The 144,179-nt window shown below is 32.4% G+C and overlaps 4 protein-coding genes and 3 long non-coding RNA genes across 8 annotated transcripts in view; 4 read left to right on the forward strand and 3 right to left on the reverse strand.

Annotated features, from left to right (window-relative positions):
• Positions 1–25,810: 25,810 nt before the first annotated feature.
• On the reverse strand, positions 25,811–59,050 carry LOC134686028 (uncharacterized). 2 transcript variants are annotated; one of them, XR_010101507.1, is made up of 3 exons: positions 58,966–59,050; positions 27,024–27,231; positions 25,811–26,012 (listed from the first exon to the last, which is right to left on the reverse strand). It is a non-coding gene; the product is annotated as an uncharacterized LOC134686028 (long non-coding RNA). The 2 variants fall into 2 exon arrangements; XR_010101506.1 differs by lacking the exon at positions 58,966–59,050 and adding an exon at positions 39,034–39,238.
• LOC134686027 (uncharacterized) lies at positions 39,381–57,404 on the forward strand. Its single transcript, XR_010101505.1, has 4 exons — positions 39,381–39,493; positions 51,155–51,241; positions 53,179–53,263; positions 57,351–57,404. It is a non-coding gene; the product is annotated as an uncharacterized LOC134686027 (long non-coding RNA).
• A 2,900-nt stretch (positions 59,051–61,950) lies between the features above and the next one.
• Positions 61,951–69,595, reverse strand: LOC134686839 (sulfotransferase 4A1-like). The gene is made up of 6 exons (XM_063546642.1): positions 69,084–69,595; positions 66,919–67,124; positions 65,895–66,015; positions 63,902–63,996; positions 63,256–63,430; positions 61,951–62,271 (listed from the first exon to the last, which is right to left on the reverse strand). The coding sequence occupies exons 1-6, from the start codon at positions 69,586–69,588 to the stop codon at positions 62,141–62,143; spliced, it is 1,233 nt and encodes a 410-aa protein (XP_063402712.1). The 5' UTR covers positions 69,589–69,595; the 3' UTR covers positions 61,951–62,140.
• An 8,465-nt stretch (positions 69,596–78,060) lies between these two features.
• Positions 78,061–85,301, reverse strand: LOC134686840 (sulfotransferase 4A1-like). The gene is made up of 6 exons (XM_063546644.1): positions 84,733–85,301; positions 83,797–84,002; positions 81,504–81,624; positions 80,828–80,922; positions 79,770–79,959; positions 78,061–78,390 (listed from the first exon to the last, which is right to left on the reverse strand). The coding sequence occupies exons 1-6, from the start codon at positions 85,232–85,234 to the stop codon at positions 78,221–78,223; spliced, it is 1,284 nt and encodes a 427-aa protein (XP_063402714.1). The 5' UTR covers positions 85,235–85,301; the 3' UTR covers positions 78,061–78,220.
• Positions 85,302–93,778: 8,477 nt separating this feature from the next.
• Positions 93,779–98,640, forward strand: LOC134686841 (uncharacterized). Its single transcript, XM_063546645.1, has 2 exons — positions 93,779–93,890; positions 97,493–98,640. Exon 2 carries the CDS (start codon positions 97,517–97,519, stop codon positions 98,231–98,233), a length of 717 nt encoding a protein of 238 aa, XP_063402715.1. The 5' UTR covers positions 93,779–93,890; positions 97,493–97,516; the 3' UTR covers positions 98,234–98,640.
• Positions 98,641–110,895: 12,255 nt separating this feature from the next.
• On the forward strand, positions 110,896–112,454 carry LOC134686842 (uncharacterized). The gene is made up of 2 exons (XR_010101665.1): positions 110,896–111,034; positions 111,969–112,454. It is a non-coding gene; the product is annotated as an uncharacterized LOC134686842 (long non-coding RNA).
• A 29,847-nt stretch (positions 112,455–142,301) lies between these two features.
• LOC134686029 (MAM and LDL-receptor class A domain-containing protein 1-like) overlaps positions 142,302–144,179 on the forward strand; it is an 8,771-nt gene continuing 6,893 nt past the window's right edge. Inside the window, exons 1-2 of the mRNA XM_063545729.1 lie at positions 142,302–142,837; positions 143,560–143,660. Of these exons, the coding sequence (XP_063401799.1) occupies positions 142,378–142,837; positions 143,560–143,660 (561 nt within the window). The 5' untranslated portion in view covers positions 142,302–142,377. The remainder of the gene's footprint in view (positions 142,838–143,559; positions 143,661–144,179) is intronic.

Raw genomic sequence — 144,179 nt, forward strand, 5'->3', positions numbered from 1 at the left:
CAATTAGTACCCATTGGAATACCGACTGTCTGTTAAAAATATCAATCCTCCAAATTCTAAAAAACATATTGTCGAGTAAACAGTGAGATAATCAGCAAGTCAAGAGCAACAAAACAGTATTGAAGTCATGAATTATGTTATAGTCTACAATGCTGGGAATTGCAACAGTTGAATCTGCATATGTAAGTATATAACCGGGTGAACGTCTCCTCATATACTTTAGTTTTAGTAACTGAATTAATTGGTACAAACCAATGGAAGAACATATTGTATCAAGGCGAGAATAAAAAAATTATCTTTTAAGAAAAATTGGTCCATCTTTCCAAATAAAAATAAAATTGAGAAGGAAATGGGAATTGTGTCAAAGAGACAACAACCCGACCACAGAGCAGACAACAACTGAAGGCCATCAATAGGTCTTCAATGCAGCGAGAAACATGCCAGCTCCAGACTTCTATTAAACTGATTGAAACATTATGTCTTTATCATATGAATATCAAGTACACTCTCTCCCGTTAGAAATATATAAATATATGAGAAAAAACATAATCTGTATCATGCCAAAAACTGGTTTTAGAATAAATTTCCGAGGCAAAGACCCTATAAGTGAATCAATATTAAAGCCAAAATATGCAATCTTTGATCGCCTGACAACAGTATCGCAGTGTGTAGAATTTAAGATAGATTTCAACATTTTGATATTATGTATTATGTACGAAAAAAACTACAATAAAGCTCAACACCGTAAAACTAGTTGATGAGGTATTTAAGGTTCCACTAAAGTCAAAATATAGGACACTTCATAAACATCTAAACTTTGCCTGTATTTTTCAACCTATAAGGAATAAAGTCATAAACTATGAGAACATATGTTCATTTAAACATACTTTACATATACACACTGTATAAATTGTAAATAAACTTGAAATTGTTATGTTGTGGCCAAACCGGTTCTTGGGGTGAACAATAAGTTTTCAAAAAAATCTGGAGGTCTGCAAGACGACTTAATTTGCTTAAAATTGGTATGAACGAATACTATTACATGTAATGCAGGGCAGGCGGATGTTGATTTTTTATAAAATGTATTGATTTTCGAGTTTCAGTTAATTTCATGTATCTAAGTGAACGAATATCGAAGGTACAATACAGAAATTGGACAAATATGCCATTAAAACATATGTATGTGACAAATCAGCATCCGCTTGCCCTGCATTACATGTGACAGTATTCATCCATACCAATTTTAAGCAAATTAAGTCGTCTTGCAGGCCTGCAGATTTTTTTGAAAATTAAGTGTTCACCCCAAGAACCGGTTTGGCCACAACATAACAATTTCAAGTTTATTTACAATTTACACAATGTGTATATATAAAGTATGTTTAAATGAACATATGTTCTCATAGTTTATGACTTTATTCCTTATAGGTTGAAAAATACAGGCAAAGTTTAGATGTTTATGAAGTGTCCTATATTTTGACTTTAGTGGAACCTTAACTGTTTAACTATTTCACGGCTATGACCGTTGTACAATAAACTCGGTGTTAATCATGAATTAACGATTTTTACTGACTTATCTTGTTCAAACCGACAAAATAAGCTACCCGCATGATGCCAATCCCTATAATGTTTGGAATGCACTGCAGATGGTGACAGCCAATCAAAAGTACGGATTGTTATGGTATAATAAAGGTGTTTAAAAAAAGAAAATACGTCACTAAACCGGGACAAGATATATAGTGTTGAATAAAATTGAGAATAGAACGCGACTTAATTTTCTGATTAAAAATCCTATCGTAAACTTATATATGTTGCTGTCTTTAGTGGAAGATGTTTTTTTTTATTGAATATCTGACAATTTGATGCTCAGTGTTGTTGAGTTTATTATTTTGTTTTTAATATTTAAAAAAACGTTTGTAAAATTCATATTATTCATATGTCATTTTTACTCTATTCTTTTTGTCGTTTGATTTCTGTCTCATCGACGTGAACTCTACATTTGTATTTTATTCGTATTGAAATGTACGTTACAAGCATGTCCGACGTAGTCTGCAATTACCGTACTCAGGTTATTATCTATAGTTAACGTCTTGTTAAAACAAAACATCGATGGCAGAAGAAATTTAATAAATCTAAAATTCTCACGTATCAACAGGTCATTGTACTTTTACTTACGGTTCTCGTGTTTAAATTTAGACATAATAACGATCAATGTATTATTTATGTTTGTTTGTTTCAGATCCTACTTTGTATATGTCGGGAACGAGTCTATTTTAAAAAAAAAAAACAACAAAAAAACAGTTAAGGATGGGAAAAGTGAAAGACTATTATCGACTGATAGTAAGAGTTTGTCTTTTGGGACAAATTACTAAGTTTCCACTAATTTATTAACTCAAGACATTGCATGTTCATGTGGTCTACGTTTAAATTTGATTGCCATTGTCACATTACATTGTATGTAGTTTGATTATTTAAAAGAAGTATTTTTAAGAATGATATTGATTTTTGTTCGTCCATTGGCAAATATTTCATACATGTTCTAGACGATTAAGAAATTTGATATCATGAGGAATTTGTTAGTATTAGTAGTAATCATAGGTACCAGGATTATAATTTAGTATTTCAGACGCGCGTTTCGTATACACAAGACTCATTAGTGACACTCATATCAAAATATTTATAAAGCCAAAACAAGTACAAATCTACACAATGAGGTCGTTATATTATTACCAAAAAAGTAAGATCACAAATCGGAAAGTCCCGAATCAAATGGCAAAATCTATGCAGAATGATAGTGTTCAATAATTTAGGAGGGACGGCGGTTGTCGGTGCGGACTCGTGGACTCGGAATTATGTGTTCGGTTTATACGATAGATATAGGAAGATGTGGTGTGAGTGCCAATGAGACAACTCTCCATCCAAATAACAATTTAAAAATTAAACCATTATAGGTTAAAGTACGGCCTTCAACACGGAGCCTTGGCTCACACCGAACAACAAGCTATAAAGGGCCCTAAAATTACTAGTGTAAAACCATTCAAACGGGAAAAACCAACGGTCTAATCTATATAAACAAAACGAGAAACGAGAAACACGTATATATTACATAAACAAACGACAACTACTGTACATCAGATTCCTGACTTAGGACATGTAACATGTATTCCTGCACAAAATTTTACCTCTTCTTCGAGTACGTTAAAAATTAATCTGTCTCATCGTATTGGTTAATTGAGCATCAATCGTTGTATTCGTCTCACCATCATCACCATCATCTTCTTCGTCGTCTTGTTTTCGTCATCGTCATGATTAATATCGTTATGATTAACATCATCACCCTTTGTCACTCTTCCGTATGTTTTGAATCAAAGCTTCCCTTTAGCACGCCATAATTTCAGTATTTGTCCATTTAAAATGATGTTTTGATGACTATGTTGGCTTTTTCGGTTTTGTCGTCATGATAGTCAGTCTATGGAATAAGCGAATCGATAAAAACTTTTCTTATATCACATAGCGATATTGTCTAATATCAATTGTAAATATGCAGACATTCCATGCGGAAAATATTGTTTTCGGCAACGAAAAATTAGGAAAATACTAACTTTAAAACTTATTGTTCAAATATTAACAACAATTGAGTCTAAAAAGTAAAATTACAAAAATACTGAACTTAGAGAAAAATCAATTCGAAAAGTCCATAATCACATGGCAAAATCAAATATCAAAACACATTAAAAACGAATGGACAAGAACTGTCATGTTCCTGACTTGGTACAGGCATTTTCAAATGTAGAAAATGGTGGAATAAACCTTGTTTTATAGCGCTAATCCTCTTACTTTGATGACAGTCTCGTCAAATTCCGTTATATTTACAATGATGCGTTAACTAAACAGACACAATCAATAAAATAGTCAAAATATGGGTACAGCAGTCATCATCGTGTAACAATTTTAAATGGAACAATTTAACAGAACAAAACATCTATCTATAAACACATTCATTGATTCGCGTGTCTGACGTCAGAATTTTTTTTACGTCACATATATTTGTCGTTCAATGTACAATTTTTAAATTTCACATAGGCAATGTTAGCTAGCATACAGGGTTAAAAAATCAACAGTATGTAAGAATAAGTTTAAGAAATAAAGCGAGATTAAAAAAGAGTCCAAAAGATATATTGAATTTATAAGAATCCACAAATATACATTCAGAAGTTAGTTAGAAGCAAACGTTTATGTCCGTGTAAAATTTGAAGTGCTGTGTTTTTCTTATATACATAAATATACAAATGCTAAAATGCTATTAGTTCTAATATCAATGCGATACTTTCAAAATATCATAGCGGTTTTTTTGTTATATCAATATTAGTACTTATTAGTATTAATATTTGACTGCTGGGCCCATATTTTGACAATTTTACCTATTATGTCTGTTTTGTTCACGCATCGTTGTAAATATGACAGAATTTGATGAGACTGTCATACAAATTTTATAACGAACGCACCGAAATAATATATATCTGATTTGCTGGCAACGCACGCATGGAAGACTTTCTTTATTGTTAACAATGAAACCAAAGATGAATCATACTGTCCTCGTTCAGATTGATTCGACAAAATATGACCTGCACTTTTGAATCTCCTTTTTTTATACAAATTAGATCGTTGGTTTTCCTTTTTGAATGGTTTAACATTAGTAATTTTTTGGTTCCTATATAGTGTGATGTTCACTGTGAGCCAAGGCTCCGTGTTTTAGGCCCTACTTTGATCTATAATGGTTTACTTGAAACAAATTATTACTTTGATGGAAGGTTGTCTCATTTGAACTCATGCACCATCTTCTCATATCTATATATCTTTTAAATTTCCCCTTATAAATAACTGCTTTCCAGTCTTCCAAAAAAAGTCATTTGGATGCTGAATCTTTAGTAAAGTGAAATATGTACTAGCACACTTCTAACGCTTTAACGGTAACGACAGTTATGATGGTACAAGAACGATTACGTCAATAAAAATACCAAATAAACAGCACTGACCGATCTAAATTTATAGATATAGAAAAGATATATACATATTTCTAACGTCAACAGACATTTACATCTTATGTATTTGTTTTCTAAAATTTATTTTTAGTATTCATTGAAGAAATGAATTTATAACAAGCGATACGGATTGTTATTTTGCACTAAGAAATGTTCGCGTATTTATACGATCGGTTACTAGTCAAAAACGAAAGTCAAATTTCTGTGGGAGCAATACATCGGAATGCCCTCACGGTCATCGCGATGTAAAAGAGCGTCCACGCGGCGAGCTGATTATGTTCATAGACATATCAATTTACCAACTGGAAAAGTCTTTGATATCCAAAAAGAACTATTTTCCTTCGCAATATGTTTTTTTCTATGTTAATAATAAATACATTTTCTGTTTGACAAGGATTTGATTTTTCGTTGTATCTGAAGTTGTTCAATTTATAGTCTGAGGCTACTCAATTTGTATCTTCAAAGTTCGGGACATCAGCATTTGTTTCATTTTAATTTGTTTTGACTATTTATTTTACTATTTGAATATTTATTGTTATTTGGAGCTGTATTGGATTGGATTGTTTGAATGATTTTTTTTTCTTTTAAGTAATGATATTTTTTGTCTATTTCGATATTACCTATGTGGATGGGCTATAACAGTGAACAGTGTGATCTATAGGGCGGATCCAGTCGTTTTCAAAAGGGGGTTCCAAACCCAGGATAAGGGGGGGGGGTCCAAACCCAGGATAAGGGGGGGTTCCAACCATATGTCCCCATTCAAATGCATTGATCGGCCAAAAAAAGGGGTTTCCAACCCCCAGACCCCTCCCCCTGGATCCGCCACTTGACCTATATTAAAATCTAATAGGTCGGTAGACTATTTACAACCGCATTTAAATTCCGCCATTGCATCATCACCTCAATTAGAATTAGTCGGTTAAACCATGTGATTGAAAACAATAGACTGAACAGGTTGTTAAGACTTTCAACTATCAATAGAGTCAAGCAACATTTTCGAAATGATAAGTTCATGTAAGCGTTAATTTTGTTACAGATACGAAATTTTAGTTATATTGATCCCCAAACATTAAGCCGGTCATGAACTAAGTTTGTGAATTATGTTTGCGGTTTTCTTGACATGCATTGTGACGTGTCAATCGTATTCATTTTATATTAGAAAACTATAGCAGTTATATTAGAAAAGTATCGCATTCATAATTTTTTTAATATTAAAAAACCTCGCCATGATATAAGACAAACATCGCATTGATATAATAAAATATAGCAGTATCTTTGACTTCTAAGTGATTTTGGCTTAGCAAACAGTTGAATTCATCTCAATTGCATTCCACTGAATTTGCTACATGATATATATTGAATGTGTACATCTACAAATGACAAATCGTGCATTTATGTTTCATTTATTCAACAATTCAATTTTCTCGTTTAAATACACCTTGCTTGTTATTACATAAACTAATTCATGGAAATTATACAGCAGACATATGTCGTGTTAAATGTCACCCTGTTTTAAGAAAAAAGTCATTACTTTATACCGAGATGAATAGATCTATGTTTCTTGTCCCGAATTTTAAATGGTACAAACATCGATTGCTATATATTTAAAGTTCAAATTAATACTAATACCATCTTTTCGTATAAACTCGTGTCACAAACAACACAAGTCTCCTGCGCGCCCGTGAGTCTCAAGTCCATCTTTAACTATAAGCCGATAAACGTCTTACGTACTTCTTCATGCTTAAACGTTTTGATAGCATTTAAATCAATCCAATATAAGCTAAAACACTGCAGTGCCTTGTTACATACAAACAGCGAAATTATTGACAACGTATTTATGTTGCAGTATTAGGCAAGTATAAAAATCGGTTGATTTACGAGTTATGAAATGAAAGTGGTCTTTTCTGATTTTTCGCTTTAAAGATTTTGTTTTTACCAAGACAGCTATTGCTTGATTAGTTTTTATTAGGAAGTTTAATATCTTTGATCACAAGATGCATTTCCGAATGAGTTTGAAAAGTTTCTATATCCGGGGTACTTTAATATCTAATTTCTTTGATCACGTGATGCAGTTCCGAATGAGTTCGAATGGTTTTTAAATCCTCGTTACTTTAAGTTAATTTCCTTTTTTCATTTGCGATCAGCTGATCATGAATCAAAAGTGTAATTCTGGTGTTTAAGTTTTTTAATTCGACCTTGAAACAGAAACATTTGTAAACAAGAAACTGAGACTCGGAAAGATCACAAAAGTAGCTTCTTCTTACAAAATCACTTGACAAAGCATGATAAAAACACAAAAACCGTTTGAACAAATTCCAAATGAATCATAGATATCAACGCAAAAAAGGTCAATAAATAATATGTATATTCGGGCATCTTTCTAGAATATGATAAAAAAAAATCCGCGCTTATTGAAGGACGACATTTCGTAGTTTCGCCGACAGGACAGCTCTTTTCCGATTTCAAACGTATTTACCATGTTTACCGCAGTCATCTCAGAAATTCCACTCTTTGTGTATAATATCACAAATCGCAGCGTTTTTTCTAAATAAGGTCATGTTCGTGTTGTTTATTCTTTAGTTTTCTATGTTGTGTCATGTGTACTATTGTTTTTCTGTTTGTCTTTTTCATTTTTAGCCATGGCGTTGTCAGTTTGTTTTAGATTTATGAGTTTGACTGTCCCTTTGGGATCTTTCGTCCCTCTTTCATGATCACTATGTGATGTATTTAACAACGATGAAACATCCCCGAGAAGACAATCACAAACAAGAAAAATCTACCCTGGGTTGATAACACCTTAAAATCACGATAAACAAAGTTAAAACACTACATTAAAAGAGAAAAAGCAGTCCAGATCAAATTAATGAAAAGATACAAAAACTTAAAAAGAACATCACAAAAAGAAATAAGTAATGCCTATTGGATTTACATCGAAAAATGATGTTTGACCTACCAGTAGAAGAACCATACGACAACATCAGACACAAACAACCTAAGTACTTGTTTACATATATCAACAGTATGAAAAATGACAATATAGGCCTTGCTGCACTTAGAAAATTGGTAAACTTACTGGTAAAAATTAAAATCACAAAAACACTGAACTCCGAAGAAATTTCAATAGGAAAGTTCCTAATCAAATGGCAAAATCAAATGACAACACCACCATTTCCAAGAAGGGTGTAATAAAATTACTTGACATGATCAATCATAATAAAGCAACTGGTCCAGATCAAATTTGCGGAACATTACTTAAAGAACTAATTAGTAGAGACATTTCAACTACATTCACCTACATCTATCAAAAAATCACTCAACACATGAAAAGTCCCAAAAGAATGGAAACATGCAAATGTCTGTCCTGTATTTAAACTAGAGGCTCTAAAGAGCCTGTGTCGCTCACCTTGGACTATGTGAATATTAAACAAAGGATTCATGACGAAAATGTATTTTGGTGATGGTGATGTGTTTGTAGATCTCACTTTACTGAAAATTCTTGCTGCTTACAATTATCTCTATCTATAATAAACTTGGCCCAGTAGTGTCAGTGGAAAAAGTTAGTAAAAATTTACAAATTTTAAGATAATTGCTAAAAATTGACTATAAAGGGCAATAACTCCTTAGGGGGTCAATTGACCATTTTGGTCATGTTGACTTATTTTTAGGTCGTATTTAGATGTACATTATTGCTGTTTACAGTTTATCTCTATCTATAATAATTCTCTAGATAATAACCAAAAACGGCAAAATTTTAAGAAAATTACCATTTCAGAGGCAGCAACCTAACAACAGGTTGTCCAAATTATCAGAACATTTAAGAGCAGGTATATATTGACCTGTTTAACAATTTTACCAGATGTCAGATTTGCTCTAAATGCTTTGGTTTTTGAGATATAAGCTAAAAACTGCATTTTACCCCTATGTTCTATTTTTAGCCATTGCGGCCATCCTGGTTAGTTGCCAGGGTAACCGGACACTTTTTTAAACTCGATACCTGAATGATGATTGTAGCCATGTTTGGTTTAATTTGGCCCAGTAGTTTCAGAGGAGAAGATTTTGTAAAAGATGACTAAGATTTAGGAAAAATGGTTAAAAATTGACTATCAAGGGCAATAACTCCTTAAGGAGTGAACTGACCGTTTTGGTAATGTTGACTTATTTGTAAAATCTTACTACTTTGCTGAACATTATTGCTGTTTACAGTTTATCTTTATCTATAATAATATTCAAGATAATAACCAAAAACAGCAAAATTTCCTTGAAATTACCTAATTCAGAGGCAGCAACCTAACAACGGGTTGTTTGATTCATCTAAAAATTTCAGGGAAGATAGCTTTAAATGCTTTGGTTTCAAAGTTATAAGCCAAAATCTACATTTTACCCCGATGTTCTATTTTTAGCCATAGCGGCCATCTTGGTTGATTGGCCGGGTCACTGCACACATTTTTTTTTTAAAACTAGATACCCTTATAATGATTGTGGCTAAGTTTGATCAAATTTGGCCCAGTAGTTTCAGAGGAGACGATTTTTGTAGAAGATTACAAAAATTTACGAAAAAATTGGTATAAAATTACTATTAAGGGCAATCACTCCTTAAGGAGTCAACTGACCGTTTTGGTAATGTTGACTTATTTGTAAATCTTACTTTGCTGAACATTATTGCTGTTTACAGTTTATCTTTATCTATAATAATATTCAAGATAATAACCAAAAACAACAAAATTTCCTTAAAATTACCAATTCAGAGGCATCAACCTAACAACGGGTTGTCCGATTCATCTAAAAATTTCAGGGAAGATAGATCTTCACCTGATTAACAATTTAATTTTGTCAGATTTGCTCTAAATGCTTTGGATTTTGCATTTTACCCCTATGTTCTAATTTTAGCCATGGCGGCCATCTTTGTTAGCTAAAAAGATGATAGACACAACGCAAAAAACTATAGTAGTATGATGGACCACCTAGAGAATAAAACAATCATGTACGACCTTCAACACGGATTTCGATCATCCAGATCATGTGGAACCCAACTAGTATCATTCATCTTAGAACTAGCAAAAAATAACAACAATCACATTCAAATTGACATAATTGTGATGGACTTAGCCAAATCAATTGACAAAGTTCCTCAGAAAAGACAAAACGTTAAAATGGATACAAGATTTCCTCACATCCCGCACACACACAGTCATGTTTGATGGTGTCCAGTCAGTCAAACTAAATTTACATCTGATGTTCCCAAGGAACAGTTTTGGCTCTTATCCTGTTCCTTGTGTATATAAATGACTTTAATGAATACATCAAACACAGCACCCTAAGATTACTTGCAGATGACAGTATAATTTATAAAAAAAATACGAAACAAAGAAGACACACAAAAACTGCAAGACGACCGAACATCAGCAGCAAATTTGGAGAAGGACTGGCTCATGTCATTCCATCCAGACAAATGTTCAGTCCTTCAGATTATGACCAAGAAAAATACATTAAAATTTGACTTTACTCTCCACCAACATGTACTGCAAAAAGAAACATCCACAAAATATCTGGGCATAACTATACAAACTGACCTAAAATAGAACAAACATGTAAACAACATCACAGCTGCAGCCACAAAACAGCTAAACTTCATTAAAAGACATTTAAAGATCACTCTGATTCAAACAAAAAATTCTCTGAAACTGATATTATCAAGATGCTTGAGTTCTTGATTGACAACATATTTGTTACGTTCGGAGGACGCGGTTTTTAACAGACTGTCGGCATTCCAATGGGAACAAACTGTGCCCCTCTACTTGCCGACTTGTTTCTTTATTATTATGAGGCTGACTTCATGCAGGAACTTCTTAGGAAGAAAGATAAGAAGTTAGCAAAATCATTTAACTCTACTTTCCGCTATATAGATGATGTTCTTTCAATAAATAATTCAAAATTTGGTGACTATGTGGATCGAACGCATCTATCCCATCGAACTAGAGATAAAGGATACTACAGATACAGTTACGTCGGCCTCATATCTTGACTTACATCTAGAAATTGACAATGAGGGTCGGTTGAAAACAAAACTTTACGACAAAAGAGATGATTTCAGCTTTCCAATTGTGAACTTTCCATTTCTGAGAAGCAACATTCCAGCAACACCTGCATACGGGGTATATATCTCCCAATTGATACGATATTCCCGTGCTTGCATTTCCTATCATGATTTTCTTGATAGAGGATTGCTGCTTACAAGGAAGCTATTAAACCAAGAGTTCCAAATGGTGAAGTTGAAATCATCCCTTCGTAAATTTTACGGACGCCATCACGAGTTGGTTGACCGTTATGGAATAACCGTTTCACAAATGATATCGGATATGTTCCTTACGTCGTAACTTCAATCCCCTTCCCTTTCATGAATGTGACTTACCGAATTATACTATTTACCAGATTTGTTATCACATAAGCAACACGAAGGGTGCCACATGTGGAGCAAGATCTGCTTGCCTTTCCGGAGCACCTGAGATCACCCCTAGTTTTTGGTGGGGTTCGTGTTGTTTATTCTTTGGTTTTCTATGTTGTGTCATGTGCACTATTGTTTGTCTGTTTGTCTTTTTCATTTTTAGCCATGGCGTTGTCAGTTTATTTTAGATTTATGAGTTTGACTGTCCCTTTGGTATCTTTCGTCCCTCTTTTAAAGGTAAATTCAAAAACAGTTAAAGAAAAAGCATACATATTAATCTACGTTTTTTGATTGAGTTAAGCCTGCCAATTGATATTTTATCGTGTGTTTTTCTATGTTGTGATGTTATGCTATTGTTTCGGAAAAAGGGAGAAGGTTTGGATCCATTAAAACGTTTAATCCCGCTGCAAATGTTTGCACCTGTCCTAAGTCAGGAATCTGATGTACAGTAGCTGTCGTTTGTTTATGTTATTTATACGTGTTTCTCGTTTCTCGGTTTTTTTTATATAGATTAAAAAAAACGGTTTTTTTCATAAGTGAACAATGATTGGTTAAATATTTCTCAGTGTGTTTGAATTTGTTTGTTAGCCTTTTGGTCATGAATGTTTGTCTTTAATATTTAATTAACTGTGTATTTGTATTCAGATATCGCAGATCAAATTTATTCGTTCATTGTGTAATCATACGTTTTTTGATTGAGTTAAGTCTGTCAATTGATATTTTATCGTATGTTTTTATATGTTGTGATGTTATGCTATTGTTTCAGAAAAAGGGAGAAGGTGTGGGCCCATTAAAACGTTTAATCCCGCTGCAAATGTTTGCACCTGTCCTAAGTCAGGGATCTGATGTACAGTAGTTGTCGTTTGTTTATGTAATATATACGTGTTTCTCGTTTCTCGTTTTGTTTATATAGATTAGACCGTTGGTTTTCCCGTTTGAATGGTTTTACACTAGTTATTTTGGGGCCCTTTATAGCTTGTTGTTCGGTGTGAGCCAAGGCTCCGTGTTGAAGGCCGTTCTTTAACCTATAATGGTTTAATTTTTGAATTGTTGTTTGGATGGAGAGTTGTCTCATTGGCACTCACACCACATCTTCCTATATCTATAGACCGTTGATTTTCCCTTTTGAATGGTTTTATAGCTTGTTGTTCGGTGTGAGCCAAGGCTCCGTGTTGAAGGCCGTACATTGACCTATAATGGTTTACCTTTTTTTTAAATTGTTATTTGGATGGAGAGTTGTCTCATTGGCACTCACACCACATCTTCCTATCTCTATAGCACTAGTCAGACCAAAGCTAGAATACAGCAGCTGCGTCTGTGACCCCCCTTTACCAACACACCAACTTGAGATGGTCCATCGCAGAGCAGCAAGGTACACACGCATCACTAGATCGGTCACTGATATGCTGCAAATACTAAATAAGACAACTCTTGAGAAAAGGCGAATAGGAACACGCATCATCTTCTCCTACAAAATCATACACCATCTTGAAGCCATATACCCGACAGATCTACTCACACAATCCGATACAAGAACACGACAAAAGTCACATATGTATTCTTTTAGACCCATACAAACCACTAAAGACAGATCACTCATGCAAGTACTCATTCTACCCAAGAACAATCTTACAATGGAACCTTCTTCCAGTAGCTGCAGTTCAATGTACTACTCTTGAAAGTTTCCGAGAACAGATTCCTATAGCTGTTCTCAATATGCATCTAAACATGTAATTAAATTCTATAATGTATACAGTTTTAACCAAAATTTAAAGTACAAAAAACAGAAGAAAAAGAAATTATCTTGAAATTTTTATTTTAATTTTTGTATAATTTTATTGTTCGTATCCAAAAATAAAAATAACATCATGTCATTGGTTGAAGTCCAATTGTTTGGCACGTTGTTTGCTGTACGCTTTTGGAGATATTAACCAGAATACATATGGTGAATGTGAGGATTTTAGTGCTGTATATGTTATGTGGTACATTTACTCTTTTAAGGTCAAACCTGTAAACTCGTCAGTGTGTTTGTTGTGGCGGTCTATATAATAGGGTTGCTATATTATTAAATTAACCTCAAACCTCGTTTTATCCAAAATATCCGAATTTTGGCTTTTTCAGACATCTTAAAAGAATAAAACATTCACAGAAAAAAAAATTAAGAGGTGAATTATAGTACATTTTTGTATAATAATTATTGATATTTGGCAGAGATATTAAAAGTGATGCGATTTTGTTTTGTTAATTTGAAATTGAAGGAAAAAAAATGCCAAAAAAAAAGAAAAGTAAATTATGAATGAACGTTAATGTCGAGACATACATTGAAATATGGTGTTTTGTCAACAAAATACCGTAAATATTTTCAGATGTAGAATAATAGGTGTTCGAACCAGGAATTTAAATTCAATCAAGCATCTTCCATTGGATACGGATTCCTTTTAAGACCAAGTAGAATCTATAATGTCTACTCTACTCATAGAAACACATACTCCTAAAATCAGCAAATGTTTAGAAATAGGAATAAAAAAACATAATGATTTGAATTATTTTAGAAATATTAGCGAACTTTATACTGGCCAGCAGCATCATTTTCTTATAAGCTTTTAATGACCAGGATATATCAAAGAAAGTCAAATAATTCTATTATAATATATAACAAATTGCCTTTGAATGACATATTGCATTCTCATAGATATTTTAGCCTCCATGCAGTTAAATAAACTTCCAATATAGCTTTGCAACAAAATCTTTGCTACAATAGTAGACAAAGATCATTTCCAACGCTATTTCTATTAACAGATTATTGAGAAAGTGAGTATACAGTAGATAATTTATTAAATGACATATGTAGCCTAAATAATATAAACACTATAATAATTATATTAGATAACACCAGGACCTTAAGACCGGTTGGTTTAAGTCACTTTAATCTTAATGTTCATATTTTCAAGGTAAATCCAGAAAAGCGCTTCGGACGCATGAAATTATTTAACGTGTTGTTTTCAATTTTTTTCAATAAGCAATGCAAGATGTAAATTCATTAGACCTCTAATTTTTCATAGAGTGTACTGTAACCTCCAATGCATCGACTTTCAAAATATGTTTATCAGACTGCTTTTGGTGTTACCCCGCGCGAGCACAATGTCTCTAAAGTGGGGTTTGCACACAATGGAACTATGGTCACATTTTTTATAACCTATGGTAAAACTTTTTTGAAATCACAAGATCACACATATGTTCTTGTCTGACTCCATGTGTCTCTCAACTTACAGGTCTAAATCTATGTTTAAACTTCGTGGAGGAATATTTGGCATGCAGCTAAGGGAGCTACCATTTGATTTTTATGGGGGGGGGGGGGGGGCTAGGATGAAAAATTTTGTCCTGCATTTTTTTTTAGTTGTAATCTCTGTCCTGCCTTTTTATTTTTCACTCTATCCTGTCCTGATTTTTTTTTAAAGTTTATCCTGATTTTTTTTACATAAATTGTCATCCTGACTTTTTTTTTTGAAAGTGTCTCATCCTGCCATTTTTTTTAATCAAAACTCCTGTCCTGCCTATTTTTTTCAAATTTCATCCTAGCCCCCCCATAAAAATCAAATGGTAGCTCCCTAACGGTCTACTAAATTATTTTAGAACTTCTATTGACATCTTATTTAAACTGTGGTTTAGATAAGTCAGAAACAACGTTATTCCAAGATGATTTATGAGTTTTCGGATGAAGATTGTCTTGTATGATATTGGTCTTTTGATGATTTGTTTTCAAGCAAGACGCTAACTAGTTTATTACGTTTAAATCCAATGATTACATGATCGAGTTCGACTTATTTCAAATGGTCGTTTAATCCATGTAACTATCAGTTGATTTTGGGTGATTGATGTTTCTTTCTATTTGAATCAAATATTCCATTCGTTTACTTGAAAAGGTGTATAAAAAACCTTGAAACTATCGTAATGGTTTCAAGAGTGAAGTAAACAGTATTTGAAATGAAAAGTCAACTGTGATCGGCTTAGAAAGTTGCAATATTCAAAACGTAAAGCTCAACTTAACTTAATTAATCTTACCAAGAGAGCAAGTGGGAAGGGGGGATATTTTTTTTCTTAGTCAGAATTTTTTTTCACGCGAAAAACAAATTTATTTAGTTTTCGACGCGATCAATCAGATTATTATTTTCACAATTTTACACTACATGTATACAAGGTATGCATAATGGGGATATTTGCATTAAGAATAATTTTTATTTCATCTGCTTGACCAGAATATTTTTTTAGAAATAAACCCAAAACATTTCCCCCTTCCCTTTTGGAAGTTAAATGGTCGTTCCCTTAAGATTAAAACTTGACAGAAAACAACATTCCAACACCTACTAAATATAAAACAAAGATACCTATCGTTACTTACTTTATTTTTTTAGGTTTCATTTTGGCCTTTTTGTGTACTTTAATGACAAAAAAAAATTATCTCCCAAAATCTTGAATTCTTTACTTCTTAAATTAATGGAAAGACGTATCATATCAGCTTAGGCCCGCATAAAATCGTCTGGATTGGGTAAATAGAAAAACAGGTAGAAACATTTTAAAGAAGATTAAAGAATTTAGCCCCGCACTTAAGGTGAGACAGAACAGCACTTGGAACGCGAGACAAGATAAGATTAAATTCAAAACCATTAAAAAGCACAACTAGTACTCGGAAATCAATTTGCCTATCATAACAGTCGGAGATATTGTCCGGTTGACAATCTTGTTTACTAAACTAATTGCTGATCTTTGTACTACAATTGTTGATCATTTTACTGCAATAGCTGCATTGTTTACTACATGTATGTACATTTACCGACCTTTTTTACTACAGCTGCCGACCTGTTTTTACAAAAATTGCCGACAATTTTTACTACAATTGCCGACCTTTTACTACAATTGTCGATCTTTTGCCTACAAATTGCCGACCTTTTACTTTAATTGTCGACCTTTCTTTACTTCAATACAGTCGATCTTTTTAATATCATTGCCCGGATCTAGCTTCCAAAATTCTATCTTAGGGATTTTATGCGTCTTTTATGACTTACTATTGATGTGCATTTTGTATTCACAACCAAGAAAGACAACAGAAAAAGGTAATCAGTTCAGAGCTTTCAAACAATATCAAGTTCTAAATACAATTCGACAATCAATAAAAAAAAAAGAAGACCGTGTACTCTGCTTACCTCTAGATGTTTTTTGGGAATTTCGTGTTGTTTTGGTCTCTCATTGACGTATAAACAACGTCTCTTGTTTCTCATTGACTTAAGAAAAAACATTTTATAATTTGTCTAGCGCATCCTAGTTAACTTATATGCTGACTTCCAGGCAGAAGCAATTTGCTGTAACTACTTTCTGGCGGAGACGTATAGTCGATGTTATTAACAACAATCAAACACAACAAAAGAAAATAAACAACCATGAAATCGAATTGAGGATAAGGTAACCATTCTATTAGACTTCTGTAGAAACTATTTAAAATATATTGCTATGTTCATAACCTTTCAGTCTGTTTTCTTTGTTAAAGTAAACAAGACTTGTTTCCGGCTATACGGAAGACCATTACGGATCCTTTATTTTAGTATATCATATGTTGAAATAAGAGTTGGAAATTAATATGACAGCCCCATAGCAAAATAAGCTATCAGAATACATTTATCACCATCATACACGGGATTTAATTTGGAACCATTATACAGACGACCAATTAATTCCGTCATAGTGTGTCTAACCACAGTTTCCTAAACCGAATTATCTTCCCTAATTATGGCGCGCCCTCTTAAATTTCAGTATTGTCATAAATCAGTCGTCTTATTTCATTGAAGCAATTTTGTTTCTACATTCATTGATTGAACACATATATACGTAAGTTCCTGCCTTTTGCGTTAAATCTGTCTCACTTATTTGTTCTCATGATGCCCTTTATAAAAAGGGAGTATAACTAGAGAAAATCTTCACCTATCTAATTAGATTTAATGAGCCTCCCTGTGGGGTTTTATATTATTTGATTACCTTTCCGTTTTTTAGTGATTATTTGATGAACAAATCAAATATTTCATTATTATTTGATCTTATTTGATACTTTGATAATCTAGGACTGTATTTTTGATTAACTTGTTTATAAAAAGTAATTAATGATTGTGATAATATTGGCAAATAAATGTGATTATGTGATTACTTGGACACCCCATAAGGGGCCTCTGTAATTATAAAAAGAAAAGTAAAAGATCACAGATTATACATTTGCAAAAGTTACATTGAAAACCTTGTCCTAGAATGATATTTTAATTACAGCTCCACAGACATAGCCAGTAGGCAGGTCATTTCAGTCTAGTTCATGTACTTGAAAAATATGACATATATATGCTTTTGATAAATGATATCTCAGTAATTGAGGATAGAAAAATGTCTGCCAGAAGCGAAACATACATTTCGAAAGAACGAAAACGTATCATTTTGACCTAAATTTAAAACTATTCTTAAAGTAAAATCACAAAAATACTGAACTCCGAGGAAAATTCAAAACGGAAATTAAGTTTCTAATCAAATGGCAAAATCAAATGAAAAAACACATCAAACGATGAGGTCTGTAACTTGATCATACAAGTTCACTCAAATTTAATTTTCATTTTATTAGGATTTTGGTTCAGTAACACGTATAGTGTAAGATCATATGAAAGTTTAAAAAGTGCAATAATTTTTTCCAAAGAAACTGGTAAAACACTTTGTACAGAACTATACAAAGGGAGGTTACTCTTTATCTTTATGATATAAAAGCTGTTGTTTAACAGGTCGGGAACTCTACCATATATGGAAATGCATAAATTAGCATACTTATTTCCTCACACATGTAATTGTTTATTTACGTGTGACTTAATTTATGTTTACCTGTGTTATTGACCAATACATTAAACAGGTCGAGAACTCTAGATTTACTGACGTCAGAATATATTTGCATAGTAATTTCCCAAACACAAGGCCAATATGGCATTGAAAAACTGACCAATCGGCTCAATGAACTACAATGCATTGTGGGCTACTACGAGTTTACTACAACTTGAAAACACGTGGAATTAGTTGAAAAACTGTCAACTAATATAGTGTCTGGGACTCCCAAAATGAATGTTTTTGTTATGCGAATAAGTTTATTGTAAAATATATAACATAATCTTCAATTTGCATGCTCAGATTAAAAAGTATTGTTTACGGGCTTCACATTACGACTTTCTTTTTCGCCTTGTAAAAGTAGTTGAATAGGTTGTTTTCCATTGTTATGCATTGTACCTGTGTACATGGTGTAATAATTTCACGCCGTGAAACAGTGAAATTTCAGATTATTTTGAGTCTTACTATCTTTATTTACCAAAGTCATAACACCTATAGGCATACAACATACAAACTACACAAAGTATGATACATTGATAGCAGAAGGTATTAGCACTGGCTGTTATCGACGGCTACATTTACACTTGTAAGTTTGTCGTATGGGTAATTGTGTTTTTCACTGTCGTTTCGTTGCTGTCTGGTGGACGAATACATGAAATCTCCGCGTCAAACATCAAATTACTAATGGCTATATATCGGGTAATTCAAACACTTGTTTCTTCGCATAGAAACAACTCTTCGTTAATCTGAGCATGGAACGAATACTTTATATCACGAACTATAAATGTGGATACATAAAATGAAAGAAATAGCGAAAATGCAAATCCCGCATTGTACGAAAAAATGTGTTGTATGTCAGGAAATAACACGTGTTCTTCGTTGATTGTGAACACGTAGTAGTCCATCACATTTTTTCGTGCAATGCGGGATTTGCATTTCAGACACTATATTAGTTGACAGTTTTTCAACTAATTCCACGTGTTTTCAAGTTGTAGTAAACTCGTAGTAGCCCACAATGCATTGTAGTTCATTGAGCCGATTGGTCAGTTTTTCAATGCCATATTGGCCTTGTGTTTGGGAAATTACTATGCAAATATATTCTGACGTCAGGAAATCTAGAGTTCTCGACCTGTTTAAGAAATAATTGATGCAAGCTATACGTTATTGTAGTTTTAACATGAGTAGGCATAGTTTTGCCCGAGCGATAGTAAAAATAATACGAATATAATGCCTATCCGTGTTAAAACTACAATGAAGTATAGCTTGCATCAATTATTTCGATTCTGATTAGGACGATTAAGGTAATTAATGTCTATGTCCAATGTGTATAAGTGAAAAGGGTTTGTGTAGGCTCTTCCATGAACATCCTTTTATTGTTTGTAATCAAGCTTAGCAAACGACTGGCAATGTGATTTTGCAGAGGGCCGATTTGAACAGACAGCATGACAGTTGTCGCATGCCAATTTGATAAAACTCATTATTCTTCAGTAGTCAATATACGCATGTGCAAACACATTTTATTGGATTAAGGTGGTACCTAACACTACAGGGAGATAACTCTGTAAAATCAGCAGAACGTTTTAATGACGTTGTGTTCATAAGGGAATATTAAGCTTCTCAATGATCAAAATAAGTGTTTGTCAAACTGCTATATAACCAGTGTAATTTTTCTGATTAAACGGTTGGTTCAAATTTTTTGAAATTTTTGTATTTTTGCAAAGGGACAAAGTAAATACTTTGTCAAAATTTTAAGAAAATTAAACGAGCCAAATTAATTTTAGTTAAAGTGTTAGGTACCACCTTAAGAGCATGGGTTTGTTCACAAAGCGAAAGTAGCACATCATATTTGAACCATTCTTTTACATCAACAGTTGGTTGAAACGAAAGATTTGAAAATTGATACGTGTTTCTTTTCCGATAAGGACTAAAAGCAGTAAGCTCTCAGTTCAGAGTCAGAATGCCATTTCCGGAAATAGTGATATGTCTACCTGCAAACCTTTTTAGTGGTGAATTTATAGCACATTAAAAATTTGACTCATACATTGTATGTTACACTCTTACCACACATTGGGGAGTGCTGTACAATTTTTTTATATTTTTTACCTATTATGTCTGTATGTTTTGTTCACACATTGTTGTAAATATAATGGAATTTTTGTGACTGTCATACAAGTGTGAGGTTTAGCTAGATATAAAACCAGGCTTAATCCACTATTTTCTACAGAAGAAAAATCCTGTACATGTAACAAGTCAGGAATATGATAGTTGTTTGTCATTCGTTTGATGTGTTTGAGCTTTTGATTTTGTCATTTAATAAGGGAATTTCAGTTTTGAATATTTCTTATATTTTTGTTATTTTACTTTTTTTTCTAGTACAAAAAAGTAAAATCACAAAAATACTGAACTTAGAGGAAAATCAATTCGGAAAGTCCATAATCACATGGTAAAATCAAATAACAAAACGCATCAAAAACGAATGGACAAGAACTGTCATATTCCAAACTTGGTACAGGCATTTTCAAATGTAGAAAATGGTGGATTAAACCTAGTTTTATAGCGCTAACACTCTCACTTTGATGACAGTCTCATCAAATTCCGTAATATTTACATTGATGCGTTAACTAAACAGACACAATAAATAAAATAGTCAAAATATGGGTACATCAGTCATCATCGTATAACAATTTTAAAAGGAACAATTTAACAGAACACAAAAACATCTACAAATGTACTATCTACAAACACATTCATTGATTTGGGTGTCTGACGTCAGAAAATTGTATACGTCACATAGATTTGTCGTTCAATGTGCATACAAACAATTTTAAAATTTACATAGACAATGTTAGCATACAGGGTTAAAAAATCAAAATATGTAAGAATGAATTTCAGAAATAGACCGGGATTTAAACTAGGTCAAGAGTTATATATAGAATTTATAAGAATCCACAAATAGTTAATTTCACTACGCGATTGAATGATTTTGACTTTTGTGATTCAACGTATATTGTAATTTATAATAGAAATATATCATAATGTCATATAATAGAACAATATCATACTGACGGGATCTTTTAAAGTACAGAGTCACATTATAAGAACCAAAGAAATACAAAAAGTCGCATATATACAGAACACACCACCAAAAAATGAAAGACAATACAAACACATTGACGAGATGTATAAGTACCGAGCCACGTCAAACGGATATCACATAAAACCATTCAACAGTAAAAGTAATATTAATAATAGAACAAAGACAAATGACAGAACTATAAAACACGTTGTTAAGATGATAAACAACATCAGTACGCAGAATCTATACATCAAGACCATCGTGTATTATTTGTGAAGTTGATACGGAATATTTATCAACAACGTCTTGGTACCTTCCGATGAACTTTTTTAGAAAAAGGACGAGACGTTCTTTGACATACCCCTGGTTCATCAACTTTCTACTCAGACACTGATGACATTTTACAAAGTCTGAGTAGGAGCTACACGCTCTTGAATATTGAATAAGTTGGGAAATATATATCCCATATGCAGGTGAAGTTGGTATATTGCTACTAAGCAGAGTTCATACTCAAATCACATTACCAATCTTCTCGTCTGATATGCATTAAATATTTGCCACTGAACATTTAATTAACACTATTCTGTCATCATCATTTTTATTCAGATGCAGCAGTAGTTGATTTCTTCATATCACCGCAACACAAACACTTTTTTACACCTGCCAACTGTTACTATTTGTGGGGGTTCCCCCATGGACTCTCCAAAATTGAAATTTTGAAAGAGCAATTTTGTCTACAATTTAATACAAAAAAAACAATAAATTTTACCATGGTTATAGGATTATTAAAGTATTAAAAAGCAAATACACATCATTAAAATAAATGTGAGGCCCCTTTTAAGGTGGTATGGGAGTCTAAAATAAAAATGATAGAATTTGTTCATACTTTGCCAAAACGTAGTATCTATTGATATATGTTGAAAAATATAATAAAAATGATAGGTCACCGCGCATATTCTCAAGCTGCATGACGTGACAAAATGACACATTTTGTATGGATTATACAGGAAAAAACACCATTTTGGGATTAGAAACTAACCAAAATGATAGAATTGTTATAGCGAACCCTATTGAACCTTTCTATAGATTCACCTGCAAGTTACCTGTCCATTTAAACTTTTGGCAGTTCTATTGTCCCATCTAACAAATACAACAGGTATTGTTCTCTGTATAGTTTATTCACTCAGACCTTTAAATTTCTTCTAAGAGAAATATATCACTCATTGATTAATCTACCTCAGTAGAAAATTTATCTGCTAAATTGATAGAAATTACATGTTTCACATAAAAAAAAATGCCTTTGATTTCGTGTTTATTAAACATTTATAATATTTTTTTCAATATGTTCAAAATAAATAATAACTTAATCATAAACAGTTTGTTTTTAAAATAAAAAGTATTGTTCGTATGAAAATTTGCATTTTTTAGTTTTTGTTCAGTTATAGAATACTTTTATAGCGAACCCTATTGAACCTTTCTATAGATTCACCTGCAAGTTACCTGTCCATTTAAACTTTTGGCAGTTCTATTGTCCCATCTAACAAATACAACAGGTATTGTACTCTGTATAGTTTATTCACTCAGACCTTTAAATTTCTTCTAAGAGAAATATATCACTCATTGATTAATCTACCTCAGTAGAAAATTTATCTGCTTAATTGATAGAAATTACATGTTTCACACAAAAAAAATGCCTGTGATTTCGTGTTTATTAAACATTTATAATATTTTTTTCAATATGTTCAAAATAAATAATAACTTAATCATAAACAGTTTGTTTTTAAAATAAAAAGTATTGTTCGTATCAAAATTTGCATTTTTTAGTTTTTGTTTAGTTATAGAATACTTTTAAGAAGGCCTTAATATGTAAACATCAACATTTTTAGGTTTTTTTATCAATTTTTTTTTGGAAATAGGAATAATGTTATTTTTTTTTAGGAATCAACTTTTATTAATGTTTGAATCAGTGTTTACATTCAACAGATTGAAAATATAATACATTCAAACTCATATACAGTTTTTAATAAATAGTACACATGTTATTTCCATCTAATTTAGCAGATACATTTTTTACTCAGAACAAGGTATTAAATAAAACTGGAAATCAACATCAAGTTTAGAAAACCTCCATTTCTTCTTACCTCTTAATTTCATGGTGTTAGTTCAATTATTTTTTAATTTGATGTAATTACCTTTTTTTCTGTTTAGTTGTTTTTTTTTCATATTCAACCTATTTATTATGTTTTACATACATATTGTGCATTATAACTTACCTTAGGAAATAAATTGCAAAACTTGATAGTAAGGCTTAACCTTTTCATGATTTGTAAACATGAAAATTTAGAAACTAAGCTTACTCCATGCATGCATGGACGAAGGTAACTAACGTTAACTTAGTCCATGCATGCATGGACTAACACAACAGACTTAGTCCATGCATGCATGCACTAAGGCAACTAACCCTAACTTAGTCCATGCTTGCATGGACTAACACAACAGACTTAGTCCATGCATGCATGGACGAAGGCAACCAAGGCTAACTTAGTCCATGCTTGCATGGACGAAGGCAACTAAAATTAACTTTTTTTTATTAAAGTTTGAAAAATTTATAAATGCAAAATATTTCAAAAAAAATCAAATTTTTCAAAATTAAAGAAAAAAAAAAATATTTAAAAAAAAATTTCTTTTTAAATTTAATTCTTATAAAAATAAATGAAAAAAAACATGAAAAATTTACAAAATTATATTTTTCCAAAATGCTGAAAAAAATTTAAATTCCACATTTTTTTTTTCAAAATTAAACAAAAAGAAGAAAAAAATGGTTAGTTATCACCACGAGATATAGGTACCCTTGGATATAGGTATAAATGCCACGTCTGCCAAAAGATTGGAATGTGTTCACATTTCATTTCAATGGTAAAAACTCTTCACTGAACAGATCAGTTGGAGGTGATTTGTTTAACATAACCTGGACAGTAGCTGCAATTAGTTCCTGAAAGTTCCTATTCATTTAGTAGTGGTAAGTGTTATTTTAGTTTGTTGTTATTATATCTGTAATAAACATGTTTTGTTGCACTATGATTTCTGCCTTTGTCTCAATAGCAGCCAACTTTTTGTATATATTGTACATGTACATGCATTTAGTCGTCAAATCATCAACCCAACAATGTAAGATCTGTAAATTTGCTTTCAAAAAATTTTTTTGTTCTTCCCATGCCGGGATTCTAATCCATGCTACTGAGATATTGTGACACCAAATCTGTACAATTTTTAAACACCAGAGAAGAGCAGATGATTTAAACACTTTTGTGTAATCCAGCATTATATAAGATGTTTTTGTATCTAATGTTATTATTGCAGTTTGAGCATTTAAAAACATGTTCATTATGTCCATTGGTTGTGTTTGGTTACTGTCTGCCATATTAAATGGATTTCCTTTTTTTGTTATTTGCTTAAATTTGTCTATTAGCTTTCTCTTTTGAAATTTAATAAAAACAGTTCACAAATTAAGTGTGCTGGGCTTATTTTAATTAACCTTCATCAGAAACATACTAACAAAAATTTGAAAGCAAATGATGTAGATAGCATTATCTTGGGACTTAATAAGCCCATGTATAACGATCTTTAAATTCAGGCTTTTGCTCATTGTTGAAGACTTCAGGTGACCTGTACTTGTTTACATCAATGCCCTACTATGCAGGGCTAGTAGTTGTCTCAATTGCAATCATTCAATGTATCCTTGCTTTTGTATCATTTAAAGACTTCAATTCTTTAAATCATTTCAGTTAACACATTTTAATTTCAAAACATTCAACAGATATTTCCAAATAACAAATTTTGTAAACAACAGATATAATTGGTAACTGGTAATTATTTTACAGTCAATATGTTTTTATATTTATCAAGAGGCATCATAATCATGTTCATTAAATTCTTTCCTTGTCAGACTGTTACTGATCTCAAAACCAGTGAAAATTGCAAGTAGCTTTTAGTTTCTAGTAGTACTATTTTGATAAGATGTGTAATTTTTCGTCATTTCTTTTGATGTTCTGTCATATCCAGTCAGACTATTTCACATGTTGAACTTTACTCACAATTATATTTCATCTGTAAATGCTAAATTATGCAACTTCTAATGCAGGGAGACATGAGGGTTACTAATTTTTTAAATGTATAACTAGTATTTATCTAATACAGTATATTTCTTAATATCAAAATAAAAATAACTAAAACTGAGTATTTAATAACAATATTTATTTGCCATTTTTTTTCGTTTTCCGTTATCTAACTTTAGTTTGCCTCAACTAAATGTTATGAAACTTATAAATCTAGGAAATGTGTAGAACATATTGTTGTTAATTGACCATGTTGATTTGCCATAATTTATCACATTCACACATATTCATTGCAAAAACATCTTCTTTTTCATAAGTGTCTACAGGAGCTTGTGTTTCTGTATCTTTTCTTTAAAGAATCATCATGATAGCTTCTGTTCCCTTCACATTCGAGACATAAATGAGATCTTCAGGAAAATATCTACTCTTTATATCTTAATCTGAAAAAACAAAACAAAAAATATGCTTTGACATAGTTTGACATATTTTTACAAGATTGTACATACTGAAATGTCTTGCCTGCTTCATGGTTATGATTGAACTTTCTGTTGCATGTTTCAATCTGAAGAATATACCACAATTAGTTCCTAAAACATATACACATGCATGACTAAATTTTTCTTCCAACATGATTTTTATTTATTTACTAATCAAGGTGAGAGTAGACAATGAAAAATAGATAAACATTTATAGATTACCGTAGGGCGTAGCTTCTCAACTTTAATTTGATATCAACAAAATGTATTGTGGCAATTTCTCAAATATCAGTGGTGGATCCAAGGGGAGGGTTCCGGTGGTTGGAACCCCCCTTTTTTTGAGACGATCAATGCACTTGAATGGAGACATTTAGTTTGAACCCCCCCTTTAGGAATGTCTGAATTCACCCCTGAATATAATACAGGTTACCCAATCATCACAGTTGGTTGACCATTATGGATAAACCATTTCACAGATGATATCGGATGTTTCTTACTTCGTACCTACAATCCCCTTTCCTTTTCATGAATGTGACCTACCGAAATAGACTATATATATATACCAAGTTTGTAATAACATGTGCAACACAAAGGGTGCCACATGTGGAGCAGGATCTGCTTACCCTTCTGGAGACCCTGAGATCACCCCCAGTTTTGGTGGGGTTTGTGTGGCTCAGTTTTTAGTTTTTAATGTTGTTTCTAGTGTACTATTAATTGTCTGTTTGTCTTTTTCATTTTTAGCCATGGCGTTGTCAGTTTATTTTCGATTTATGAGTTTGGATGTTGCTATGGTATATTTCACCCCTCTTTTTTTTAAAAGGAGGTTCATAAGCTGTTATTAGCAATGGATGTTAGTAGTCATTTAATTCTTTTAAATTAAAACTAGTCTTAAGTACTGAACCATGTTTGATTGAAATATTTGTAGATGCTATAATGACACACTTCTTCAAACATCAATAACAGTTATAATCATACCTTTGCTGACTTCAGCATTTGGTTATGTCTTCAGTTTCTTTTCTCATCTGTCATAGTATCAATATTATATATGTAGCATACCACCATCTTGATGCATTCTGTACTACAAATAGATACTCAACAGTTTTATCATAGCAATCTTTTGGTGTTTTTTTTTATCAGGAACTACATGTTCTATATTCTGGAAATCTTACAATGCATGGAAAAGCTGAAATTATAAATTAGGTAAATAAATTTTAATTAATATGAAACGACACAATCAGCTTTTTTAATGATAAATGTGTACTAAGTTTTAAATTGATTGGACTTTAACTTCATCAAAAACTACCTTGACTTAAAAAACTTTAACCTGAAACTGAGGGAACACTTTTAATTTCTATGTTCAGTGAACCATAAAAATGGGGTCAAAAGTCTTTAATTTTGTTTTAAAATAAGAAAGATCATATCATAAGGAACATTTGCACTAAGTTTCAAAATGATTGGACATCAGCTTCATCAAAAACTATCTTGACCAAAAACATTAAACTGAAGTGGGAAGAATGGATGGACAGACAAACAAACAGACGAAAGGACGCACAGACTAGAAAACATAATGCTTCTCTACTATTGAAGGTAGAGCATAAAAATTCATAAAAGAACTAGCAAAAAAAGGCACCAACAAAAAGAAACAAATCTAAAGTAATTGTCCATTAACCAGGAAACCCTTTTTTTCCCCTTTTGTTGCTCCTAATTCATAAACAGATTGAGTCATAACTCCAATATTCCAACCCTTACTATCCTTTGTGGTGTGGAAACTTCAGGCAATTCTATAAACTGTACTACAAATTATTGTCTGGACAATAGAAAATTGATTATTTGGGCCCCTTTTATACCCCTTTTTCCTACACCAAAGGGACCATAAATTAACCCCCAAATCAATCCAAACCTTCCTTTTTGTGGTTTCAAACTTCAAAGATTTATATTTACTTATGCTAAAACTATTGGCATTTTTTTTAATTAAACTTAAGTTATCATATATAACTTCAAATAACTGATTTTTACTGAAGTTATATATGTTGGTAAATTTCAAAATCACATCTTTAAGGTGGTACCGAACTAAAATTAATTTGGCTCGTTTAATTTTCTTAAAATTTTGACAAAGTATTAACTTTGACTTTTTGACAAAAATATATATTTTTTTTTTTTTTTTGAACCAACCGTTTTATCAGAAAAAATTACACTGGTTATATAGCAGTTTGACAAACACTCATTTTGATCATTGAAAAGCTTAATATCCCTTTAACAACACAACGTAATTACAACGTTTAGCTGACTTTACAGAGTTATCTCCCTGTGGTGTTAGGTACCACCTTAAAAGTTGTGTGAAATAATTCAAATATAACTTTTGGATTACCTCCCTTACACAGCTTTCAAATTGTCTTGACTATCCTTTAACCAGAAAAATGATTGTTTTTCATCTTTTTTGCCCCTTATTCATAAATAGTTTTATCTATACCCTCAGCCAATCCTAACCATCCCATAGTAGTATAGAGCATTGGGGTATAATTTTAGAAAGATCATACATGTACACTTTTACACAAGTCATTAACTTAAAACTACAAAAATGCTTGTGTTTGGCCCATCATTCATGACTGTTTGCCCCATAACCCTAAAAATAAATTCCAACCTTCTTCTTATAATATTTAACATTGTGGTACAATTTCAGAGGAATTGAAATACTTATACACAACTTATTGTCCTGAAACTAGATAAATGCTTGTTTTGGTCCCCTTATCCTAAACCTTAGGGACCATAACCCCCAATATCAATCCCAAGCTTCCTTTTGTTGTTTTAAACATTGTGTTAAAATTCTATTCATTTCTATTAACATGATTAACTTATACTAAAGTTATTATCTGGAAACCATCCGTCTTCTAAAGATGCTCAGCTGACCACAAAGATGATGTGATACAAATATAATTATATGATTGCAAAAATTTTATGGTTGTATAAAAAGGTATTCTAGACTTTAAACTAGAGGCTCTAAAGAACCTGTGTCGCTCACCTTGGTCTACATGTATGTGAATATTAAACAAAGGAAGCAGATGGATTCATGACAAAATTGTGTTTTGGTGATGGTGATGTGTTTGTACATCTTACTTTACTGAACATTCTTGCTGCTTAAAATTATCTCTATAAATAATGAACTTGACCCAGTAGTTTTAGAGGAAAATGTTAGTAAAAATTTACAAATTTTATGAAAATTGTTAAAAATTGACTATAAAGGACAATAACTCCATAGGGGATTAATTGACCTTGTTGACCATTTCGGTCATGTTGACTTATTTGTAAATCTTTCTTTGCTGAACATTATTGCTGTTTACAGTTTATCTCTATCTATAATAATATTAAAGATAAAAACCAAAAACAGCAAAATTTCCTTAAAATTACTAAATCAGGAGCAGCAACCCAACAATGGGTTGTATGATTCATCTGAAAATTTCAGGTCAGATAGATCTTCACCTGTTAAACAATTATACCAATTATACCCTTGTCAGATATATGCTCTAAATGCTTTGGTTTTTGAGTTATAAGCCAAAAACTGTATTTTACCCCTATGTTCTATTTTTAGCCATGGTGGCCATCTTGGCTGGTTGGCCGGGTCATCTGACATATTTTTATAACAAAATACCACAATGATGATTGTGGCCAAGTTTGGTTTAATTTGGCCAAGTAGTTTCAGAGTTCTAGAAGATTTTTGTAAAAGTAACAACGCCGGATGCAAAGTGATGGGAAAAGCTCAGTAGGCCCTTTGGGCTAGGTGAGCTAAACATTACTTTTTTTCTAGTTTATAACTGAGTGAAGGCAATATCATATATATATACCCAATAAATCATCAAATTCTAAACATATTTCTATGTTGATTAAAATGAAGCTTTTTATTATTTGATGCAAATTTTATGTTCAGAGAGCATTCTACAGCTATTTTCCAGTATTCATTTAGTAATTACTTGATCATCAAAAAAGCGGTGTTTAAAATATAATACAGGGGACTCATATTCATTTTAACTTTATTTCGTGCTGCTACTTTTGATTTTACACAGTTAAGATGGCTCAGACTTATTCAAAGTCTCTATCAGAATGCCGTATTATTTTAATCTTTACAAAGGGTACCTCAAATTTGTCGAAAAAAATAGGGGTTCCAGACCATTTAAGCTCAAAATTTTACTTTAAATAGGTACAAGCATGTTAAAGGGACCATTTTCAATGAAATGATAGTAGTCCATCAGCTGGTAGGGCAAAATTTCAATTCTGTGTTACACCCCAGGGTACCGCAATTTTTTGGTATAAATTTAAAGAGTAATGTATGAAGAATATTTTAAGAGGTGTTAGACTTTTGAAAAAGTGTCCAAAAGTGGTTAAAAGTGAACTTATTTAAGGGTATATCAAAAATTTTGTTTTGCACATATTAACAGAAAAATGTAAAAATAACCAATAATCAATTACTATTCTTTTTATTAAATGGAACAAATCGTATCTTATTAAAACACAGGCTAATTTACAATTAATTTTTAAATCGTAGAGGACCAAGAAAAAAGGGGGAGGGTAATTTCCAAAATTCATGATTTTGAATGAAAAGAAGCAAAAGTACTAATTTTCTTGACAAAAATGGTATATTTTTTTATATTGAAACATAGAGCATAATGTAACTACAATTTAAAGGCTGTTGAAAAAAACCGTTTAAAGGTAAGAAACAAAAACATAGACTCAACGGCAGACACAAACATAGGCAACTAGAAATGCACGATTCTATCATAAATTTTTACATCATATTCATGAACTAACTTACATATTAAAACACACAAAACTGTAAGGATTTCTAGATCTCTATCTTTTTATTTTTTTTAACAACCGAATCACTACATTTTAAGGTCACGCAGAAGGCCAATCCATAGAATCATCATCTACCGAATTATCATTATATTCATTTCCATCATATTCGTCGTCATCGTTAGCAATATCAACGTTTTGATAGTCCTAATATCTACAAGCTTTCGAGCATTTACATACAGGTATCTGTTCAGGATAAACATTGTTGAACACATTAACATCTGTTGTTGGCACAACCAGCTTTAAATGAACAGCACTTCAGAATTATTAATGCATCTAACGCTGGTGGTTGGTCTATCCAATTGATACTGATCAAATCGTTCTAAACAATCCAACTGTAGTTGTTTAGCAACAGACCAGTGTTGTGTTTAAGTGCAGATTTCCAAATCTTCGTCTAAAAGTTGGATGGTTTAATGTGCATCTTTTGTTGGGGGCAGTAGATGACAATAAATTTTTTTTTAGTTGCATTTCAAAACGTTCTGATCTTTATTCATCGATATTTTTAATTTAGTAGCCATATATAGAACACGAAAACCTCTCGAGTGTTTTGCCAACTCTTCGTCAACCTCTTCAAAGTTTTAACCACGATGGAATAGACCTTCCGAAAACACATAACGTGTCAAAAAGTCGAATACTTTGCTTTTTTTCCTTTACCAGACAAAACACTTACTGAATCACAACCTGTACTGCTGTGAAATCCTGGCAGTTTTCTACAAATATTCTCACCAATCTAACGATGTTAGAATTGATATGCAACTGGGAAAATAGTAAGCCAATACTTCCACATCAATGTCAGAAGGTTTTGTAACAATGGAGTCGTAACTTTTGTCAGCTGCATATTTTTTGCATTAAGAAACATTTTGTAATCGGCTTCTTCATGTTTGATTATAAGATAAAACCATTCTACGCTGTTTCATTTCCAACATTTATTTTGTGGCACATACTTCCATGTGATACAAATGAATTAATACATTTAAGTGTAAATCTACAGGATTATTTACTCTTTTTCGAAACAAAGAATTCAACAAGAGCAACTTTGTTTTCCTCAACTAACAAACATTTCTTCCATTGATTGTGATGGTCTAAAACTTATCGTAATGCTTTGCCCTCCCAAGGACCTGCTGTTTTAATTTTTTTATGGATATTGTGGGATACTAATCAGTGACAAAATTAATGCGGGACCTCTTTTCTAAACTAAAACTAAAATAACAATTGCCAAATAAAAAAGTTCTTGGTATCCTAGTAATGGGTTGAATAACTGCCATGTCATCAAATATCTATGGCACGCCTGAACCACTTTTATAGATAATCCTAAATTATCTCAGATAAACCAGGATTTTCTCAGATAAACTAGGATTATCTCAATTTTTTACATTAAGCTCAGATAAACCGGGATTATCTCGATTTTTCCAGATAATGCCGGTTTATCTCAGAATTTTCAGATAAACCGGGATTTTCTCCAGATAATGAATTTTCTATATTTTCTCAGATAAACTAGATTTTTTTCGAATTTGAATTAAGCTGAGATAATCTTAGTTTATCTGAGATAAACCGGGATTATCTGAGAAAATCCGGGATTATCTGAATATTCTGAGAAAATTGATTATCTGAAAAAAGGAGCCAATAGAAAGTCACGACACATTAATTGGAAGAAAATTTCATGGTCATAAGGGATAAGATATAGAGACCATGGAGCATCTATACAGACAGAATAATGAAAGATAAGGCTCTTACGGGAAAAGTTTTAGAACGTTTATTTTTTTTCTAAATTTTATAAAAAAACAACAATTGATTTATTCAGGATGTACATGTATTACAAGTATTTCGATATTAATGAAGATCAGAGGGAAGTTGTCTTGAACGTTTCTTTTAAGAGAATTTGAACGTAATATCCGTATTTTTCCTTATAAAGATAAAGAAATGTGTTACATAAATCTGACATCCGCACAATTAACTAGGACAAATAACTTTAATGATGAAATAAGTTAAGCACAGTTGAAATACACCATTTAGAAGTCCTAAAGAGTTTCCTTTTAGAAAGTTTTAATCTTAATTAAAAAAGATACCACGCTCCATTTTCTTTACGTAATTTTCTCTATTAAAACAGTGAAATATGGTATCATACATTTTATTGCTTAAATATACATTTTAGTACTTATATTTTGTGTTTAGTAAATTGAAATTTAAAATTTTAAGTGTTTTTGACAATTAGATAATCTAATCATGATGATGGCAAATGCCCAATACCTGAAATATTTATTACCTTACAACTTTATTATATTGTTTATTGGCTTGTTATTTACGACACGTGCGACTGCCCAGTGCAATGTTAACCATTAAACAAACGCTGTTTATCTGTTTATACGGGTGTTTGATCGGTTCATTCTCATTTATCCAACTTTTTAAAAAATATATGTAGTACAGGTAAAAAAAAGTTGGATAGATGAGATCAAAGGTAATCAAGAACAAAGTTTTTTTTAATTAGAATTTGGGTTGAAAAATAAGAGTGAAAATTATACCCGGATTAAATTTTCTGTAGTTAGCTGGCGTTTTACGTTCCCGCAAATTGGCAAAAATTGACGTTGCGCACGATATTGGTGTCACTTTCGAAATACGGGTTTGAAGGCGGGTTATTCAAATTTAAGCACTTATCCTATACAATAAATATCCCTGTTATGCATATCATTCGAAAGGAAATGTACCATAGAAATCAATAACATAGATTATTTGATTTGTCTATTTTTTAATGAAAAACTTTGCTCATTTCGATGCCTATAACGTCATTTCAAGGGTGTCCATTGTTACAAATTTGTTTTATGTGCGTCTTTGAAATCCCAGTGCGGATTCATAAGTAAGAAGAATGGTTTAAAATTTTACAACTGTATTGTATACATTTAAAGTTAAACGAAGTAGCAGACGTTTTTAACTGTAATGGTAGGAATATCATCAGAAGTGTTTTAATAAAAAAGAGAAAAAATGTCCCAATTAGCTGCTCAACCCGCAAAATAACATTCTGCCTTCATTTTCATAGGATATAACGGACGAAAATGGATTTTAATAATACCAGATAAAATATACATGTTCTAAAGAAACTATCTGCAATCACCATTATCTTACTGCGGTCTGAATTTAAAAACATCGTCATTTTTCCGTGTCCAATAAAATGTCTCGAAGGACAAAATAACACAAAGAATAATTCAGAGGCTTTTTATCAGTTCTGGTAGAATATTTGTAACCAAAACGTCGTACAAAGCCCACAGTAGTACATTCACCGTTTACAAGTTTTGTATTTTGTTCAAGAAGAAGTCCATCTTCTCCTTTTCATATTTCCGAAGGGGTACTTTTACAGTTAGAGTTCACATCTTAATGCAAGATGTTGTTTGCATTTCCGATAACTGACTCATAACTCATCGACACAAACACAAATGATAGGATGGCTTGAGTCACTCTGCTCTTTCGGGTGGGCATAAAAAGACTCGGCACCATTCGTTGTTCTCTTTTGGTCGGGGTCAGGAGGTGATGCCCAAATGGTTTGTGGAAATCTCGAAATGATATCTGTATAAAACTCCAAGATGTAATCCGCAAACTTTATGCATGATCCATCTACCGTCAGATGGAAAATCGGCTATCAATTCAACAAATCATGCTTTAATCATGTCACTGGCAAGTAAGCCAAACCAAAGAAATGTGATAGCCATTTACGAAAATCCTTACCAGGCCTTGAAGGCATAAAACTTTGCTCAGTGCTCGGAGCACAAAAAATCATGCTCGAAACATAAAATCCAGCAATTTGATTGGTTGATTTTCGAGTCCGCATATCCGCATGCTCTCCTTAGGAATGACCATTTTTATAAAATACCATCCAGGACAGATTTTAATTTTCATTACATGTGTGCCATCAAAGTTTGCAAGATACATTGGAAGAGGACCTAATTCAAACTGGAGAGCCTTTTGCGCAACCAACTATCTTGTCTGGGCTATGACAAGCAGGCGACATTTTTTTTATCTGCTCTCAATGTTTTGTTGTTCTTATCAGCCATTAACTGCTTGTCTTTTATTTCCTTTTTTAAAAATGTAAGCAATGATAATCTTTTAATTGTTTTGAAGATATCGGTTGACTTTTGTATAAGCCGTTCATTAATGAAAATTTTTGAAGCAAACTTTCCCTTTTCATACGAGTTTAGAAGGTTGCACATTAATTCCGAAGAAGCAACAGAACCGAGAACAAGCCATATAACTGCTCAGATGTTTCAAATGGATTTGGCCAGCTTTGCAGTGTCTGAAACAATTTCATAACATCAGTTTTGTCTCGCTTCATTCGATTTTTTTTATAGTTCTTTTTGTGCGGATGTTTCAGGGTTACCCATTCCTAACAAATCTCGAATTTTAAGGATATTGAAGCTCTTTCCACTGCTGGTGGACGTTTCGTCCCCGAGGGTATCACCAGCCCAGTAGTCAACAATCTGTGTTGACATGAATATCGATAATGTGGTCATTTATATAAATTTCCTGTTTATAAAACTTTGATTTATTCGAAAAACTAAGGATGTTCTTATCTCAGAAAAAGACTACCTAAGCCGTATTTGGCACAACTGTTTTGGAATTTTGGATTCTCAATGCTCTTCAACTTTGGACTTGTTTGGCTTTACAAATATTTTCATATGAGCGTCACTGATGAGTCTTATGTAGACGAAACGCGCGTCTGGCACACTAAATTATAATGTTGGTACCTTTGATAACAATTTCATGTACATTTAACAACCAACGCTTAACAGAATCTTTATTTAAACTGAAAACAACAAAGCCAATTTTTTTGTTTCTCTTAGAAACCTAAGAACGTAAAAAGTATGGCCAATTCTCATAACTCACTATTTGACGTTCATTCAAAGCGATGTTTGTCGATTGAATGACTTAATAATCTTAAGTCAATCACTACATAGCCAAAACACAAAATGTAATCAAGCACACTTTTATTGAGTGCACCTTTTCTGAACGCAAAAAAAACAACCCTTATTTGTACTTTTTCAGTAATATTTTGTTACACATTCACTTTATAAAATAATTTGTCTCACCAAAACATCATAAATCGACATTTACATGTGTGTTTTTAGTTGCAAATTGATAATGCTTATGTGTGAATGCATTGTGCATGTTGTATACTGAATCAAAGACGGTAATATGATGATTTCCGTAATTTAACTAGTATTTGCACGTACATATATTTTATCAAATATCTCATATTTTAGACGATATATAAATACTGCAAATGGTTGAAACATTGTATATTGATTAATTCTAAAGTTTAATTAACTAAAACGGGTAAATTTATAACGAGTTTCTTTATGAAAGGAAAAAATATGCCTTAGTTTTAACCCAAAAAATCGGATTGTTTGTAATGTAAAAAAACTTTTTTTCAAAACAAAAAATCTTCAGACTAACATTAAATATGATAGTTTTGTATCTGTTTTAGTTGTTTTACACCTTTACTTTATTTTTTTTTGTCGCTTTATATCAAAAAATTTAATTAAAAATTACTTAGTCGTGATTGCTAAATGAGGGGACCATTGAAAGGGACGTTTTTAAACCTCTTTTGGACACTTTTTTGTTAGTCTAACACCTTGTATTTTATCAATAAGATAATGAAATTGAATTCTATCAAAAAAAATCGCGGTACCCTGGGGTGTAACACAAACTCCTTAACTAGAGCGCTTTTGAGAACTAGCTGATGGACTATAGGGAAAATAGAGGTGCTGACATATTTTTATGGGATATCAAATAAAAACTGTCTGTGATACCTCAGGTGTGACCTGGTCCAAATCTGTAATGTACAAAGCTGAAATATAGCTTCAAATATTAAGCAAATACAAGGACTTATATATACATGTATGCGTCCCTGGCAAATACAAGGGTCACCAATAAGGAAAAATAAAAATTTTGCCTTAAAACCCAAATTTTGGAGGGAAAATGGTGAAATTGGGTGAAATGTCAATTTGAGCCTTTAGCAGACCTGTACAGAAATTGCTAACAAAACCACATAGAAGCACATTTCAGAGATGCAAGTAAGAATTGTATAGCTTAAAATTTATAAAAAAAACATAAATATTTAAAAGTTTTTAGGAAAGTTAATTGTTCAATAACATGTAAATTATTCTCACTGATTTTTGTGATAATTGTCTTTTCATGGATCAATAATAAAAAAAAAAAACTTTTTGTTTTGATTTATAAGCTAGTAGTCAGCTTGGAATTAATAAAAACAATGATGTCATGGATGTATGAACTGTAAATCACGAAAACAGGAATTTAATACAAGGATTTACAAGTTCGTTTAAAATTACATTTTGTATATATTCTGAGACTTGTATTAAAAAACAAATTATTTTGTTAAAAAATAGCAATGAAGATAAATTAATACATTGTACTCCAGTGTTCTACTATCATGACAGTGACTAAGCAAATAGGGGAAATAATAAATTGGTTGTGGCAATACAAAAATTCAGCAAATTTTTCAACAAACTTTAACATGTAATGTTCAAATAATAAACATTATGCCACTGGAGTATAAAAAAAAATCAGAGCAAATTGATCCAGGGCGAACAAGTACAAGTGTGAGTGATAAATTTGTCCTGGTAAAATATGTCAGGGCGGACAAATATTACTATATAGTATAAAAAGTCCATGTTTACAAAATTTACTAGTATATATTTAGTCCGATATTAGTTATATAATGTCCCCAACCAAATTTTCCTAGGTAATCATGTCCTATAAAATCCTATAAAAGATTCAATTACTTGCATTTGCAAATTTAAATCTTATGTTTTAGTAATTTTTAAGAGTCACATAGTTAAATTTTTGATAAAATTTATGTCTCCAGACTATTAATTTTCCCACAAAGTCATGTCCATGTCATTAGAAGTCCTAGGTTTAAATGTCTTTGCCTTTAATTTTTAAAAGTGAATATGAATGTAATATGTTTTAACATTGTTATAGACAAAACGAAAGAGTTGTGTATCAATCTGTTACAGCTAATTTCCTAAAGCATGTAGAGCAAGACTTAAGTTAGCTTGCTTGCTTTGTATTCAAATTGTACACTCATTAGGATAATATCCAATTAAATTCAAATATTAAATATACAGGTTAAACTATGCCTATATATATATATTATATAAAGATGACCATCATGTCAATCATATTAACAAAGCTTGTACAATGTATAAACAATTATACAAACAAAGAAGGCAAGCCAACCAAAGTTTTGCATTACATGCATTAGGAAATTAGCTGTAAATAAAATTTGTCTCCAGACTAATTTTCCTAGGAAATCATGTCCATGTCATATTTTCCTAGAAAATCATGTCCATGTCATTAGTATTGAATTCCTAGGTAAAAATGTCCTAGTCCAAATAATTATGACAGCTTGAAAGGCTATTATATTTTTTTTCTTTGACGCCTTACTTCGACGAACTAATTTAGGCGTCAAAGAAAAAAAATATAAAAGCCTTTCAACTTACAAGACGTCATAATTTGACAAAGTAAGGCGTCAAAGAAAAAAAATATAATAGCCTATCAAGACGTCATAATTATTTGGACTAAAAATGTCCATGTCTTTTATTATAAAAAATGTTATAAGCAAAGGAAACTGAATATTTATGTTTTTAATAATTAGGTTATTAAGGAAATATTCTTCATTTTTAATGGAAAAAAATTTCTTCTTTTATCCAATCTTTAATATCTATAAAAAAAAATCTTCTATTTTAAATATATTTATGATACAAAAAAACTATTAGAAAAACAAGTCTTGTGACATATTTTCCTAGGAAAACAAGTTACAAACATAAATTACTAGCTATGGACTGATTTTCTAAGGGAGACAGGGAGAAAGGAGGTAGGAGAAAGGGGTGGGAGAAAGGGGGTAGGAGAAAGGAGAGGAAGGTTGGGAAAAAGAAGAAGTTGGAGAAAAAAATAAAATATGAAGAAATAAAATATCTCTCTTTTTTCCGGTAAATTAAAAAAAAAATAAGGAGAAGAGGGGTAGGAGAAAGGAGAAAAGAGGTGAGAGAAGGAAAAAGGGTACCCCCCTGTCCTCCCCCTCATATAACTGCATTTTCAGATCCTTTTTTCGCTTGTTCTATTAAAATCTTACCACGTAAATTCCTTAACTCTCTTTTTTATTTAATTGAATGTTGATTTTGTTTGCCTCAAAACAAACTGTTTTTCCTGTGAATAATTTTCAATCTCCTTGCTTCTAGTATGAAAAATTTGCAAATCATCTTTGACAGACGACGCGAGCACGAATCGCAATCTGTCAACAAAGTTCTAAATGCACATAAAAATAGTCCGCTGTCGAGTTTTAATTTGATTTAGAATGACAAGACATTTCATCGTTCTTTGTAGAACAAACCATGATATCATTACACATTTGTATTTTATTGATCTTTCTAGGGATGTTGCGACTTTAATAATAAGTATTCGTGTAGTAATATGCCTTAACTTTTCTGTACGAAAGGAGACCGTAAAGGCAGAGCAAACGAAACTTGAGGATGAAGATGAAGATGTGTTGATAAGATCTGAAACGTAAAATGCATAAAACTTAAATTTTCTCGGTAACAAGTCACTTACTATTATTTCTCTTTCAAAACTGCCATTAAGGAAACACGCATTAAAATACCCGTTTGGATAAAGAGGGGGGGGGGGGGGGGGGGGGGGTCTCAACGGAAGATTCCGGGAACGTTCGGCCTGATATAAAATATTTAGCCGTCATGTTAAGAATGTAAATTATTTGAATTAATATGGTTTGTTGAAATGTTCGCCGATTATGGCCAGATCATTTTTTTCCATTGATTTGTGACTAGGCCTAATAAACTTTTGAGCTGCAAAAACAAACAGTTTCTTTTAACGGAGCTATCCATGTGATTTTAGGGGGGGGGGGGGGGGGGGTTGGGGCTAGGATAAAATTTGAAAAAATAGGCAGGGCAGGAGTTTTGAGTAAAAAAAAAGCAGGATGACACACTTGCAAAAAAAAATAAGACAATTTTGGTAAAAAAGTCAGGATAAACTAAAAAAAAAAAAAAGGCAGGACCAGAGACATATAATACAATGTATTATATGTCTCTGGCAGGACCGAACACAGTGAAAAAAAAAAAGGCAGGACAAAATTTACATCCTAGCATACCCCCCCCCCCCCATAAAAATCAAATGGTAGCTAAATGGAGCTACCATTTGATTTTTATGGGGAGGCTAGGATGAAAAATTTTGTCCTGCCTTTTTTTTTTCAAATTTCATCCTAGTAATAATGATACAACTGATACAAATCAAAATATAGAGAACAAAAATCACAACTTTTCTAATACATCCCTTAATGTCCCTATTACACGTAAAGAAATCAAAGACTGTATTAAGAAGTTAAAAAAGGGAAAATCTGGAGGTCCTGATTTGATAATTAATGAATTTCTAAAGGTGTGGTCAAACACTCTAGTTTTACTTTTGACCAAACTTTTTAATAAGATACTTAACTCAGAAAAATTCCCCAAAATTTGGAACATTTCTCTATTGACATCAATTTATAAATCTGGTGACCCATGATGGCATCTGATTGTGGGAACAATAGAGGTATAAATCAAAATCAAATATATTTTATTGTCAATTAAAGACGCCCATTACAGGCAGAATAATCACAAGTTAAATTTGGTACAATGATTACATAATGATTACAATTATTTGAATACATAAATTTAAATCAATGATTACAATGAAAAGACAAGAAAGACACACTAATGATCACTAATGTGCATTCATAAAATGTATCATGTTTCAACTTGACAAATACAGTGATCCTAAAAAAAAAATAAATATAGGAAACTAAATTTAGATATTCTGGGTTTTCCCCTGGTGTTTTTATGATCCTACATTTAAAATGAGAAGCTTTATAAATATCTAAATTTCTAAATTATGCCTCTGTCTTTTTACAGTAAAATATATAAGTACACTAAGTTTCTAATAGTTGTTTTCGAACAACATTTAACTTATTAATTAAATTGCTTACTTGATTAAAAATGTGACTATCTTCATTTGACATTAGCCAAATAAATTGTGATTGATAGTCTAAATTGCGAAAGTTTTTGTAACTTTTAACTATGTTGGAAATAATGGAAACTCTCTCATTTTCCAAAGATGAACATTTAAGTAAAAAATGGAGTTCATCTTCCACTTCTTTTTAACAAAGATTACAAATTCTATCCATTGCCTGAAGTCCCCTGTATCTGCCTCTCTCTATTTATAAATCATGATTACTAATTCTGAATTTTGTCATCTGAATTCTCAGATTCCTATTACCTATAGCCAAATAAGGTTCAAAATATATATTTCTCTTAAAAAGTCTGTATGTTCTAAGTTTATTTCCAAATGACATATTTTTTCTGTCATCGTTTAAAGATGAATACCACAACTTATTATACTTTGATTTAAGTTTGTTTAAAATAAATCTTTTCAAGTTTGATTTCATATTAAAAACTTGTGATAAATCTATGTCTTAATATTTTGCTAATGAATTTATAGAATTAAACCAACTTTTCTTACTATGGTTTGATAAGGATTTTGATACAAGGAGAGCTTCAGACAATAATTGGTCCTCTGTACAAGTTTGTTAAACGTTATACATTGTAAGTACGAAAAGGATATCTCCCAAGCTCACCTATCACTGCCATATTTGTGCTTCTCTTTCCTACTCCCAGTGAAAATTTACATATTTTAGAATGAATTGATTCAATATGCAGTTCTTTACATAATTTTTCAAAATAACAATCTCCTTTTTCAGTTAACTTTTTTGAATCTAAAGCATCCCAAATTTCACTTCCATAAGTTAAAATTGGTTTAACTGTGTGGTCAAATATATGAAGTAAAGTTTTAATTTGGGGTTTATGACCTTTAAATATTTTATAAATTTTAAAAAGAGCTTTTAGTCCTCTTTTATATAGATCATGTTTAGCCTCTGTAAAGCTTCCAGAGGCACTAAATTAGTGCCTCTGGAATTAAAGTTTATTCCTAAATATGTATACTGTCTAGCTTTGTCAATAGGACAATTATTTAATTTAAAAGATGAATGATTTATTTTTCCTGTACAGTTGAAAACCAAACTTTTTGTTTTTTTAAGGTTAATTTCTAATCCCCGTTTATTACAGTACAGACACAACTTATCTAAACTATTTTGTAAGCCTTCTGCAGTTTCAGACAGCAAAACTACATCATCAGCATATAATAAGCAGTTCAACTGAATTGAATCAAGTTGAACTGGGTCACAAGTTTTATCAAATATTTCAGGGAGGTCATTAATGAATAATTTAAAAAGATTAGGGCTGAGATTATCCCCTTGGCGAACCCCTATATTAGATGAGAAGGAGTCTGTCATGTGAGATTTGCTCATTCTCACATTCAACTCAGTCTTTTTATACATGCTTTTAATAACATTATAATATAAATCACTGATGCCATATTGTCTTAGTTTATAGAAGAGACCCATATATGCCAAACTGTATCAAATGCCTTTTTGAAATCGACAAAACAAGAAAAGAGAAGTTTAGGGCCCATTTGAGTATATTTTTCTATTAATGTTTTGAGAACAAACATATGGTCACTTGTTCTTTTTTTCTTGCAAAAACCAATCTGTTCTTTACATATTATATTTCTCTTTGATAAAAAATTCTCTAGCCTTATGTTTAATATTTTTGCAAATAGTTTTCCTAGTGCACTTCCAATGGTTATACCCCTATAATTTGAGGGGTCATCAGTAGAACCACTTTTGAATATTGGCACTATAAATCCTTTTGCCCACATAGTAGGGAAGGAGCCAGTTAAAAGAATATGATTAAATAATTTTTTAAAACTTGTTAATAGAAATGACTGGCTACATTTTAGCATTTCATTTAGGATCATGTCAAAGCCACTTGACTTCTTATTTTTTAATGTGTATATAGCTGTAATTATTTCTTTATCACTAATTTGGAAGTCAAGTTCTGAGAATATTTTTTCCTTTTCCAATTGCTTAAATCGATTAATAAAATTGTTATCGGTTGCATTAATTTTGCTTTTATTTAGCTCTTTAAAATAGTCAAACCATGTATTACATGGAATGTCTGGAGATGTAGATTTGTTTGTATCTTTTGATAAATCCTTTAGTAAACTCCAGTATTTATTAGGATTATTTTCATGAAGGTTGTCAAGTTCATCCATTATACTTCGTCTAAATTCCTTTAATTTCTGTTTTCTAGTTTTTCTGTACAATTTTAATAGTGAAAAATAAGATGTCCTAACAATTGGATCTTTGCTAAACTTTTTAAGGAGTTTTTCCTTACTATCTAATAAGCATAACAAGCTGTCTTGGTAAAGTCTTTACATCCATTTTACAAAAACGACTTAGTGATTTTCTTGAAACACATAATTTATTTTTTTCAAATCAAGGTGGTTTTAGAAAAAAATTACAGAACTGTAGATCATGTCTTTATTTTAAAAACAAAAATAAACAAATATTTGTTTAAATGTAAAAAGAAACTATATGTGTGTTTTGTAGATTAAGGGCTTTTGACAGTGTCTGGAGATCAGCTCTGTTCTTAAAATTACAAAATAAAGAAATACAAGGCAAATTTTATAATATATACTGCATGACATGTACTCTAATACCTTATATTCATGTAAATATCAAAATATGTTTACCAATTAGCCTTTTCTTGATAATCAGGGTGTCAAACAAGGTGACAGTTTAAGTCAATAATAAATGCATGCAATAATTTCTGAATTTACAGTAATATATTTGTTGATGACATAGAAAAATACTTAGTTACAAACTTAACTAGTGCAGTAAATTTAAATGGTCAAAAAGTGAACCATTTATTGTATGATGATTTATTATTGATATCGGAATATGCAGATGGTCTCCAGAACTCTCTTGATTCTTTACAAAAACATAGTACTGAATGGAAACTGGACTTGAACCTTTTGAAGCATTTATAGACAACAGTACATTAGACAAAACACAAAACTCCATATTTAAAAACATACTTGTGGTTCATGGAAAGTCTTCCAATCTAGCAGTGCGGTGTGAATTAGGCACTTTACCCATTCGCATTAAATGTTATCAACTTATGTGTAAATATTTTGAGCGTCTCAATAATATTGGTGAACAGTCTGGTGGTCCGCATGAAATTTTCAAGGCTGCTTAAGCCTTTTGAAGTGGACAAAACTCTCACAAATAGAGAAAATTCATGGTCTTATAAACTATCTGAATTAATGAAATATATTGCAATACCCTTTAAAAAGCATCGTAATAGTAATTTCAAACAGAAACTAGAAGATTTCTACAAAAATAAAATTATATTTTAACTTTCTAAAATAAAAGATGGACACTGTGGTAAACTTTTATATTTTAGTAAAATTTAAACAACAAGAATATTTAAATTTTAATATTCCTAAATACCTTTAACCCTTTCCTCCATAATGACGCCTTTTGACGCCACCCCCCTTACTCAATAATGACGCCTTTTGACGCCTTTGTAGTACCTCAGTTGAAACACTTTGACTACAAAGTGTCTGCAGTTGACTTAATAAAATTGGTATCCATTATGAAAAGGAATATCATAGGAATATATATATATCCGACTCAAATTTATTTGATGAAATAGTTGTTTTTCGCAATGCCTTAATACTTTAAAGCATATGTTCAGCATTTTATCAAAAAAATCCTATGCGAATCAAGTATGCAAAAAAAAAAATTCAATGGAGGAAAGGGTTAATTGAAAAAAACTCACTTAATTAATAATAAGAATAATGCACACTCATTAGCAATAGAAACTGGGAGGTATGCAAGACCAAAAATACCATCTAATGAGAGATTTTGTAAATTTTGCACAGGAAAAATTGAAAATGAGATTCATTTCTTGATTGAATGTCTGCAATATAACAAAATTAGATCTAAATATAAAATTAATGATATAAATTTAAATAATTTGGAAGAAAATTTTACCAAAATGTTAAATCCTATGTCGGAAAAGGAATTAAAATCTATTTGTATGTATATTGAAGAAGCTCTTGATTTGAGAGACCACCATACCGTTTCATCAGATAATAATCCTTGACAGTAGTTTGTCTATATACATATATACATATATATATAAATATCTTATATTGTGTGTTTTAAGTAAATATATGAAAATCTAGAATAATACTGAAATATAAGTCTATGGTATCAATATCAGTTTATAATGTATTTGTATACATAGAATTGGCTTGACTTGTTCCATGAATCTTTATTTCATTTGTGTGTTGTTTTAATATTATTAATTATCTGTATTTGGATCACGCCTCTATTGAGCTCTTTCCAATAAAATATTGAATTGAATTGAATAAACAGGAATCTCGGGAGGGGGCACTTCATATACATATAAGGTGTCAGCTGGGAACAGTATATTTAATACATGTACTCATGTTCCCAATGCATAGTCAGATCCTTGGCCCCCCCCTTTCGTGGGAAAAATTGGTTTATCAGGGGCGGATTTATCATTAAGGAGGGGGCCTTCCCCCTTTTTAGCTCACCTGGGCCGAAGGGCCAAGTGAGCTTTTCTCATCACTTGGCGTCCGGCGTCGTTAACTTTTACAAAAATCTTCTCCTCTGAAACTGCTGGGCCAAATTAATCCAAACTTGGCCACAATCATCGTTGGGGTATCTAGTTAAAAAAAATTGTGTCCGGTGACCCGCCCAACCAACCAAGATGGCCGCCATGGCTAATAATAGAACATAGGGGTAAAATGCAGTTTTTGGCTTATAACTCAAAAACCAAAGCATTTAGAGCAAATCTGACATGGTGTAAAATTGTTAATCAGGTCAAGATCTATCTGCCTTGAAATTTTCAGATGAATCAGACAACCCATTGTTGGGTTGCTGCCCCTGATTTAGTAATTTTAAGGAAATTTTGCTGTTTTTTGGTTATTATCTTGAATATTATTATAGATAGAGATAAACTGTAAACAGCAATAATGTTCAGCAAAGTAAGATTTACAAATAAGTCAACATGACTGAAATGGTCAGTTGACCCATTTAGGAGTTATTGCCCTTTATAGTCAATTTTTAACCATTTTTCGTAAAACTTAGTAATGTTTTACAAAAATCTTCTCCTCTGAAACTACTGGGCCAAGTCAATTATAGATAGAGATAATTGTAAGCAGCTAGAATGTTCAGTAAATTAAGATGTTCAAACACATCAGCATCACCAAAACACAATTTTGTCATGAATCAATCTGCGTCCTTTGTTTAATATTCACATAGACCAAGGTGAGCGACACAGCCTCTAGTTTTTGGAAAAAATTGGTTGCTTATACAGGAAATCACTGAAGCGTGACTGGAGCGGCCCCCTCTTAGGTCAGTCAGTGGGCCCCACTTATGAAAATTTTTGGATCCGCCACTGTTTATATATATAGGGAATCATTGAAGCATGACTGTAGCTTAAATTTCACATTATTATACAGTTTTCTATCAGAAGCTTTATTTTGGCTAGCATACCAATTTCTAATATATTTAGTGTGAATTAATTTGCTAGATATGTTCAAAAATTTATATTGTCCAAAATGTTTTACTTCTTGTTTAATTTCAAAAACTTTTTCTACTAGCAAATGAGAACTGGCAGAAGAAGTTATGTTAGATTTGTGAAGCTCTTGGCTGCATTTATAAGCATCTTTCAATAGACTGAATTCAGTTGTAAGATTTTTAAATCTATACCAGTATTTTACAATTGACTTTACAATATCATAATGTTAGGGGAAAAGACTGAAGTGGGGACCCCCTCTTAGGCAGTCTTTGGGCCCCCTCTTATGAAAATTTCTAGATCCGCCATTGTTTTCTAGTTTAAAAATATGTGAATAGGTGTTGAAAATATTAAGTCAACAAATTAAAAAGAAAATGTGGTACACTGTATGATTGCCAATGAGACAACTCACTATTATGTTTCAAGATAGGCAGAATCAGGGGGCCCGGTCTGACAACACCTTTTGTTAGAAAAATTTAGTTGATTGTATAGGGAATGACTCGAGTAGGGACTCCCTCTTAGGCAGTAAAAGGGCCCCCTCTTATGAAAATTTCTAGATCCACCATTGATTTCTAGTTTAAAAATATGTGAATAGGTGTTTAAATATTCAGAATATTAAGTCAACAAATTAAAAAGAAAATATGGTACACTGTATGATTGCCAATGAGACAAATCTAGTCTCTAGATAAGATAAGATAGTTTATTCTCATAAAACCATGCAAGTACAAAGGTTACAGAGAAGTTTAAAAATAATATACATATAAAACAATTTATGCATTTAAAATGCACACAATAGACACAATTACATTAGAAATTAACAACTTTAGGTCACTGTATGGCCTTCAACAATGATAAAACCAGAAACTACTATAAGTTACAATAAGGAGGCTCGAGGGTACATGTATAAAAATTTAAGAGAAAAATAAACATTTATTTTTTCATTACAAAGGAGTAGATTCAGTAAGACCCCTTTTTGGCCCCAAAATATAGCAGTTTTACAAAATTGTGAAAATGTAATCCTTAAGCTATTTATTGGAAAGTAGCATGCTTCTGCTAAATAAATATAGGATGTTTTTGACAATACAATGCATATATCAGGTACTAGCATCATTAAGTTATGCTAAATTACTGCAATCTTCAAAATTTTAGATTTTTTGGTAAATTTTAGACGGTTTCTGTCTTAAATGAAAGTGTAAATTTTCCCCTTACATTATGATATTGTAATTATTCGTGTTCATTTATAATATTGAAATGTTAATTATACCCCATGCAATGAGTTGCGGAGGGTATAATGTTTTTGACCTGTTCGTCCGTCCGTCAGTCCTGTTTCTTGTCATCACAACTCCTTTCAAACCATGCATCAGAATTTCATGAAACCTTTTCAGATAATAAGGACATACTATGTAGTTGTGCATATTGACGGGAAATTGCGATTCAATTTTTTTTCTAGGAGTTACGCCCCTTTGAACTTATTTACTTTAATGTACTACTGCAACAGTTTGTCATCGCAACTCCTCTCAAACCACACAACAGAATTTCACGAAACCTTTTCAGATAATAAGGACATACTATGTAGTTGTGCATATCGACGGGAAATTGCGATTCAATTTATTTTCTAGGAGTTACGCCCCTTTGAACTTATTTACTTTAATGTACTACTACAACAGTTTGTCATCTCATCTACTCTCAAACCCCACAACAAAATTTCATGAAACCTTTTCAGAAAATAAGGACATACTATGTAGTTGTGCATATCAACGGGAAATTGCGATTCATTTTTTTTCCTAGGAGTTACGCCCCTTTGGACTTATTTACTTCAATGTTCTACTGCAACAGTTTGTTATGGCAACTCCTCTCAGACCACACAACAGAATTTCACGAAACCTTTTCAGATAATAAGGACATACGATGTAGTTCTGCATATCGACGGGAAATTGTGATTTAATTTTTTTTCTAGGAGTTACGCCCCTTTGTACTTATTTGCTTCAATGTACTTCTGCAACAGTTTGTCATCTCAACTCCTCTGAAACCACACAACAGAATTTCATGAAATTTTGTAGATAATAAGGACATACTATTTAGATGTGCATATTGGCAGGAAATTAATTTTTCTTATACAATTTTTTTTTCTTACACTAATTTAATTTCTCCAATGACAATGTGGGGACGTTGGGTATGTGAGTGTGCTCACTACGGTTCTTTAATTGTATTTAATGATAATACATAATATATATATACATGTAAAGGTTGAGGATGAACACAGATGCGGCCACTTTCATTTTTTGACAAAAACCATCAGAAAAGTTACATTTTTTGGCAATTCAATAGATTTTTCATACGAAAGCTTGAATCTGAGCGTTTTTAATAACTAAGTCAGTCAAAATCTTTCACATTAACTAATTGAATCAATTGAAATAGACAGTTAAGAGTTTAAAAAGTGTCCAAAATCTTTCGTTAGATGAATTTGAAATTTGAGGCCAAAATTGGAACCTTACCTATACTCCTTTTATTTGTTACCTTAAGTAGTTGTTACTTTATCATATGGTACAAAAATAATTTAAAAAAATCAATTTTTTATGGCCTCAGATGAATTGTAAAATGTAGATCATCATTAAAATTGCTCAAAATTATCTCCCTTTGGTATAAAAATGCCATTTTTTGGAACTCATCTGTGACCTTTATTTTTTATTATTATTTTCAATTAAGCTGTTCTTAAACTTAACTATTGTAAAATTTGAGTGATTTCTGTAATTAAGTTCTCTTATTTCTGTATTTAATACCTTTATTTCTGCTATTAGTTCAACAGAAAAAAGGTACCTTTACAAAAATGTATGCTTCTTTCGAAGGCAGGTTGTGAACGGTGACCCCATTTTTAGCTCACCTGGCCCAAAGGGCCAAGTGAGCTTTTCTCATCACTTTGCGTCCGGCGTCCGTTGTCCGGCGTTAGCTTTTACAAAAATCTTCTCCTCTGAAACTAGTGGGCTAAATCAAACCAAACTTGGCCACAATCATCATTGGGGTATCTAGTTTAAAAAATGTGTGGCGTGACCCGGTCAACCAAGATGGCCGCCACGGCTAAAAATAGAACATAGGGGTAAAATGCAGTTTTTGGCTTATAACTCAAAAACCAAAGCATTTAGAGCAAATCTGACATGGGGGGTAAAAATGTTTATCAGGTCAAGATCTATCTGCCCTGAAATTTTCAGATGAATCGGTCAATCGGTTGTTGGGTTGCTGCCCCTGAATTGGTAATTTTGAAGAAATTTTGCTGTTTTTGGTTGTTATCTTGAATATTATTATAGTTAGAGATAAACTGTAAACAGCAATAATGTTCAGCAAAGTAAGATCTACAAATAAGTCAACATGACCAAAATGGTCAGTTGACCCGTTTAGGAGTTATTGCCCTTTATAGTCAATTTTTAACCATTTTTCGTTAATTAAAGTAATCTTTTACAAAAATCTTCTCCTCTGAAACTACTTGGCCAATTTAATCCAAACTTGGCCACAATTATCTTTGGGGTATCTAGTTTAAAAAATGTGTGGCGTGACCTGGTCAACCAACCAAGATGGCCGCCACGGCTAAAAATAGAACATAGGGGTAAAATGCAGTTTTTGGCTTAAAACTCAAAAACCAAAGCATTTTGAGGAAATCTGACATGGAATAAAAATGTTTATCAGATCAAGATCTATCTGCCCTGAAATTTTCAGATGAATCGGTCAATCGGTTGTTGGGTTGCTGCCCCTGAATTGGTAATTTTGAGGAAATTTTGCTGTTTTTGGTTATTATCTTGAATATTATTATAGATAGAGATAAATTGTAAACAGCAATAATGTTCAGCAAAGTAAGATCTACAAATAAGTCAACATGACCAAAATGGTCAGTTGACCCCTTTAGGAGTTATTGCCCTTTATAGTCAATCTTTAACCATTTTTCATAAATCTAAGTAATCTTTTACAAAATCTCCACTGAAACTACTAGGCCACAATCATCTTTGGGGTATCTAGTTTGAAAAATGTGTCCGATGACCTGGCCATTCAACCAAGATGGCCGCCACGGCTAAAAATAGAACATAGGGGTAAAATGCAGTTTTTTGTTTATAACTATGAAACCAAAGCATCTAGAGCAAATCTGACAAGAAGTTAAATTGTTAATCAAGTCAATATCTATCTGACCTGAATTTTTCAGATGAATTGGACAACTGGTTGTTGGGTTGCTGCCCTCCAATTGGTAATTTTTAAAGAAATTTTGCCGTTTTTATTTATCTTGAATACTATTATAGATAGCGATAAACTGTAAACAGCAAAAATGTTCAGCAAAGTAAGATCTACAAATAAGTCAAATGACCTAAATGGTCAATTGACCCCTTAAGGAGTTGTTGCCCTTTATAGTCATTTTTTATCAATTTTCATTAATTTGGTAAATTTATGTAAATTTTTACCAAATATAGTTCTCTGTTACTAATGGGCAAAGTTCATTATAAATATAATTGTAAGAAGCAGAATCGTTCAGTAAAGTAAGAACTTCAAACACATCACCATCACCAAAATACAATTTTGTCATGAATCCATTTGTGTCCTTTGTTTCATATGCACATAGACCAAGGTGAGCGACACAGGCTCTTTAGAGCCTCTTGTTTTTTATTACGTACAAGATTTAAGTACGTTTATCATTTTTACAGAAACAATTTTTCCTTGTAGATGTTGCAGATACATTCATACAAATGATGTTGAAGAAACAAAGAGAAAAGGAACTTGGACTGTACCAGTTTGTTTGCAGCTTCTAAGGTGAAGTATACTTATTTAAATGTTTTGTAAAAATAAGAAGATGTGGTATGATTGTAAATGAAACAACTCTCCATGAGAGACCAGTGAGATAAAAATTAACATCCATAGGTAACTGTACATCCTTCAACAATGAGCTATACAACGTCAAGGACTTGAAATTACCAATGAACAACTTAGGGCCTGATTTATTAACAAAACATTGAACGATAAACTGTTATGATATACAGCAACAAACTACTGAATTACAAGCTCCTGAATTGAGACAGACACATGGAGTTTGTAAAACATTAAAAATGGTTGCTGGCACGAAACCCTCCTTCTAACCTATGACAGTGGTGCAACATCTCAACTAGCAAACTATAAAAATCATTTGAAAAGGGCTTAATTCTAAGATCAATACAAAGTCAAAGCACAATAAAAAATCCTAAAACAAAAACACATGAAATACACATCTGAGATTTATAGCAGTTACTGAAAGCATGTTCTAATAATCAATATTTTATCCTTGTCCTTACACAATGGCCTGAATTTCTCTTAATGGCATACCGTACAGTTTTGATCCTGTATTTACAAGTTCGTGAAAATTTGCATATAGGCTATTTTTAACCTGATTAAATCAAATATGAAGATATACCTTCATGTGCTACTTTTTGAGAAAAATGAGGTCGAAATTTTGTATATTTGCTCAAAATTCAGATATGTGGCCGTATTTTCTTCTTTCTAAAAAAAGACATTTTTTTTGTTATAAAAGATAAACACAAATTGTTTTTTGTTAAAGTCATATGAAACGAGTGAGTGGTGAAAAATAATGTTTGTCCAATTCTTGAACCAATGGATGTATACATTCATAAACTTAGTCCTATGTGCAGGATTTTATCATTATTTTCGCAAATATATCATAGAATCGCCAATTTTTTTCTCTCTCTGTTTGTTATGATTGAACAAATATGGCTGCTCATTAAATGCCGTGATTTGAAGCCGAGTTTAAACAAATCACAAAAAGCATGGGTATTGAGCATGTGTTTAACATGTATAATCAGATATTTGTTTATTTCAATGACAGATCCATGCGTATTGTGGTCACCGGATTTTTACGAGGAGGGTTACACTCGGGTCACTATGCATACTGAAAATATGTCGGCAAATTGCTTGCTGGCAGCAAGCAATTAAAAAAAAGTACTCTTCTTCTAAATGTGGACAAATTAAAGAATTTTCATCAGAAAAAAGTATATGTACATAAGTTGTTTAATGAAAACTAACCATTTAGTTATAAAAAACATATGCATATTTTTTTTTAATTTGAGGTTTCTTATGACTTTAAATAATCGGTAATTTCTGTATTTTATAAGTATCCTAAAAAATTATGCATTTTTTATTCCGAAATAACTCGTATTTGTCAAATGTTCATGAATTGAGGAAAAATATGTCAATTTTGGCTTTATGTTTATCAAAATTAAAAAAAATCCTTTATTTACAGTTTTATAAAATTTGGGTCACATAATCTCCCTGCAAATTGAAAGTCAAACAAATTGCTGTTTTGAAAAATGGGGTTCCATGAACTCGTTTTCAAATAAATTCAGTTTGAATGATAAAAATCAGTCGAAAAATGCATTTTTCTCTGGTATGTTAAAGTTTGATGTCGCGAAAATAACATTTTGCATTAGCAACGTCATTACCTCCTCTGTAACTGTATTGTATGCCCTTAAAAGCTAACCTAGACCTATAAATGAATGATTATAACCATCACTTGATGTCATCTAAACAAATAACATATAGATGGAGAGAAATTTTAGTTTAAGTCGCAAAAATGATCAACAAGAAAAGATCATCAAATAAGTATCATGAATGGTTGAAATTGTCAGTCAACTCCTAATTATTTAATAAATTAGCCACAGAGTTTTTTGTAAGGTCTAGTTTTAATTAGGATTTTATTGTAGATAAAGGAGGTAAATTTCCTCTGTTGACAAAAACATGGTTGAGGAGTCGGAAAGTTTGACTGAAGATTAAGGATATCAAATGAAGGTAAACATAAATTTAAAGTAATGTTTATATTTGTATTAATACATGTACCTCGAGTATGCATCAACGATGTATTGGGTAAGATGGTAATAACTGTATGTGAAACAATAAAATTTGTTTAAAGTGGGCAGTACATGTATATTAAAACATACCATCAACATTAGCACAACTAAAAATGCAATCATAAAAGCATCTGCAAAGTTTCATAGAAATCTGTGAAAGTATGACACAGTATCCATGGTATCAGTTATTTGATGTCCATGTCATTCAAGGTGGATATTGTGTCATTGGCAATAGACAAATTTCCTATTTACATGTACCCACTTTAATCGGAACAAATTTGAGGGAAGTCAACTGTTTAATGCATATGCCATTATGTTTTCTATACATGACTAAATCATCAGAAAACAGTAAACCTTCCGCCATAACTGCACCATTTATATTTTTGAATTTATTTCTTTCGGGTGTTTGTAGTGACAGAGTACCAAGATGTCTTACCACAGAGAAGGTATTAAAACCTGTTGAAAAAACATAGAATCCGAGTCAAAAGTTGATAATGTGAAAATAGACTATTATACCACATCATCTTATTGTCGAGCCTGCAACTTTTGTTGCAGAAAGCTCGACATATATATAATGTTCTGGGGGCCAGCAGCGGAGTTAGCTGAATTCTTAAAAGCTTTATATTTTAGAAGGATGAAGACCTGGATGCTTCATACTTTGAATATATACCAAAATGCCTCAGGTTACCAAGTTTCTCTCCGTCACATGTCTAATGTCCTTGACCTAATTTTCATGGTTGAGTGTCTACTTGAAAAAAAGTTAAGATTTTTATACGACTGCAAAAATTCAAAATTTTGGTCGTATATTGGTATGAGGTTGGTGTCGTTGTTGTTGTCATCCGAAGACATTTGGTTTTCACACTATAACTAGTAGAAGTAAATAGAAACCTATGAAATTTAAACACAAGGTTAAAGACTAGAAAAGGAAGTTTCAAATTGATTTTGGGAGTTTTGGTCCCAACAGATTAGGAGTTAGGGGCCAAAAAGGGCCCAAATAAGCATTTTTCTTGGTTTTTGCACAATAACTTTAATAGTATAAGTGAATAGAAATCTATGAAATTTTAACACAAAGTTTATGACCACAAAAGGAAGGTTGTTATTGATTTTGGGAGTTTTGGTCCCAAACAGTTAAGGAATGAGGGTCCAAAGCCAAAGGGTCCAAAATTAAATTTTGTTTGATTTCATCAAAAAATGAATTATTTGGGTTCTTGTATATATGTCAAATCTAACCGTGTATTTAGGGTGCAATCAACAGTTTTTTTCTATGACGTCATATTTTGAGGGACCATCTATAATTGACCCTTAGTGGTGTTAATGTTAATGAAGATACTTGTATAAAATTAGATATCATTAGAATCATATGTATAAGTTTGTGATAAGGTCAGTTCTAGGGGAACCAATAGTGGTAGGCCAATGTTAATTGGTGTTCAGTTTTATAAACATTAGCACATCTCATTTCCATGGAATATTTGGCCCTGCCCCCTCAGTCATGGTCTATTGACTTTAAAACTTTTGCTTAGTTTACATGTATTAGTGTGTGATAATATCAGTTTAAGATGAACTGCTAATGTTAAGTCAATAATATTTGGTATGCAAATTTATTGTCATTTGAAAGTGTTGTTTTCATGGAGATTATATAGCCCCACCCCTGATCATGGTTCATTGACTTTGAAACTTTTACATAGTTTAAAAGTTAATGTTTGTGTTTAGGTTCGTTTAAAGGGAGCTACTTATTATGAGTCAATGGTAATTGGTATGCAGTTGTATTATATTTATCATTGGCACATCTCATTCCATGAAGATTGTTTAGCCATGTACCTTCAGTCATTGTTCATAGACTTTTAATATTTGCATAACTTATATGTTAAAATATTGCTATTTAATTTCAACATTGCATTATCAAAATTACATGAATATTTGCATAACTTACATGTTAAAATATTGCTATTTAATTTCAAATTTGCATAATCAAAATTACATGAATATTTGCATAACTTACATGTTAAAATATTGCTATTTAATTTCAACATTGCATAATCAAAATTACAAAAAAGGGATACATATCTCTGTGATAACAGTTTATTAAGTGTAAGTCCTTAGACCACATTCATTCTGTGTCAGAAACCTATCTTGTGTCAACTATTTAATCACAATCCAAATTCAGAGCTGTATCAAGCTTAAATGTTGTGTCCATACTTGCCCCAACTGTTCAGGGTTCAACCTCTGTGGTTTTATAAAGCTGTGCCCTGCGGAGCATCTGGTTTGTAAAGTGAAATTCTCTCTTATTATAAGTAATAGGATAACTATATTTGGTATGTGAGTACCTTGCAAGGTCCTCATGGCTGTCATATAGTTTTCACTTGACCTCGACCTCCTTTCATGGATCAGTGAACAAGGTTAAGTTTTGGTGGTCAACTTGACCGTCAAGTCCATATCTCAGATACTAAAAGCAATATGTCTAGTATATTTGGTGTATGGAGGACTGTAAGGTGTACATGTCCAACTGGCAGGTGTCGTTTTTGTGGGTTTTTTTCTGTTTTTCATATACTATTTGCAATAGGTCTAATATATTTGGTGTATGGAAATAATAACAGAATGATTGTTAGGTGTACATTTCTAGCTGGTATGTGTCATCTGCCCTTGACCTCATTTTCATGGTCAGTGCACGTGGTCAAAGTTAAGTTTTTGAGTTTTTGTCTTTTTATCTAATACTATATGCAATAAGTCTACTGCTATAATAACTATATTAGGTGTATGGAAATATATAAGTTGTATGGAAGAATTATTAGCTGTATAGATGTGTGCCTAGTATGGTTCATCTCACCTTGCCTGTCCTTGGCCTCATTTTCATGGTTTAGTGGTCAATTTTTAGTTTTTTTGGTTAATGTTAAGGTTATGTTTCAATTGTAATAAAGCTTTATTTTAAGGACTACAAAAGAAGGCGAGACATTTCAGCGTGTGCACTCTTGGTTTTATATTAAACCCTAGAAAGAAGCTACAGATTAATGTTAACTGCAAAAATACTAAAATCCTTTATTAATTAGATCATGTAGATACAGGAAATGAAAATATTTTGAATTTTTTTATCATAAAAATGGTTATGCTTATATATTCAAGTTTCACTAAATTCCAAGAAGGGTTTCCACAAATAACAATGACTGATTTTCAAAATGATCATCATGTAAAAATGAAGAGATGTGCTAAGATTGGCCATGAAAACTATCTTTATGAACAATGACAGTTCAGTGGTTTGCTTTCAGCCTTTAGCAAAAATAATTACCATATATATTGTAATAAGCTATAAATAAAAGCCCCCCATTGTAAAATGTTAAACAATTAAAAAGTAATTAACAGCGTCCTGATCTTTATAAGTTCGAAGAATAAAATTGAGTCATATTATGGTATGATGTTGTTGTTAGCGATGTATGTTGACACATATGGTTTCCGGATAATTATATAGTTTAAGGGAATGGATATCCATGAAATTTTACACAAGGTTTAATACCAAAAAGGAAGGTTGGGTTGATTTTTGGGGTGATGATACCAACAGTTTAGAAATTAGGGGCAAAAAAGAAGCATTTTTGTAGTTTCCAGACATTAACTTGTGTGCCAGTGTACTAATCTCTCTGAAATTGTTTAAAGGGGTAATTGCCTCAAACGTTCAGGAAATAGGGGGTCAAAAACAATCATTTTTCTAATTTCCAGACAATATTTTGTGTTTAAGTGTATGGATTTCTTTAAAATTGTACTGCAAAGTACCATACCACAAAGGCTGGGATTAAGTTTTGGGGTAATTACTGAAAGGGGGTTGAAAAAAATTGGGGGAGGGGGATTTTTTTTTCTCATGATTCTGATCAAAATCCAAATACAGACAGTCTATCATGCTTGAATATTGTGTCCAAACATGTACCAACTGGTCAGTCAAATAACGCGGCTGCGCTGCACATCATTTTCTTAATCATATTAATCTGACATGTTAAAGTTTGTACATTATGAAGTTACTAACCTGTTGATTTTGTGTATTTCAGATTATTATTGAAAAAAGAGCACTTTGAAGTACTAGCCTAGGAGAATTTGAAAACATTTTGGTGAAATAAGTCTGACTGATTATGACAGAACATCAAAAGAAATGACGAAAAATTACACATCTTATCAAAATAGCACTACTAAAAACTAAAAGCTACTTGCAATTTTCACTGGTTTTGAGATCAGTAACAGTCTGACAAGGAAAGAATTTAATGAACATGATTATGATGCCTCTTGATAAATATAAAAACATATTGACTGTAAAATAATTACCAGTTACCAATTATATCTGTTGTTTACAAAATTTGTTATTTGAAAATATCTGTTGAATGTTTTGAAATTAAAATGTGTTAACTTAAATGATTTAAGAATTGAAGTCTTTAAATGATACAAAAGCAAGGATACATGGAATGATTGCAATTGAGACAACTACTAGCCCTGCATATAGGGCACTGATGTAAACAAGTACAGGTCACCTGAAGTCTTCAACAATAAGCAAAAGCCTTAATTTAAAGATCGTTATACATGGGCTTATTAAGTCCCAAGATAATGGTATCTACATCATTTGCTGTCAAATTTTTGTTTGTATGTTTCTGATGAAGGTTAATTAAAATAAGCCCAGCACACCTAATTTGTGAACTGTTTTCTTTTAATTTCAAAAGAGAAAGCTAATAGACAAATTTAAGCAAAAAACAAAAAAAAGGAAATCCATTTAATATGGCGGACAGCAACCAAACACAACCAGTTGACATAATGAACATGTTTTTGAGTGCTCAAACTGCACTATAACATTAGACACAAAAACATCTTATATAATGCTGGATTACACAAAAGTGTTTAAATCATCTGCTCTTCTCTGGTGTTTAAAAATTGTACAGATTTGGTGTCACAATATCTCAGTAACATGGGTTAGAATCCCGGCATGGGAAGAACAAAAAAATTGCGAAAGCAAACTTACAGATCTTACATTTTTGGGTTGATGTTTTGACGACTTGCATGTACATGTACAATATATATAAAAAGTTAGCTGCTATTGAGACAAAGGCAAAAATCATAGTGCAACAAATAAAATTGAGAAAGGAAATGGTGAATATGTCAAAGCGACAACCACCCGACCATAGAGCAAACAACAGCCGAAAGCAACCAATGGGTCTTCAATGTAGCGAGAATTCCCGCATCCGTAGGTGTCCTTCAGCTGGCCCCTAAAATATGCATAATAGTACAGTAATAATGGATATCATACTAAACTCCGAATTATACACAAGAAACTAAAATTTAAAATCATACAAGACTAACAAAGGCCAGAGGCTCCTGACTTGGGACAGGCGCAAAATTGCGGCGGGGTTAAACATGTTTATGAGATCTCAACCCTCCCCCTATACCTCTAGCCAATGTAGAAAAGTAAAAGAATAACAATATGCACATTAAAATTCAGTTCAAGAGAAGTCCGAGTCCGATGTCAAAAGATGTAACAAAAGAAAATAAATAAAATAACAATAATACATAAATAACAACAGACTACTAGCAGTTAACTGACATGCCAGCTCCAGACCTCAATTAAACTGATTAAACATGTTTATTACAGATATAATAACAATAAACTAAAATAACACTTACCACTACTAAATGATTAGGAACTTTCAGGAACTAATTGCAGCTACTGTCCAGGTTATGTTAAACAAATTTTCAGCTCCAACTGATCTGTTCAGTGAAGAGTTTTTATCATTTAAAAAAAATGTGAACAAATTCTAATCTTTTGGCAGACATGAATATTTCATGTGGCATTTATACCTATATGCAAGGGTACCTATATCTGGTGGTGATGATACACAGTGATAATTAACCATTTTTTTCTTCTTTTTGTGTAATTTTGAAAAAAAATGGAATTTAAACTTTTTTCAGCATTATGGAAAAAAATAATTTTGTAAATTTTTCATTTATATATTTATAAAAATTAAATTTTAAAACAATTTTTTTTTAAATATTTTTTTTTTTTTAATTTTTGAAAAATTTGATTTTTTTGAAATATTTTGCATTTATAAATTTTCTAAACTTTAAAAAAGTTAATTTTAGTTGCCTTCGTTCATGCAAGCATGGACTAAGTTAGCCTTGGTTGCCTTCGTCCATGTATGCATGGACTAAGTCTGTTGTGTTAGTCCATGCAAGCATGGACTAAGTTAGGGTTAGTTGCCTTAGTGCATGCATGCATGGACTAAGTCTGTAGTGTTAGTCCATGCATGCATGGACTAAGTTAACGTTAGTTACCTTCGTCCATGCATGCATGGAGTAAGCTTAGTTTCTAAGTTTTCATGTTTACAAATCATGAAAAGGTTTAGCCATACTATCAAGTTTTGCAATTTATTTCCTAAGGTAAGTTATAATGCACAATATGCATGTAAAACATAATTAATAGGTTGAATATGAAAAAAATCAACTAAACAGAAAAAAAGGTTATTACATCAAATTAAAAAATAATTGAACTAACACCATGAAATAAAGTGGTAAGAAGAAATGGAGGTTTTCTAAACTTGATGTTGATTTCCAGTTTTATTTAATACCTTGTTTCAGGTAAATTAATCAATGAGTGATATATTTCTCTTAGAAGAAATTTAAAGGTCCTGGTGAAGGTGAATAATAGAACTGCCAAAAGTTTAAATGGACAGGTAACTTGCAGGTGAATCTATAGAAAGGTTCAATAGGGTTCGCTATAAGAAGGCCTTAATATGTAAACATCAACATTTTTAGGGTTTTTTTATCAATTTTTTTTTGGAAATAGGAATAATGTTAATTTTTTTTAGGAATCAACTTTTATTAATGTTTGAATCAGTGTTTACATTCAACAGATTGAAAATATAATACATTCAAACTCATATACAGTTTTTTTATAAATAGTACACATGTTATTTCCATCTAATTTAGCAGATAAATTTTTTACTCAGGTAAATTAATCAATGAGTGATATATTTCTCTTAGAAGAAATTTAAAGGTCCTGGTGAATAAACTATACAGAGAACAATACCTGTTGTATTTGTTAGATGGGACAATAGAACTGCCAAAAGTTTAAATGGACAGGTAACTTGCAGGTGAATCTATAGAAAGGTTCAATAGCGTTCGCTATAAATACTTAAGGAAAAGATAGCTTTCAGACAATGCTTTGAGAATATCAAAAGAAAAGATAGGGTCAACGAACGTTTTCCCCGTCTAAAATACAGAATAGGAAAATTCCATGTAGATTCCTTCAGAAAATGCACTGTTTTAGAGTTACCTCCCCTTAAAATGCAAATTTAAAAAAAAAAAAAAATAAAAACAACCAAAATTAATCAACATTTGCAAAAATGTTAATATTTATAAGTTATATTCTTATAAATTAGTTCTTTTAAATGAAAATTCACATTAAATAATTGCATTCCTGCATCAAATTTTTTGACTTGATAGAAAATCTGGACCTTTGGTTCTCTGTTTTTTACAATCCAAGATGGAGGAAGACACCCATACCACCTTAAGGTTTCTGTGTTACATATTTGTTTTTCGTTAATTTTTTTAAATAAATAAGGCCGTTAGTTTTCTCGTTTGAATTGTTTTACATTGTCTAATCGGGGCCTTTTATAGATGACTATGCGGTATGGGCTTTGCTCATCGTTGAAGGCCGTACGGTGACCTAAAGTTGTTAATGTCTGTGTCATTTTAGTCTTTTGCGGATAGCTGTCTCATTGGCAATCATACCATATCTTAATTTTTTTTAGGACTATGACAGCCATCTTGCACTTTTAAAACTCCCATGGGCATTTGGAAGGGTTGGCACGTATGCTTATTGAGGTAATTTTGACAAACAATAGTCTCATCTTGGTTAGAAAGATGCAAGTGTTATGATCTGCAATACATTTGTCTAAATAGGGTTTACAACTATTAAAATTAACAAGAGCCAAAAGAATCTAAGTTTTGTCTTTTAAAGTGATTTTACATGTTAGACATGTTAGATAAACTAATTTAGAAAATGATGTAATAAAAGTAATATAATTTTTATGGTGTTTATATTCATGATTAGAAATCACATGACTAATTTCAAGCAGAGAAAAAGTAAAGTCCTTTTATAACTTTTACAGAAAAGCACAAACAAGGACAATAAGGGTGTATAGTGAACTACATAAATGTCATTTAGTCTCTGGTAGATAGTTATCTGATGGGCAAGACTGTAAAAAATATTGAAAAAGAGGGGGAAAAGAAACTTAACATAAAAAAAGAAGATGTGGTATGATTGCCAATGAGACATCTGTCTACAAGAGACCAAACGACACAGAAATCAACAACTATGATCACCGTATGGCCTTCAACAATTAGCAAGGCCCATACCGCAAAGTCAGCTATTAAAGGCCCCAAAATGACAAATGTTAAACAATTCAAACCAGAAAACAAGCGGCCTAATTTATGTTAGGCTCCTGACTCGGGACATACAATGTACACAAAAGTTGTCTTATCAGCAATCAGACCACATCGTGTTATATTATTTCTATATTGAAAAATCCTAAAAAAGGGGAAAAAAATGACATAATTATGAAATACTAAAGACTTAGCAAAACAAACCAAATTAATACAAATCTGATATAAAGCAAATAGATTTATTTCTGAAACCAAATTTGGTGGAACCTTGGTCTTCTTTATCATTACATAACTTGACCACACAGCACACAACTTCAATCCTGGATAATTCTATTGGCCTCATTCTGGGACTATCTGTCTGTTGATGTAGCATCCCCAGAATCTCTGATCTGTAACCATTTATTACATAATGACTTCATCTGTCATTTTTATCTTCCTTGTCATATTTAAAGGTAAGTCCACTATTGGCCAGTTTATGTGCAACAAGTTTATTTATTTGATAGTTTGGTTCATCATCAAAATATTTTCTCCATTCACCAATTCCATCTGAAATTAAATAAAAACAACATGAAAGGATAATTATCATACAACATTTTATTATTTTCAATCTGATTGGAATAAAGATACCATTGATACTGTGCCCATGCTTATGTACAAGTATCTGACAGCAATACTTTCTTCTGTTTGTTTAAGCAAATATATACCTTTCGAGATCCTCTAAAATCATCATAATAATACACACCTTTAAAAATTTGAAGGCTGAAGTTTCATTGGCTGCTGCAAAGAACCAGAACAAAAAGTAAAATGGACTGTTGCCAGATACTTGTTTTAAGCAAAGTAATGACACCAGATCTGTATTTTGATAAAATTGTCTTATTTTTGTAATTTTGTAAAAAATATTTAACTATGTCCTTACAACTACTGGGTACAATTTAACAGTTTTAAAGAATAACTTGAATTTAAAGAATAGCTTGAAAGAATGACTGTATAGAAATTAACATTTTCACTGCCACAAAATTGAGACATAATTTTTTTAATTTCTATAATCATCATGAAAATTATATCATAGCAGCCAACACCAAAACAAATTTAGTGATGTCAGAATATAATTTATTTGCTTTATTCACATTTTTTTGTAAATTTAATTTACCTAGAACAGTTCTATTTTCTGTTCAATTCAAACATTTCAGTTCTCAGACTATGCATCTTAGTCCAGCAAAATTAACCCTGGACTTTTTTGTGTGTTTAGATACGCTGTTTGTTTTTGTATACTCTTAACCATTTTATAATTTAGACTAATCAAATTATTTACATAAATAACCTTTTTCCAGGTAAACATAAGCATGGTTCACAAATGAGCATAAACATTTGAACAATTCATATGTAGATAAAGATATTGGTTAGTTTTCTTGTAACTGTGACACTTTTTCTGACACTCTTGAATGTCATAAGTATTATTCAATGTACCAGTAGGTGGACAATTTTTTTTTATTAACTCCTAATACTGCTTTTTAAAAACTAACTTTTTACCTTTCATGATATCAGATTGTTCATTATCTTCTTCTCCTAGATGCCATTTATAGCTGACTTGTTTATTGTTTCTCATGTTTTCTGGACTACAATAACTTAACAATGTGTCAAGATCCCTATTGGTCAATTCTTTGTTAAGGAACTGTGATATCTTCCTTATACTCCCTTCCATGTCCTAAAAAAAACAGTAATATTTGTATTTATCTTAGAATAGATATAGTAAGATGTGGTATGAGTTCCAATGACACAACTCTCCTTCCAAGTAACAAATTATACATGTAATAATAGTAAACCATTATAGGTCAAACATAATTTAAGACATGATAAAATTGCAGGGCCTGTATGGGCAACTTTCAACTGATTTCTATTCTATTTTAACTTTAGGGTGGACAGCAAAGATGTCAGTCTGCTCAATATAATTATGAATAATGATTGATCATTTTGTGTTTGTTGATTATGGCATTGAGTTGTTGATAAAAGTATTTGTTACCTACATGTACATGTATAGATATTACATTTGGAATAAATATATGCTTGGTGTCATAGGTTCAATGTAAAAGTACTATAATTTGTTCACTCTTCTTAGCTTACACATTTAATTTTTAAACAAACCATTTGGTTTATCTGTGCCCTTATACATAATTACCTCACATAAGTCTTCATAGGTTATAAACAGAACATTTGGATCATCTCTGATTTTCCAGAATTCCAGTACATGCTGCCACCATGGGGCATATCCAACTTAAATGAAAAAATCCATTAATACGATATATTTTTTCTCTTAATAAATAAAAAATATTTAATATGAAAATTTATTAATCTTTTGAGTAAAATTATAAAACTCTTTTAAGAAATAATTGATGCAAGCTATACTTCATTGGTTGTTTTAACATGGGTAGGCATTATATTCGTGATTATTTTTGCCCGAGCAACTGAGGGCTAAAATAACACGAATATAATGCCTACCCATGTTAAAACAATAAATAAAGTATAGCTTGCATCAATTATTTCGATTCTGATTAGGACAATTAAGGTAATTTCTATGTCCGATGTGTATATAAAGGGTAAAGTGATTGTGTAGGCTCTTCCATGAACCTCCCTTTTTGTTTGTAAAAAAGCAAACAGTTGGCACTGTGATTTTTAAGAGGGAGGAGTTTTTGAACAGCCAGCATGAGCGGTTGTCGTATCTAGGTCAAATATGTCAATTTCGGAATGCAACATATTGTTGTCATTGCTAAAGTATAAGTAACAAAATGTGTGTATCAATTTAGTGTTTGAAAGTGTTTTAATTTAATGAAATACATTAAATACATACGAATTTGATAAAATTCACTTTTTCTGCCGTAGTCAATATACGCATGTGCAAACTAAGTTTATTGGATAATAGAGCATGGGTTTGTTTACAAAGCTAAAGAAGCACGTCATATTAGAATTACTGATAAATATGATAAATATGATAGAGGTATAAAATAATTTTAGCAAATCAGTGTTTTCCTGGAAATATTTTTAATGGATGTGTGATACACTGGTAGGGTTGTGGTCTTACAATTTTAGGATTAGGGGAAGTTTATACAAGAGTAACGCAAATCTCATATTGTAAAGGATAGAATAGTTGATGCCAAAAATTCTGGGGAAAAAACTTGAAAGCATATTTATTGGTTGCTCAAATTGGAAGTACCTGTGTTTATACAAAAAATGTACTACAAAACTTCTGTGATCCAGAGAGCTCTAATATGCAATGGAATATATGCTAGAGTGGCAAAGGTCAGAATAACAGTCAGAGCTCACACATAAATGTGGGTCTCATTGGGGTCTAAGCCTGACGTGGGATTGCCAATATTTTGTAAGCGTGACACGTGAAAGAAAAATTATTGTGTAGTGAAAACGGGAAATGAGGTCTATCGGAACCCGGGAAATGACAAAAAATTGAGAATTGCTTACGTACATAGTGTAAGGGGGATACAGGAATCTGACAAAAAAGTAAGCAGGATCTGGGATCAGAACCCCCCAATGAGACCCCCATAAATAGTCATGATAATTCTAAATCTGCTTTTGACTCATCATGCTCATAGAGGTCTAATTAATTTGTAGATTCAAAGATTTTTCCCTCTTTAATTAAGGCCCATTTACGACTTCAATAAGTCAATTAGTGTTAACCAAGAAATATTTGACCTAAATTAAAAAGTTGCAAATATTGACTCCAACAAGTAGATAAGTTAAAGTAAAAAAAAAAAAACACTTGTTTATGTCTGAGCTCTGACTGAATAATGTGGTAGTTTTGACATGAAACAAAGCCAATTTATTTGAAAGAAAGAAAAAAATGCAGAATTTAACATATATTGCAGGCTAGGAATTAGTGGTTTTATTTATGTACATGATGTATGGCTTTCTTTAAAGGGGGAGGGTATGAGGGGTCCTGATCAGGAAATCATGGGCTTCAAAACATGTAATCCTGATGAGGTCCTGAATTTAAAAAAAAAAATCCTGAAAATCAAAAAAAGTATTCCCGGATCCCGAAAGGGTCAATCCCAAAATCTTGAGCTTAAAAACGCCCTATCCAGGAGTCCAGATAAAGGTCTTATCCCCCTCTATAAAACATGTTTAGTGAATTCTATTTTTTTAAGTTTAACTAACCATACCTTTATTCCTAATAAAAGCTTTCACAAATGAGTTAAAGTTCTTGTCAAAGGTCTTCAGCTGCTTACAGAAATGATAATTAGAAACCACGGTGTCTTTAGGATTCCTGGCAACATATATCACCTAAAATTGATATAAAAAAATATAAAAATTTTCAGCATTTTCGGTTCATAATAATATATAGTGAACAGAATATAAATTTTTTCAGCATTTTCGGTTCATAATAATATATAGTGAACAGACAGCAGAGGTAAACAGGATACATATTGTAGTTCTGAAGACAATGAACTTTCGATGTTACTTTTAAACATGGTGTAAAAATCAGGATAACCTTGACACTGTAAAATATGTGAAGATAACCATTTTGCCTTCTATGCCATCAAAATAAATTCAAAGATTTAACTAGGAGTCCCTTCATACAACCAACATGTAAGCATGCATAATGAACAAAACAATGAAGAAACATTTAAATATAGATTCTTACGTATACATTACAATTTAGTACTAGTGGAATCTAGGTTTTATTGAGATAGTTAAAATTCAATAATTCAACTATCAAGACTGTATAAATCTGATAATCCATGAATAACTTTGTAAGAATTTGTTTCACTAATGATTATCCAATAAATTTTCATTTTGATCAAGGAAAATCCTTTTTGAGTGCATGCTTTCCACATTTCTTCTTTATCAGTTGAGTTATACAGATGTTGAAATGTCAATTTCTCTAACACCTATTGGCACATTTAGATAAATCCTAATATCTTACCCATGCAATCAAATTCCTTTAAACAATGGGCCCAAAAAAAAGAATTAGAGAAACATGTACCAATGTGTACTTCAGGAGTCCATTTCACAAAAAAACTTACGACGAAGATTGATCGCAATTATACTGAATTGTTCATGACTTATGATCAATCTTAATTTAGCTTAGTCTTAAGAAATTTTGGGAAATAGACTCCTATACTTTCAGTTTAAACATCTTCATATTAAAAAATGAAAAAATATTACGTATGTAAATATGTTAACCTTTGATTTCCTAATTTCCTCTGGTAATAATTTTAATGGTAAGTGTGTCTTGATCATTCTGGGGGATGGAATAGTAGCTATAGCATCAAGTCCTGGGCTGGGATATTCAAGGTACGGAAATCTGTCATCAATAGAAACAGTTTTGGCTTTTTCTAAATCCATGTTTGAATTTATCAAAAATACTATTTCCTGTATCCATTCTGTTTCTGAAAAATGCAAAATTAATAACTTGATCTCAATTATTCATATACCAGTTGTATACTAATACATCTATTTACGTACATTGTGATGAAATGGATTTTATTCAACTGAAATACAATCATGGCAAATTGTCGTCATGATTGTATTTCAGTTCAAAAAAAGCATTTACATGCACTTGCATACATGGAGGTCCATTTCTATGGGACTCTTTTCAATTTTTAAAATCTACATGTGTGTATACCTTCTAGGCTCAGTTTGTACATGTTATGTTTAATTTTGTAAATAAAATTGTGTCATCTACTGTACACACTGTATTTTAGCATGCTGAATGACAGGCAGTCAGATTTTAAATGTGCAACTTCACAATGAGGGTGGTAAAGGGGGGTGATTACATGAAAAAAACGTGAAGTAAGACATAATTTCACGTTGAACGTAAAATAAATTCAGTAATGAACTTTGCAAGAAAAATAAATACTTTTATGTGAACCTTTTGTGACTGAGCCACTGTCTTTTTGTATATATTTGTTTTACTTGATATTCCAGATTTAGTACATGTAGTACAAATGTAGTATACACATTCATGATATAATTGGTTTACGGCTTTTAAAAAAGTATTTCTTGATGATCCCTGCCAAGTGTTTGAATTTTATTTGAAAAATACAGAGCACGCAAAATAAGACTTTGAAAATCACAATGCTCGTAAAATTAAATAAGCAGAATATGTTGAACGAGGCACCTGTCTTGCACGACTGAACGTCAAATAAAAAAGTAAAAACATGTTGAATGTGAAATAAGAAACGGCGATTACGTTGCACGAAAATAACCCTTTACCACCCTTCATAATCTACAGAGAAAAAAAACATGACACCATAAAGTTTACATTAATTGACAGGGAGTTACATGTAATTGCGATCATTGAGCTACAACAATGTACGACAAGGGTTATTCACTTGGGAATATTTTAAATATATATGTAAGGTTGTTAGATTGAAGCTTCAATTTTCCAGGTCATTTACCACTCCTGCAAAATCATATAGTTTATATATAAATGTGCTATAAAATGGTTTCATTTTCATGCTGCAAGTAATGGGATGTAATCAACAGATGGTAAACATATTTACACTTTTGGTATTTAGTTGAATTTTGTCTCTGAATGACCTAAGAACTGCTCCAAATAACTGTATGCCATCAAACAACAATCACTTTTTAATTGTGAAGTCATTTTTTTAATAGGGCTCTTCACGGTAAGTTCAGCCATATTGGATAAGTGGCATTTTGGAATGAGGTTGAAATAGTATGAAAGTATGGGAAATCCTATGCATGTTTCCAAGTAACTGCTCTGTTTTAATTATGTTTTCTTGTAATTTTCACACCATTTTTTCCTCCATTATGAAAATCTGCCCCTATCCAATCACTATTGTGATGTCAAAGTTTACCATGATGTATGAGGGTGGAAATGCCCTTTAACCTCAGGCGTCAAACAGTAATTTTTTTGGCTACCATTAGCGACAAATCGTTAAATTTTTACTGTGATTCATCAAAATATCCTTCTTGTGATTTGACAGGTGTCTCAAATAATTATCGTTACTTTTATTTTTGGGAAAAATAGCATACTTTGTAAATTTCAGCTGATTTTAATTTTATAACCATGATAACATCTAAGAAAGTGTACATTGACATTTTATTGTCATGCACTAAAAATTACCGTTAATGTCATTCGGCAAGAATTTGTTCTGTTTTAAAACGTCATGAAGGTACCCCATTTTCACCCTCATGTATAGTCCAAATAATTATGACGTCTTGAAAGGCTATTATAATTTTTTTCTTTGACGCCTTACTTCGTCGAAGTAAAGCGTCAAAGAAAAAATTATAATAGCCTTTCAAGACGTCATAATTATTTGGACTACCTCATGTATACATCCACAAGCCATGTTTACCTGAAAATTACACCCTTTTCACAGTACCTGATCTTGGAAATGAAATAACCCAAACATCATCTGGTCTAACTTCAAAATTCTCAAATTTGTGAGCATTGTTTTCAGTAAACTGTGGAAGAACAACTCCTTTAAACTGTATGTAGTGTTTGATAGGATTCCAAGCACTGTCTTCAACGTTCTCAATACCCGCAAGACGTCTCTTAATTTTGGAAGACGCTAATAGTCCCACTATAACAGTGCCAAGACAAAATGTACCAACAAAAGCCTTTAGAACCCTCATAAATCGTCCATGGGAAGGATTACTGCTGCAGGTCCTTACACTAGTAACACTTCCCGTCTGTGACTTAAATTTAAACAAACAAAACTTGTGATGAATGAAAGTTCGCCTAGAATGTGTCAATCTTATATGTAACATAAAAACAGGATGCTTAATATTCAGTCTTAAAACAGTTTTTAACGAATTTTCAATCATATTTGATTTGGAAGAACAAACCCAGATTGTAAGGACCCTGACACGAACGGGGAAAGACATGAACACATTTACAACTGTTCGTGTATCCTGTACTTATATAAATGCTCCATCTAAAAGGCGCACCACCATTGTTTTGTCTTGTCTTGTATGCATATCCTGCCGTTGAAAGGCACACCTCGGGTTTCAGAGTAGAATAAATGAGTACTGGTAACACGTAAACATGGAATAATTGCAGGCATGCTACGGGATTAAGACCATTCTTGCCATGTATGCCTGTTCCCATCAAGCTGTACATTGTTCTCCTTGCTTTGCTGATGTTTTCCTGGATATGGAATGGTTTGCCGCGGGTAACTTCTATGGGTAATTTCTTAGTACAGCTGTTTCAACATTTTGTATGGGTGTATCATTTAATATGACATTAAAATTATCCTCTATTTTTGGTTTCCCAGTTTTAATAATTTTACATTTCGTAGGGTGTAATGAATACTTCTCCTGTTGACTGTAATTCTCCACAGTCGATAAAAGGGTTTGTATATTGGTAGCGTCATAATGACATTCACTACCAGAGTGACATCATCTGCACAGGTTGGTATATATAGGACAGTGAATGTGTCCAATAACGGATCCCAGTGCACTGTATTCTACTTGGTTAAGAACATCATCTATAAAGTTTATATAATTCTGCACTTCGTATTCCTGCCTACCTAACTCCCTGCTTGATATCGAAGGGTTCAGAGACCAGATTTTCCCATCAAACTGATGTCTGAGCACCAACACTTGCAAGATCATGCAAAACGGTAGCCATAATGAGCCGGAAATCCCTGCTTGATATAACTTCCTATATAAACTACTATGGTTTACAACGTCAAAAGCAGATTTTGCATCGAGCAGTGCTACATATAAAGGTTTTTTTTCTGTATAGTGCATCGATAATCACTTCATTAAGTAGAAGAGCGCAAAATAATAGTGATATTTTAGACATGACTCCTCTGTGAAATTTGTTTTAGATGGCAGCGATTATTCGCCACAGTGGTCCTTAAGAAGTATCTCTAGAATTTTACCAATAACAAGAAGAACTGTAATTCCGCTGTAGTCTTTTTGATCAGTTGGCAAACCTTTCTTTTTGAAAATTGGTGATAAAATTCCCATCTTGATGTAATCTGGGATAACGCATGATATACAGATGTTGTTTATTATCTTTGTAAATGCACCAGTCAGGTCTGGTCCACCATAGATGAAATGTTCTGCAGTTATTCCATAAATGTCCGGAGATTTGTTTTTATTTAATTTGTTAATAGCATTCTGGACCTCTAAAACTGAAAAGGAAATTGGGATTGAGTCGTCAAGACAGGATTCCATGATGCCATCAATGTCTGCTTCCCTGTTGGTATGGTCAGCCTCAGGAGTAGCAGCAGAAGTAGCCAATTTAGCAAAATGTTCATTCCAACCCTTTATTATTTCTTCTGTTGTATTGTCATATACTTTCCCTTGTACTATAATTTCAGCTATAGAGGTCTGTCCTTGCTTGCACTGATTTTAACTTATAAAATGATTTGGTGTCTCCGGACCGTGTATTCACAATTTCGCAATACTTCTCATCCCTCTGTCTAGCTATCTCATGCCGTCTTGCCTACGAAGTTCAGATCTACAGTTTTTTCGAAGAGTTGCACTTTTACCAGATTTTGGTTTACCATCCACTTTCGAATCAAATAAGGCTTTTTTGTTGTTTAACAGTGCAAGAGCTATCTCATCGTTCCAGATGTGAGTATTTTTTGTTTATGAGGTTTGGACTTTTTTGAGAAAAAAAATCTTGGACTACAGTTAAAGCATGGATGAGATCTTTGACGTCAATATTTTTTTCTTTGGCTTCCAGCTCATTAATTTTATTTGTAATTTCTGTTTGATACTATTCCAAGTCTATTTTAGACCAACTTACTTTTGATGGATACTGATTTTTCTCAACTTTCTTATTTTTTATTCAAGTGGCATTGTATAGAAGTATGAATGGGGTGGTGATTTGAGTTATTTGAAGGCAGCATATCTAGGCGTTTTCTGAGATTAAGATCTGGATCTATTTCACTGCTCCTGAAGATATAGTCAATTGTGGAGACTCTTGGCCATTCGGATGTATAAAGGTAACATCAGTTTCATTGAAGATAAGATTTGTCTCTTGGAGAAAATTCTTCAGGGCAGCTTGCCATTCTGACATTTTTATATTTTGGGATCTACTAGTTCCAGTCACCGCACAAGACAAATTGATATTTTGGGTAGTACTTATTAACTACTTCTCTTAATTGGTCAAGTACTAATATATCATCATGATCATTGAACTTGGAGTTAACATACTTCGAACCCCTGCATTGCATGTATACACACATTAGGATGTACGGTTTAGGTCACACGTTTACTTTGACACAGACGAATCTCTCGTGGTCGCTGATTTGGGTGATTGCGGTTGAGCTCATCTACTGATTTAGCTGTTCAAATACACTCTGGAAACAATTCATCATGAGGCTATTTTTCTCAAAATTAAAAAGCCAGTGTTCTTGTAAACAAACGATTTTGGAATTTTCTTTAAATAAAATATGGCAGTGTCTGCGCGTACCCGCATGCGGGTACGAATAGTCAAATTGCCGTTCTAGACTGCGCGTACCTACATCCGGTTTTCTAATATAATGCCATCGAATCGGGAATGAAACGTGAAATATATATACGAAAATAATTTATTATCGATAATATGGGAATTTCGTGTAGAACGATTGAAGAATATGAAAAAATAATATTTTCTAATTGTATTTATTAAATAATGATACATAATAAACATTGCAAAATTAAATGCACAATGATGGAACTGTACAGTCCCTGAAAAGAAATAAAGTAAATAAAAATAAAGATTGAGTTTATAAAAATTAAAGAAGCAAGTAATAATATCAATTTAAAGCAATTATAAAAGATTCATGCAACTAATTAAGATTTGGAACAAATTTTACATATCAAATATGATTGTTTTGGCACAGATTTCAATCCGGCTGCACATTTCAAATGTTGCCAACCTACGTTCACGTTTCATGATTCATTATTACTTGCTTCTTTAAATTTAAATTTTTATAAACTCAAGCTTTAATCATAGTCGTTTTATATATTTTAAAATTTTAGTTTCTGTTTTACATTTTACTAAAAGATTATTTTAGAATATCATAAGGGTATATTTTTGATTTATAAAACACATATTCTTTAAATTTGCATTAAAATTTTATAATAGTATTAATTTCTATCATGTTTTTCTTTTACAGGGACTGTGCAGTTTCATTTTCCATCATTGTGCATTTAATTTTGCAATGTTTATTATGTATCATTTTTTAATAAATACAATTTGAAAATATCATTTTCATACTCTTCACTCGTTCTACGCGATATCCCCATATTATTGATAATTTCCGTAGATATTCACGTTTTATGCCCGATCCGATGGCATTTTATTAGAAAACCGGATGTGGGTACGCGCAGCCTAGAACGGCAATTTGACTATTCGTACCCGCATGCGGGTACGCGCAGACACTGCCATAACAAGGGGTACAATCAAAATCACGTGATGGATATACACACACCGGAAGTAACAGTCGAACAGACCGCTTGAAAGGTAAGTAGTCGTATTTACTTGTTTATATCAATAAAAATTAATAAATAAGGTAGTGCACCGAATGTCGGATACTATCTTGTTTTGAAATACACAATTATCCTTGCTGGAAAGCGTGTAGTTAATGCTAAAACTTCGACACAGTTCCAAAATTTCACCAGATAACTGTGTCGAAGTGTTTGCAATAACTGCACGCTTTCTAGCAAAACCAATTGTGTATTTTAAACCTACATACTATCCGACATTCGGTGTGCCAACTTATTAATCAAAATTTAATTGATATAAACAAGAAAATGCAACTACTAACCTTTCAAGCGGTGAGTGCGACTGTAACTTCCGGTGTGTGTATATCCATCACATGATTTTGATTGTACCCCTTGCATAAAATATCTTTAATACAGTCCATGCTATTACGGACATTTTTACAGTTGAAAGGAACAATGTCAAATTTATTATTCTTGTAGTGGTTCAGGGTCTATCCTAGGTCCTTCTGAGGCTTTGTTACCCCTAAAAATTTCTCCTCCTGGTCATCATTTCCTGTGACTAACAAAGGTTCTATGTCAGCAGCATCGGTCATAGGAAGGGGGTGGTATCGGTATTGTTCGCCCTAATGACATGTTCGCCCTGGGTACGTTCGTCCTGAGTTCGTTCGCCCAGAGAGTCCGTTCGCCCTACTAAAAAATATTGATATTTAGGGCATTGAAGTTGAAAAAACTTATTCAGATATTTCTATGGTATATATTCTTGAAATTTATCGAAACAGGGAAATATTTAAAAGTTTATGGCTTGTTTAGGATCGTTAACTGTTCAATGACAAAATAATTCGGATCACTGATTATTGTGATACTTGTCTTTTGATGGATTATTAATAAAAATCAAACGTTTTGTTTTGATAAAATATTCAGCTTGAAATTGATAAACACAATGATGTACGAACTGTAAATCATGAAACGGATTTACAAGTTCATTATTATACTCGGAGACAGTGCTCGTCTCAGTTATACTGCATACATTCATGATTGACAGCTGAATACAATCATTTTGTTAACAAATATCAATAAAGAAAAATACATTGTATACCAATATCCTACTCTGTAAATCAAAGAGAAAATGATAAAATGATTGCGGCAATATAAATATTCTGTCAACTTGTTAACAAACTTTATAATTAACATATTTTGTTCAAATACTTAAAATTATGCGACTGGACAACAAACAGGTTTGATCTGACACTGATTTCAAACCCTAGCTAGTTTCTGAATCTTCTGAAGTGATTTGATCATGATGTATGATTTGGCTTCAATTTCAACCGTTGTATAATCCAAATCTTGTGTAACCACACTAGAATGTCCAGCATCATTTGGAGGTTGTGGATCAATTGGAGAGTTGTTAGACAGGATAGATAGAGCTTAGTTGAAGACGAAAGCCTGTTACCAGATTTTTTATTGAGCTTTTGTTAAATTCCATCGTTGGTGTTTTCTGTCAGTCGTGCCTTGTTTCCAGATCAGACTGTGTGGCAGACTTTGGTTTCATTTTCATGTAACAGGATGGTGGTTAATTCCATGGATAGGTTTTACTGTTGTGGTTATGCATATCAACTATATCAACATGCAGATTTCTTATACGTACAGGTAAATTCGCGTCCAATATTTTATGGTAATAGTCTTTACAAAGCAAAAAAATGTCGACATTCGCCTCAAAAGCTAACCAAACCTTTAAATAGACTTATTTGGAAAGGATAAAGTTAATTACGGTACTGTTGTCAGGTCATCAAGAGTTGCATACTTTTTGTATTGCTATTAATTCACTCATAGGGTCTTTGCATCGGAAATACCTTGTAACATTTATTCTAAAACCAGTTGTTGGCATTATTACAGGTTATGTTCTCGTATAATTTTTTTTATACCCATTCTGACATCGGACTCGGATTTATTTTAAACTGAGTTTTACTTGCGTATCAAGTGATATGTGCTTCTTATGCAAAATTGGCTAGAGGCATATGTTGCATTTTTGTAAATATAGACAATGCAATTTCCCATTAGAACACCCTTTGAAGCTAAAACGGTGACACTTTTGACTATGAAGTTTCGAGGAAAATTATATCCTAGAATGAAAAGTTGATATGCACTAGTATTTCATTCAAAGGTCAAAATACAGGGCTGAGCTGCATTTTTTCAACAATTATATACCCTGAACTTGTTAGAGTTTAAATGTATACTATAACTTACTATCCCTACCTTTACTTGTTGCCTTTTTCAGAATTCATTTTTCACCGCAAAAGTATGTTTTTTTTATACTGATAAATGACATGTCTCTATGAAATGATCCTTTCTGGGAAAAAGTATTTTCGGCCAAAAAACTTTACTCAGAAGTACACTGAACTGCATGCTCTAAACACCTACATCCAGTACAAATGTACTTTGATTGGCTGATTTCCAAATCAGAGTACCAAAAACATGAAAAATAATATGTGATTCAGACTGCAACCTCATACTTGTTGGATATGGTCATATTAGGGTTAAAAACAAGTGCAAAGTTTCTTTACTGTAAAACGAGCTTGGAGTAAATAACTTAATCATGAATATGTTAATATGGACCTCCTAGCTATAGTTAGTGAATGAAATATGCCTTTTTACTCAATATCCTATAGTCATGCCACGTAAAATTGGTACCATGTTTTTGGTTGAAACATTTCAAACTAACAACTGCATTCATTCAAAATAACGTTTTTCAATTAACTGATTCAAAAATCATTCCAAAAATCACCTGCTTTCCTACCCTTTATTGACAATGTGTTTGCACTGTATAATCCTGACCTTCACATAATCCAAGATTATTTTTGTGGAGAAACGCCATTGTTATTAAGGAAAGTGTTGCTGTGAAGTTTTACGTGCTGTCTTTTTAAGTTTAAGTGTGGGAAATTGTATCCCATCAATGACAAAGATATAACCGGCGAATAACGAATGTTATGTAAAATAAGGGATCCTCTTAGAAACCAAGATGGCGGTTTTACAAGGGAAATAATGTTGAAAAATGTGAAGGTCAGGATTATACAGTGCAGACACAATAAAAGGTATGACAGTAATGGATTTTTGGAAAGAATTTTTCTTCCGCTAATGGAAAAACATTATCTCGGATGAATTCGGCTGATAAAAAAATCACTGTACCAATTTTACATGACAGCGACTATAATACCTCTGTATCCGGTTATGGAAACAGTCACATCAATGTAGGAAAGTTCTGTATCTTTCTTTCCAACATTTTTATTTCAGATTTCAAACAAGAATGTGTCCAAAGTACACGGATGCCCCACTCACACTATCATTTTCCATGTTCAATGGACCATGAAATTGGATAAAAAATATAATTAGGCATTAAAATTAGAAAGATACTATCATAGGGAACATGTGTACTAAGTTTCAAGTTGATTGGACTTCAACTTGATCAAAAACTACCTTGACCAAAAACTTTAACCTGAAACCTGCACTTTCATTTTCTATGTTCACTGGACCGTGAAATTGGGGTCAAAAGTTTAAATTGGCTTTAAAATTAGAAAGATCATATCATAACGAACCTGTGTACTAAGTTTCAAGTTGATTGGACTTCACCTTCATCAAAACTACCTTGACCAAAAACTTTAACCTGAAGCGGGACAGACGGACAAACAGACAGACGAACAAACAGACAGACGAACAAACAGACAAACAAACAGACAGACGGATGAACGGACGCACAGACCAGAAAACATAATGCCCCTCTTCTATCGTAGGTGGGGCATAATAACAAGGAACAATCAGTTGCCTTGCTCAATTTGAAGTTGGCAGTCCATTGTTTTGTGTCCTATTGTTTATGTTTTCTCTGTTAGTAATGGTGTTGTATGTCTTTTTGTATAAAAATTAAAAAAAAGATGTAGTATGGATTGCCAATGATAACTCTCCACCAGAGACTAGACATTGAAGTTTACAATTACAAAACTCATACTGCATTGTAAGCTATAGAAAGCCTGAAATGTAAATCCAGTCAAACAAAGTGACTTGTGTATGATTTGCCATAGTAGTGATTGCCCCATGACATTTTACTCCGCCTTTTCAAGACTTTAAATCATTTAGATCATGATTACAAATGTTCAATGAATGTTTTCATACCACAAAGATGTAAATCTATTTTGTATAATTTGTGGTGACAAAAACATGAAAAAGATGGTTACGTAATGGTACCCAAATTGCACCTATTTAGCAAAAATAGCAGCAGAGAACTGGAAATCTAACAAGATTTCCTAGAGAATACACAGTTTGTATTTTTATGATTTGATACTATGCATATCTTTTAACATATGTAAACTTATTTAGATATAAACAAAACGTTCACAGTATTTACCAACAGATGAAGTGTTTGCTGAAAAAGCAAAATGTACGGAAACATTGTCATGCAACGTCATCAAAACGTCATCTTTTTAGAATTTGCAAATACAATATAAAAAAAATAAAGGGCAAGCATGGACTTCTATCCAATTGTTCAAAATATTTGAAGAAATTAAACAAAAACCTCTGTTATTCCACTTTTGACAAAATTTGTGAATTTAAGCATGGATACAATTTAGGTACTCCTCATTACAGAAACAATCATGCTGGTTTGAGGTCAGTTTAGACCAATTTTTCTATAATTTCATATGGATTGGAAATTAAATTGGTGAAACCATATAGTAAAAACAATGAAATAATGATACATCTACAAAATAATAACATAATGAAAACTTTTGTCTGAAGCATAAATAAACATAGGTAAAAAAACTGTCAAAATAGATGCAATTTGGGTACCCTCACTTTATGCACAACAAATAAAATCAAATAAAGCAAGGCTTATTATGGGAAATACATACAAATATACTCAAAAAATAAAACAAATAATTTATTCTATAAAAGTTGCTGGAAATGGCCCTTTTGTCTAACTTTTCTAAATTCCACTTCACCAAACACCTGTTGAACTCTTCTTGGCCGGACCAGCCATGTCTACCGGTAATTGACTGACCCAAATTCATCTATGCTGACCCTGATGTCAAGTTGAATCTTTGGCAGTTTGTTTCTCATCTCCCTGATCAGTTGGTTCTGCTCCATCTTTATCATACTTGAAGGTGAGTCCACTAGCATTGAGTTTATGAGCCACCATTCTGTTGATCTGATAGTTTGTTTCTTTGTTAAAGTAAAGCCTCCATTCACCTATCTTTCCTGAAGTAAAGAAAAATAATTTGAATATTTCAAGCTTTTAATAGTCAAATATAGTCCCCTAAAAAATCTTCAAGCAATGCTTACAATTACTAATCCAGTAGATGTTCTAATGCTCCTAATATACCAATCTGGGCTGCGAGTTGTTTGTTAAATTCTTTATTTGTCATGTGCTTTCAGAGTTGGGTACAGATGCAGATCTAGGATTTTGAAAACATGGATGTACCGAAACTTTAATAAGCCATTAGTTTTCTCATTTTAGCTGTATTGCATGTAATTTCGCAACCTTTTATAGTTGACTATGCTGTATGGACTTTGCTCATTGTTGAAGACTATAAGGCGACCTTTAGTTGTTAATTTCTATGTCATTTGATATCTTGTGGAGAGTTGTTTTTTATAAGCAGATTTATTAGGTTGACATATTAAAAGCATATGCATGTACAACATGTATAATATGTAAAGCTTCGTAAAAGAGGGGGAGGCAAAATCAACTTTTTGTCTTTGATGTTGTACTGTCTGCCATAAATCTTTACTCTTTACTGGGAGTACAGAAATTGTGCTAAAAACACAAAATCAAATAATGTGATTGGTTGATTTCTTAGTTGATTTTCTCAGGCTGAGTGCAATAACCTTGCACGATACTTTTATGACATCAGGGCTTTTTTTTCTTTTTGTGTATCATTGTCGAGTCAATTAGATGTAGTGTGAAGGTTATCATTTCACATACTAGGAAATGGCATTTGATCTTTACATGAAAGGATTTGTAGATACTTTTACTTATTTTATGAATAATTTAAATTTAATAAATATATATCTCAATGATATTTATTACAATACTCTGATTCCTTGTACAGTTTGGCTTCTGACTTGATCCCTTTTCTTTAAGTAGAAGCCAGATATATGTTTTGGTATTTCAAATATTTTGCCCTCAAACATCACTGAAAAAACATTTATTGTCCAAATGTGCATCTGGTGCAGTAAAATTTGTACTTTCAATGCCAGCACACAGGATAAAACTTACTAAATCAAATATGACCAACTTCACATGCAGACTCACTTTTACTTGTAGACAATAAGATATGCATCTGGTATATAGGCTAGTAAATGTATAGTTACCTCAAGTAATTTTTTTTAAGCAAACAAGGGGAGAGTAAATAATTATCAAAGGTTCCAGGCTTATAATTTGATATGCAAGACATGTGTTTTGTCTACATAAGACTCCGAGTCATCAGTGACACTAAGATCAAAATAGAAAGAAAGCCAAAATTAGTACATAGTTGAAGAGCATTGAGGAACCTAAATTGCAAAAATATTGCTGAGGTATTCTATGCCTGGGACAAGAAAATCCTTAGTTTTTAGAATAATTAACAATTATTCCTTACCTTTTCTTATATGTGAGTTATCTTTATCCTTGTTATCCCAGACACCTAGATGTCTCATCCATTCATAGTTCACTTGTGCGTTATTCTTCATGTTATCAAAGCTACAATGATGTTCTATATACTTGACATCTTTGTCTGAGAGGGTCTTGCCCAAAAAATCAGCAATCTTTCTAATGTTGCCTTCCATATCCTAAAAATATAAAAACAAATGTAAATTAAAAAGTGGACTCTTAATTTATCTGTGTTTATTTGTCAAATTATCATCTTGTAAACAATGCATACTATATTTGATAATTTAACAAGAATGTGTCCCCAGTACATGGATGACTGGGGGGAAAACTCTAATTTGACATTAAAATTAGAAAGATCATATCATATTTGTACTAAGTTAAGAAGTTGATTGGACTTCAACTCCATCAAAAACAACCTCGACCAAAAACTTTAACCTGAAGGGGGACAGACTGAAGGAACAATGAACAGAAGGATGCACAGACCAGAAAACATAATGCCCATAAATGGAGCATAAAAAAAACCCAGACATTTCATATTGATGCACAACATACATTCTATATTTGCTTGTGTTCTGCTTGAAATCCAAGTGGTGGTGCTAAAATTGAAATGTTGAAGGAGCACCGCAATTAAGTGTAATATACTATAAAAAACTTACTGATTAAGAAAAATTATAAATATTTTTTTTCGTAAAAACTCAAAGTTTGAAATTTATGAAGAAAAAATCAAGATTATGAGTGCTCCTCTAAATCCAATGGTAGTGTTTAAAATGCAATGGTTAAGGAGCACCACAATTATGTGGTGTTTGCTGGTAATGATGAACATAGGAATGAGTCTTGTACAGAAGCTCTGTATCTTCATAAATACATTTCAACATCTCACATGATAACTATCATAAAATAAAATCATTCCTGTGCTGAGAATACAAGAAAACATATTGTGTCTGTAAAAGTTCAGACGACCAGCTTTTTATAGGAAATAAAAATCATGAAAAGTAATCTCTGGATCATAAACAGAACATTTGCACCAACTTTCACCTTTGACCTTACCTCACACATGTCTTCATAAGTTATAAACAAGACATTTGGATCATCTTTGATATTCCAAAAATCCAGCACATGCTGCCACCATGGAGCATATCCCACTGAAATGAAGAAAAGCATAATTCAAAATATGCAAGAGTTATGTCTCTTAGGAAACTGTGTAAATATGATTCAATTTAAATCATTTTATTGGAAAAAATCAAAATATTATTTAACAACTTATTCATACTGATCTTTGTTAAAGTACTAAAGATGGATATGATGATACAATGTTGTGTATACCTAAAGCCAAGACACTACACTTGTTTATAATGGTATACAGGTATTATACATGGTATATTGTGTACATGTAGTCATTGTAGTACTTTTTTCATTTACTATGAAGAAATTTTACAATCAATATATCAGAAATTTACACATGCTTGTCAAAAGTGTTCAAAATATTTTTTGTTTACTGTTTTTGAAATGAAAGCAAATACAAATAAATAAAACCTTGCACAGAAAAAAAATGTATTTTTTGTAATGATGTATATTCATGATATTATAGGTGGTGTTGTGTGTCATCTGTATAAATAAACTAGTATTTTTCCAAAATTCAACATTTCACAAACTTTAATTCCCCATTGCATGGGCCCTTGGGCCCTTCCTGTAATTACTAGTTAAATCACTGATTATATCATACCTTTATGATTGACAAATAACTTGAGGAAGAAATCAAATTCTCCTGTGAATGTCTTCAGTAGCTTACAGAAGTGGTAGTATGATACGGCTGTATCTTTTGGATTTCTGGCTACGTATATCACCTACAAATTATAAACATTCATGGCATTTATACATGATATACATATTCATATTTATTCCATATTGGTATTATCTTATATGTATTGAATTCTTAATAAAACAGCATTTTCACCTTGGTAAATGTCATATAATTTAACGTGTACAGTTGTGGTAAAACATTTGATACACAATTGATTTTGATAAATGATTTTAATCAAAAGCATTGTCTTCACCGATAATATAGGATAAGGTAATAAGGATAAGGACAATAATAACTGTGTTGACTATACGGTATATATGGGGTTAGTAAATTCCTTATGCAATGAGAGCTAAGCTCGAATCCCCATATGAAATTTACTGACCCCATATGAATCTTATTATGCCACTAGCACACTATGTAACAAATTTATCTTACCGACTATCTTAACATGTGAAATTTAGACTAGTGACCTATCAAAATGAGCAAGTCTTCAATACAGTTAGTATTAACATGATTAACACGATTAAGAAATTACTCCATTGATCCTACAAAAACAGATGTCAACAGTGACAACTTGTTAGATTTAAATGTGTTTGATGAATTTATTTCAATCTTAATCATCAATTTCTGTGTCTGTTAAAACCTTTAAGATTTGTTCTAAGTACTGTTTTGTTTATCAAAAGGGACGTTACACAACTACTAACTGTGTATGATTTAAGGCCTGTCTCCATACTACCTTACATGAAATATAAAGGGACGTAACTCCACTACTAACTGTGTATGAAATAAGTCCCACCTCCCTACTAACCTAATATCAAATATACACGGTTTCAACGAGGTCACTTTTAACCAATCACATTCCTAGAAATGTATAGGAGGTAAGAAAAAATGTGTATGACCTCTTAAATGTAATACATGTAGTTCATCTTTGTTAGTTAGATGCAGATATTCATACCAGGTAACTCCCCTAAGTCTTTAGGTTTAGAATTAAGGTTGAGTTGATTTTTTTTAAAACTGATTTACTTCGTCTTTTAAATGCCTCAATGAATTGAATATCAGTTTTCCATAAGTCAATAATACCACATATTCAACCTCCTCAAAAAACAGTCATCATACAATATGACATATATGGTTTCATGTTTCTTGTTTTCAGTAGTTTATTTGGTAAGGTTTCCATATATATATATTAAATATTGTATTATTACTATTTTGACATATTGACCAATCATGACCATGTGTTTAATCCTTATAATTCTTTAAAATTGGAGATAAGGAATATATTTTTTCCACTCATAGCCTCTATCACACGTAAATTGTATACTTGTGTCATTGAATAGGCCTGGCGCATGGATTTGTTTGTTGGTTAAGGCAAAAATATGTACTCCATGAAATTTGCTTTCTGATAAAAAAATAAACTACAAAAACTCCTGTAATACATGTAATCATACATATAGATATAGGAAGATGTGGTGTGAGTGCCAATGAGACAACTCTCCATCCAAGTAACAATTTAAAAAGTAAACCATTATAGGTTAAAGTACGGCCTTCAACACGGAGCCTTGGCTCACACCGAACAACAAGCTATAAAGGGCCCCAAAATTACAAGTGTAAAAACAATCAAACAGGAAAACCAACAGTCTAATCTATATAAACAAAACGAGAAACGAGAAACACGTATATATTACATAAACAAACGACAACTACTGTAAATCAGATTCCTGACTTAGGACAGGTGCAAACATTTGCAGCGGGATTAAACGTTTTAATGGATCCAATCCTTCTCCCTTTTTCTGAAACAATAGCATAACATCACAACATAGAAAAACACACAATAAAATATCAATTGGCAGACTTAACTCAATCAAAAAATTATGATTACACAATGAACGAATAAATTTGATCTGCGATATCTGAATACAAATGCACAGTTGTTTTTTTTTTTTATTTAACGATAAACGTGCAGTGAACATGGTGAAAATAAATGTTGTAAACATCTGTGTTATTGTCACCGCCATCTTGTTTACATTGGTAACGAAAAGGAGTTCGGTCAAGCTTGTCTATTGAGAAATAAACATCGTCAAGATCAACTACCGGAAGTCCTCTCGACCAATCATATCCACTTATTACCTTATAAGCAAATCATATAAAAATCATGAAGTCTTTAAAAGGATCCTTTAGCACATTTAGAGACAGGTTTTAAAGTACATTTATTTACCTTAGCTTTCTTGATATTTTTAGGTAACAATTTCAATGGTAAATGTGTCTTGATCAATCTTGGTGATGGTAAATTAGATATAGCATCAAGTCCTGGTGTCAGGTATTCCAAATATGGAAATCTGTCGTCAATAGAAACCGTTTTGGCTTTTTCAATATCCATGTTTGAATTTATTAAATATACTATTTCTTGTGTCCATGTCGTTCCTAAGAGAAAGAAAAATATTTTGTAATGGTCACTTCACATGCTTCAGTTTGTAAAATTTTAAATTTTAAATTCAAAGGATGAATACAATAATCATGATCATAATAGTTGACTGAAATTGCTTTGTGTGTACATTTTGTACATCATGTTTTACATTGTGTACTAAATTTTTACCTTTCAGTACTTACAATGTACATTGTATCATGCTCATTGCTATTCAACTTCTCATTTCTTTTAACTCAAATTTCAAAAATTGAACACTTCCACAGAAATTTTCTAGGTGTAGACTTAGAAACACATTACATCATTTTGTCAATATGGAATTTATACATTTGTAGTTATTTAACTTACATGCATATTTTGTTTTAACACATAATGCATGTAATGTATATAATTATAATAGCATTGAATAGTAAAACTAACAAAGCAAACGTATGTTTCATCGAACATGTTGAAATTCAAATATAAAATGTTAGATGCAGAACCATAGCTCTTAGTTAGATCCTTGGATATTTTTTTATACTTTTTGCAAACCATAAGGACCGAAGAGCTACGGTTTTGCAGCTAGAATGTAATGATGCAAAACATTTATTTTTTTGTGTTTCATGAATGATTGAGTGATGAAAATTATGTTTTGCAGACAAAATTGACCAGTTCCGTTTAAATAGTTATTATGCAGAGGGTCATGAAAAGACTGGGTTAGTCAACAGAAAACCACACTGAATTTAGTACCTGATCTTGGAAATGAGACGACCCATACATCATCAGGTCGGACCTCGAAATTTTCAAATTTATGTACAATATTTTCTGTAAACTGTGGCAGAACAACTCCTTTGTATCGGAAAAAATGTTTCATTTTCCTAGTATTTTCATCTGTCACATTTTCAATTCCTTTTAGTCTTCTCTTCACCTTTGAATATCCAACGGTGGACAGCATACATGTGCCAACAATAAATGTGCTTATAACTAGATACCATAGATATTTCTTTGAACCCTGGTCAAGCTTGTTTTGACCAGCTGTTTTATTCAAGCACCTTGAAGGCTGGAACGGAATGAGATAACATTTTACATTCTGTTTCTGTCCATTTGACCTTGCACACAGATTCACATAAAGTATATTCGATCTCAGATGAATAGAGCTGCGGCAAGAATTTATAAGTCTAATGCTAGATAAATGAAGAGGGGACTGGGATTTGGAAACACTTAATAAGTTCTTGAACGCAATTTTAAACATGTTTTACGTAAGAAACATTCCAGGCAAAAGCATGTCACAAGGGTAAATCTGTACTAGGGAAAGAAACGTAAATTAGTTTGTTGGTTTATGAACGTTTTTTAATGTATTTACCGCCTCTAAAGGAGTACCACCAGGTAAGACACATAATGTATATAACACCATGTGTTTGTTTATTTTGTCGATAAAAATGAGAAATGTATTGTTCCACCTTTGTAGTAAATTAAACGAAAAAAAAAAATAACAAATGAACTTTTTTTTAGAGTTAAATAGAATTGAAAATGGAAATGGGATATGCGTCAAAGTAGTCCGAGATTACTTTGACGTCCAACGGCTGTTTTGCCAGACAAGCTGGGGCCGTGGGACTATTGTCAAAGAGACGACAACACGAACAACATTGAGAGCAGACAACAGTTGAATGCCACCAATGGGTCTTCACTGAATGCAACGAGAAACTCCCCGGCGCACCCGGAGGCGTGCTTCACCTGGCCCTAAACAAAATGTATATATAAACACTAGTTCAGTTATAACAGTATAATGGACGTACGTCATACTAAACTAATCGTGCATTCTGAGCGTTTCTCGGACTTTTTCTGAAATCGAAACGCAATTAATTTTTAGCTTTATTTTCCGGCGACAATATTCTGGTTTCAAAGCAAAATCATAGACTCATATTGTAATTTAGGTTTTATGGACAACATTAAAAGACCGATATGTAGGATAAAGCAAAAATCGTAATTCTCATAATCATTAATACCGGATCCGTCTGCCTGTTCTTGTCTTGTGTTGTGCTTAGACTTTGGTGATTTGTTTATGACTAGATTTCAAAATAGTGACAGTGCAGTATCTTACTTTTTAAGTATTAGTACTGCTTAAGAGGACACTTTGGACGGGCGTATTGCATTTCCGCTAATTTTTCAAAGTCCCAATACTACGTTTCCGCAAATTTAAAGTATACGTTTCCGCAATTTGTATTTATTACTTTTCCGCAAATTTACCTGGTAAATTATAAAGATTTGAATGTACATATATGATTTTTTTTTTTTAATAAAGAAAATGTTCTGATCTCAGTAGAGCTAAAATTTACTAGATATAACTAGTTGACTCGGGTAAGGGTGAGTTAAACTTCATTTAAAAATCTTTGGTTTGGCTTACTTGCCAACTAATATGATTAAAGAATGCTTTGTTGAATTAGTTGCCGATGCTCCATCTGACGATAAATGCATGAGGTCTGCCGATTATATGCTGGAATTTTATATAGATGGCAATTGAGATTTAGACCAACATTTTGGGCATCAACTCCTGACCCCGAGAAAAGAGAAAAAAGAATGATGTCGAGTTGTTTTTTCGTGCCAACCTAAACGAGCAGTTTTACGCTAGCCATCCTACCATAGTTGTCGTTGTCGATGTGTTATTGAAACTGAAGACAACATCTTACATAAAGATGAGAACTCTTACTGTAAATATGAAAAGGAGAAGATTCGACTTCCTTCCTGAACAAAATACAAAACTTGTAAACGGTGAATGTGCTACTATGGACTTTGTACGACGTGTTGGCTACAAATATTCTGCCAGAACTGACTTATGAACTCATATCAAGATATTTTTTTAACATACGTTTTCATATATTTTAATGATGTATTTTACTCACATGTTATGATTACCTTTAACTTATACATATTAACTTTTTTATTATAGCTTTGCTTTCGAACAATAGGTATTCCTTAATTATTTGCGGAAAAGTAATAATTTATTTTTTCCGGAATAGTGACTTTTTTTCCGGAATAGTAAGATATTTTTTTGCGGAAACGTAAACTTTTTTTTCCGGAAACGTCATATTTTTTCCGCGGAAAAGTAATGCCAATTTGCGGAAACGTAAAACGCCGCTTTGGACCATCTTGACCCTGTTTTACGGTATTAATGATTCTTTTATTTTTGAAGACCCTCCAGCAACTTTGACCATTGATCATTAGTATTTTTCTATGCATTGACTTTGTGTGCGATTAGGTTTCATGCACATTTACTCCATATTTCTTTATTTTCTGTTAAAGGGTCTGTGCATGACTTAATGCAAGTTAAACCCTTCAATGGAAAAGGTCATATGGCAATACATTATTGTTTTTTTCTTCAAATTATTTGATACCGGGAAATTGGTGACCTTACTTTAATTTAAACCATGCTAGCTATCTAGTTTTATCTACCTAAAAAAGCCAGTTTTGTATTCTTTGATATCAAGTTCAATTCTCCATGCAGAAACGACATTTTTTTTCTGTGTCTTGTAGCATCGTATATTCTTAAAATATTTTCTCGCACAATATCTGGACATCGGTGGGCATGCAACATTGCAAAACCACACGTTTACAAATGAAAATCAACACTCAGACTATAGTCACAAAGTTAGTAGGACAATAAATGAACAAAAGACAAACCCGGGACACAGAATTACAAACAATAGACCATCAACCCTGAAAACTAAAAGTAAAATAGAAACATGGATCACGAAAAATATGCAGGGGCGACACCAGAGAGTGAAGATAACTTGCTTCTTGCTAGACACTTCCATGAAAAACAATTTAATATTTAAAGGCAATCTTTTGTTCCAGTTTTTTTTTTGAAATTTTTCTAACATGAGGCATTTGCCTCATTTGCCTCAATGTAGTTACGGCCCTGGTCAGTAGGTTTTTATGTAAATGAAATCAAATAACTAATAATTTTACTTGAGATCAGATGTCAAGTTATTTTTAAACACAAAAAAAAAATATAAAAAATCGGTTATTAATAACATGCAGTCAACAGGATATGATAAACACATGAAGTTATTAGATAGTACAACCGGAGACAACCGGTTTTAAAACTAGGTATGATCATGTATACATTTCTTGTTCAACTCAAGTTCAACAGTTGAAAAACAAAATTTGCATGAAAGCATGTAAAAGAGTGACCAAAATGACACAGATATTAACAACTATTATAGGTCTTGGTACGGTCTTCAACATGAACATAGCTTATATCGCATTATGTAAGTCAGCTATAGGCCTCAATATGACAAATGTAAAACAAACGAGAAAAGTAACGGCCTATTTATGGACAGTTTATAAAATCTTAAATATGTTTATAATTATTTAAAATGATAATGTATTTGCATATATATCATGGAATGCTATCGAAGGGTATATTGAAGAATAATGGCCAAAATTAATAAGATCAATAAGGATTAGAACAAAACAACGGAAATGCTGGTTGAAAATTTGATTTGATTTTCGGTGTTTTAACGCCACTTTTAAGCACCGCATTTAGGCTATTTCGTGGCGGCCTGTTTTATTGGTGGAGGAAGCCCTAGTGTTTGGAGAAAACCAACGACCTTCGATAGGAAAACTTGACAATCCAAGTCAATTAAGATTGGAGTCGAGTGCACCCGCACGAGCGGGTTTCGAACTCACCTCAGTGTTGACGGGCTAGTAATTACAGTACAGGCGGAAACCCGGTTGAAATAGAACAAAAGAATCAAATCTCTTTGTTTACAGAGAAGGCGATAAATGCTTAGGGGACGACCATTTGATATTCTGGGGGGGGGGGGGGGGGGGGGCAGGAGGATTTGTTTTTGATCGGTTATTTATTTTTGTAAACTGAGAGGACAGATTATTCATTTTCTGCACTATTGAAGCAAGATTTTTCATTTTCATTAAAGCAAGGGACTGATTATTCATTTTCACAACTATATTTATGTTATTCGAAAACATACATTTTTTTAAATATTTGTTCATTATGAATAATACATGTATAGTCAAGTCATTATGTACCATTTAATCAGAAAAGATCATAATTCCCTGCAGAAATTTTAAGATTCAAGATTGCATTCATAACCTCAGACACATACTTGTGTACAAGAGGACAATATAATATACAACATTTTAAGATAATACATAGCGATACAGGACAAACGAAACACAAATACATAGTAATAACTATATTATAAAAGACAATTGGTATAATTAAATGAAGTATTTTATAATTTTGTTCACGAAATGAATCGTTTATATATATTCCCAAGCAATAAACCTGTATTGCATACATATATAGTATTAAAGTTAATTTAGTTCACTTAGCTTCTTTGAAAGGTGAATCAAATGTAGTGTCAAACATGATTTGCCGAGCGGAGCGAGGCAAAAAAAATTTTGAAAGGTTTTGGAACCGCTGAAGGCCCAAGAAGCTATAGACCTGCTAAGTTATTTATTTTCAATACATTGCAAATCAGGTTATTTATTTTCAAACTACCACAGAACAAACCATTTATTTTTGTGATTATCAAGGCTGAGTTATTTATTTTCAAAATCCTCACAGTACTAAAAGATGAAATATATGGGTCGAGTGAAATACCTATCTAATGAATGACAAAAACAGAGTAGGTGTGTTCGAATAGCTATTTTTTTACTAAAAGTACTTGACGACAGCCTTTCAAGTTGGGTGATGAAAATGCATATCCTCGAAAAATAATAATTTTGTGTGTGTGATAACTAGGGTTTATAGTCTTCAACCACTAAAAAAATCTAGTCTGCCCTTCCACGAAATTTTTAATTAGAATTTTTTTTTTAATGTTTATGAATTTTCGAAAATTCCAACTGACAACCGATCAGACAAGTTTAATCAATGCAGACAAGATCATTAACTGATGCTCATTAGCGAGTTGATACATTTGTCTTTTAAAATGCAACTGACATATAAGGATATAATAAATTTATCGGTTTCCAAGAGAAAAATTGGTAGCGCGTCATCCCTACAATGGCTTCCATTTCTACGATTGTGAAAATGAACTGGCGCAATGGGGAGATAATTTTGACGAAGTAGGATCCTGACTGATTTTAAAAAGTAAAATCATGCGCATAAAAACTTTTTAAAGATAAGGAAAAATACACTTTGAAATTAAGGAACTTCCATTCAGACACAGATATTAGAAAAAACTTAATAAAGACCGAATAGCAATTTCGTATATCTTATAAAGGTTCTTTTTCCCAGTCTGTATCACCTACCCTGTAGCGCATACTCTCGGGACTGATATTGTTTTTGTGTGGTGATACAGTATGCGATACGGATTTTGCCATGTATTATTCTATATAGAATAGTTACAAAGCATGCATGCCTCTAGCCTTTGTTAGTCTTGTATGATTTTTAACTTTAGTTTCTTTAATATATTTCGGAGTTTAGTTTGACGTCCATTAACACTGAATTAGTATACATTTTTGCTAGGGGCCAGCTGAAGCACACCTCCGGGTGCGGGATTTTCTCGCTGCATTGAAGACCCATTGGCGACCTTCAGTTGTGATCTGCTCTTTGATCGGGTTGTTGTCTCTTTGACACATTTCCCATTTCTATACTTAGTTTTTTTATATATAAAAATATTTAATAAGTATAAAAGCTGATATGTGATGATGTGAATGGTTGTACAGAATATACACTTTAGTGTGCTATATTACTTAGTACACAATTAGAAATCTCTTTCACTCTTTATCAAATTCATATTAATTCTTTATACTTCTTTTATTTTCATCATTAATGACGAATCACCGTAGGTTGAGGTGTTCAAATTATGTGGCGTCTTTTCTGGTTACCAGTTCAGATTTTTAGATCCTAGTAGTTTGATTCCGTTATTTTCCCATAATTAGGACATACAAAAAAGAAGTGATATGAATTTTCATCGTTATCACCACATCTCATGACGGGTCTGAAAGGAAATTGACATGGTTAAGATCACATTATTTAAAGAAAGAAAGAAAGAAAGAAAGAAAGAAAGAAAGAAAAAAAAAGAAGAACAAGAAGAAGAAGCTGAGCATTGACGTTGAGTCAAAATAACGTTTTATTAGTTTTCGACAGCCAAAATCGTGATGTTTAGCTACTTGGGTTTTTAAATTCAAATTAATTATTAATTTGGATATAAAACTTTCCAAAACCGAATACAAAAACATGCGAATACAGCATGTATCAAGTGTATGTCTATTTTCTGGAAGATAGATGTTAATAGTTTGTGTGGTCTTAATTTGTACTACCAATGCTTTTAGTAATTCCTTCTTTTATTTTAATTATGCAAGAGAGATTGTTTTGAAATTGTGACAATACAGAATCCTCACAGAATGAGTTCACTCTGGCTCATTTGACTCTCCTTTGAAGCTCACCTGGCCTAAAAGGCCAAGTGAACTTTTCTCATCACTTGGCGTCCGTCGTCTGTCGTCGTCCGTCGTCCGTCGTCTGTCGTCGTCCGTCGTCTTCCGTCGTCCGTCGTCATTAACTTTTACAAAAATCTTCTCCTCTGAAACTACTGGGCCAAATTTAAACAAACTTTGCCACAATCATCATTGGGGTATCTAGTTTAAAAAATGTGTCCGGTGACCCGGCCAACCAACCAACCAAGGCCATGGCTAAAAATATAACATAGGGGTAAAATGTAGATTTTGGCTCATAACTCTGAAACCGAAGCATTTAGAGCAAATCTAACAGAAATTCAATTGTTTATCATGTCAACATCTATCTGCCCTGAAATTTTCAGACGAATCGGACAACCGGTTGTTGGGTTGCTGCCACTGAATTGGCAATTTTAGGGAAATTTTGTTGTTTTTTGGTTATTATCTTTAAAATTATTATAGATCGAGATAAACTGTAAACAGCAATAATGTTCAGAAAAGTAAGATCTACAAATAGATTAACATGACCAAAAGGGTCCGTTGAACCCTTGCAGAGTTATTGCCCTTTATAGTCATTGTTTTCCAATTTTTCGTAAATTTTTGTAATCTTTTTACAAAAATCTTCTCGTCTGAAACTACTGGGCCAAATTCAACCATACTTAGCGACAATCATCATTGAGGTACATTGTTTAAAAATGTGTGCGGTGACCCGGCCATCCAACCAAGATGGCTGCCATGGCTAAAAATAGAACATAGGGGTAAAATGTAGATTTTGGCTTATAACTCTGAAACCGAAGCATTTAGAGCTAATCAGACAAGTGATTAAATTGTTTATCAAATTAAGATCTATCTGCCCTGAAATTTTCAGATGAATCAGGCAACTGGTTGTTGGGTTGCTGCCCCTGAATTGGTATTTTTTAAGGAAATTTTGCCGTTTTTGGTTATTATCTTGGATATTATTATAGATAACGATAAACTGTAAAAAGCAATAATGTTAAGCAATGTAAGATCTACAAATAAGTCTACATGACCAAAATGGTCAGTTGACCCCTTAAGGAGTTATCGCCTTTACAGTCAATTTTTAACAATTTTCATAAATTTTGTAAATTTTTGTAAATTTTATCAAAATATTTTCCTCTGTAACTAATGGGCCAAGTTCATTATAGATAGAGATAATTGTAAGTAGCAAGAATGTTCAGTAAAGTAAGATCTACAAACGCATCACCATCACCAAAACACAATTTTGTCATTAATCCATGCATCTGTGTCTTTTGTTTAATATGCACATAGACCAAGGTGAGCGACACAGGCTCTTAAGAGCCTTTAGTTTATAATAATTATTCTAATTTCAGAGTTGTTCAGGGTTAGTTTAAAGCAGGGGCGAAAGATACCATAGGGGCAGTCAAAAGAGACAGATAAAGACTCATACTAACTGGTAGCCACTCAATGTAGTGGTTCACTTTGGGTGTAATGAGAGTAGGTCTTGATTTTATATGGGAAGACGGGAAGGGAAGGGGAGGATTTTTTTTTGGCGGAATATTCATTTCACTTGATGAGAGATCAGATTATATATTTTATAATTTGTTATGAAAAAGATAATGTGGTATGATTGCCAATGAGAAAACTCTCCGCAAGGGACAAAATGACACAGAAATTAACAACTATAGGTCACCATACGGCCTTCAACAATGAGCATGCAAAAATGAATTTTGAAACGAATTTTGTCTAAACGAATTTTGTCTATTGTCTACTGAAATGAATTTGGTCTATTGTCTACTAAAATGAATTTTGTCTATTGTCTACTGAAATGAATTTGGTCTATTGTCTACTAAAATGAATTTTGTCTATTGTCTACTTAAATGAATTTGGTCTATTGTCTACTAAAACGAATTTTGTCTATTGTCTACTTAAATGAATTTTGTCTATTGTCTACTAAAATGAATTTTGTCTACAAAAAATGAAGCTGGTCTACAAAAAATGAAGTTTGTCTAAATAAATAACTTTTGACATTATAATATTGAAGTTCTCATAAAACAAGCCTGTATCACGTAGTTTTTTAAGACAAAAATGATTTTGTTATGACAGAATTGAATTTTGTGTACACAAAATTGAATTTGATTAAAAAAGTGCATTTGGCTCCCCGTACAAGGACGACGTGTTATAGTTATTACCCTCTTTTTTTCGCGGTCAATGAAATTCTTTTAAAGGGATCTGAAATATGAAAATATTTAAAATTATAAAAAAAAATGCATTTGTAAACAAATTAAGATTTAATATTGTGGAAAATAACATTCATTGTACCAAAACTAGTATAAACTGATCATAACGGCTTCTTAATCGGAAATTCAACTACGTCCCGGTCGGAAAAGAATATGTCAGTGGTCAATTTTAAACACGCAAATATGTAATAACGCCCTTGAACAGTACTATAAATTCGTCTGCTTAGTAAACACTTTTTGTGAATTGTCAGATCTCCAGCTTTGACGGTAAGTGTCTTTTATTTGATCATTGATTCATTAAGCGTTATAATTAGAGTTTCTGATATATAGCTCATCTTTTGTTTCGGTACTTGATTTTTAAAATTCCAATTGACCAGTTCCACGGGTGTAATTCGGTTTAACGAGAGAAATGATCGTGAAAGAATATCTAACGGCGGTCAAGAATTGAGAGACGATCGTGAAAGTTCTGGTAACGGATCGTGAAAGACATTTAATCGATAAGACATATAAAAGGTCAATACATATTCTAATTTAATTAATTACACAGACAAATTTACGACAAAATAAAACTATCGGTCAAAATGGTTCAACATTATGATCAGTATGTGAGAATATCCAGTTTTTAAAAGTACAAAGTTATTACAAAACAACAAAAGGCAGATTGCTTCTCGACATTTCAATGACATAAAAAATGTAAACAAACATGATTTTTTCGCAAATTCGACTAGAAAAATTACTTTAATACGAATAAGGGCATTCTATTTGAATTAATCAAATGGTTCTCATAGTTATTTTGTATAAACATAATCTGAAACTTGGTAAATAAAGAACTATTTACACAAAAATTGATTTTTCGGATCGTGAAAGATCACGTACCGCATTTTTGAAGATCGTGAAAAGGATCGTGAAAGATATGATGCTACGAAGACGTTCAAATTATTCTTCAATTATATCAAAATTAATATTTGTTATTGGTATTGAGAAAAGCTATATATATACATAGGTTAACATCCTCAATAGGTTTAAGCTTTTCAAAGTATAAAATATTTAGAAAATGAAATGTAAATAGTTGGATGATTGTAGGATGAAGCTTTTTATTGTCATGTGAAGTACTCACTTATCACGAGTTATAGGATACCCACATTTTGTAAATTGGATCCTATAAACTACATGTCCGTCAGACAGGATTCACCTGACCCCGAATTTGCCTTATTTCATGGATGAAGATTCATTTTTGTGGTCAAGTCCGTATCGCGGATTCGTTAAGCTTTAGGATAACTGTCTGTTGTTATGATTGTGAGGTGTACATTTTCGATTTCTGCAAGGTTTCAAATAACATCGAACTCATTATCATGCATCATTCGGCAATGCTCGTTTTATGTTGTCTAGCCTTTTGGATATATACCTGTATGCTATAGCGTCATGGTATTTCGTGGATGGTGTACATGTCTGTCTGCATGTTTCATATATGACCATGATGACGTCAATTGCATTTGATATATTGAATGATAGTAAGATGTCTATATCTGGCTGTCGGTCAGGGTTCATATACTTTTGACCTTATGTTTCGAATTAATTGGCCAAGCATAACTTTTACATTTGTCAGTTTCTAAGGCACTGTAAGGATCGGAACACATTTATTTGGTCTACGGGATATTTGTAGAGATCTGTATGTCATGGTTCATCTGACCTTGCACTCTTTTTATGAACCATTGACAATCATAATTTAAAAAAGAAGATGTGGTATGATTGCCAAAGAGACAACTATCCACAAGAGACCAAAATGACACAGACATTAACAACTATAGGTCACCGTACGGCCTTCAACAATGAACAAAGCCCATACTGCATAGTCAGCAATTAAAGGCTAGGATATGACAATGTAAAACAATTCAAACGAGAAAACTAACGGCCTTATTTGTATAAAAAAAAAAATGAACGAAAAACAAATATGTAACACATAAACATACGACAACCACTGAATTACAGGCTCCTGACTTTGGACAGGCACACACATAAATAATGTGGCGGGGTTAGACATGTTAGCGGGATCCCAACCCTCCCCCTAACCTGAGACAGTGGTATAACACTACAACATAAGAACGAACTATAAAAATCAATTGAAAAGGCTTAACTTATCAGATGGACACAAAATACATTAAACGCATTAAGCGCATTTGCCACTTCTAGTAAAACCCTTGATATTATAGACGTTCCAAAAATTAACTATCATAAGTAAAGCAGACGAGACATTACAGCATTTGCGCTCTGGTATTCTATAGTCTGTAGTATATAGTTAAATGAATCCACATCTGCGTTGTATATACAGAACTTAAGAAAGTACTGTTGCACACAATGTTGGTTATCATTCAATCTCAAATTACTCATGAAAGATGCTGTTTTGCTGTAATTTTTTGTTTGATGGATATCATTTTGGTTTAAACGTTGCATATCCATATTATTGGCTAAACAGTGCCTGAATTGCACTTGACCGATTCTCAGAGCTGAATCTTTCAAACTTATTTAGAGACGTTTTTAGTTGTTTTTTTTTTTTTTTAACTTTCGAGGTAAAGTGTTGAATAAAAAAAAAGAATAGCTTTAATGTTCATCCTTATCAAATAGTTACAGGCTTCAACCAGTTGTAGGTTTATCAATTGGTAAAAGAAATACTAATTTCTGATTACTAGTAATAAGTCTGGTCACGCATTATCTTTCACGATCAAAATAATGCGTTGCCTTATCTTTCACGATCAAGTTTGATGGATATTCAACAAATTCAAGGTTTTCATATACAAATTAATGCTTTTAATAGAAGAACATACCTTAATTTTACTGTACTATCAGATACACCAAAGATTTAATTTCAAATATATCACGATAAACTGAAATATGACCATTATAGGTACTAAAAGCGTGTTATTTGTAATTAATTTGATAGACATGCATTGCGCCTTTTGTGTTTTTTCATAAAGTACTGCGTATTTTCTTTATTTCATTTCACAGGTATGTTGAGGAAGTTAAACCATTTTGACAGACATTATTTTTTTGTTTGGATTTGTTCCGCGTTTTGAAAATTAAGCGATTTTTTTCAAAGATTCTGACGTAGAATTTTCCTTAAATGTCTTTCACGATCCGTTACCAGAGCTTTCACGATCGTCTCTCAATACTTGACCGCCGTTAGATATTCTTTCACGACCATTTCTCTCGTTTAACCGAATGATACCCGTGAGTTCACTCTTGATAAAAGTTGGTCAAGTAAAGGGCTACAGACGCAAACAATCTATAATGGTTTTTCTTATTCATTTTAACAAGCACAAATATTGAAAACATGAAAACAATGGACGTGTGTGTTATCTTACATAGCTTATTAAATATAATTACAATTTATTGCATTCTACATTCTATCATAACCATTTTTTCATTGGTGTTAATTTAAACTGCATGTGTACTTATTCTGGCTTGTATTATATATTTTGGAATGTGCGTCTTGTACATAACTTGAAGGGAAAAAAAACATGCTAGAGATGCAGAAGTTCGGGATTGAACCGTTTAATTCGCGGGAATTCGGGATCAGCCAGTAAAATGTCCGTGAATTCAGGAATTTGTGAGTACATTGTATCATTTAGAGAGCTAGGACACATTATTTGCTGGGGAACCTGTCCTTCTATTGTTTTAAGAACATTCACAAGTTTGTGAAGATGATCTTATACATGTATAATCGAACCGTATGAAGATGATCAAATTATATTTTGTAAAAAAAATTATGCGATATTAGTAAAAATATAATCTAAATAATAAAATACCTATACTAAGTTAATAAACAGTTATTGTAAGATTCTAGTTTCAACAGAATATATTTTTCATTTCAGAAACTTGACAATTTGGTATTAAAGATGTCTGTTCTAAAGATGATGTTGCTTGTCTCAGCTTTTCTTGTAATACGGGCTGATGAGGACAGTAAAGGGCATATACACAAGCAAATGGAAAGGAATTCTGATCCTGACACTGAAGCCTCGGATAAGCTTCTTCGACGTAAACGTGACTACTACGGACACTGCACTTCCGTGAGTACACCATTTACCAACGATGGAGGCGGCGATACTGTCTATTTGGACCGTCAAAGCCCCAACTGTGGGCTTGCCGCTATGAGATCATTTCATTTGGTACGGAACGGAGCCAGAAACCAGGTCAGATATGATTTAAGTTGTTGCAGTTTACCTCGTGATTTCAGCTGTACAACCGAATCACGACACACGATGTTCAATTTTGATGGGAATGGTCAAGTGATATATTTGGATCGTCATCAAGTAACCTGTCCCTATAACGGATTTTTAAAGCAGTTTCACCTGAACCGCAATGGAGGTCACGACATGTACAGGTATACTTATTCGTGCTGTACACCAAATGGGTCGGAGCGGGCAAACATGAGATGCACGTCCCACAGTACACCAGCTAATTCTGATGGTGGTGGAAAGAATTTTGTATATCTTGATAGACATCAAGTTACCTGTCACCTTGGATACTTCCTGAATAGCTTTAGACTTGCCCGTCCAAGTCCTGGTAACATACGCTACGATTACAGATGTTGTGCGTATATTCGGAACCAATGAAATCCTCATGCATCCACAAGACCATATGATCTCAACAACCCGAAGTGAAATGCTGATGCTGCTGAACTTTGAAAATATAACTGCTTGATTTAGAATATTGATACTGTGTTATATTTGATAGGGTAATTAGGAATCTAGGGAGGTATTTAAAAAACAATTTTCCTTTTATTTTAAAATGAAGGTTACCGTGAAAATATTATATTTTTAAAGAAAAATATTTAAACCTTGAACTTAACTGATAATAATAAAATATTTACCTAGATAAAGATTCAATCTATTCAAAATGCCTATTATGAATGCTTGCTTATATTGAAGTTCTTCTGGTAAAAATGTTTATGTTTGAAAAAATGCTTTCATATAGTAATACACAATACAATAAATGCTTCATTACATTGAGTTCTTTGTAATTGATGTGATAATATGTCTTTATTGCCATTAAGAATATGATAGAAATATCCGGATGTTGCTTCAACATGCAGACCGTAACATTTTGCAAGCACAGTAGAATCTGCCGGTTTTAAATAATATAGATATACCAACATTTATTGAATGTGAATAAATATGAGCCTATTTCTAAAACTATTTTTACCATTTCGGTGGTCTCGACATCGTGAGCTCGCCTCGAATGGTGAAAGGTTTTTGTTAGAACCTCCATTACGTCAAATAAAACTTTGGATGTATACTTTGTCATAAATCAGGACACTTGTTTTTGAAGTTTACATTAGTCTTACGTTGTTTAACATTTGTCTTGCTAGGGCCTCGTATGGCTAACTGTATGGTATAATGTTTGCTAATGATTGTTGAAACCGTACGATGACATGTATATAGCTGCACGCGCTTTAGTCTCTTGTTGATAGTTGTATCATTGGTAATCAGAATACATTTCTTTATTTTGATATTTAATTATCACCTGAATCAAGCATGCCGCAGTTGGACTCTTTAGTAAACCTATATATACTTTCGAGAGATCTCCAAGCGTGACTTCGACAATCGATATAATATGAAGTTGCTGAAAGTAAAGTTTGATCTACATATATATTTCTATGTAAAGTTTCTGCTTCAAGATGTGGCAGCGAAAACATTTGACATGTATGTATTAATCAATTAAACCAATAAAAAACGACAGATTTACCCAATATTTCCTTAGAATGGTGGATTTTCGAGAAAATCGACAAAACCATCACGTAACATCGATTTGAAAAACATACAAAAACCAATATAACAGTTGCTTAAAGAATTTTAACATATAATCCTTTTCTAATATATATCATCTATTCAGTATAGTTTTACGTTTCCGAACGTTCACACTTAGCACCACTGCTACAAGATGGGTGTGAAATTATATTGACTCTGTTAAGATCATACATTTATTTTTTTAAAGAAATTAAGCATCTAAGTTGATTCAAACTGTTGTTGAGTGTACGATTTCCAAATTCGTAATGTTTAGGTACTTGGGTTTTTGAATTAAATTTAATACTTTTAATTATATTTTTTTTAATAAAACCGATATCAGAAACATACGCAAACAACATGTACTAAGTGTGCGTCTATTTTCTCGAAGTTGGATATTAATTAAGGGTTGAGGGGTTGGTGCGGTCTTAATTTGTAAAGTCTGTTATTCTGTAAACATTTAATTTTCACCCCTTTTTTCTCTAATCTTCAAAAAATTAACCCCTTTTTTCTCTTATCTTCAAAAAATTAGCCCCTTTTTTCTCTAATCTTCATTTTTTAAGGGCATTATTCTGTAATCATTTAAACCCACCAAACCCTCTGATATGTACAATATCCAAAATGTAAACATCAACCGAAGGACGACGTGCTATAACTATTTCCATTAGGTATTAAGATCATTTTTTTGCACGGTCGATGAAATTCTGTTATAAGTGATATGAAATATGAAATTATTTGTAATCATTGAAAAAATAAATGCATTGTTGAAAAAATAAGATTTAATACTGTGGAAAATTACATAACGAATGTCAAAATTAGTACGAACGGATCATATCGGCTTCCTAATCGGAAAATTAGTACGAACGGATCATATCGGCTTACTAATCGGAAAATAAGCTACGTCCAGGTCAGGAAATAAGATTGTAGTTTATGATGTCAAGGACGAACATTAGAATGAAAAAAGCAAAAACAAACAACAACAACAACAAAAGTGCATAATAATATTGCAAATGAATATGTATAACTATAAGTAATCCTAGTTTTTTTTATCAAACAATCGAATTTAACTCGCTTGAAAAACTTAATGTTCTTCATAACTATTTCAATAGCTAGACTATATTTTCATCGGCGGGAATTTAATTTGCGTGTGTACTTGTTTTTGCTTGTATTATATTTTTTTTAAAGAGAGTCTGGAACGAAACTTGAAGAAAACATGCTAGAGGGGCGAAAGGATTTTTCGGTAATTCGGGATAAAACCGTTTAATTAGGGGGAATTCGGGAACTCGTAATGTTATGTGATATAATTTAGCGAGCTAGGACACAATTTGCTAGGGAACTCTATTGTTTTAAGAACATTCCCAAGTTTGTTACACTAAACAATAAAAGCTTCATAATACTGTTATCATTCTACGTCTTGTTTTTTCAACATGAAGATGGTAAATCGGATTTACTGCTCGCAAAATGTTACTGTCTTCGTGTGTTATCGACTGTTGGGATTAATTGAGATATTCTTGCCTTTTACGGGGACTAAATAACTGGACAAGACATCATTACAAAAACACGTCTTTATTCTCCTTAAGCACGTTCATACTAAAAACATCAAAAACAGCACTACGGGTCTGACCTTACACCCTTACCTGGAATAGCCCCGACCTCGAACAGAATTCAACCCTAATACATAACATCCCCCCGCTTAGCAAACATTTGGATATTTTTTTCCCACAGGTTGAATTCAGTTCAAACCATAATACTATGTAAATATCAATTTATAAAAAACAATCTCCAGTACAATACGACTCCATATGCAAAAATCTTATTGCAATACGTTTCAACTCTTTGCTCTACAATCTCACATCTTACTCCATATGCTCTGGTAAAATTTGATAACGTTATGAAATCACAATACAATTATTTGTAAAATAGCATATATATATAAGTGAAACAATGTTGTCATGACTGTAGCTGTTTATTATACATCGATAAGGAACCAACAGAGACCGCTACCTCTTATTGAAAATGAGCTTTCCACAATAGGTTTCATCCACCATAACTGTTTCTCTCACACTCTCATACCCCCACCCCCTCCCCCCTACTCTCTCTCACATACTCGTGGATCCGTATTAATTTATAGTTAATGAAACTTGTTTCAGAAAAGCAACACCTCTTGAAACGGTAATTTATGATATCTATCACACCGCTACTGACAATATTCCACATGAACATTCATTCTACTGTATCAAATGTACACGCTATTAAATGATTTCCGTTATCATGAACAAATTTGATGAAAATCAGTTATGTGCAAATAGTGAAAACTGATATGCAAATCTTGAGTGAATTTATGCACACTTATTAAAAAAATGGGCTATTCCAAGTCAACCAAAAATACAATGAAATGCAATAAATTTGAACAAACGATTAACATTAATAAAGTGCTTCAATTAACAGTTCAAAGTTTATCAAATTGTTGGACATCTATACAAGAATACGAATGACGGCGAGATAAACCTCACACAAATATCAGGTGCAACAGAGATGATGCTTGTGATTCTTTTCTTTTCTTTTTCTTACATTACTTTGTTAAGCAAACTTTATCTCTGGATACTTATGAATTAGCGGCGATGAAAATCCCACACGCTTATGCAGTTAGGAGCAGACGCTACTTTGATAATTTATTTCATTGTAAGCGGCGGAATAATTTCCACACGCCCAAGCTATAATACACTTAATTTATTATAGGCGGGGGCCTTTTACTAATAATCTCTTTGGCTTTAACGTTGAGATCAGAAATATCCATCCAACGTGCGTTCTGTGCAGGTTAGCCACAAAGATGAACTAAATATTTATGTGTTCCGTTCACTATTTTACAAGCAAGTATAGTAATACGTTTGATTTAAACATTGTCTTTGATATGACTATCTGTGGACGATTCAGGTGTCGTAAAATTAGTGTTATGGAAACGCATGGGTTTTCTATGTGTCCTTTTAGAACGTCGCACGGGTAAATTATTTTCTGATGTGCTTACATCCGGGACATTGGATAATTCATTTTCGGATGAAACAAGATCAATGCATGGACTATCGTTCTCACTGTGTTCCGAATGTTCATCTGATAGTAAATTGTGTTCTACTGTGAACAGATTGACATTTGTAATAACTGGATCCATGAAATAGTTACACTGATTAGGTTTGCGAACATATGCCGGCTTTAGTCTGTTAATATGGATTGACGGGAAAATTTTAGATGTAGTCTGGTCTTTTACTGTATATAAGTGTGGACTTTCACAATTTTCAACAACATATGGTCCTGCAAATTTGAATTTAAATTTATGTCCTGGACCTGTCGGGTCTTTACTCATGTATACACAGTCGCCAAGTCTTAATGTTAAGTTATGAACTTTTTGATTAGCGCGTTCCATCATTGCTGTTTGCGACTTTAGTGCGTGATCCTTTACTTCATTCCGAATAATATCTGATCTTTCGGAAAATTGTTTAAGATAGTCATGATAATCTTTTGGGATTGACGCTAAATTCAAATCACGAACGTGTCCCGACAAAGGAAATTTAGGACGACTGCCGTAAAGAATTTCAAAAGGTGAATATTTTACACTGTCATTGGCAGTTGAATTTAATGAAAATAAAATAGATGGTACCATATCCTCCCAATGTTTTCCCTGTTGAATGTAAGGCGTCATGAGTTCTGCAAACGTTCTATGCGTTCTTTCACACAAACCAACAGTGGTGAGTAAAACTCGGTGTGTATTGCTGATTTATCTCCAGTAATCGACACACTTCCTTAATTGCACGAGCGGTGGCTTCCGAACCACGGTCACTGATCATAGTATCGCAAACTCCATATTGAGATACAAGTTTAAACAAGACTTCCGCAACTGCCAACTCATCTTTGTTCGGTATAGGCTCTGCAACTAAAAATTTTGTGAACGCATCGACGGCTGTAAATATATAAAAGTTTCCTTTTGCTGACACTGGTACAGGTCCGTATAGGTCCATTTGCCAAACCTGAAAAGGCGCTTTAGGTGTCTTAAAAGCGACGATACCTGCTTTTGTTTTAACATGTTTAACTTGAGTAACTTTTCGGCTCTGACAATCGTGACAACTTCTAACATAATCCGTCACACTCTGTAATAATTTCGGGAAATAATAATGTTCTTTTAACATGTCCGCTGTATGTTGAATGCCACCGTGTCCACCTAACGGTGAGTCATGGTACAATCGAAGAACGGTTTTAATAGCGACCTCTGGTAACGCTAGTTGATACGAAGTGAAAAGTTTTGTCCGTTTACACTTTGCTGTACGAGTATGAAAAAGCAATCCATCCACCATGTCATAGTTTTGAGTTTCGAGTAGAAGTTTTCTAGCAGCTTTCTGTGAAGAGGGTAATTTATTCTGTTCAAAATATGATATAAAAGGTCAAAAGTATGGGTCCCGCACTTGCAGTTTTTGAAAAGTGTCCTTACTAAAATCACCATGTCTAAAAATTGCAATTGAACCAGTGAATTTAACTTGCGTATTGTTCTCACTTGTAGCCGTTTCTGTACTAAGATTAGTTTGGGTTTCGTCACCATCGGTATTTAATGTTGTAAAATTTGAATGATCTTCCTTTTCCGTAGAAATTTCTGTATCCTGATTTTAAGCACTTGTTTGTGATCGACTGATTCTGACTGATTTTCAGTGTCAATATTTTCCGGTATATCACGGTGTCCTGTATCTGCTGTTATATTACGGTCTTCATAGTCACATTTGTCCGTGAATTGTTGATATTTTATGTAATCTGGTAACTGACTTTTTATTTTGTAAATTGTTTGATCTGCTACATCGTAATCTTCTGTATCAGCGTCATATCCAAAATCGAATTGTTTGTTTTGAAATTGTTTACTGCGCTTAAAATGTTTTAATTCCTAATGGAGTCGTGACTTTGCATAACGTTGTTAACTTCCGGAAGATTGTGTTCTTGAAAATCAGTACGAAGTCTTTCAGAATCCATAAAATTCGGAAATTTAACACGCTTTCCTTCAAATTGTATATCCCCAACATGTTCGGGAACGTACGGAAAAAATGGTTCCTCTTGATCAGGACTATCAATACCTTCACAACTAGTCAATCGAGATGACCGAGATAAAGCTTCTGCAACCTGCATATCTTTTGCCGGTTTATATCGTAGTTCAAAATTGAACTGTTGCTATATTGCTACCCAGCGTTCATATATGGCCCCTTTAAGTTGTTTTTGAAATGTAGGCCGAAGGGCCTGGTGGTCGCACTCGATAATAAATTTACGACCCCTCAAATACATTGCACAATCTAAAATAGCTGTTACCATCCCTAGTAATTCTAATTTTGTAGGTCCGTACGATCTTTGCCATTTTCTCAATGACTTAGAACCAAAACGAATTACACTGACCTCCTTACTATCGCTAGCTGTCTCCTGATACTGGTACAACATGTATCCTATACCTTTAGAACTGGTATCCACTGCTAACTAAAACTCAGTATGAAAATTTGGAAATGCTAAGATAGGAGAATTTGTCAATAAAGATTTCAACTTGGTAAATGCATTTTCTTGTTCTGATGTCCAACGAAATTTGGCGTTTTTCCGAAGAAGTTTGGTTAGAGGTTCTATTTCAGCGCTAAAATTTGGAATAAATTTCTTGAACCAGTTCAACAGACCTAGTGCACGGCGAAGTTCACGTACTGATCGGGGTGACGGATATTCTTGAACTGCTGTAATTCGATCAGGCGTAGGTTGTATACCGTCTTTAGAAATAAGGTGGCCAAGAAACAAACAAGATTTATGTGCAAAATGACATTTCGTAGGGCCCAATTTTAGGCCAGCGGCTTGTAAACGATTAAATACCTCATGTAAATCACTAAGGTGTTGCTCAAAGGTTTCTGATGTTATTAAAACGTCATCTAAATAAAACAGACAAGAATTGAATGTTAACCCATGGAGCACTTTGTCCATTAAAAGTTGAAATGATCCTGGCGATGAACTTAAACCCATTGGTAGGCGGAGAAATTTATATGTACCGTAACAAGTGTTGAATGCGGTATATCGTTTGATGTCTGGAGATATAGGCATCTGAAAAAATCCTGAACTTAAATCGATATGAGTTATGAAATTCGGGGTCCTGTTTGAGAAAGACTCTGTTAAATCCTGTAATTCTGGTAGTCCATAAAAAACTGCTGAGACTAAGAATTTAAATAACGGAAATCGCAACAAAATCTGAACTGAGAGAGACTGTTTGAAGACTGATTGAAATCGCTATTTTGGCTATTTCGGGACTCCTTGGCTCTTTTTGAGACTAACACTATGGGACTTGTGATGGGTATATCTTCGGTTTCACCAACCGGGGAAATTATTCCTTGTTTTAGCAAATGATCGAGATGATCCCGAAGTACTTGTTTTTTATCTGGGGTAAGGCGATACGATCGCTGATATTTTGGCTTGAAATCCGGTTTTAGTATAATCTTGTGTTGCACTACGTCCGTGAAACCTAAAGCAGGATTTTCGTCTGTTACAAATATGTTGTAATGCGATTTTAAAAACCCTTTCAATTGTCCATGTTCAGACTCAGATAAATGTTTTGGAATATCAAAATAGGAGAAAAATTTTGTCCCCATCTTCACACTTTTCGGTCGAAAACTGTACATTATTAACCTCAGGATTTTCTCTATTTCCTATACATGTAGCTATTAAATCAGAGTCATTGTCAAGTATCTCAAATTTCGCAACAATCTGACCCCTTGGACTATCAACTATTTCATTTGTAGAATTAAACAGTTTGACAGGCACCAGTTTATCTTTATTTACAGAAACTACCGATTTCGCTGTCAAAAAACCTAATTTAAACAAATAATTATGGTTCGTGCATATTCCTTGCATACCATGTAAAATATCATTATGAACTTTGCCCCATACTATCATCTCAGAATTTGGCAAAACTGACAAACGCTTTTGATTTTTCACTTTACAGAAACGGGAATATACGGTCAACTTTGAAAAATCTAGCATTATTTTCTTCGAGACCAAATAGTCTGTGCCTAATAATAACGGATGTGATGTTTGTGAAAATACATGTACTAAAATCCAATGTTTTCCTTGTGGAATTTGTATTTTAATTCGTGAAAGACAAATAATGTTAACAGATTGGTTATTAGCTAAAACAATTTTCTCACTAGTTGAATTTACCCATGAATTGTGAGTTTCAGGTATTGATTTAATTGTTGTGAAATTACATTTATTGAGCTTCCCGTATCTACTAGGGCTGCAATTTTCAAATTCAAAATCTGTACAGGCAAATAAATAAACTTATTCCGGCTTTCCATATTTGATGTAGAACACTGCATTTCATCATCGGAAGTTTGAAAATGTTCAGATTGAACAGTGTTAATAAAGGACCTAGAAGGCGAACGACTACGACATCTGGCACCTATATCAGTCCTCCCGAAAGACCGTGCCTGGTGTCCCCCGGGACTGTTCAGTTTCCCGAAAGTCTCTTACAATTAACCGCTGAATGACCACTTTGGTCACACAACTGACATGTGATATCGGAACTGCTAACTCCTTGTCCGTTCCAGTTGCAATAACGTTTAATATGATTTGGCGAATTACAATTGAAACAAAGATTGTTTGTTGCCTGAGGGAGGTAGGTTGCCTGCTGACGACTGTTGGTTGCCTGAGGGGGTTGGTTGCCTGCCGACGACTGTTTGTTGCCTGAGGGGGGTAAGTTGCCTGCTGACGACTATAAGCAAATCTGTTTTGTTTTGTACTTTCATCAGTTTTAGATGCAGTTAAATTTTGGACTGCCTTAGTGAGTGTCCATTTGTGACTGTAAGGAGGCGAACTCGGAGTCACGTTTATCACTAGGTTTTGCCTGTTCACTTGCCGCAGCTACTTGTAGCTCAGCCTTCCTATACCCATAAGCTTCGCCCATTTTAGCGGCTGCTAATGCCGATGGACTGTCTCTTTGATGACCGGCTCTTACAAAAAATCCTAGTTGTTCGGGTAACCCTTTAATGAATTTAACTAAAATTTCGTGATCAGGTTTTTTCAATGTATTTGCTTTTTCCATAAGTTGGCAATAAAAATCATCAATTGACTGGCCTGACGATAAAGACATGTTTTCAAAGATTTCACTATCAAACATAGCTGTAGGATTTTGCCAGTCTAAATCAACATATTCATCTGTGAACAAATGTACTATAGCTTCCCATGATGCCTTATTTTCAGACGATAGTGAATTAAACCAGGTTAATGCTGGACCAGTCAAATGTAAATGAAGCGCCGCTATTATGAGGTTGTCGTCCAGTGGTGAAATGTTATGTAGGGTTGCATATGATTCAAACTCAGCAATAAATAATGCAGCATTTTCATGGGGATAGCCGCCAAATTTCCGACAGTTTGCTAGTTTTTCCATCGTGTCTGAAATGGCAAGATTTGAATTACATGTTGAAAAGTTCAAAGGTAGTTTTGGGGACGGAGTAAGTAAATAATTAATATCTGGCTCCCGAAGCTGATTTAGCGACAAAAAATCGTCTGATAGAACAGAGTTTGGTTGTTCAAGTTCAAATTCTAGGGAATCGTCAGAGTACTAGGACAATGGTGATATAGAAACGGGTAAAGGCAGTAGTGGGGTTTCAGGCGACTTAATTGATATCAATCCAAATTCGACCTCAGTGGCGTTATCGTCATCAGAAAAAATTGCCGAGAGTTAATTTGAAGTCATTTACAAAATTATGTTACCAATGATCAGGATTACCCTATACATGTAGCGAGTAAATTCTCACATACACATTCATAAGATGCCATTTTAATATAAAGAGCAAAAATTAACAGTTGTGGGTCTAGCGAGCTAGAATGATATTACGCTTTTATATGTATACTTCAGTCTAAATGTATTACGCTTTGTTTAATGCCTTGTGTAGCGAGTTAATTTTCCCATACACTGAACCACTATACATACAACAATGTTCATGTATCAATACAAAGAGCAGCGAGATAAATTCTCACATACAAAACTGAAAATCTGTGAAAAACATACCAATCAGTTAGGTAAATGTTTTAATTACAATCTTTATTAAGCCTTAAACAAAGTCTGAGAAGCCAAAGCTTCGCTAGTGTAGGTGACGGATGAATCCCATCCAAGTACAGAGCGAACGATGTACTATAACTCGTTTGCAGATCGTAGTGCCGCTTTCTGGATGCCAAAATGTCCAAATTGAAATCCGGCGAGTTTTGTCCTAAAAATTCGTTTAAAGTGATGATGTACTTATTCACTTCTAATAACTGCTCATGTAGAATATCGTCCTTCTTTAAGAACTGGTCGGGATCAGGGTGGTTATGAAACTTGTTCCACCAGTAAATAGAATGAAACGGAACTTGAAGAAAAATAAGTCGCACTGTTGGGAACTTGTGCATTAAGGTGTAGATATCCCGTAAATCCTGGCAAAGATCTGTTACCACTTGAAAATCAGATGATTTCAAAAAAATATATTTACCAGTCTTGAATGTTAAGTCACAGGTGCCCAACCATATAAAAAGAGTAATGTGTATCTGCCCTAAGTCCTGAAATGTCTTCACAGCTTTTTCTTTCAACCATTATAAATTCTGTTGTACTGTCGTGCCGGGATGTATCCACCATACAATTTTCCGTTCAGGGTGTTTATCTACAGTCTGATCCGTTAAATACCTTCCCTTACTGTTAGATAAACGACAGGTATATTTTTCAAAGTTCCCACAATTTCTTACCTCGGACTTAAGTTGGTGAGATTTTTCTCGGCCTTAGAAATAAGACTCATTCGGGTACAAAAGTTTCAACAACCAAAGTAAATAAAAATTGTCTCTGTGTAAAAAACATGTGCTTGCCACCTACATGTAGTGTCACGCTTCAGTGCACTCAAATCGATCCTCGTGGTAATTCACAAAAATATTTCAGTTACACAGTATAAAATTGAAAGAAATTGTCAAAAGCGGTTTACAAAACAAAGGAGTAGGTCCGGTAAGGACTCATTTTAGCCTCAAATTTCAGTTTCAACTGACGAAAGATTTTGACCACTTTTTAAACACTTAAGTGTCTATTTCACTTGATTCAATTAGTAAAAGAGAAAGATTTTAACTGATTAAGTCATTAAAAATTATCCGATTCAAGCTCAAAATATAAAAAATCTCTCAAATATGCCAAAAAACGTCATTTTTCAGATGTTTTTTTGTTAAAAATGAAAGTGGCCGCATCCGTGTTCATCCACAACCTTTATATATATGTTATGTATTATCATAAAATACAACTTACATTTCAATATTAAGGATAAACACGAATGCGGCCACTTTCGTTTTACAGGGAACCCGTCTAAAATTTTACTAAAATGATAGAATTTTGAAGATTTCAGTAATTTAGCATGACTTAATGGTGCTACAACAATATATGTGCATTGTATTGCCAAAAACAGCCCATATTGTTGTAGCAGAATCATTCAACTGTCCAATAAATAACTAAAAGTTTACATTTAACAATTTTGTAAAACTGTTATATTTTGGGGCCAAAAAGGGGTCTTACCGGACCTACTCCTTTATCCATTTGAAGTCCTCCACCATGAGATGTTCTTGCCTTTTACGGGGACTAAATAACTGGACAAGACATCATTACAAAAACACGTCTTTACAATGTTTATTCTCCATAAGCACGTTCATACTAAAAACATCAAAAACAGCATTACGGGTCAGACCTTACACCCTTACCTGGAATAGCCCCGACCTCGAACTGAATTCAACCCTAATACATAACATAATACATGTATACCAACATATATTGAATTGTGTTATCGTTTCGTTGTTCTCGTTGTTGTGAGCTTGCCTAAAATAATGAAGGTATTTCGTATAAACCATCATCGAGTAATTCAAACATAAATTCGCACAAGTCAGGTCATAATTTGACGTTTACGATGTTTGTCTTTTGTTCCTGGCAGCGCCCTGTATAGATAACAGTCGATATGGGATTTGATTGTCTATAATAAGGTTGGGCCTGAAGTAACTTAACTTTTTGATGTTCCGTTTTCAGTTAGTTTTGGACGTTTAACGTAACTTACAAAATCATTCCTTATTCAATTGATATCTTTTAATTATATGAATAAAGGGAAATGTAGGGATAACCCAAAATACATACAGAAATATTATTATTATTCATAGGAAATAGAACGTTTCCACGATATAATTAAGCCCTCTTCCTCTTCATTTTTGTAGTCCGATCGATGCATTTTAAAATAGTATGAGTTTTGATTTCGCATGCCTTACGTAAGTCTTGAAATAAAAAATAAACAAATAAAAAATGATACGGCATTATTTACCAAATTCAATGGTTTTGAAATTTGTAATTTTTTTAAATCTGCGAATAACGTTATATAATGCCACATAAACACGTAGAACGAACAATATATTTCGTGTCGGAAAATGTGATATTTGAAGAAAGGAAATTACACTCTTTTTTAATACGCTTTTGTTGTAAACGTTTAAACGTAGATTTTTTTCTAGGGTGATGCGCAAATGTATGTCCTTGAGTTGCAATATAAATCAGCTAACAAGAAAAAACCTTGTGTGAATTTCATTTTCGTCTATGTAATGGTAAGTAACGTTTAGTCAAATTAAATCATTCTTTTTATACTATTTACTTTGTATTTGAAATTTTACTTGTCAGTTGTTACCATTAAGTTTGAGAGATGTTGAAGATAAAAAGTAAAAGACCAAACAAATAAATTGAAAACAAACTAACAACAGCGTGTAAAAAAACCACCGAAAAGACAAACAACAGTGCAAAATGTAAAATATACTAATTATAGAGCAACATGAACCCCACTACAAATCGGGGTTGACTTCATGTGCTACTCTAGGTTAAGCGTATTCTGATCTACAGATTAATCATTTTTAATTCATGCTGGTTATGGATCCGTGAACTTTTTTGCTTTATTGGTAATATATGTGTATCTGTATTACCAGAATGCGAAGTAATTGTATTACAAAAATCGATTGACATGTAGCAATTCATTTTCAGTTTCCATCTACAAAATATATAATGCTCTTACAACACGAGTCTATCAAACCATGAAATTGTTTAACAGCAAATCTATGCCGTATACTTCTACACGGCAAATAGCATTACATGAAAATACTTTATAAATTCAGTGTTTCCGAAGCGAATTTCTGGATTTACTTTCAAGAACACTCAAACATAAAGAGATATAAGACACAAATATTTAACTTTTCTTTTCTGAATATTAAAATTGGTTTTAAATTACAGTTTGCAATATCTCATAATTGAAATTGGCCTTGTGCATGTATAACGATATGCTACATATTTTTATCATAAATTAATTTATTATACTTGAGATTGCAGCTCCTTTGGGCAAACTTCAGGAACAAGAGTTACTTTGACTTTTATTATCTGGCCGTTAAAGCTTTTTTATGCGGTATTTTCTTACATTTTTTTTTTCGAACTTTTTAAACCAAACAAAGTACAACTTAGGCACGACGAACTAAACCATACATTTCATTTTTTTAGATACATGCCTGCAATTACTAGGACAAAAATGGTCACTCTTAGAATTCTGTTGATTGGGGTCATAGTCATTCTTACAAATGCGCAATTGGACAACGTCAAAAAGATCGACAAACCAAAACAAGCACTTCTTGTAAAATTTAATCACGATTCTGCAAGATTAAACCGGAAAAAGCGCAATTATTATGGGAGCTGCCACGAAATCAAAACATGGAACACTATAGATGGGAACGGGAACACAGTTTATCTCGATCGTCAAAGTCCCGATTGTGGATTAACAGCTATGAGGTCATTCCACTTGGTTCGGAATGATGCAGGCAGTCATGTGAGATATGATGTAAGCTGTTGCAATCTTCCTCGGAATTTTAGATGTAATTCGGAAACACTGAACACTCCTTGGGACGTCGATGGAAATGGTAAAGTTGTTTATCTAGATCGTCAGTTCGTATCATGTCCACATAATGGATTCATTAAACACTTCCATTTAAATCGTCAGATACCCAGCAAGTATCGATACACATATTCGTGCTGCACTCCTGAGTCTTCACAACGACATAAGATGAATTGTTACGATAGTAATACACCAAGTGGTCCTGATGGTAGTGGGAATATGGTGTATCTTGAAAAACTGAGACCAACATGTCGACTCGGTTATTTCCTGAGTAACTTTAAACTTGTTCGCCCGACTCTTTCAACGATAAGGTACAATTACAGATGTTGTGCATTTCTTCCACAATAATCATCGCGAAAAGAATTGCACTTCACAGACAACGAAGTGTCAGTTGTAAATTGTCACACAAACCCCTAAACCGGTATATGGTTTTGCTAATTATAGCGTCTATCAAAAAAAGTTTGTTTTCAATACTAGTATTCAATCTTTTTAATCAATATATTTATAATATATTCATTTGGTGTATAAATATGTTGTTGATATATCTGCTGATTATGTTTTATTCTGCTTTGAACACATTGATTTTATACTTGTATGTGCATTTTGGATTATTAGTTCATTGTCTTTGCATTTACCCATTCAGTACTTGTTAATTAATGCTCGTCAGTGCAGATCAAACTTTACTCGGAAATTTCGAAAACAAACAATAACGCGTCCACAGTACAAGAATACCACACTCTCACTATCATTTTCTATGTTAATTGAACTGTGAAATTTGGGCTAAACTCTAATTTAGAAAATTAGAAAGATCATATCATAGGGAACATGTGTACTTAATTTCAAGTTGATTGAACTTTATAAAAAAAAAACTTTAACCTGAAGTGGGACAGACGGACGGACGAAAGAACGCAAATATTGTAAATATTTACAAACTCTAAGAAATAAATAACTAGTATTTATGTAGATGTTTTTATTAAAGTACAATCATTGAAGCACTTAGCAGATGAAAATAACCTTTATTATATGATGCTTTCTGTTTATCTTAATAGCTTTAGCGCAAACTGTATATTTTCATGATTCTCATATGTAGAAAATATAGCCCATACAAATAAATTAGACATAAATAAAATACAGGATATAAACTATAAACAAGAGAAGAGTTTATTCTCCCAAAATTTCAAAAACGATTTTTCTTTTTATGTGCTTAATCATGCAAATGTCTTAGATAACAAGATTAATGTTCCAACACTTATGTTATCATTCCACAAACATATAAAGTAATGTCCAGGGCAAGGGAGAGAAAACTAAGATAAAATTTAAAAAAAAGAAACAGTCGTTCAAAGATTAATTGAAGGTCTTTCCATTTCTTACGATTTGTTTTGATATGAAAATATTGAAATTTGATTTAAAATGTCGTTTTCAGTGTCAAATAATAGCTCATTGTTTGCTGATTCCAAAATTATATGGTTTCAATACAATTTTGTTACAAATCAGGGAGGTAATTGTTTACTTCATGTCTAAAAAATGTTTATTCCGGTGTTCTTGATGGATCATTTGACACTGATTTCCAAACTATATTATTCTATATACTTTTACATGAAATAAGCACAAAAATAGCGACTGCCGGTTTGGTTTTTCAAAGTCATATTGCTTGTAAAGTTTCGGTCCAATTAGTCATCATAATTCTTAAGATGTAACAAGAAATTTTGTTAAATAAATTGTCGTAATCCTTTACGGTTGCGTAGGGGTAGTAAACTCGAAAAAACTCTTCAAACGTAAAGTGTTTGGTTAAATGGTGTCAGTTTTAAAAGCATATAAACTGTTCGATATCATATACCAAATATCTATACGACATCTAGCAGAACAACAATACTGCGCAAGAACAAAAATTAGGCGGAAGAAAAAATATATATTTAGAACAAAATCAAAAGGTCTTTTCACGGAAAAATAGAAAGACCTAATAAATACAACAGTAGTGTACCGAGGTTCAAATCGCAATAATTGATAAGGAAGAGTAAAAAATATGGTTACAAACATAAATAAATGGAATCTCAGTTCCAAAAGGAGCGATACTTTGTGCGTCGACAGGGTAAACGTCTCCTACAAAGACCCAACATGAATCCAGTCCTTTATTACAAAATAAAAATTTAAAGAGAAAATCACTTAAACAAAAATCAATTACAATTACAGCTTGTAAATCATCTATTTTACAACAAAAAGATAGGGAACAAAATTGACGAAAAAATAGGGTCATGCACATTCAGTATACGGCATGATTACTAGTAAATATAAAATTGAAATTGCATTTCTTCATTTGATTTTTTGTTCAGCGTAAGTGGTCGAGAAGTCTAGAGCGCTACTCACGCTGCAGGCGGTGTTGTCACGATATCCAAATAACAGAGTTCAACTTCGAATCCCGGCGAGGGAAGATCAAATATTTGTCTCCGCAAGTTTGAGTTGTACTTCGATTGAGCAGTGTTTTTGTAAGGAGCACACCCTTATTTCTAAATAGTTGCAATATGCTCAAGGGTAATGTATTAAATGAGATTTGCAAAATCAATGCGATCGCGAAGAGGGTATGTTACAGCTGAGAAATGGTAATTGGTAATCTAAAGTTGAAATCGAGATATTTATCATAGTTTTAAGTTCAAAGTCGTCTATCATTTTATTAGGTTCTAGCGATAAATTTTCATATCATTCGACTCCGCTGAGAAAGGAAATTATCAGTCAGCAAGATCAAAGGAAAATTTCGTAAAAAAGCGATAATAATAAACATCACTTATTTTGTTAGTTTGTCAAAGCTGTAGCATTAATACATTGTCGTGTTTGAATTGATTTACGATTCAGAATCACTATCATTTATACCCATCATCTTCAGCAACAAAAAAACTATTGCTACAAAATTGATAATGTACTCATCATTGGAGCCGATAAAAGTCCCTCTAATGCAAAGAACAACAAACGCCTTAAAACATGATTTTCCGTTAGTTAGTTATAAATTTTAAAGTATACCCAACATTTGAGAGGAAATACGTTAAAACGAATTAATGAAAATGAAACAATAACACAACTGTACCAATAATTGATATAAGTGTGTATGAATATCATAAATTTTGTCAACAAGAAAAAGAATTGTCATACAAGTTTGATGTATACGTAGCTATAACATAAGTTTTAGCCAATGATTATTTTTGTAAAATGCCTGTGAAAAATCGAAGTATGACATGTAATTTCAAGTAGGTTTTTTGTTATTAGGTTTTTATCAAACATAGATCTGTCGTATGTATGTATACCTATTAAAAGTATGAATATATATGTATTGATTTCATTTTGCTTCTTTAACACTAGCTTTTACTAACTACTGGTACTCTCAGGTCCAAATTTTCTTTTTTGTTTGTGTCTGAAGATGTTGTAATAGATTGTTTATGTTTCGGTTATTTTATTAGATGGTTGTGTATAAGGCGACACACATTACAGAAAACGCTCATGGGAATAGTTAACATGATTTTATTGAAATGTGTCGTAAAGAAACGAAAATCGATTTATTCCGCCGTGTCAAAAATTTGATCACGTTGAGTGTATAGTTATCGATCAAGTTCGTTAGAACCTTCATGTTACCAAATGTGTTCAGTTGCCAAACACAACACACATAACCAAAAATAATGTTGCAAAGGAGTCAAACCAACTATGCGCACACAGCCGGCACGAAGGTTTTTCTAAGGGTTATCCTGAAACAAAAGTAAACTGTTATATAACTGTTGATTTATAATGACATATATTTTATGTTTTATTCCTAAATATTATCTACCACTTTCTAACGATTGCTTACATGACAAATGTTATCCAAGTTGTGATTAAAAAGTAAAATCACAAAAATAATGAACTTAGAGGAAAATCAATTCGGAAAATCCATAATGACATGGCAAAATTAAAATACTAAACGCATCAAAAACGAATGGAAAAGAACTGTCATATTCCTGACTTGGTACTGGCATTTTCAAATGTAGAAAATGGTGGATTAAACCTGGTTCTATAGCGCTAACCCTCTCACTTTGATGACAGTCTCATCAAATTCAGTTATATTTACAATGACAGACACAATATATGAAATAGTCAAAATATGGGAAAAGCAGTCATAATCGTGTAACAATTTTAAAAGGAACAATTTAACAGAACACAAAAACATCAATCTACAAACACATTCATTGATTTGCGTGTCTGACGTCAGAAAATTTTACACGTCACATATATTTGTCGTTCAATGTACATACAAACAATTTAAAAATTTCACATGGGCAATGTTAGCATACAGGGTTAAAAAATCAAAAGTATGTAAGAATAAATTTCAGAAATAGACCGAGATTTAAAATAGTCCAAAAGTTATATATAGAATTTATAAAAATCCACAAATAGCTAATTCCACTACGCGATTGAATGATTTTGACGTTTATGGTTCAACGCATTTTGTAATTCATAATAGAAATATATCATAATGACATGAAATAGAACAATATCATACTGACGGGATCTTATAAAGTACAGAGTCACGTTATAAGAACCAAAGAAACACAAAAAGTTGCTTATACAAAACACACCATCAAAAAATGAAAGACAATACAAACACATCGACGGGATGTATAAGTACAGAGCCACGTCAAATATTACATAAAACAATCCAACAGAAAAAGTAATATTATTAATAGAACAAATACAAATGAAAGAACAATAATACACGTTGTTAAGATGATAAAAAACCAAAGTACGCAGAATCTATACATCAAGACCATCATGTATTATTTGTGAAGTCGATACGGAATATTTATCAACAAGGTCTTGATACCTTCCGATGAACTTTTTTTTAGAAAAAGGACGAGACGTTCTTTGACATACCCCTGGTTCATCAACTTTCTACTCAGACACTGATGACGTTTTACAAAGTCTGAGTAGGAGCTGCAAGCTCTTGAATATCGAATAAATTGGGAAATATATATCCCATATGCAGGTGATGTTGGTATATTGCTACTCAGGTGGGGGAAATTTATAATTTCAAAATTAAAATCGTCTCGTTTGTCTTAGAATCTGGTACTGAGATTACTGTTTAAGTCAAATTCGAGATATAAGTCTAAAAATGAAGCGAAGGAAGCCGTGTCTGTTGTTTCTTTAATTCCTAGATGGAACCCAATCCGAAAAGTTCGAATTGTTTAAAGAACATCATCAATATATCTGAAATTGAAATTAAATAATCTGGCTTCTTTGATCCTCTTGTTTTTGACAAGTGTCTGGAGGAACTCCGATTCATATGAAAATAAGAAGAGGTCGGCAAAAAGAGGCCAACAGTTTGTTCCCATAGAAATGCCGACAATTTGTTGGAAAAGTCTACCTCCAAACTCAACAAATATGTTGTCGATAAGAAACTCAAGCATACTGACTATTTGTTCTTCTGTGTAGCATGTTTTACCTTTTTGTTTGTCACTATTAACGAAATATGCAATTAACGAAAAATAAACAAGCAAAGTCTGCAGCTGGTTCAATAAGAATGATAATTAAATTCTATAATAAGAGAGAGGTTAAAAACACAAAAAGAACGTCCAAACTCGTAAGTCGAGCATAATCTGACAACGCTTTGTCAAAATCCCCCCCCCCCCCAAAGATAAACAAAAGAACACTAAACAAAACATAAAAAATGCATAAAATAAAAACTTTGAATCGATAGAAAAATTGCTTATGTAAATAAAAAAAAAACGGTGGCATTTCAAATTTGGTAGCTCACATTCAAGGAAAAAGGACTGAATATAACATGTAGTAGTTAAGACAGTTGGAACATTTCGTATTCATATACTACCCTTCTGAAAAACATGAGATCATTCCCATTGTTTTGGTTGGTTTCATGTGCTCAGTCTTTAGTTTTTTATTTTGTGTGTTTGTATAATATTGTTTGGTGGTTTTATTTTGGCGGGGGGTCTTTCGTGACGTTTTTATTTTATTTTTATCCTATGGGTTTGAATGTTCCTTTTGTATCTCCCGCCTCTCATTCAAAACCCCCATTAAAGGGATTTGATCGTTATTATTGAACATTATGGCTATTAACTACTTGAAGTTGTTTTCACATCGAACAAGGCGGTTATTGTTTGTTCACTTATACACACGAAACTTTATTTTGTTCATTTTTGGGATTCGCTCTTTTCCTTAATTCCTTCGTGATTGTGTCGTACAATATATACTATTATAAAATAAATGCAGTGTAATACAGAAAATATCTCTTTATGCAAGAAAAACATAGCATACAACAATCATAGGAGAAATTGTGATAACATATTTTAATTTAAAAATGTTAAAACATGTAAATGTTAAAAAAGTAAACATTTTGTTTATTTATCATATTCATTATAAATGTTTTGTACCAATTTCTTTTTTAATATAAAGCAATATTTTTTTGTCTTCCTTTTGTGTTTTCCAATAATCAATACAACACATATTTCTATACAATATATAGAGCATTGTTGTGTTATATTTTTTGTATTATTATTTGTTATCAGTTTAAAAATAGTTTTAACCTGATTGTAATTGATTTTTACTTTTTTTAAATAAATTTATTTTTTTAGCTATAATGGATTACTTAGTATGGGGGTTTCTTTTTTTTTTTATTCAGCAGGCGACCTTTTGAACTTGTTTTCTTATCAATATTGTTTATTTGCACACATTTATGTAATAATACTTACATTTTGTTCATTACATGTTTCTAAAAAAAGATAACAATACTTATTATACCAACAACAATAAAACCAACGAGTTAATCTCTATAAGCCAATCACATACATTTTGTATAAATGTTAAGGTTCACGTGGACCCTTTGCCTAAAATGGCTGATTTTCACTTCAACGTTTACTCTGAGAAAAGACAAACCTATGCATTTGGAAAAGATTTTAAGGCAAAGCATGTCCTAGATAAATAAATTTCAAATATATTTAATGTCGTAGAAAAAATAAAACTTAACTGGATTTTACGTTGCACTTTTTTTTAATCCTCCAGAAGGTGCAAAAATAAACTAAGTTTGGAAAGAGGTTTGAGAACATCCCCACAGGTAATAATTGAAGTGAGCTGTACTAACTGACATGGACAATAGATACCTGACAATAATTGGTGATTTAAACTGTGTACCTGGGTGGACTATATCAAGTGAAAATCAACTATTTGTTAATTTTATCATCTTCTTCAGGGACGAAAAAAGTGCTCTGCAAAATCCAGTTCAGTTTTTAGTTTTCTTAATCATACAATGCATTTGAATTTTATTATCTAGGGCATGCTATGCCTTAAATCTTTTCCAGATTCACAGGTTTGTCTGTACTCAGAGTAAATGTTGAGATGAAAACACAGCTTATTTTACCAATAGGGTTCACATGAACCTTAACATATTATTGTTGTTAAACATCAATCATACATCTTATCATCTCAAATATCCCAGTAAAGTGACATCAAGAAAACATTAACAAGAGTCCATTTCGAATTGATTGGTCGGTATGGCACTACTTTTTCGAAGATGACGACGGATATGTTCGAATTATCGTTATCACTATTTGTCCTATTTTCTTTGAAAATGTACTAAGAAAATAATACTTATCCCCAAGCTTGTACTTACACTAACAAAACCACGGGTGCAACATTAAAGTTTAATAAACGTTATGAACATGCAACTGTCCTTGTTCTTATTGGCTTTTTCTTATTACATTAGAGCGTGGGAATTTGACCTTAATATTGGGAACAAAGGGACAAGCTATGTGGCGATCAATGAGATTGCTACTTACTCTTTAACACGCAAATGAAGACATTTCAAGAGCGTACATATCAACAATGGGTCTACATAATTTATCGCGTCGTCTGAAACAAAAATCACTCATTCATACAATTCATTTTAATTTGATTGTTACAACTTATGGTCTGTATATACTCATTTTTTATCTTATTATTTCGATTAATTATCATCTTACCATATGGTGTTAGTGTGAGCAAAACTCCTGAGGTCACTGTAAAAGATGGATACAATGGAGTTGTGTCGGATGGTTTAGATGTTGAACTCTGACCTTCATGACACATTCTCACTCTCTGCGAAGCCGTGACATTAGTTCCATCATATTCAACAATCTAAATATACATAGAAGTATTTTAAATGTAATATGAACTGCTGAATATTTAACGATCAAATGACGAAGTCTTCATAAACTGACTGTGTACTTCATATCCGATCCAAAACAGAAGATCAGAAGTTTGAATCGTTTTTGTATGCTGGCTAGGTGTGAATGCAATCACATACATTTTGTATAAATGTTAAGGTTCACGTGGACCCTTTGCCTAAAATGGCTGATTTTCATTTCAAAGTTTACTCTGAGAAAAGACAAACCTATGCATTTGGAAAAGATTTTAAGGCAAAGCATGTCCTAGATAAATAAATTTCAAATATATTTAATGTCGTAGAAAAAATACAACTTAACTGGATTTTATGTTGCACTTTTTTTTAATCCTCCAGAAGGTGCAAAAATAAACTAAGTTTGGAAAGAGGTTTGAGAACATCCCCATAGGTAATAATTGAAGTGAGCTGTACTAATTGACATGGCCAATAGATACCTGACAATAATTGGCGATTTAAACTGTGTACCTGGGTGGACTATATCAAGTGAAAATCAACTATTTGTTAATTTTATCATCTTCTTCAGGGACGAAAAAAGTGCTCTGCAAAATCCAGTTCAGTTTTTAGTTTTCTTAATCATACAATGCATTTGAATTTTATTATCTAGGGCATGCTATGCCTTAAATCTTTTCCAGATTCACAGGTTTGTCTGTACTCAGAGTAAATGTTGAGATGAAAACACAGCTTATTTTACCAATAGGGTTCACATGAACCTTAACATATTATTGTTGTTAAACATCAATCATACATCTTATCATCTCAAATATCCCAGTAAAGTGACATCAAGAATACATTAACAAGAGTCCATTTCGAATTGATTGGTCGGTATGGAACTACTTTTTCGAAGATGACGACGGATATGTTCGAATTATCGTTATCACTATTTGTCCTATTTTCTTTGAAAATGTACTAAGAAAATAATACTTATCCCCAAGCTTGTACTTACACTAACAAAACTACGGGTGCAACATTAAAGTTTAATAAACGTTATGAACATGCAACTGTCCTTGTTCTTATTGGCTTTTTCTTATTACATTAGAGCGTGGGAATTTGACCTTAATATTGGGAACAAAGGGACAAGCTTTGTGGCGATCAATGAGATTGCTACTTATTCTTTAACACGCAAATGAAGACATTTCAAGAGCGTACATATCAACAATGGGTCTACATAATTTATCGCGACGTCTAACAAAATTCACTTATCATACGTTTTTTTTTCAATTTAATTGTTAAAACTTATGGTCTGTATATACTTATAGATCATCGTTGTTCATCTAAACGAGATTGATTATCTCGCTTGAGCCGGTACGGCGTAAGTAAGAAAAGCAATCGAGTTGAGATGACCAATGATTATCTGTTTATCGCTATTTTATCTATGACGTTGTCAATTTCATTTCAACTTCATTGACAACGCCACGTGCCCCCTTAGTTTCTAGCGATAATTTTTCATATCACTCGTCTCCCCTGAGAAAGGATATTATCAGTCAGCAAGGAAAATTTCGTAAAATAGCGATAATCATTTTCTTTAATTTATTTCGATTTTTTATCATCTTTACTTACCATATGGTGTCAATGTGAGTAACCCCCCTGAGGTGACCGTAGAAGATGGATACATTCGAGTTGTGTCAGATGGTGTAGATGTTAAACTCTGGCCTTCATGACACATTCTCACTCTCTGCGAAGCCGAGACATTAGTTCCATCATATGTAACAATCTAAATATATATAGAAGTATTTTAAATGTTATATGATTTGTTGAATATTTCACGATCAAATGACGAAATCTTCATAATCAGACTGCGTACTTCCTATCCGATCATAAAACATAAGATCAGAAGTTTGAGTCGTTCTTTTTTTATGGTAAGATGTGAATGCAGTGACAGGTATTTACTTTTATAGGAAATATAATTATTTGAGATGAAACACTATATAGCAATGAATGCAATCCTCATTTGAGATAAGTTAATTTTAAAAATTAATTAAGTATTAATTTTTAGATAGCAATGTTTGCACGAAAATGGTTATTTAGTTATCATCATTTTCACTAATTCAATACAAATTAATATAAAAACAACGATGGGCATTTCCTCATAAACCTGTATTCATTGCTGGCACTAGACTTATTTTTTTCTGCTTTTTTGTTGTTAACATTTATAATTCAATCATTCGATTAAAGTCATTTGCTTAACTTTTATAAATGATTTAACGTAAGGTCACGCTGTGAAATTAGTAAAACACTTCATAGCCAAAGATAAGAGGAAATGAAAACTAGAAAACTGTCAGTATAAAAATAACCAAATTATTGTGCAATGAGTTGTTATCAGTGAGGAAAAACTCACCTTCGACCTAGAACCCTATTCCAGAATAGCTTGTAAAAAGTAAAATCACAAAAATACTGAACTCCGAGGAAAATTCAATCGGAAAGTCTCTAATCAAATTGCAAAATCAAATGACAAAACACATCAAACGAATGGACAACAACTGTCATATTCCTGACTTGGAATAGGCATTTTCAAATGTAAAAAATGGTGGATTGAACCTAGTTTTATAGCGCTTTGCATCTCACTTGTATGACAGTCACAACAAATTCCGTTCTATTTACAACGATGCGTGAACAAAACAGACTGATAGGTAAAATAGTCAAAATATGGGTACAGCAGTCATCACTGTGTTACAATCTCATCAATCAATCAAAACAAACAATCATTTACAAAAAAGCACAAAAAGCACCTATCAAATTAAAAAACACATCCATTGCTTCGAGTGTCTGACGTCAGAAAATGTAAATGTCACATAGGAAGAAATTTTGTAGTTCAATGTTTATTCAAAAAAATAAACTGAAATCAACATAACTTTTTAATGTCCTATCTAAAACAAAAATGTGAGGGTTGATATACGTATTACCTGATAGTGCTAAAGAATGGGTTTAAACAAAAAGAATATTTTTAAATTCTACAAATATATCCGAATAACATAGAATTCATCGTTAAATATATTGACAAATCATTGTTCAATTGCTGTTACGTAATATAAGTCTTTACCAAGCATATAAATCTAGGGTTAACGTCTAACGACGTTGAGCTGTCAAAGTTGTACCAGCTTGTGTAGTATTGTGATCCTTTCCTTATGTTTGCCATGCATCCGATGTATCCACCATCTACAAAACGATAGACATTTGGTTATTATTGAAGAGGAATAATTAACAATTAAATGAAACAGTATTTTTAGTTAATAAAATTGGTCAAGACAACATTCCAAAACGTTTGATCAAATATTTAGAGACAAAAAGTATTCGCTTACAATGGCGTCGTGTTTACGTTCTTACAGGTGAGGGACTTTTAAATGGCCTTGCCCAACGTCATTCACTTCACAGAGTATTACTGTAGTTTTTTTTAGCGTTGTGCATCACATGGGCTACCGTCATGTGACGTTTGTTGTCGTCTACCATTGTAGTTAAAACAAGTAAAATAACAAGATGGGTAGTAAAGGTAAGGAACTGTAAACGGATGTCAAAAACAAGATTGTGGAAATGTTCCAGAAGGGTTTTTTCGTCGAAGAATTAGTGACATACTTATAATTCAACAGTTGACAATGTTCATAAGGTTTAAGATACAGGTTCTGTGAGGAATAACCTGAGAAGGGGCCGACCATTGTTTGAAAAATCACGGGACTACCGCAAGCTAGAACGCTTGGTAGAGACAAATCAGAGGAGTTCTTTGTATGACATAAAAAGAAGTTTAAATGAGAAAAATGTGTTCCCTTGTCTAAACGTACCATTCAGCACCATTTACATAAACATCGGTATCACGAGGTGGGGGGTTATGATTGGTCATGATGTGGGTTGAAGACCAGACCTTGTCCAACCGTGGACATCACAAACAAAATATCAAGTCATGATTTGCTGGAATGGCATCGATACACTTATTCCTGTAGAGGGCAATATTAATGTGTTAAATATAAAGAAATTCTTGATGAACATGTGTGGCCAGCGATAGCTCTGCATTGTCCGGGAGGAAAACATCCCTGTGCATCGTGCACAGTCCTTCCAAGATTGTGTATCTGGGAACGTAAAAATTAGCATGAGGTGGTCTGCACAGTCCCCAGATTGGAATATAATAGAAAGCGTTTGGTTATATTTAAAAAGAATACTTAAATCACGTACTGTGAAGATTAAAATTAAAAATAAATTGTTCCAAAAAATCCACCGTATTTGGATCAGTATTACCCTTCAATATAGTCAGTGCTTATACAAGACGATTCCGAAAAGGATATAAAATGTTATCAAGCTAAAAGGACACTTATGAAAGTTTCCTCGTGAGTTTTTATTTTTGTTGTATTCATTGGTTGATTTATTCACAGAGCAAGCATAAACTTTGCAACTTTTTGAAACGTTTTGAAACGTAATACACCGTCATTGTGACCGGATACGTTTTGTATGTCTCTGTATGTGTTCACGTTTATTGATAATCAATTAGTATCGAACCAAAATATACTTGATTAACTCGTGGGCCGGACATGTGAATAAAGGCAACAACAAAAAAACATTATTTCATCGATGAATCATCCAACAAAATAGGAATAAGACTCCTAGCTCTGTATGGAAATATTTTCAGTTTGTCACTTTAAATAAGTCTACTTAAATAACTTTTTTCATCACATCAGACAATTGCTTTTTGACAAATTTGTTTGGTTGATTTGAAACGATATTCGTTTTGAGATTCATTCCACTTTTCATAAAGTGTTAAACAAAAAAAAGGACAAACTAATAAGATATTTAGCAAACAATACATTGTAAGCCCTCAACAACACACATAATTCCATGTAACAAAATATTAACTTGCTTTACGTGAGAAAATCTAAAATCATTTTCAGTTACCTGAAAATCCTACTTTGAGAGTGTTGCTCGATCCTGTAAAGTACGTTATGTTTATTGTTGTTTTAGCGTCAGTGCAGGAATACATATTACCAGTACTTTCAGTACTCAAGGTATCGTAAAAGACAAAAGAAAAGTTGGCAAGAAACGGTTCTGAACATAGTTGAAGCGCATCTTTTTCGAAACCTAGAAATGAAAAATATAGATCTTTAATTATCCCTCGCCATAGTCAATATATTTAGAGATTTTTTACTGACAAGTGCTTTTTTTTTTGTCATGCAACAAAACTTTAAATATGCTCCCCTATTCAAAATTTGATTAAGAACAAACATACATAATTGATATACAGATATTTTAAAAATATGATACAGTATAAAAAAAAAAGACATATGCATATGGCAAAGTTCTGTTGTTATAATAGTTATGAAGAAATTCTGCTTAAATTGGTGTTTTATTATGAAAAAATATCACCTGTATTATTTTGTTTTAATAAACTGTATATGATAGTTATTGAAAACCTTCGATGAAGTAATAATACAAAATGTTCCTTGATGCTCCATGATCTTTAAAAGCACCAAGATATTTTGTGTGCATATATGTCTTATATGATTTATGAGTTTTGAACAGCGGTATACTACTGTTGCCTTTATTTATATGTGTATACAAAAGAGCACTAGCTTGTGATACAGCAAAAGAGGCTGTTATTATTCGATAGTAACAGAAGAAAAAAACACCATTCAATGTCATTCTCATTCTTTAACAGATGCGTTGTTTTATATTTCAAAACATTCTCACATAGAAAACATTAATATGGTGCCTGGTCACCGCGGTATCACCAGCTCAGTAGTCAGCACTTCGTTGTTGACATAAATATCAATTTTGCGGTAATTTTTATAAATTTCTTGTTTAAAAAACTATGAATTTTTCGGAAAACTAAAGATTTTCTTATCATCCCAGAAATAAATTACTTATGCCGTATTTGGCACACTTTTTAGGAAATTTGGGTCCTCAATGTTCTACAACTTTGTATTTGTTTGGCTTTATTATATTTTGATATGAGCGTCACTGGTGAGTCTTATGTAGACGAAAAGCGCGTCTGGAGGACTAAATTATAATCCTGGTACCTTTGTTAACTTTTTATCATACAGAGGATCGATTTGTTGTCGCGATTTTTTTTCCATTATATCAGTGTTACATCACATACTACAGAGCACTTTCCTCTTTCGAACAAACATTTTAGTTCGTAACATATTTGTCAACTTTTTCATGACAAAATATGAGTTTAGGGCACAACTGATCCATGTTCTTCTGTTTCACTTTAAATTCATATTTCTGTATTATTTCCAGACCGTTACTTGACTTGATAACCAAATTAAGAAAGAATGTCTTTTTATGCCGTTTACTTTGACTTAATTCCCTTTTACTGCTTTTATCCAATAACAAATAATACATAAATCGTATTCATAAAAAGACGTTATCAAATAATTCCATCTTCATGCATAACATACCATTTATAGTGTGACAACTCTAGAACTACTGACGAGGTGGCAAAGTGATCACGAGCGATGAGCACAGTGCAGACGATGTTGTCGCGATCCCGGCGAGGGATTAATAAAAAAAAACTGTGTTAGTGACCTTAAACGATAAAAATGGGGTCAGTTAATTCCATTTGTTTTATATATCTTGTAAATCACAAGTAATTCAATCACAACAAACAAAAATCCATTTATAAAGTATGGAAGAACTTATTTTTATTAGTTCATCCGAATTAAGTTCTCATACACAATCTCCAATGCTTGTCAATTTATCGTTCCACTTTTGACCATCATTTCATCTGCTTTGGTTTAGAATTAAACAAAAAATGAAGTGCCAAAATTAAATTGTAGTGAAATATTGACAAAATGCAAAGGATAGAGATATGATGTTAAAATATAAAATAAAGATCAAATGGAAAAAAAAATGAAAATAGACATGCCCGATAAAATCAAAAAACATATTTACCAGAACGAACCATGATCTGGAAAATTTCGACTGGTGTTGTAGTTACGCAGATGTCGGAGACGCTGTTCGCATCTTCTGAATCAATGATTGCGACAGTTCTTTCATTATTGTAATCCTCGTCTAAAAACATATAATTTATTCTAGACACTATCTAGTTAACAACCGAGAGGGCCTCTGTAGACTGCTGACGGTCATATTACCCAATATAGCATAAACATATACATGTATATATATTTAATTATTTTTTCATAAATCTTTTTGATTTAAAGATTAATTAATTATCGTTTTTACCTGTAAAAGATTTCTTTTTTTGTTTCTAATAGGTCAAAGAAATAGTCCACCTTTGTTTCACTTTCAATGTTGACATTTGTTTCTTTTTATTGACTCAACACGAATAATAGATTCACAACCAATCTCTAGCTAATTAGTTGAATTGAAGGTCACATACAGATTAAATGAGTTTAAATTATTCACTTGTTTCTCTGCTTATTGTTGGCTAATTAATCAAATTGGCTGTTGAAAGCGTGCTCTTATTGCATTATTACTTTTTCTGATTATCTAAACAAACAAAATCATATTTATTAATATTTTTCATATGTCGTCGCTAATTCCCCTTTAATTTATACGGAATTTTGTTCGAAATAGTTTGATTTAGAGCTTGTCTAATTATAAATACACATGTTTATTACTCAAAGCAGTAGGTTGACATCCAGATGTCTTTAGTGTTTTGTGTCGAAAAGTTGGTGTCTCTTTCAAATAATCAAAATGTGAAAGCTTGCTTTTTTATTTTTTTTATTATATGACCTAAATTTTACAGACGCCATCACGAGTTGGTTTATCGTTATGGAATTACCGTTTTACAAATAATATCAGATATGTTTCTTACGTCGTTACTGCAATCCCCTTCCTTTTCATAAAAGTGACCTACCGAATTAGATCATTTACCGGATTTTTGTGTCGAAAAGTTGGTGTCTCTTTCAAATAATCAAAATGTGAAAGCTTGCTTTTTTATTTTTTTTATTATATGACCTAAATTTTACAGACGCCATCACGAGTTGGTTTATCGTTATGGAATTACCGTTTTACAAATAATATCAGATATGTTTCTTACGTCGTTACTGCAATCCCCTTCCTTTTCATAAAAGTGACCTACCGAATTAGATCATTTACCGGATTTGTTATAACATGAGCAACACGACAGGTGCCACATGTGGAGCAGGATCTGCTTACCCTTCCACCCCTAGCTTTTGGTAGGATTCGTCCCCCATTTTCTACATTAGAAAATGCCTGTACCATGTCAGGAATATGACAGTTGTTATCCACTCGTTTGATGTGTTTGGACTTTTGATTTTCCTTTTTGAATTTTCCTCGGAGTTCAGTATTTTTGTGTTTTTCTTATTCTTTAGTTTTCTACGTTGTGTCATGCGTACGATTGTTTATTTGTCTTTTTAATTTTTAGCCATGTCGTTGTCAATTTAGTTTCAATTTAATAGTTTGCCTGTCCCTCTGGTATCTTTTGTCCCTCTTTTAGATCTTTTATTTATTGTAAATAACTCACCCGACTGCATGTAATGATAAAACGAATACTCTGTAATCTTAGTAACTTCCATACACAGGTAGTAGTAGAAATTTCCAGTCACACCAGAAATAGTAGCCAATATTGTGTCAGACGTTCTAAAGTAAATGCATATCCTCTATATTTACCAATCGAAAAGAAATTTTCCGGGCATAATTTCTGTACCTTTTAGTTTTTAAATATACTGTCAAAGTAAAAAATATACAGCATTCAATAGAAAATAAAATTGAGAATGGAAATGGGGAATGTGTCAAAGAGAAAACAACCCGACCATAAAAAAATACAACAGCCGAAAGCAACAACAGGTCTTCAGGGTAGCGAGAAATTCCCGTACCCGGAGGCGTCCCTCAGCTGGTCCCTTAACAAACATATACTTATATATATATGAGAAGAACATAACCCGTGTCATGCCAACGACTGATTTTAATAAAAGTGTTTAGTTCCGATGCAAAGACCTTATAAGTGAATCAATATTAACTCTTAAATATCTTCAATGACCTGACAACAATATCGTAACTATATCCCTTCTTAATAAGTCTATTTAAAGGTTTTGTTAGTTCCTGGTATGAATACTGACATTTTTGTGCTTTAAAAGAATGTATCCATAAAAAAAACTGGATGTGAAATACCTGAACGTGCATGTTGAGCTATATATACGAATGATGTCCTTATACCGATGATAAACTTTAGTAAATGTTTGGCTAGTTTGTGATATCGAAAACCCTATTGTAATAATTTTTCAGTAATACATAAATTTCTCTCGTTAAAATCTAAACCATTGTTACATACACGAGCGAATCGTACATGTTGAGATATATAAACACCGTAAGATGGTCACAAGGGAACGTCACCATCTAAAAATGGATAATTAACGATAGAAATATTCCTGACTTGGTATAGACGTTTTCAAATGTAGAATATGGTGGATTGGCCTGGTTTTATAGCGCTAAACCTCTTCTCTTATATTACAGTCGCATCAAATTCCATTATATTTAAAACGATAGCGTGAACAAAACAGACATAATAATTAAAAAGTCAAAATATGGATAGAGCAGTCATCGCTGCGTCCCAATCTAAAAAAAAAAACAAGTATTTAACAAAATACACTAAAAGCATCTGTCAACCTTAAACCACATGTATTGCTTTTCGTGTTTGACGTCATAAAATGTAAACTTCACATAGAAAGAAATATAAAATAATTTTGCCGTAAACTATTTAAACTAAAAGACAAATTGGAAGAATTAGAATTGCTTTGACCATAAAAGAAAATACCAACGTATACATAGATACAAACATTTTGTCTTAGGGAGGGATGAATCCTTCTTTGTAAAGAACCAACCTGATTCAAACAACAAATTCTCGGAAACTGACATCATCAAGATGCCCTTTTTTATTGGCAACATATTTGTTACGTTTTGAGGGCGTGTATTTCAACAGACTGTCGACATTCCCATTGAAACCAATTGTGCCACTCTTCTTGCAAACGTGTCCCTTTATTATTATAAGGCTGACTTCATTCAGGCTAAAATCATCCTTAAATTTTTAGAGACGCCATCCACCATTTGTTGATCGTTATGGAATATCAGTTTCAGATATTTTCCTTGTGTCGTAACAACAATCTTGTTCACTTTTCACGAATGTAACTTTCTTTGTTGGACTATTAACTGGGTTTGTAAAAACATAGGAAACGACTGGTGCCAAGTGTTGAGCAGGATCTTTTCTCCCGTCTGTAGCACCTGTGGTCACCTCCAGATTTTGGTTGGACTCGTGTTGCTTTAGTTTTCTATGTTGTGTCTTGTGTACTATTACATGAGGGTCGGTTGATAACAAAACTTTACGACAAAAGAGATGATTTCAGCTTTTCTAATTGTGAACTTTCCATTTCTAAGTAGCAACATTCCAACAGCACCTGCATACGGGGTATATATCTCCCAATTGAAACGATATTCCCGTACTTGCATTTCCTATCATGATTTTCTTGATAGAGGATTGCTGCTCACAAGGAAGCTATTAAACCAAGAGTTCCAAATGGTGAAGTTGAAATCATCCCTTCGTAAAGTTTACGGACGCCAGCACGAGTTGGTTGACCGTTATGGAATAACCGTTTCACAAATGATATCGGATATGTTCCTTACGTCGTAACTACAATCCCCTTTCCTTTCATGAATGTGATCTCTCGAATTAGACAATTTACCGGATTTGTAATCACATAAGCAACAGGATGGGTGCCACATGTGGAGTAGGATCTGTTTACCATTCCGGAGCACCTGAGATGACCCCTAGTTTTTGGTGGCTTCGTGTTGTTTATTCTTTAGTTTTCTATGTTGTGTCATGTGTACTATTGTTTTTCTGTATGTTTATTTTATTTGTGGCCATGGCGTTGTCAGTTTGTTTTAGATTTATGAGTTTGACTGTCCCTTTGTTATGTTTCGTCCCTCTTTTATTTGTGCTTTGTTTTTTTTTCATTTTTAGCCATAGCAGTGTGAGTTAATTTTCGATTTATGAAATTTACTGTCCCTCGATCTGGTATCCTTCATCTATTTTGCAAAGGTATTGTATATTTACCAAATTGAGATACATTTAAAATCATAAATTCTGGTAAAATTTTAAACAAAGAATGATAAAGCAATCCAATTGATAACTCAAACCTCATTACATATTTGTTTCCAGAAGTTATATGACATGTTAGATTAGTTGCAGTTCCTTGTCTTGAAATGCTGTACTGGTTCAAGTACATTAAAGTTCCACTGCTGAATTCTACCTTGATGAATTTATTATCATACCAGGAACCGGTCATATAAGAAGGCAATGTACAAGTTCCACCTACAAAATTAACAGAATATGTACTCAAACCCAAAAATAAGAGAATTCCATGTAACTGATTCATTCTCTAAAAAAATGATTAATTATCCTAATTTGTATGACACGACACACAACTTTCAAATTTGAAATAGAAATCGAAGAAGCTCAGTATCTTTTGACAAATTTTACAGAACAACTACTGAAAAAACGAAAATATAAATAAATACTGTTACTGTTGCAAAATGAAATTATTTGTATGAAATGACGTCACTGAGTGCCATGGACGTTGTAGTACAGTTTGGCAGGATCAATAAACACATGTACCAATTGAACTTATTGTGTATTTATTTGTCTTTAGAAAGACCGCAAAAACTTTTTTCTTTCGAAAAGAAAAACAACATGTAGACAAAATCAGTCCACAGGATACATACAGAAAATTAAAGATCGAGCAAAATAATCATACGTATAAAGATATAGGAAGATGTGGTGTGAGTGCCATTGAGACAACTCTCCATCCAAATAACAATTAAAAAAAAGTAAACCATTATAGATCAACAAGCATTGGCTCACACCGAACTAAAATAACTAGTGTATAACCATTCAAATCTATATAAAAAAAACGTAAATAACGTATAAATTACATAAATAAACTACAACTACTTTACATTAGATTCCTGACTTAGGAATGTGGTCATTTTTATAAATTTCCTGTTTACAAAACTTTTATTTTTTCGAAAAACTAAGGATTTTCGTATCCCAGGCATATATTACCTTAGCCGTATTTGGCATATTTTTGTGGAATATTTGATCCTCAATGCTCTTCAACTTTGTACTTGTTTGGTTTTATAAATATTTTGATTTGAGCGTCACTGATTATTCTAATGTAGACGAAACGCGCGTCTGGCGTACTAAATTATAATCCTGGTACCTTTGATAACTATTTACACCACTGGGTCGATGCCACTGCTAGTGGACGTTTCATCCCCGAGGGTATCACCAGCCTGATAGTCAACACTTCGGTGTTGACATGAATATCAATTATGAGGTCATTTTTATTAATTTCCTGTTTACAAAACTTTGAATTTTCGAAAAACTAAGGATTTTCTTATCTCAGGCATATATTACCTTAGCCGTATTTGGCACATTTTTGTGGAATTTCGGATCCTCAATGCTCTTCAACTTTGTACTTGTTTGGTTTTATAGATATTTTGATTTGAGCGTCACTGATGAGTCTTATGTAGACGAAACGCGCGTCTGGCGTACTAAATTATAATACTGGTACCTTTGATAACTATTAGGACTGGTGCAAATGTTTGCAGTCGGTTTAAAGGTTTTTATGGTACCTAACCTTCTCCCTTTTTTGAAACAATAGCATAACATCACATCATAGAAAACCACACGATAAAATATCAATTGGCATAAAACAATATATTATTGGCGTTAACGACTAATTGCAAAATACTTTTTAAATGCCAAAATATATATTTTACTGTTTGCTCCTTTTTATATTGTTGTTTTAGTTAAATCTCAATAAAGTTGTCTCTTTTGTATGAATTAGTCGTGCCTTTTGCAATATCCCTTCCATTAATGTGGCTCCCATTCGTTCTCCGCGTTACAGTTTCTGGTTCTTTAACAGCAAACGAAAAAGATGACTACAAAAAGAAATGACAACAAAACCGTCAAAATTGTGTTTTAAGGGGGCTCGCGGGTCTAAATCATTTTTTATTTAATATAGGATCTAGGGCTATATTTATGTATACATGAACTTGATCTTATACTTAATAGAACAATAAAATAAACTAGATGCTCTTAAAGAGCATGTGTCGCTCACCTTGGTCTATGTGCATATTAAACAAAGGACACAGATGGATTCATAATTGTGTTTTGGTGATGGTGATGTGTTTGTTGATCTTACTTTACTGAACATTCTTGCTTCGTACAATTATATCAATTTATAATAAACATGGCCCATTAGTTACAGAGGAAAATATTTTGTTAAAATTAACAAAAAATACAAAATTTACAAAAAAATACAAAATTTACAAAATTATTAAAAATTAACTATAAAGGGCAATAACTCCTTATGTGGTAAATTGACCTTTTTGGTCAAGGTGACTTATTTCTGGATCCTACTTTGCTGAACATTATTGATGTTTACAGTTTTTCTATATATAATAATATTCAAGATAGTAACCAAAAACAGAGGGCAGCAACCCAACAACCAGTTGTCGGATTTATCTGAAAATTTCAGGGCAGATAGATTTTGACTTGCAAACAATTAAACCCCATGTCTGAATTACTCTTAATGCTTTGGTTTGAATTTTATAAGCCAAAATTTACATTTTACCCCATTGTTCCTTTTTAGCAATGGCGGCCATCTTGGTTGGTTGGCAGGGTCACGCCACACATTTTTTAAACGAGATACCTCAATGATTGTGGCCAAGTTTAGATTAATTTGGCCCAGTTGTTCCGTTTCAGAGGAGAAGATTTTTGTAAAAAAAAAAGAAAAATTATGAAAAATTGGTAAAAAAATGACTATATATGACAATAACTCCTTAAGGGGTCAAATGGCTATTTTAATCATAATAACTCATTTGTAGATCATACTTTGCTGAACATAATTCCTGTTTAAAGTTTATCTCTATATATAATAGTATTCAAGATAATAGCCAAAAAACAGGTATAATTTCCTGAAAATTGCCAATTCAGGGGCAGCAACCAAACAACCGATTCGTCTGACAATTTCAGGTCAGATAGATCCTTACCTGATTAACATTTTAACCCATGTCGAATTTGCTCTAAATGCTTCGATATCAAAGTAATAAGTCAAAATCTACATTTTACCCCTTTGTTCTATTTTTAGCCATAGCGGCCATCTTGATTGGTTGGCCGGGTCACATCACACATTTTTTTAAACTAGATACCCCAATGATGATTGTGGCCAAGTTTGGTTTAATTTGGCCTAGCAGTTTCAGAGGAGAAGTGAGCTTTTCTTATCACTTGGCGTCCGTCGTCCGTCATCATCATCGTCCGTCGTTAGCTTTTACAAAAATCTTCTTCTCTGAAACTACCGGGCCAAATTTAACCAAACATTTTTATCTAGATAATATTCATTTACCTGTTCAATAACTTTTATACATAACTGATTTTAGTATTCGAGTTCATTCTTATATATTTTAAAATATTTATTGTGAATGCAAAATGATTTTATCTTCTTCATTTCAGCAACAATATATCACAATATTTTTTAATTGACAAAAATTATATTGCCTGATTTATGACTTTCAAAAAGTGGTATACTACTATTGCCCTTAGATACGACGATTTGAAGTTCTAGTTATCTTGAATCTATTTTCTCAAAAGAATACTTTTCAGATGAAACTTGAAATATATTATTTATTGCTCAACAATGTTTGTGCTCCTGATATTAAGAACTAAAAATTGTCAAGTCCTGGTCGTATGTGAAGCTCATATAAACAGAAGATTATCTTTCTTTTATATATATTGCATCTGTTATACCTTCAGACCTTCAGGAAAAAAATTCCGCTGCAAAATCCACTGTAAACACACAGCTATTGCTTATAGTTTTAAAAATAAAAAGAGATAATAAAATATACAATGTACGCGATTGCTTACGCCATTGTTTAATTTGCAAACTATATTTTCCTTTGAGATTCTTACCATTTCAAGTGAAGTTATTATTGTGTTGAAATGTATATGTCTCTTTTGCTAAATAATTGTTCAAGTTCTCAATATGTTTTCATTTCGTATTAGTCGTGAAAAAACTTTTTTGTCAGTTTTAACATTATCTTTCTTATACCATGTGTGTACGAGATGTTTATCGATATAATTATAATCATCTTTAAAATGTTTTAAACTCATATCACACGACGCAAAAAAAACTACGCACGCAAATAAATCTAGCCGGGGCAGGTACACTTGAGTTCAAATGACTGAGGTAATCTATTTTCGGGATAAAAAACAATATCAGTATTTCTAAAAATTCATAGTTTTGCAAAAAGAAAATTTACAAAATTGAGCTTATCAGCAAAGCATCAAAGGTAAATCTATTATGGACAGATATATAAGCATGTCCATACTTAGTTGACTGATAGCTAAGAATTATTACCAAACTTTTGTGTTACTGCTTTCAGAGCAAAAATGATTGAACACACTTCAAAAGTAAAAAAACACAAAAAAATTAAACTCTGAGAAAAATCAAAATGAAACATTCCTTATCAAATGGCCAAATCGAATGGATAACAAATGTCATTTTCCTCACTTGGTACATTCATTATGGTATGCAGAAATTGGTTGATTCAGTCGGAATAAAGTATACGACAAAACGAATATTGTTCATTTTCCCATTTAAATTGTTTTCCGTCGAAATTTAAGTTCAACTCTTACCAATTTTTACCCTGAAAACAAAACTAAATATTTGTAGTGGTCTTACTTTATCCACATTCTATGTAGCATTAGTTAAGCCTTGATAAAAACCAAAACAAAAGAAGTTAACTACTTACCGATAATATTGATGGAATACAAAATCATTCCAATAGATAACATATAATATGATGTATAAACTATTTCGAACATTACGTTTTCTTTTCAAACTAAAGTTGTCACTGAGATTTTTTACTATTTAAACAGAATAAATGTTTCGCTTAAATGTATATCAACCGTTGTTTATTTCTTTTGTACAGAAATAATTGGTCATTTAAATAGTCATTTTCCTCACTTGGTACATTCATTATGGTATGCAGAAATTGGTTGATTCAGTCGGAATAAAGTATACGACAAAACGAATATTGTTCATTTTCCCATTTAAATTGTTTTCCGTCGAAATTTAAGTTCAACTCTTACCAATTTTTACCCTGAAAACAAAACTAAATATTTGTAGTGGTCTTACTTTATCCACATTCTATGTAGCATTAGTTAAGCCTTGATAAAAACCAAAACAAAAGAAGTTAACTACTTACCGATAATATTGATGGAATACAAAATCATTCCAATAGATAACATATAATATGATGTATAAACTATTTCGAACATTACGTTTTCTTTTCAAACTAAAGTTGTCACTGAGATTTTTTACTATTTAAACAGAATAAATGTTTCGCTTAAATGTATATCAACCGTTGTTTATTTCTTTTGTACAGAAATAATTGGTCATTTAAATATTTTCATCTACTTTGTACTACAAAAACGAACGAGTTTTTAGTTTAGGACGAATGAGCTAATTTAATTGATTGATTATTTTCCCATGCAAATTAAGGATTGTGTTTTACCCTTAATTTAGTTGGGATACATAACAACTTCCCTCCCATTTTACAATCACAATACAGTCGTTGCAATGGAAATGAAAGTCCTTATATTATCTTACATGAAATATGACATTCTTTCCACACGTTATCTGTTATATTCAATGAATTCTCGTATTCCGAGTAACCCGTCTAACTCTTGACTATATCGAGCTTCTTCCATCCACGACATTACAAGGCGCCTAAGCTAAAGGCAAATAAGGTCCAATAGATTTGAGTCAAGAGGTACGATTATTGTATTAAAAATAAGTTATTGCTTAAAACTTAAACTCGACGTCGTAAATGTTTGTCTTTGAATATAATATTGAGGGAAAACATCAAATATAAGAAGAGAACAACAGTACACTTAAATGCAACACACACAGAAACTACCTATAATTTAACAGTGGCCATAGTCCAGATTTTGGTGAAGGACATATTATACGACGCAAAAAGTACTAGGCACGCACATTTATCTAAAGTTTGTAAGCATAAATTCAAATGACGTTGTTATTCTCTTGACAAGCATATATATATTTTTTTTAATGATTTAAGTTGTTAAAGTGTTGTCATGCGTTAAGTCGTGAAAACTATCTTTTTCGTCAAATAAATGATATACTGCTTATGAAATTAAAGATTAAATATATGCAATATAAGCCATTGCTAAAGTTTTGTACTTCTTTAAATGTACATATATATTTTCCAGTGGAATTCTTCACCATTTCAAATGACGTTAACATTTTGAAAGAATTTATGTTTTATTTTTGTAAGAAAATAATTTCATAATCGTCGTGACAAAAAGGCAAATTGGAAAAAATAGCGTACATATACAAGTCATGAATATGACTGTTGTTTTCTATTAGTTTGATGTGATAGGGCTTTTGATTTTGCCATTTGATAAGGGACTTTCGATTTGAATTTTCCTTGGAGCTCGGTTAATTAATTATTTCACTTTATATCTTCAGTTAAACAGACTGCAGGAGGTTTACTGTTCGACGGTATAACTCAAGGATGGTCAAATGTTTTATATCTCTCGATAACGTTTCAAATATAAGCTGGTAGAACCATTAAACGCTTTATAATGTTCCCCTCAGAAAGTTATCTTGTTCAGATATTACTGCCGAAAATTTACTCTGTCCACAAAATAAAAGATAGCATCATAGAAATTTATAAGAGCAGATCGACAAACAGGTTCGAACTTAGTTGATTGATAGTTTTGTAATCAATGGTATATTTTTTAAACTACTTCTATTCAATGGAAAATTATCTAACAACCTCCATGTTAAGGAAAATTAAGCGATAAAACGTATGTGGACTATTTTCTGCTGTATTGTAATTTTCTTTAAAATTACAACAATGTTTTCTTGAAGCTAATTTCTTCTATCAAAACTGTTTCGGTGAAATTCAAAATACTTTTTATCCTCGGTATTACCATTTTTTCACTTGATATGAAGAACAGAAAATTTTATTATCTTAGTCTTTTCCTATCCGCGTTCTATGTTAATTTGTTATCCTAAATAGAAACAAAGTCTATTACTCACCAATACTACTGATGAAATGAAAATTCACTGAGAAAATCCAAAATGATGTATTAGCCATTTTGAACGTTACGTTTTATTTGTACTAAAGCGTTCAATGAGTTGTTTACTATTTAAAATGTATATACGCGATGTGTATCTCTTTTGTTCAAGAATAATTAAAGTAATTTAAAACTTTTCATCTAATTAATACTACATACACACTACTACGCAGATTAAGTAAATGTAAGACTTGGGACTTGGTAAATATGAATGACGTAATAGTATTGATTGATCGGTATTTCAATACAAAGTTATTAAGGTTTTTTTAATGTTGTTCATAGACAGAGATTAATTTGAAAGAATTGATGGTAATTTTTGTCTATTTTTCGTGTTTTTGTCAATAAGAAGCCTGCCCCGTACTGTCACTTCCAAAAAAATTGATGTAGTGTTCGTTATGACGACACTGATGGGAAGTAGACAGATTTCCTATTTATAGATCAGATATTTACATAGGCAAATATATGATTCTATCACACAATTCAACCTATTGTGTATTCATGTGTTCTTAGTAAAATAGTAAAAAAACTCTTTCTTAGGGTTAAAAGAAACACGACTCAAAGACAAAAATCGTCTCCACAGGATAAAATCAAAAGAGTTAAGAATGAGCAGCAATATTCCTTTATAAGAACTAAAAAAGTAAATAAATAAATGTATTTGGCGTTTGTTGTTGGATTACAAATTATTTGCAAATTGTTTTCCTATACACATTGTTTTAACGTGGAAATCTTTTTACTCTCCATTTATCGTTGCACAATTTTAGACATCTTTGTAGAAAGGGTCGTGTCTATTTTAATATCCCTTCACAGAGAAATTACATCTTTTATTTATGTTTTAAAGCAAAACGAATTATTGCTAAAACAACAATGATATATCATAGCTGCCTGTGGAATCACTTAAATTCAACCAATAGAATACACGATAGTAAGCCTGTGAAATGTTATGCTCTCTAAAAGGAACTTCCATTGTATACGTTGTTTCATCGTTTTTAGATGGCGTTATTATTTCACATAATATTTGCATTGATAAGAATAACTGTTGTTTTGCATATAAATGAGACACATTATAAAGGTAATAAAACAGTGTCATGCATGAAAGTTGATTTGTTTTTTACATGTTTCTCACCTTTTTTGTCCCTCTGATATATAGAACTAAAAACTGCATCGTCGTGGTCTTATCTAATCCTCATGTTAACTATCTCTTTTACATAGGTTATTTCAGTTACCTATTAATAAAACATATTCTTGTTTGCAACGGAGTCGACTTCTCACCACTTCTTATTATTGAAATAAAAATCATTTCCATAGAAATACTATAACATGATATATAAGCTATTTCGAATGTTATGTTTGTTTGCAAACTTCTTTTTTCAGTGAGATTTTTTCTCTTTAAAAAGAAGTTGATATTTTGTTCAAATGTATATAAACGATGTGTATCTCTTTTGTTGAAGAATAATTGAGGTCTTAAACTATTTACATTTAATCTATTCTACACACATAGAAATAGTGATGAGTTTAAAATAAGGTAAATATGAATAAGATAACTGATTGTTTAAAATCTTGAAACAAAGTTATTTTTGTTGCGTTTTACACTGAACTTATATGTTATACGGAAAGGAGAAATTCCTTCTCATTTTCAGTCGCGAGTCCTTATATGAAAACATATATGAAACATCTATGACATTTCAGCGCCATTCAACTATGGATTACTATGAAGATGAGTCTTATGCACTTTGTAAATACAGCTGTATCTCAAAACACGCCTCTTTTGGGGAGAAATTGAATATTCATACAAAATTAATTTTGTTTACATAATGGTTCCCAGTTATGCTCACGTGCATACTGTTCACATTGAAATCTGAGGTAACCTTTCACTCGAGGTAAGGGTAGTTAAGAAAATTATTGTGTGTTTAAATTCTGAGAAGTTCAGGGCACAAAAACGTTGAAAATATGCCGCGCAGCCCTATATTTTGACCTTTGAAAAAAAATTGTAGTGCATATGACCTTTCAATTCTAGGATAAGATTTTTTTCAAAACTTCATGGTAAAAGTGGTACAGTTTAAGCCGTAAAAGGAGTTCCTATGGGAAATTGCATTGTCAATATTTATAGAATTGCAACCTAGACGAAACGCGCGTCTGTCGTAGTAAATTATAATGCTGGTACCTTTGATAACTGTTAAAGACCACGGCATCATATGTTCAGAGTAACCTGTCGAATCATGTGACGATTTCGAACTTCTCCATCTGCAACCTGTGAACGCCCCTAGACTTAAAGCATACATTAGGCTGTTCTATGCTCTTTGGTCTGGTTTTTGTCTCTTTTCCCCATTTTCATTTGCAATTTTATCATGTTCATGGGTTTATCTTAATTCAAACTATGAATTTGTTCAGCATGGTTATGTTCGATTTTTTACGCTTCATGTAACTTCATCATGTTCTCGTCTCCCGAATGTGTGTTTATATAAACCATCATTACCGTCCAAAATTTGTGTAAACCACATTATGGAACAGAATGACCAATGACTTGTGTTGGGTTTTTTTTAATTCATTTTGACAAATAAAATTAACTAGTTTCCAGAAGGATCGCTATCTTATTGAAGAAAAATTTCCGCTTAATATTTTGTTTCCCTTTCTTGGAAAAGGGTATCTTACGGTCAATGATAGGGCTATTCAGAGTGTCAGCGGTCAACTGACATTCAACTGACGACTGCAGGATAGAGGATCGGCTTACTTTATTCCAAGATCAGAAGAAAATGTAAATATCGTGAAATATTTCGAATCAATACAATATCATATTCAGTCATAGTTGTTTCAATAAATCCGTATTTTTGGGGGATTCGTTTCATCTTGGTTGGTTCTTTCTTCCTTGGGAGGGGTTAAGGTATAACAATGCGATTTAATGTGTTATTTGGATAATAGTATGTCTTGTATGAGTTATTTAGAGATAATTGCTTCTCCTGTAGTTGTGTTTATTCTGTGTTTAGGAATCTCGTCAAAAGAAAAAAACATTTAGAATGGGCTTATGTTTGACTTCTCGTCGTTTTTCTTGTGACCATTGATTTTGGGGGTTATCTTCCACTATGGTTCTTGATTACTTTTTCACTCAATTATCTCACCTTCGGAATGATAATCAATAATAGGAGTCAGTCTTTTAACGTCTGTAATTTTATTTTGTGTTAAAAGTGTTTTTTTTCTCTTTTCAATTACCTTTTGAATTTATATTAAATAATATCTATTTACTGTAAATATCACTTTATACCAGTTAGAACTCATCAAATCTACAAAACTCAAATTGCAGTATTTAACCAAGGTTTGTTTTCATAAGCATTAACAAGGAAGTTAGAATATAATCGTGTGGTGTTAAAATAGTTTAAATGAAATTAAAGAAACGTTAAAATACTTTACTGTTTTACTTGGTGTTAGTTAAAGTGATTCAAAGACACACTTTCACCGAGGAAATGACATTTTATAATGTAATGGGTTCAATTTCAGATTTATAAAGAGTTGATCATAAGCAAGAGGAAGATGAAGTTTCATGCAATGAAAAGTTCTTCCTGTAAGATAAGATCATAATCTACTTATGCTGTGTGTTTTGTGCAACATTTTTGTCTTGCGTCTTAAACAAACAAACCTCTTTTTCCCTCCACCAGACGCTCACAGACAAATTATATTTCAATTTTAGAATACTTATTTACATTTCTACGTTAATGAAATGAAAATGAGGGTGGCAATGATATTTTCTTTTTTTGTGTTCTTCATCAACGGTAATATAATTGGTTCCAGTACACAGAATTCGTTGGATATGCACATAAAGGAGACGGAAATCGCAGATATAAGACTGGACGTTAACGTTATGAAAAGAAACTATCATGATCTACTGAAAAGAGTAATGGATAACGAAAATACAATTGACTTGTTAGAAAAAGATAAGCAGTATTTGACACATGAAGTAGAAAATTTAAAAAGACAATTATCATGCGAAATAGAAGTATTACATAATATTACTGGGGAGCATAAAAAAGAGCTGAATGAAACAGATTTTGATTTAAATTACTCTTTCAACAAAACGGTTCGTGAAATGAGCTATAATGTTGATGTGTTAGAAAATAAGTTTTTGCGTTTAGAACTAGAAAGGTCTGAGGAATCTATTAAAAGATGTACTAATAAAACAGGTAGGCATAGTTACTTTAGATTTAGTGAATGAATATTCATAATCTGTCTTATTAAGAGTATGATTCTATAAGGAATTCTCCGATCATTTAAATGTAATTCCTAAATGAATCAACGAAAATACGCATGGGAATTGTCAGCCTTACAAGTTTTATGACGTTTCTAAATAGTTGTTGTGTGAAAAACTCCAAATATTTCATTATATATTGAAATGAATCCAGTCCATGAATAATTATCATTTTGTCGTGTTATGCACGTACTCACGTGAATGAAGAAAAAGGACAGTATACATGTGCTGTGGTACCGTATAGCGGGTTATTTTCGCGGGTGTAAAATTTCGCGATTTTCATTGAACAAGATATACGAAATATTTTGGCGGTTATTATTTTGGCGGATTAAAAACTTTTATTAATACCTTTGTATGTACACCTTTAATTTGGCGGAATTTATTTTGGCGATTAAGATCTGTCCGCAAAAATAAGCGAAAATTTGCACCCCGCGAAAATAACCCGCTATACGGTATATTTTGTAAAATATTTACAGCAGCATAAAAAAAATATGATTATTGTGACAGATTTGCATTTGAAATGAATAATAACTTTTGATTTTAAAAATAAAATGATATAAGTTTTGAAGAAAAAAGAACCAAGGAAATAGTTAAGTACATAGTGTTTGTAATAAACATTTCACATATTCAAAATTAAGTGTTTTTTTTGTGTTACAGAAGTGGTCAGTGTTTGTACATTTGAAACAAAAGTGGAAGAAAAATGTGTATTCTACAATGATGAAACTGGACTGGACAAACACAACTGGAGACGACATCAGGTTAGTGTTGTATAGATCAAAGGAAACATGTTGATAGTTTTGGAATGTAAGCTAGTCATATTATATAGCTTTACTCTGCTCAAACATACGCGTAATAACAAAAACAATAACCAGTTAAGGACAAATTCTATATATATTCGGTCTTGTTTTGATTTTGTTTTTATTATTTTTTGGAGGAGGGGGTTGTTGTTAATCTAGATAGCTACAAAAATTGGTTCAAACAACCATTTTCTCAAAAACATGTATGTTTCATGTTAGGAATAAAACATTTGTTTTTTTCATTTGATTGACGTATTTCAGCTTTCGATATTGCAATTTGAAATAGTACTTTCCGAAATGAATTGTCTTTTCTATTCGGTATTTTTGTTATTTTACTTTTTTCGTGAGTTTTGTGCCGATTAAAGCATATTTAAGTTTCTTTGTCCCTTTCGATATTTAACAACTTCGTTACTCATGTTAATTATGATGTGATACTTTAAGTTAAAATGCCAAACGACGGTTTCGATTCTTATTTCACGG

This window comes from Mytilus trossulus, chromosome 10, assembly GCF_036588685.1.
Source record: "Mytilus trossulus isolate FHL-02 chromosome 10, PNRI_Mtr1.1.1.hap1, whole genome shotgun sequence".
NCBI classification, from domain to species: Eukaryota; Metazoa; Mollusca; class Bivalvia; order Mytilida; family Mytilidae; genus Mytilus; species Mytilus trossulus.

Bases quoted from the DNA above. Each gene is read 5' to 3' on its own strand.
- LOC134686839 (XM_063546642.1), bottom strand. From the start codon at position 69,588: ATGTCTTTCCCCGTTCGTGTCAGGGTCCTTACAATCTGGGTTTGTTCT. The intron at 67,125-69,083 runs GTACTGTGAAAA...TGCATTTTTCAG, and splicing joins TATTTCATTTCCAAGATCAG to AAACAGAATGGATACAGGAA. The intron at 66,016-66,918 runs GTTAACATATTT...TATCAATTTTAG, and splicing joins AGGAAATTAGGAAATCAAAG to GTGATATATGTTGCCAGGAA.
- LOC134686840 (XM_063546644.1), bottom strand. From the start codon at position 85,234: ATGTTTAAAATTGCGTTCAAGAACTTATTAAGTGTTTCCAAATCCCAG. The intron at 81,625-83,796 runs GTAAATAAATGT...TATAATTTGTAG, and splicing joins AAAATATCAAGAAAGCTAAG to GTGATATACGTAGCCAGAAA. The intron at 80,923-81,503 runs GTATGATATAAT...TCTTCATTTCAG, and splicing joins GTTATTTGTCAATCATAAAG to TGGGATATGCTCCATGGTGG.
- LOC134686841 (XM_063546645.1), top strand. From the start codon at position 97,517: ATGTCTGTTCTAAAGATGATGTTGCTTGTCTCAGCTTTTCTTGTAATA.